Source organism: Dendropsophus ebraccatus, chromosome 8 (assembly GCF_027789765.1).
Source record: "Dendropsophus ebraccatus isolate aDenEbr1 chromosome 8, aDenEbr1.pat, whole genome shotgun sequence".
Classification (NCBI taxonomy): domain Eukaryota; kingdom Metazoa; phylum Chordata; class Amphibia; order Anura; family Hylidae; genus Dendropsophus; species Dendropsophus ebraccatus.
The window spans coordinates 99,131,405-99,275,583 of record NC_091461.1 but is presented as its reverse complement, the minus strand read 5'-3'; the positions used below and the strand labels follow the sequence as shown (position 1 = coordinate 99,275,583).

The window sequence follows — 144,179 nt, the reverse complement described above, 5'->3', positions numbered from 1 at the left end:
AATTAGTTGAAGGGCTATGCAGCTTTTAATACATCGTTAAAAGCCTTGGTTATACTATACGGAGGCCCAGAGAGGTCCAATACAGTGGGGCCTATGCTTCATGCAGAGAGTGGTCCAATACTTTGTGGGGATAGAGAGGAGGCCTGTAATCTATTGGAGCACAGAGAGGGTATATGGGGCACAGAAGGGGCCTTACTACTATAGGGGAAAATGTTTTATTACTATATGGAGACACAGCACAGAAGACTCCTATTACTATATGGGGTACAGAGGGGACCTAATACTATAATACTATATAGGGGTGCAGAAGGGCGGGACTACTATTTAGAGACACAGACTGGGCCTAACTGCTTATAAGCGGGTCAAAAGGGAGCAAGGTTACTGTGTGAAGAAATACACTTTGGGATGATGCTGGAGCACGGATCTTAAATTGTTTGGTAGATCTTGCAGAGAGGAGTCACGGCCGGAGAAGTCTTCATGATAGCCGAGCAAGAAAAAGAGAACAAATCCAGCAAAAACGTCACTTGCATTTCATGCAGAGAAGACGCCTCCTGTAAGTCACTGGACGTAATTGCACTATAAGCACTCCTTTCATAATCATCCTTTTTATTACCAGCTCAAGTGTCACAGCGACATCCGCAGCATCGCCGTGTATGTAAATCAGTCAGAGCAGGAAGGCACGGGGGGAGGTACAGCTGTGGCTTGTCTCCGCCTCTGTGACACTTTAGCTGGTAATGAAAAGGATGATTATAAAAGTATATACTAGACTAAAGGTCCTGTCCCCGCATTTGTATTCTGGGATCTACACCTTTGTACCTGGTATGGACCACACAGATACATTGTGGATTTGGTGCAGCTGAAATACATAAATATGCAACAACAAATCCACAGCAGATTATGTTGTTTTTTATGTGTTGATGGTAGGGTTCATATATTTAATGAAGTAGTGAGTAAGTAAGTGAGTAAGGAGCAGAATTTGCTACAGCATGTACACTGCTATCTATCATATATTGGGGAGGATATATTATGTGGGCTGCTGAGGTTTGAGTGCCAGGGCTGATTTTAAGTCCCAGTCCGGCCCTGGGCCAGGCTGTGGGCAAAGGAGAAGCAGGAAACTGTCAGCCCTGTCTCCTGCTCACCCCTCCAGCTGTACTGGACATGTGTATAGCTGCTGCTCTCCTGGACTGCAGCTATGTCCACACTAGCACAGGATTTGTGTAGGTAAGTGTGTGTGTGTGTGCGCGTGCATGTGATGTGTATAATACAGTAGGTGTTTATTGTGTGTGTGTACAGTATGTATCTTTGGTGTATATATGTGTGCAGTATGTTAGTATATATGTGAGCCATATGCATGTCATGTGTATATGTGTGTAGTATCTAGTTATGTGTATATAAGTGTGTAGTAATCATGTTGTGTATATGTGTGTGCAGTATCCAGGTATGCATACATAAGTGTGTGCTATCCAGTTTTATGTATAAATGTGTGCAGTGGAAATGGCATGTGTATATGTGTGTACAGTATGTATGTCATGTGTATATGTGTGTAGTAGTCGTGTATATCTGTGTTCAGTATGCATGTTGTGTATATGTGTGTGAGGTATATGTGTGTATGTGTACAGTATGCATGTCATGTGTATATATGTGTGTGAGGTATGTGTATATCTGTGTGCAGTATACATGTTGTGTCTATGTGTGTGAGGTATATGTGTGTATGTGTACAGTATGCATGTCATGTGTATATATGTGTGTGAGGTATGTGTATATCTGTGTGCAGTATACATGTTGTGTCTATGTGTGTGAGGTATGAATGTGTCAGTACATTAGGGTACATGGTGTGGTGGATTATGTACAGTATATCCGCAGCCTGTGATGTTAGTGACTCCTATGTCCCTACACTTCTATCACTGACATGTGCATAGGAGCTATCAGGAGGCCGCAGGAAAACACTTTACCTCGTCCGCCCTCTTACTGTTTTACTGAGATATTTAAGGGAAACTCTAGTCTTCTAACCTGTTCTGTTCCCATAGAGCCGGGACGCTGAGGAGAAAGGTCATTTTCTTACCTTTATTCTCAGTGTCCCAATTTTCTGTGCAAATGAGGCGGCTTGGTACACGGTGGGGGTACTGACCAGCAGACCGATCTGCCCCGCTCACCCCTCTTTTATTAATGTTCATCTAACACTCTGTATAGCTGAGCACCAGAGTGACGTCATTGCAGAGCATTGATTAACTGTATAGCTGAGCACTGGAGTGACATCATTGCAGAGCATTGCCTCACTGTATAGCTGAGCACTGGAGTGACGTCATTGCAGAGCATTGCCTCACTGTATAGCTGAGCACTGGAGTGACGTCATTGCAGAGCATTGCCTCACTGTATAGCTGAGCACTGGAGTGACGTCATTGCAGAGCATTGCCTTACTGTATAGCTGAGCACTGGAGTGACGTCATTGCAGAGCATTGCCTCACTGTATAGCTGGGCACTGGAGTGACGTCATTGCAGACCATTGCCTCACTATTCATTAGAATGGTCTGGCCAGTACACTGAGGTAAATAGCACGGGCCCCAGTGCACCAAACCACCTTGTGTCATTAGTTTGTACAGAAGGAAGGTGGTCCATCAGCAGTAATTCCTCTGGTGGGCCCCGTGTACTCCAGTACAACACTGACCATATCTGCCACCACTGACAAGGCTTCCTGCGCTGTCTGTCTCTTTTGTGGCTGGAGGCTGCATTGCACTTCCAGCCACAAGAGGCCTAACCCCCCATGCACACACCTGACCCACCACAGGCCATCAGCGTTATTTCTCCCAGCTCCCTGGTGGGCGAGTAACATTATTAATGCTCCAGAGATCTGGGTGAATAAAACACCACGGAAATGCGCTTGGTCAGGTGAGTATGTGCATCCGAGGGGGGCATGTACAATTTCTTGCTATGGGGCCCCATGAATCCTAGCTACGCCCCTGCGTTTAGCATCATTTATTTGTGTTACTGCATCATTTTTGTGAATACGCTGCAGTACTGCAATGAAACTCCAACATGTGTGAACACAGCCTAATTACACTGCAGAGTTTTGCAGTGAAGTTGTTGCAGCAGCTGCTTCTGGCCGGTCAGATGGTGAATCACTAAGGGAATTAGGGGATCCAGCCAAGCCTTCTGGGACATTCCGCCCTGCCCCCCGTCTGCATCATGAGGGCAGCACAGTGGTTAGCACTGTAGCTTTGCAGCGCTGGGGTCCTGGGTTCAAATCCCACCAAGGGCAACATCTGCAAAGAGTTTGTATGTTCTCTCCGTGTTTTCTTCCAAAACATACGGATAGGTGGATTTAGATTGTGAGCCCTATTGGGGACATGGAGAAATAATTGGCGAAACGGGGCGTGGCTTGAGCATGGCTGGGTAAGGACGCGTCTGACCGCAGCTCCGGGCCCTACGCTCCATAACGGGGACATTACCTGCCGAATCGCCACACCATTATGCCCGTAGGGAGTAGGAAGACTCCAGCTACTCGTCTGACCACCCCACGGACCTCTTTGCAGAGATCCACCCGGGAAACACTGAGCTCACCGCGTCTCTCCCTGCCCTCCTCACCGCAGGCAAAGATGGCCGCTGCACCAGCTACAAGGCGCGCCACGCAGAAAGCCGTGCCGGCTTTTCCAGAGCTGAGCCAGTCTGTGCCGGGGATTCTGCGGACACCTCCAGATGAAGGTCTGCCTCTCTCTCCCTCCGTGGGGACGTGACCCCTGCCTCGATCCTTGCAGAGGTAAAGAACCTGTTACAGGCCCTCCCCACCAGAGATGAACTGACGGCACAGCTTGCGCGTATGGAGGAGCGGCATGCCGGGGACATGGCGGACCTGAAATCCTCCATGACCACGATCACTGCAGCGGTTTCGGGGTTGGAGGCTCGCCTAGATACCACAGAGCAGGCCCTCGCCACCCTGCCCCCCGAGTGGACTCCCACAATGTTGTGCTGCGGGACTTGATCGCCCACGTGGACGACCTCGAGAACCGGGCCGGCGTAACAACCTCAAGATCCGGGGTTTACCGGAGGACATTGGCCCCGACCGCCTCACGCGAGCAGTCAGGTACATTTTTAATAGGTACCTGGGGGACCCCACGGATACCCATATAGAGTTGGACCGCACGCACAGAGTAGTGGGTCCACGCCTACCTGACCGGAACCACCCCCGAGACGTGCTCTGCCGGGTACATTACTTCCAGCAGAAGGAAGCCATCCTCCAGCGAGCGTGGGAGAAAGGTCCCCTGGACTTTGAGGGAGCAGAGATTGTCCTACTCCCTGATCTGTCTAGGCACACCTTGGCTATGCGCCGAATGCTCCGGCCCCTACTGGACGCTATCCAGGAATTGGGGGCCTCCTACCGTTCGGGATACCCCTTCCACCTCATCATCCGCCATTCCGGGATGACTTACCTTCTCCGCACGCTGGCAGACCTGCCCGGGGACCTGCAACTACTTGGTCTCTCCACACTGACCCTGCCAGGCTGGACGGAGCCGGTACTGCCGCCCCCACCTTCCGGATTGCTGTTGGGTGGCCGTTCCCCACGACAAGAGACGTGCAGATCCCGTTCCCCACGCCGGGGCAGTCCCCGCTCTCCACGTCACCGAGACCGCCGCTCTCCAGCGCATTGCCCGACAGACTCCCGTTAAGGGAGTCCTGGTAGGGGACACCTGGCTCCCCCTCGGTGAATGGCACCCAAAGCCCTGCTATGATTCATCATGTGACAGGACAAGGACTGGGTCGGTAACAGTGCGGCTGTCTTGAACTACCGCGTTCTGCTGCCTGGTAACCAAGTAAGATGTCATCGCTTCATAGACTCCGTCAACCTCTGGAGGGGCTATTATCCCCACCTGCACCTTACCTCATCTCATCCTGGTCTCCCCCCTCTCCTGGACCTGTCCCCCGGACCTCTACCCCCCCCCCCCCCCCCGACCTGACCTTCCCCCCCCCCCACCCCCACTGGAGGCTACTGAGTAGCGGTACTTGGACAATTGGCACAAGGACTTCCGCAATGGGAGGGGCTGGATGCCTCGGCTCCTCTACTGTCAGATCCCACTCAATGTCCCTCTCCCAGACCTCTCCTCCCCCTTCCCCCCGTAAATCCTCCCGCCTCCTAGAGTCCTTTTTTCCCCCCTTCCCCCCCCCCCACCCCCTCCCCGTCCTGACCCTCCCTCTCCCCCTGTCCCCTCCACTCCCCCTGTTCCCATCCCACTCCTCCCCTCCTCTGCCCCCCCCCCACCACCACCATAATCTCCCGAGTGGTCGACCCGGTGACCTGGGGTCCCCCCCCCCCTTTTTTTTTTTCTTTTTCTTTTCTTTCTTCATTTCTCCTCCCCCCCCCTACCCTTGCTCCCCCACCCTACTCACCTAGGTTTGCTCCTCGCTGAGTCATGTCAGCCGTGCTCTGTCTTTCAATCAACGCACAGGGCTTGAATATCCCTGAGAAGCGCTCCTCCCTGCTGCGCCTCCTATGGGCAAAACGGGCCTCAGTGGTACTTATTCAGGAGACCCACTTCCATAGGGATCAAGTACAGAGATTAACAGACCACCATTTTCCGAAGGTCTACCACATTTGCTCCCCAGACTCTAAAACGAAGGGGGTATCGATTTTGGTCGCGCGTTCAGCCCCCTGGGAATTTATAGATCAGAGGTCGGACACTGAGGGACGGTTCCTTTTTGTTAAGGGTAAAATGACGGGTGTCTTGTGCACCTTTGGCACAGCCTACCTCTCCAATGCAGGTCAGGTGACTTTCCTGGAACGGTTCCTCTCGGAGGTGGAGGAATTCGTGGAGGGCATGACTGTCTTCGGAGGTGACCTCAACATGGCTCTCGATCCTCTTCTTGACTCTTCCTCTGGCCATTCTTCTCTCTCCTTCTCCTCTCTGCGACGGGCAAAAAAACTCCTTCATTCCCATCAGCTAATGGATGCCTGGCGGATTCTGCATCCCTGGGACAAAGACTATACCTTCTTCTCACATCCCCATAATACATACTCTCGCATAAACTACACGTTCGTCTCTCACGCCCATCTAGACTGGGTAACTGCGGCCTCTATAGACCCCATCACCTTTTCAAACCACGCAGTGATCTCCCTTTCTTTGGCTTTCTCCCCCTCCCAGCCGCGGTCGTGGTGCTGGCGCCTTAACGACACTCTATTACGGGACAAGGGGGTCCTGGCTGAAGTCCGGGCAGACCTGTCTACCTACTTTACTTCCAACACATCACCCGACTCGTCCCAGTTAGTCGTGTGGGAAGCCCATAAGTGCTTTATTAGAGGCACTCTTATTAAGTTAGCCTCTCGCCTGAAGAAGGAAAGAGCGGCACACATCAGGTCCCTGATCTCACAGATTGCGGACCTCGATAAACAGCACAAGCGGTCTCTCGCGCTTGCCACGGGGGCAGAGTTAGCGGCCTTGCGTGGGAAGTTACGAGACCTCACTTTTGCCAATGCCAAGGCCTCCTTAGCACGATGCCGCCGCCATTACTTCAAATTCGGCAATAAGCCGGGCAAGACCCTAGCTCGGGCCCTACGTCAACAGAGAGCACGTTCTTTCATCTCCCACATTTCCACCCCTTCGGGCTCAAAGCAGACCCTTTCCTCCCAAATAGCTGTTTCTTTCCGGGACTACTATGTGTCTCTCTACGGCATTTCTCCGACCTCGACCACCTCTGAATCCTCATCCCCCCACTCGCCCATACTCTCTTATCTAGCAGACTCCGGCCTCTCGGTGTTGTCTGGGGAGAATGCGGCAGCTTTAGAGTCACCCATTACGGCCGAGGAATGGGAGTGGGCGCTTAAGACATCTCCCACAGGCAAAGCCCCAGGCCCAGACAGGCTTACATTGCCGTCTTACAAAACCTTTGGACCCCTTCTAAGGGACCACTTCCTTTCGGCCTTCAACTCTGTGTCCACTGGCTCCCCCTCCCCATGGATACCCTCCGCGTTCACATTTCCGTCATTCCCAAGGAGGGCAAAGACCCTTCCCACTGTCAGAATTATCGTCCCATCTCCCTTCTAAACCAGGACCTCAAATTCTTCTCGAAAATTTTGGCAGCTCGGCTCACACCCTTGCTGCATCATACATCCCGATCAGGTGGGGTTTATGCCCATGCGGGAGGCCCGCGACAATACCACTAGAGCTATAAACATTATTCATAAGGCCCGTTCCTCTGGCCTCCCTGCCATGCTCCTATCAACGGACGCGGAGAAGGCCTTTGACCGTGTAAGCTGGCCCTTCCTCTTTGCCACACTCAGACACATCGGCCTTGGCCCTCATATGCTGGAGTGGATTTGCTCTCTATACTCCCTCCCCATGGCTCAGGTATCGGTCAATGGCCTTCTCTCTGACTCCTTCCCCATCTCCAACGGAACACGGCAGGGCTGCCCCCTCTTCCCCCTTATCTTCATCCTGACCCTGGAACCCTTCCTTAGACATGTGAGACGCAACCCGGACATTGTGGGGGTACGGGTGGGGCCAGTGGAACACAGAGTTGCAGCGTACGCGGATGATCTCCTCTTCTTTCTTACCCAGCCTTCTATCTCCCTCCCCAATCTCCTGAAGGAACTTTCCAGTTACCATTCTCTTTCTAACTACAAGATCAATTTGCAGAAATCGGAGGCACTAAATGTCTCCCTCCCGATGGCGGTGGCCTCCTCCCTTGAGGCATCCTTCCCCTTCCGATGGTCCCGCATCTCCCTAAAGTACTTGGGGGTTCAGCTTACGCACTCCGTACCCGACCTGTATAAGTTGAATTTCCCACCCATGCTCCAGACGGTGGAAAAGGACCTGCTTAGATGGCACAAGGGTACCTTCTCATGGTTTGGCCGCTGCGCTATCTTCAAAATGAACGTCCTGCCCCGCCTCCTGTATCTTTTCCAGGCCCTACCGATAGCGGTGCCCGTGTCGTTTTTCCGACGACTGACGTCTCTCCTCACTAAATTCATATGGGCACACAAACAGCCGCGTCTAGCAAAGGCAGTCCTAAACCTCAGGGAGGCCTGGGTCTCCCCAACCTTTACCAGTACTACGTGGCAGCTCACCTATCCAGGGTACTGGACTGGCACCGCCATTCTGCCACGAAGATATGGGTGGCCCTGGAAGAGGCGTTGGCACCTCTGCCTTTGCTGGCCGCGCCTTGGCTTCCGGACTCGGCCCGTCTAGTACGCTCTCACCCCACCATCGCTCCGACACTTCGAGTCTGCCAGAAACACTTATCTGCCGGCTTTTTGGCTCCGCACCCCTCTCCCCTGTTCCCGATTCTGGGCAACCCGTCCTTTCCCCCGGGGATGGAGGACGCGGGCTTCCGCTCCTGGTCCCGGGCTGGATGCTTCCGTGCACTATCCTTTCTCAGGGGAACGGCCTGGCCCTTGTTGACGGACCTCAATGCCTTGTCAGACCCCGCTCCCCTGGGCTTCTGGAGGTCCCTTCAGCTCCACCATTTCCTTCGCACTCTCCCCATGCCCTCTCGCTACGCTCGCACCCTCACGCAGTTCGAGTCTCTCTGTACAGGCTCGGGCCTGCTCCGTCACTCTCTTTCTATAATTTATGCCATGTTGAGCTCCCCTCCCGACCAGTCACCTCCCTCCTTCCTCGCGGCCTGGGAGGAGGACTTAAACACCTCTTTCTCCCCGGCGCAACTGGACAAATTGTTCACATGTACACATTCCTCCTCGATATCCTCCCGCATCCAGGAAGCGGGTTACAAACTCTTTTCTAGGTGGTACCATGTCCCTACCCGTCTTCATCGGATCTTCCCGGAAGTGTCCCCACAGTGCTGGAGGAATTGCGGGGAGGACAGCTCCCTCCTGCATACGTTCTGGAGCTGCCCCAAGCTGGTACCCTTTTGGCATGAAGTGTGGCGTATTACCTCGACCTTCATTGACCACTCACTCCCCTTCTCTCCTGCCCTCTTCCTCCTGCATGTGTCCGACATTCCCCTCAAAAGCTACCGTTCCTCGGTCCTCCGACACCTGATTAACGCAGCCCGGGCCTGTGTTCCCGCTCTGTGGCGACAACCTGACCCCCCCCCAGCCTAGCCATGTTGCTCCGGAAAGTAGAGGATATCAAGCGTATGGAGGATCTCACTGCTTAGCTCCATGACCGGAATTCCCGGTTCTACCGAACTTGGTTCTACTGGGATCAGTACACTGAGACTTCCGAATACAGCTCTCTGCTGGCTCAGTGAGGAGCCAACTGCCCTTTAGACCCCCCACCCCCCTCTTTTCTCCCCCTTCTTACTTTCTCTTTCTTCACCTTTGGTTTTTGTCCATTATGCCTCCTATCGGAGCACCAGCTCTCTTCCCAACTCATATTGTTTGTTACATATTGTCTTCTGGGAGTCATGGTTTGCTGGGAATGTCCCACTGAAGTTGTTGGGATACAGTTTCAATGGCAATAGATATATGTTAGGTGTATGCTTACCCTAACGCCCTGCGTGGCGCCATGGGTACCCGTTTTGATGTGTGGCTTGTTCTTGCCCTGCTTCGCTTTGTTAAAAAAGAAAAATGTTAATAAAATTTTAGAATTAAAAAAAATAAATAATTGGCGAAACTATGTAAAGTGCTGCGGAACCTCTGCGCGCTATACAAATAAAAGCATTATTATTATTATCATCAGCCTGAGCTCAGCAAACACACACAATGTGAGACAGGGGCATGGAAGATTTGTCTCCTAAGGTGGGAAAGCAGTGGGAGCAGGAGACAATGTGGATTGGCACAGAGACCATTTTTCTTCACTTCCTGGATGTCAGTCAGCTACCAGTGTGTCAGAACAGTACAGATATGATAATACATTGTATAGACACATCCAGGGGCGTAGCTAATGTCTCTTGGGCCTTGGTGCAAGAGGTCAGCTTGGGCCCCCCCTTCCTCAACCAAGCGATGCTATTGCTGTAAATATATATATATATACCAAGACCGATATTACCAATAATACCAGTATATAGGAAATATTATCACCGTATATATTACAGCCATACTGTTACTGACCAAATCCTATATACTGAGACCAATAATACCAGTATACAAGGGGGAAATATTACTACCACAACCACTACTATTATCATCATTTTGTTACTGACCAAATCCAGTATACTAAGACCAATAAAACACAGATAAAAGTAACAAATTATACCACCGCATACTGACTAATGTCACCACATACTGACTAACACCACCACATACTGCCTAATGTCACCACACACTGACTAACACCACCACCACATACTGACTAATACCACCACATACTGACTAATACCACTACATGCTGACTAACACAACCACATACTGACTAATGCCACCACATACTGATTAATACCACCACATACTGACTAACAACACCACCAGATACTGGCTAACACCACCACATGCTGACTAACACCCCCACATACTGCCTAATGTCACCACATACTGACTAACACCACCACATACTGACTAACACCACCACATACTGACTAATGTCACCACATACTGACTAATGTCACCACATACTGACTAATACCACCACATACTGACTAACATCACCACATACTGACTAACACCACCACATACTGACTAATGTCACCGCATACTGACTAATACCACCACATACTGACTAACATCATCACATACTGACTAACACCACCATATACTGACTAATGTCACCACATACTGACTAACACCACCATATACTGACTAACACCCCCACATACTGACAAACCCCAACACATACTGACTAATGTCACCGCATATTGACTTACACCACCACATACTAACACCACCACATACTGACTAATACCACCGCATACTAACTAATTTAGCACAGCATACTGACTAATGTCACCACATACTGATTAACACCACCACATACCGACTAATGTCACCACATACTGACTAACACCACCGTTGCTACCGAATAAGATCCACTGTACACAGATCACTATTACTTGATCCAGTCATATAGAGGTGGACGCAGCTCGACATGTACTGTACTCCATATACATCACAGTGCAGTTATATCAGGTGACTCACAGGGGACGTCTTCTCTGATCGGAGTTCTTCCCTTTTCATTTTCTTCTCCATCTGCCCTGGCCCACAGTGTATTAAGTGCCCCAATACATATGGTAGTTCTTGTATAACACTCCTACCACCATACAGTGTTTACATATTGCCTCAAAACTGCTCTGAACAAAACAGAAAAATATCACCAATGATACTATTACATAATACCGCCACACCATGACCACTATCACTACAACCCTAGCAGAGTGCAGTTACATCCAGTGACTCACAGGTGCTGTCTTCTCTGAATCCTCTGTCTGTCATTTTTTCTTTTTTCTTTTCATCCAGCGTGGGCCACCTTAAAGTTTTTCTCCGGCTGTGAATTTTCTCTCCAGAATCTGCCAGAGAAACATTTTAGGCTCCAACACATACAGTAGTTAGGTCCCCTGTACCCCTATATAATAGTTACACCCCTCTGTGCCCCCATAGTTTTAAGGTGTCTCTGTGCCCCAGTATAGTAGTAAGGCCCCTCTGTGCAGCCCCAATATGGTATAGACTTCTGTGTGCTGCTCCCAGTAGTATATAGACCCCCTATGTGCTGCCCCCATTTATATATAGACCCCCTGTGTGCTGCTCCCAGTTATATAGACCCATGTGCTGCCCCCAGTAGTATATAGACCCCCTGTGTGCTTTTCCAGTAGTATATACACCCCATGTGTGCTGCCCCCAGTGGCATATAGACCCCCCCCGTGTGCTCCCACCAGTAGTATATAGACCCCCGGTGTGCTCCTCCAGAAGTATATAGATCCCCTGTGTGCTTCCCCAGAAGTATATAGATCCCTGTGTGCTCCCCCAGTAGTATATAGACCCCTGTGTGCTGCCCCCAGTAGTACTGTATATAGATCCCTGTGTGCTCTGCAGAAGTATATAGATCCCTTTGTGCTCCCCCAGTTATATATAGATTCCCTGTGTGCCCCCCCAGAAGTATAAAGATTCCTTGTGTGCTGCCCCCAGAAGTATATAGACCCCCTGTGTGCTCCCCCAGAAGTATATAGACTCAGCGCTGTTCTATCTATTCTAATGGAGCCGCGTCATAGAGGGGAGAGAATTCCCTCCCACTGGGGGTGGGCCGGCCCGCCTCCTGTGCTTCAGCCCTGGCCCGGTACCTCTGGCGCCGTACAAGAGAATCGGGAAGCGGTTCAAAAAACGGACCGCGGCACTGGCTTCCCCGTGACTGCGCTATTCAATCTGTGGGTCATATTAAAGAGGATGTACCTGATGGTACATCCTCTTTAACATGTTCTCTTAGGGAAGATTCACATGTACAAAGTTTCTCAGCAAAATCAGCCGTGATGCTCGGTACTCTCATGGCTTATGGCTCTGCATTGCAGGGATTTTCATTCTGCTTAGAGTAGCCACTGGCTACTTAACAAATTAGCTGCCGCACCTTAAATAGGATAATTCTTTACCTGTCCGTGTTCCTGCCTCCTTCTTTGGGTCCTGGGTCACTGATGGTCCACTCAGCCAATCAGTGCCCTAACAGGAGTTGTCCTTTGGCTGGGTCCTTCCCGGAGGGATATCTGGCTAGTCCTGTGTTTTCAGACTCTTCAGTGAGGCTCCACGGCTCCTCTTTTGCATATAAGGAGACTGATGTCAATCAGGATCCCACTTTTTGCCACGGAAAACTGGACTTTGTGAACTTATGTGCAGTGCTACCGGTCGGAGCATCTGCCTGGTTCTGAAGATTTCTCCCTGTTGATCAACTTCTCTACACTGCATAACAGCTGGATGTGGACTTCGGCTGAACTCCATAGGTATTTGTCTTGACCATCCTTATTCTGACTGACCCACTAATAATCTGCGCTGGGTGTATCTATATGTTTAGCTGAGAAGGTACGCTACCACCTGTCCAAGATAACACCACCTGGTTGCCCTGGGTTTCTGCACATATGTCCTAATAGGAAGTGTGTAAAGTGCCTGCTAGGTGTTGGATGGGTACTGAAGTGTGGTGCCCGCTTACGGTGGTCGACTGGTCACTTGTTAGGTGGTAACGAGTGACGCCACTTCTGTGGTGGTTGGTCGAGATATAGCTCGGCCAGATGGTAAAGTGTTGTGATGCCAGTGCCAGGTGGGCACACAGGTATGGAGGCACACCTGCTTTTAGTTTAGAGTGGTGAGCTATACTCTTTTCCCTGTGGTCGGTGACCTGCCAGGCTGTGAGGGGGTCTCTTGGGTACTTATCATGGTGGTCCGAAGTGGAGTTGTGACCCACCTGGACTATCGGTACCGCCACTTACAGAAAGGGGAGATGACCCAAGGATGTGGTCTCTACTGTGTAGGTGCTAGAGCAATAACCACTGAGTCCCGTTAGCATAAATAAATCTTCTTCACTATAGAAATACTTTGTACAATAGCTGATAGCGGGCTGTAGACTTTACAAGACAGGAGCTGTACTGAGGACCTTTAGAGAAGTAGAGCTCAGAGGAGTTGAGATTATGATTATGGTTGTTTCGTCTGCCTGGCAGGATAAGATAACTAAGCTAACCCTCTGCAAAAGACACACTCAAATTTTGGTAAATTAATTTTAGCTGTATCTGAGAATGACACTAATATTTATTGAATACCTACCATATATTCAATAGCCACCATCCAGATCCACCATACCCCTGGGACCATGGAAGCTGAAGTCCCCTTGCAGGATACTCAATACATGCTTGTGATGATCATGCTCCAACTGAGCTGGGGAAGGAAGATTTATCGGAGCCGTTACATGGTGTTATCATGCATTATACTGGGCAGCTTTTACTTTTTACAGAAAATTGGAGCAGACATCTGGGGACCAACCTCCCCCTTTTTGTGTTTATTTAGGGAAATGGGAGGTGTGGCGGCACACAGCAGAAGTCAGCTAATCACCCAGGTTTTTGCTGTACGTGTTGTAGGTAAAGACCATGAGGAGAAATCATTGCCAAGTATTTATTACATATAATGTGTAACACATTAAACCCCTGACAGTTGAGCCAAGTTTGTGACCCCACCACACCGAGCATTATACACCACCCCCCATCAGACAGTCCATTATCATGGCCGATGGCTGAGGGTCTCTACTTCCTTCATAAGGCGCAGGCAGAGCTCATCTTGGTAGGGGAGCGCCACACACTGAATGGACAGGGGAAGGCCCACCCCATCTGCAACTGCCTGAAGAGAGAGTACATATAGAGGTTTATTAGAGGTGGCAGAAGAGAATGACTTCCATCACAATTAAATCACCATTAAATATACAGAGTCAACATGGGACGCAAAAGAGAGTCACTACCTCACCATTACATACAGAGGGTCACCAAAGGGGGAAGAAGATACCCCCCATTATACACAAAGGGTGACCAAAGGGCACAGAAGACAGACCCACCTCAAACATAACCCCACAAGCAACAACACACACCTCTCCATATACAGAATGTTATCAAGACTTAGTCACCCGTAGTGTTGTAGGTCATATAGGACTAGTAACACCAAGTACAATGGCCCCTTTCCTCATGCCTTGCACTAACCTCTCTGAAAAGCTTGTCCCAGGGGTTATTGCTGTACCCTCTGTGATGCTTTAGCTTCTCCTCATCATCTGCAGTGACAGAACCAACAGGGACGACTCCAGCTGGGAACTGTACGATGTTGTAGAGCATGGTATAGGAGATCGGGGCTGGGGGGTGAAACCAGGGTCAGTGCTGCTCCATGATCTAAGGGACTGACAACATTCAAACCGCTGATGATGGGGGCACCATATGCTTACCAAGCAATCGCCCATAATAGCCAATGTTAAAGGCCGGACCCAACACAGGGCACAGAACCACATCCAGACGCAGCTTCCTCCACTCACTGATGAATTCTCTGCGATAATCCTGAAAGACAAGGATAATCCTGAAAACACAAGAACTAACAATCCCATTATATATATTACTATACACAGTTACATCTCTCTGGTTGTTTCACCCTTTTACAATAGTATTATAAGTGAGAACCAGCATGGTTTTACTAAGGACAGGGGTTGTCAGACCAACCTAATGTGTGAATGGGGTGGTGCTTTCACTAGCATACACGTACGTCAGTCTTAATAAATGTCCTCCTATGGGTTTAGAATGTTTAGTTTTTAACTGCATTGAAAACTGGCTTAATGACTGTACCCGGAGAGTGGTGGTCAATGATTCCTACTCTGAATGGTCCACGGTAATAAGCTGTGTACTCCAAGGGTTAGTACTGGGACCCCTTCTGTTTAACTTGTTTAATAATTATATTGAGGATTCAATTACAGCAATGTTTCTATCTTCGCAGATGACACCAAGCTTTGTAGTCAAGTACAGTCTATGGAAGATGTGCAGATGTCCGCTTTGGGCATCCACTTAGGCAAATGAAGTTCAATGTGGATAAATGTAAAGTTATGCACCTGGGTACTAATAACCCGCATGCATCATATGTCCTGGGGGGAGTTACTCTGGGAGAGTCACTGATGGAGAAGGATCTGGGTGTACTTGTAGATAATAGACTACAGAACAGCACACAATGTCAGTCAGCTGCTTCTAAGGCCAGCAGGATATTGGCATTTATATAACAGGCCTGGACTCTCAGGACAGGGATATAATATTACCACTTTATAAAGCTTTGGTGCGGCCTCATCTGGAGTATGCTGTCCAGTTCTGGAACCCGATTCATAAACAGGATGTCCTAGAGCTGGAGAGGGTACAAAGGCGGCAACAAAACTAATAAGGGGAATGGAGCATCTTAGTTATGAGGAGAGATTAAAAGAATTAAATTTGTTTAGTCTGGAGAAGAGACGTTTAAGGGGAGATATGATTAATTTATTTGAATATATAAATGGCCCCTACAAGAAATATGGGGAAAAAATGTTCCGGGTAAGACCCCCTCAAAAGGACAAGGGGGCACTGCCTCCGCCTGGAGAAAAAAAAGGTTCAATATCCGAGGCAACAAGCATACTTTACCATGAGAACTGTGAATCTTTGGAATAGTCTATCCCCGGATCTGGTCACAGAAAGGACGGGGCTTCACAACAGGCTTAGACACAATCTTAGACCATAATAACATAAATGCATATGTGTAGATTGTAGAATTTATCCATCCCCCTTCCCTCCATCCATCCCCTCCTTGGTTGAACTTAATGGACATGTGTCTTTTTTTAACTGTACCAACTATGTAAATATGTAACATACCTGCAGAGCCACCTGGTCCACCCAACAATCCGTCACTGTCCTGAAGGGGGAGAAGAGATATATAAATGGAGAAAAGATGCACTGTTGCCCCCTATGTTTTTCTATAACGTATTAAGGCATAACAAGCTTATAGAGGAGGACCCGTCAGAATATGCTTTGCCAATCAGGTGGACTGTATTACCAGTGACAATTACCGAAACCGCTGCAGGGGAAATATTCCTACCTGGATATGTGCAGCGTCTGAGAGCAGATGTGCCACTGCTGTGTTATGAGTGTGTAGGTAGGTAGTATTGTGTGTATATGCTCTGGGGTGAAGGTAGCATTCCGCACTCCCACCACTAGATGTCTCACTATAATCTATGTACTACTTGGCAAAGCTAATTTTCATGCATTTTCCTGTATATGCCACTGTCTGTTTTACAGACTGAGAGCCAATCCAAGAGCCAAAAGAAGTATTTTTTGTAAAGTATTTTGCCAAGGCCTAGCCTGGAGACCAGGACCCACCTGTTGGGACCTTATAGCTAGAGACTATATTCTTTATGCAAGAATTTTTAAACATAGCCATGTGGTGCTAGTGAAACCGGTGGTAAGGCAACTGTAGATGAGCAAATCAAGGTCTATCTACACTGTGCCTATATTCTTCAAACCTCCTGATCACTGAGACAGGGATCAACCGACAGCAGTTAGATAAGGGCATGTAAAGCCGAGAACTCTGCTGCAACATAGGGGTCTCCCTGGTGGCTAGCTTCACTCACTAGATGGGGCCCAGGTAAGTGAGTGAGTGATAGAGAGCTCACAGCTGAGTATCTGAGTGTCTAGATAGGACCCCCTCGAGATAGACCAATGTCACCACTGTGGTCAAGCCAGTCAAGTCAACTTTATTCTCCCAGTAATCAGAGACTTTACTCAAAACTTCTCAAAAGTATTATTCTTCAGTCTAGCAGTGATTTATCACAAGTCTCAAATCTTCTATACATTATACCTGCGCTAGGCAGTGATTTGTTCAAAAGTATTCCAAGTAACCAGCTCACTACAAGGGATCTCAGTCAGCAACTTATCTATTGTGTTTTCTCCACTGTATTGAAAATGACTGTGACTTATTCTGTACCATGCCTTTAGGAAGTTTAAAAGTAAACATTGGACTCTGTAGTTCCTTGCACAACACCTGCACCTACACTAACTTCAACATGTGTCTGGGACCCAGGGAGGGCACATACCACTTAGGCTCTGTGACATGAACTGAAGAGGCACACCACCTGCCCTAGCTAATACCACCTGGCTACCTTGGGTTACGGCATATGGCATGACCATCTCGGTGTATAGGACTAGCAGGAGATGCTGCATAGTTGAAGAACCATCTGTAGATTCTGAGGGACCATCTGCCCCTCACCTGGCAATGCCAAATGTTTCTAAAGTTCAGTGCATGGAGACAATTCTCACCTGGCACCAACAGCAGAAAGAAGGGTCCTGGACATCTGAGGAAACTGTGGAACATATGGAATATTATAATATAGACAGTAAAGAAGGCTCAATAGCTGTAGGACTGTATCCTGTACTCACTATAGGCCGCAGACAGAAGGCAAGGAATCGCTTCACAACACTTGACATTTTGTAGAGCCTATGAATCTCCTCCATGTTGGGATCCACAATGTTGTTGTCGCTGAAACAGAAACAGATGTTCTAAAAATGCGTCCCAGAGGGAAGGGCCTCTATACCACAAGGTTGATATGATGAAGGTTTCTGTAATGGAAAATATCCTTGAGTTGTGTAGGGGTAAGTGTCTCCTATCAGAGGGGCCACTGCAACACATATGTGATCTCTGCTGGCATCATGGTCTCCACCACTGGAGGTGCAGGATCCTTATTCCCTTGAGTATTACTTACAATTTGTCTCCTACCGTTTTTCCTCCATCTCCGAAAATAGTAGTCTTCAGGAACATGTTATAGGCAAAATCCACTCGTGGAGGACTGAAGGGGACAAGCTGAGGAGAAGGCAAAATGTTATAGAGGAGCAAATTAGGAAAAAATATCCACTACAGAGGTAGGGTCCCTGGTACACAGAGGGACAGGGATTAAGAATTACCTGGTGTCCGGCCTCCTCCAGAAGCTTCTTGGTCTTCAGGAGAACTCGCCTCATACTGGGATTGGGCTGGAAAAATTCATCCTCCTTATAGTATCCAATGCGGAGAGGAGCTACTGAGGAGAACTTCTGCAGAACAAGAAGTGAGGTGAGGGGCCGATCAGGGGAAACATAGTACATTCATTTGATAACAACTGCACAGGCCAAAATGGACCCTTATTACCTCTTCATTGAAATAAAGGGGAGGAAGATTGGGGTCCAGCTTGAAAAGTTCATCACACAATAAAGCCTTCATGGTCAGCACCAGACTGTCTACATCTCTTGCCATTGGCCCGACACACAAAGGCACTGAAACAAGAGAAACCATCAGTACCATCGGTCTACATCTAGGACCCACCACCATGACCAGCAGACACAATTATTGCCATCAATCTAAATCTAGGACCCTTTACCATAACCCCCTCCCCCCCAGACACCATCACTGCTATAAATCTATACCTAGTACACCTCCACCATGACCAAACAGTGCCATCAGTCTTGACTTAGGACCGACCACCATGACCACACAGACACCATCACTGCAATCAGTTTACACCTAGGACCCCTCACCATAACCTCATAAAGCACCATCATTTGCCCACAGTCTACACTTAGGACCCCTCACAGAGACCATCACTACCATCAGTCTACACCTATGATGACCCGCCATGAACTTGTAGACACCATCACTGTCATCAGTCTACACATAGGTCCCCCACCCTGTCGACACAGACAATATCACTGCCATCAGTCTACACCTCAGACATCCCACCTGACCCCAAAGACACAATAACAGCCATCACTGATGAAGAACCCAGCCCCTTCACCCTGTGGCTATAGACAAGCTGCACTCTTCCTGTAGTAACCTAGTTGCCCAAATCCCAATACCCCAGACACTAGAATCTTCCACTATTGACCCAAATATCCCATGTTTACCTGCAGTCATTCCATCGACACAGGGACGGATGCCATGAATGCTGTAACATAAAGGAAACTTTATCAGCAACATAATGCCACCTTACCACACTTTCCTGGGGTAGATTATGACTGCTGGACATCAACGTGAGCAGCAAAAAATCTTGCACAGACCTCCTCCATCATCAATGGATATGACTTGTGTTAAAGCCCTGCACTGTGTAACTGGGGTGAATGAGATCAGCTCCTTCTATGGGAGAAAGAATGGATTGTGAGTTGAGAGGGTGCTGAGGATGGGTATATGTGCAGTGTCCTGGTACCCATGCACCAGAAGGGTTTTTAGAAAAAAAAAAAATGAACTCAAGAACAACGAGACGTAGTCAGAGGTTAGTTGGGCAAAAGATCAGACGCAATAAGAAAATGTTACTTTACTTAAAGAGAACAAACTTCCAGCAGATGTGGTAGGTAAATCAGTAACTAAATGTAGGTACAGTAACTAAATTTAAACCTGCCTGGGATAAACATATATCTATCCTAAGATAATAAGAAGGAAAATACTAAAAGAGCAGACTAGATGGACCCAGTTGTCTTTTACTGCCGACAATCTTCTGTGTTACTAAGGGTCCTATTACATGGGACAATTATTGTGTGGAAAATCGTTATATTGTTCGAATTTAAAAGATAATCGACCTGTGTAATTGCAGTCAACGATCAAAAAATCGTTCATGTGTCGTTGATCGTTGATTTACATCTGACCCTAAAATCATCTCTAATCGTTCTCTGTAATTCCGCATTTGTTCACTAATCGTTCAGTGTGATTCCAAATCGTTCCTTCTTTTGTTGGGATCAGATGGAGTAAACGATCATAGTATTGATCATTGTAATGCTGCGTTTACATGGAGCGATAATTTGCCCAATCGTACGATTAACGATTTAGAAATACCAATGTGTTTTTGATAACGATCAGCGTTTAGACGGAACTATATATCGTATGGAAAAATCGCATTGCGATCGTTTTACGATCGCTTAACCCTATCTCACTCATAGGTTAAATCGGTGTACGATTGTTTACACGGAACCATCTGCAAATTTTTTGCGAACGACAATTTGAGAACATGTTCAAAGATCAAAATGAACGATTTCTCTCTTATCGCTTGATCGTTCACTGCGTTTACACGGAACGATTATTGCTCAAAAGCGATCGTTATCGTGCAAAACTTGCACGATAATCGTTCCGTGTAAACGTAGCATAAGAATCGTAACTAAGGACTATCATTCTGTGTAATATGGTGAATGATTTCAGGTTAATAATAAACAATCTCGTTTGCGATATCAATCTTGTTTAATATCACACCAGGTGCACGAAGTTTCCTTTACACACACACACATATATATATATATATAGTGGTGCCTTTAATTACGAGCATTATGCGTTCCGGGACCATGCTTGTAATCCACATCCACTCTTAAACCAAAGCAAATTTTCCCATAAGAAATCATCAAAATGTAGACAATTAGTTCCACATCTCAAAAATAATTTTCTATTCTGAATAACATATAAAACAGGTGAAACAAACATTAGGAAACAGCTAAATATGTTATATTATAAGTTACTGTACAGTATAGCACTATAGCATGTTGAGTATAATGTATAGTAAGTGCACAAACATAAAAGCAGCAGTTTGTAGATACAGGATGGACATGCAGATCCCCATAATAGAGAAGCAGGGCTACTGTCAGAGGTCTGTGTGGTCACATGACAGCAGTGTGGAAGGAGCATGTGTTCAGCATGGACCAATTAGGAAGTGAGAATCACAGAGCTGTGCAGAAGGATAGTGACATAAACTTCTCTATACAGCAGTGTGTATAGCTGAATGTAAGTGTAGGAACATTATAGCAGGAATGGAGAGGATGGGAAACACAAGGGCTGACGGATACTGCAGGGAGCATTAAGGAATGAGCAGGACATACTGTATATGGGCAAATACATGCAGCACTCTCTGTCCAGGGAGAGAGGGGTTACAGCTAAGAAGAGATTACCTCCACAGTCCTGTCCCCTGATGCAAGCTCCAGCCTGAAGTGGATCTGCCATGATTTGGAAGGTAAGGGAGACTTCCTGGGTCAGAGTACAGGGCTGTAGACCCCACTATGAAAACCATACCTCTTCCTCACTCCGCCTCCCACCCAGTATAGGGAGCTCCTAAACCAAAGCAATGCTCTTAAACCAAGACACAATTTTGAAAAACTGTGAGCTCTTCTTGCAAAATGCTCTTAATCCAAGTTACTCTTAAACCAAGGTACCACTGTGTGTATATATAAATATATATGTGTGTGTGTGTGTTACAAATTCAAACCACCATATAGAGATGCATTATTTATGACAAAAATGTGCAAAAAAGCATTGTATACAAAATGATACAGCGTGAATCCATTATCAATACATCCGAGAGTAAGGGCCCTATTTCACAGTAACAATAATCGGCCGGATCGGCCCCATTTGCCCTGATTCGGACGATTATCGTTCGGTGAAATAGAGAGAACGATCAGCCGATGATCGTGTCATCGGCTGATCGTTCATTTAGGGCCAGACCTAAAATCCTCGTTCCCCCACCGCGCATCGCTATGGTTGAATAGCGGTGCACGGCGGGCGACCGACAATTTGACAAGCAGCATCATACATTACCTGTCCAGGCTTCTTCTCCGCGCTGTCTTCATCCCCGGGTCCCGCGCGCTCTATCTTCAGAATGGCCGGTCAGCTGACGGAGCGCTCAGCCAATCACAGGCCGGGACCGCCGCCGCCTGTGATTGGCTGAGTGTGGCCTGTCAGCTGACCGGCCATTCTGAAGATAGAGCACGCGGGACCCGGGGATGAAGACAGCGCGGAGAAGAAGCCTGGACAGGTAATGTATGATGCTGCAAGGACATCGGTAACGACATCCCTGTAACCCTCGCTCAACGATCATCAGGCCGTGGAATAGGCCCAGTAAACATCATTGATCGGGCCCTCCTCGGCCCGTTGAATAGGACCCCAAGTAAGTGTAAGTGTGTCATATTACAATACCATATGAATGTTAATTAATCCCATCACACACAAGTTGAACTCATTAACCCCAAGACGACCCATGCCGTACCTAAATGCCATGCTTTTATTGGGGAACTATGAAGCGAGCTCCGTTGCTGATTTTGCTTCAAAGCGGGTGAGGACCAGCTACTATCAGCACCCGGGCCCTCACTGTTAATGATTGGCCGCAACAATTGCGCTTTTGCCCATTATTAACCCTTTGGGTGTAAGTGACAGGAGCAGCTCCTGTCACTTGCCGATTGGGACCCCCACAGTGTAATTGCAGGGGTCCTGATAGTTTTTACTGACTGCAGGAGGTCTAATACTTACCTCTGTGTGGTCCGATCGGTGCTTTTCAAATAGAGTCTGCCTCAAGCAGGCTCTATGAGAGGAGCGCTTATAATACTGACCAATGCTATGCAATAATAAAGCATTGAACAGGATATGCAATCCAATGATTACAGGTAATAGTCCCCTAGGGGACGCAGTCCATCCCCAAATAAAAGTTCAAATCACCCTCCTTTCCCAAAATACAAATAAAATGTGTAAAAATAAATAAATAAATGAGCATATTTATATCACAGCGTGCGTACTTGTCTGATCTATTAAACTGTAACAATATAGTTCCCACACAATTACCATTGTAAATGAAAAGAGGGGAGAAAAAACTGCCAGGATTGCTGATTTTTTGTTACATTTGTTAAAAAAAATAGGAAAAAGTGATCATAGCGTCCCATCTACACAAATATGACACTAATAAAAACTAGAGATCATGGCACCCCGTAGGTGACAAAATGAAAGAGTCACAATAGGGCCATTTTAATTATAAATAAAAAAATTTGTAAAACATCAGAAAAGTTATGAAAACATGCATATCATTGTGTTCCGTAATTGCTCTTTTCTTTTTTTAATTTCACCCTATAATTTATGGGGTTCTGTCATACATTTTTTTGGTAGATTGAAAGGTGCCATTACAAAATACCCTTTTCTCCAAGAAAAACTAAGCCCTTACATGGCCCCATGGTTGAAACTTTGCGCACCTGGTGTGATGTTAAAATTTTGGGGTGCTGCCTACTTTTCTCATTTTGATACTGAAGTCTATAATATGCTCGTGGCCTGATACTGACGTCTGGGATATACTCTCTGCTTTTAGGTATTGTCCTAACTGTAAAGACCATACAATGAGGACAAAATCGGGAAAATTCTGAAAAGTAAACAATGAGTGACAAGCCACACCCCTAAAAACCACACCCAAAATCAGCAACTATGGGTTAGCCCTTTATCCCATGTAAAAACCAGTCACTGCAACCAAGCTTTTCCAGAGGGCTGGATTATTCTAATTATCCTGGCTAGACCAATTAAAAAGGAGGAGGTGTAAGTCTGCTAGGCTGTGAGGAGACAATATTAAAGCCTAGTTCAGTCACCCTGTTTCCAGCTAAGCCTTCTGCATGCAAGTGTCCAAGTCCTGGCTTTACCACTGAGTCTACATTTAGTTCCATTTATTGAAGTCTAGAATGAGCACAGCACTGTACTGAAATCATCTCTAACATCCTGTTCCTGCTCCAAGAGGGAGAGTAGTCTGGTGAGAAGAGACTATAGCTGTGCAAAGACTCTCCTGCAGTCACTAAACTCTTTGTGGGCTTCTGGCTGGAATCACCACTGTATGACTTACATGTTACAACCATTTTGCCAATCTAACCTAGGGTGAAGTCTTCTCGAGTACATTCACCACACATTCACCCCCCCCCCCCCAATCCTGTAATGCATCAGAGAAGAACAACCCCAACACCTTAGTCCACCAGCAAACACGGTTAGCCAGCCACAAATCTGTCCTCCTTGTGGGCACCACAGCAAAGCTTGTCAAGTTATAAAAGAAATGCACCCCTCTGGTCACATCCAGTGGCGTAGCTACCAGGGTCGCAGCGGTCGCCGCTACGACCCGGCCCGCTACGAGGGGGGGCCCGCGAGGGCCCCCCCTTGCCACTGCACTGCTCCCCCCTTAAATTGCTCTTGTGACCGCAAGCATTGATTTGCTTGCGGTCACAAGAGCGGGCTCGTCCGGGCCCCCGGCTGCCTGGGGCCCTGACTTCCGGCACAGGAAGTGCACGTCAGAGACGCTTCCTGTGTCAGAAGTCACAGCCCCGGCGTACAGGGAGCTCACTGATGCGCGCGCTGCCGGGGATAGGACGGGACACCCCCGGCAGCCGCGCATCAGCCGGGGACAGCGCCTGAAGAAGAAGAGGATCGCCGGGGGAGCGGGTTTTCAGGTGAGTTTGTGTGTTTGTTTGTTTTTAAATACTGCTTAGCATAGAGGAAAGGGGGGGCATCTATAATGGGGGAAGAGAAGGGGGGGCATCTATAATGGGGGGAAGAGAAGGGGGGCATCTATAATGGGGGAAGAGAAGGGGGGTCATCTATAATGGGGGGAGAAGAGGGGCCATCTTCAAGGGGGGGAGAGGGGGCCATCTATAAGGGGAGGGGGTATCTATAAGGGGGGGAGAAGAGGGGGCCGTCTTCAAGGGGGGGAGAGGGGGCCATCTATAAGGGGAGGGGGTATCTATAAGGGGGGGAGAAGAGGGGGCCATCTTCAAGGGGGGGGAGTGGGGGCCATTTATAAGGGGAGGGGGGCATCTATAATGGGGGGGAGAGAGGGGGCATCTATAATGGGGGTAGAGGGGGTCATCTATAAGGGGAGGGGGGCATCTATAATGGGGGGGGAGAGGGGGCATCTATAATGGGGGTAGAGGGGGTCATCTATAAGGGGAAGGGGGGTGCAGTGGGGGCATCTATATATACTATAAGGGGGTCACATAGAGTAAGGGCTAAATCCTAAACTCCACAAAGGGGAGAAAAGCCAAACAGGAAACACCTTGCCCACGACCAGGAACCTCTCTAAAACGTGCAGGGCAGTTGCCTACAGTAATAGAAACTGAACCCAGTGGGACAAAGCTACCGTAAAGAAAGGAATACATATCCTACTGCACAGTGCAGGTAGACTGGGTAATCCTAAATCTGCTACAACCAGATAATCGACGACTGAGGCTCGTATTATCCACCTAGGACAGGTAGCCCGCAACTAGGGGGCATAAGGCGGTTAAAGATGACTAACACAGTCATTCATGAGTACAAGTATTCTCTTTCATCTCTTCTGTTACTTCACCTGTTCCGGCATAGCACACTTACTATATTGGGCAGGGCCCCTCTGGCAACTCCTCTCCTCTCTCTCTCTACTACTACTACTCTAGCACCTACTACTACAAGCACTGGTTCTACTTCAACTTCTACTTCTCTGTAAAGATTTGTACTGTATCACGTGTATCAAGTGTACACTGAGTTACTTTTCAGTAAAGTGTTCTATTTTTGCCAAAACGCACAGGACTCTGGTCTACTCTTTAAGCGCCTGCCCCTACACATCTCTGTACACTTGGGCTAATCTATCTCTCTGTGCTGTGACGATACCAACAGCCTGGGGTGTGTCTAACACCACTCCAGGCCACTGTGAGAAGTGCCCAAGTGACCCTAAGCTCCCTTGAGGTGCCGCACCAACCAGCTGCCGTACTAGCCACCACACATGGACCATGCTGTCTCTCCTTTACTGTAGAAATTGGTGACAAATCACAACAGTACCACAGTCACTTTACCACCATACAAAGACCATACTACACAAAATGTCCCTTATGTAATATGGATGCAGTGGGTTTCCTTGTCCTCACCTCAATCTGTTTGGAGTTGGGTTGAATCCAGCGATGCCACAGGCACTAGATGGGAGACGGATGCTGCCAGCAAGGTCTGTGCCAATGCCAAGTATGGAGCCTCCACCCCCAATCAGTGCCGCCTCCCCTCCAGAGGATCCTGAGGGCCCCTTGGCCTTGTTGTGGGGGTTTAATGTCTTTCCATATATCGGGTTACTGGTCTCACAGCTGGAAGAGAAATGTGGATGTCATGGATTATAGTGAGTAAGGAAGGGTTTGAAGTTAGCGGGTCATAAGCCACAGAGAGGAGGGGAGTTTGAGCCACAGAGGAGGGTGTTGATGAAGGTCAGGAGCCACAGAGGTGGGGGGAGTCAGAAGCCACAGAGAGAAGGAGGGAAGAGGCAGGAGCCACAGAGAGGTGGTGTGTGGGGAGGGGGGAGGGATCACAGAAAACATGGAGTTGGGAGTCAGGAGCCACAGGGAGGGAGGAGGCAGTTGGGAACCACAGAGTGTGTGTGTGTGTGGGGGGGAGGTGTCAAGAACCATAGAGGGGAGAGAGGTCAGAGGTCACAATGATGGAGAGCCAGAAGACACAGGGAAGGGGGGTGTCAGGATCCACAGGAGGGACGTGTGTCAGCAGCCATGGGGGATGGGGTGCCAGGAGCCACAGAAGGGGAGGGGTCAGTTATACCCTATACTTACCTCAGCACAGTCTGGGGGACATTAGTCTTGGTGAACACGATGGCCCCCTGCTTTTTTAGGACGCTGACAATGACACTGTCCTCCTCCTCCAGGACATCCAGATACTGAACCAGACCACAGGTGGAGGGGTGACCCTGAAAATGCACCCCAGATCTCGTGAGGAGCCCCCTAATCCACCACAATCCTCCTTTTTAGAGTTTACAATCTATTTACATGGGAAGAAGTGCTGTCCTGGTGAGAGGCCATTACCTGATAGCCAATATGTTCCTTTATAGAGACCGGGATGCCATACAGGGGGCCCCTGACACTACGATCCCTCAGCCCCTTCAGCTGTGACTCACAGTCACCCAGGAAAACAGTCACACAATTCAGGTCGTCGTTCACTTCTAGAGCCTGAGAGATGGGAACAAGCAGAACCCCACATGTGAGCCTGAGAAACAACCACAATTAGAATGCCAAATCTGACAGACTGGAACAAGCAGGAACCCTTATTTGAGCCTAAAAGAAAAGGAAACATATAGAACCACTGACCTTCTCTATGTAGGAGTAGAGGACGCTCTCAGGGGTCAGGGCGCCATCCCTCAGCTTCTCACTCAGCTCCGGTAAGGTCAGCTTCAAGATCCCCCTGCTATCCACTCCAGGATTCTGGAAGAACAAATAATGTCATCAGATGCAATCACTTGGGGAAGTAAAGTTATGGGGATCATATTAAGTGCACAGCTTGTATCTGCAGTTATCAGACAATTGTTTTACATTTTGATGCCAAGAATGAGCTGTAAGTGAGATGCTACAACCATCACCTCCAATCAGTCTCACAGAATGGCCGGTGTCAGTAAAGTGAAGTTCATCCCAGCTGGGACTGCCGTACCGGCCAGATAAACTTAATTTCTGTTTAATTGGGATGCGGGCACAGAGACTTCCTGTTCTGTCTATGATGATAAAGAGGAGGAGGCTGTAACTTGATCTGCATATCAATACAGTGACAGGTGACACAAGTGTATAGATAGAACCAATATCAGACAATAGCAGCTCCCTATGGAATGGCCTCTTCAAAGATGACAGAGCACGCTAAGTAATTGTTCACATTCATCTCGAGGAAACAATTCCTTTCTATTGTATTCTATTGTATTTCTATTCTATTATCACTCTAACCCACGCCGAGAACAAGTCTAAAAAGTGCAGGGCAGTATCCTAAAACACAAGCCTGGATAGCCTGGATAGGACAAAGCTACCAAAGGAAGGTCTACTTATCCTATATTGCAGTGCAGGCAACTGGGACACTCCCAGAAACTTAGTTTCGCCCAGAAAACCATGGCTGCGTCTTGTATCACCCTATTAGGATGGGTCACTCGACACTGTAGGGCAAAAGGTGGTCAGATATAGTCTATATGTGGTGTCCTACCACGGGTGTTCCTTGTTTGGCACCAGTCGCAAAAGCCTTGTACTCAAATGTAAGGTGGTGATTAAGGTGTTTGTGAGTTTTGACACCCGATGTTAGTGTTATGTCTAAACTTGTATATATGTGTTGCACAGCTGTAGTCACTAAGGGGTTACTGTTTCTTTGTATTATGTGATTCTGTGGACCAGTGAAGATACTTCTTTCTTCTCTACCTATCTCTATGCTTCTTAGTACGCACACTGTCTTCTCCACCACTCACAGGGACTCTTACATACCCTGTAGGAAGTAGTCACTTGGGGAGAGGAAGTGTAGCATCAGTTTCCCTCTGATTCTCCAAGGAGTAGGACACACACAGAACAGACATCCCTGCTGAACTTAGCCAGGGCCTGGCTCTGCCAGGTTCCCTGTCCAGGACAGTCTAGTTGAATTGTGTTGGAGGTCAGAGACACACGTGTATGGAGAACATGTATGGACACTATGCAGTGTTAAACTCCTACAGGAGGAAACGTCAGACATCACCCCAGCCCACACCACGAACCTCTCTTAAAAGTGCAGGGCGGTATCCTAAGGTAGAGGAACTGACCCGGATAGAGCAAAGCAACCGTTACCAAGGTCTACGTACTCTTCGGCAAGGTAACCTAGTCTGGGGCTTGTGTCACCCTAGCAGGGCGGGTCCCCTGCTACTGCAGGGCAGAAGGTGGTTAGTGAAACACAGGCACAAGTATTCTTCTCTTCTCACAAGTATTCTTCTCCTCTCACAAGTTCTGGGAAAGCACACTACTACCCTGGGTTGGGGCTCTCCTGACAAATTCCTCTACTCTTCTCTTCACTGCTCAACACTAAGCTACGCAAGCACTGCTACTCTACCTAAACACTGAGGGGGAGATTTATAAAAGGGTGTAAATATACACCTGGTGTAAACTGCCCACAGCAACCAATCACAGCTGAGCTTTCAGCTCTGGTAAAATATAAGAGGAGCTGTGATTGTTGCTGTGGGCAGTTTACACCAGGTGTATATTTATACCCTTTCATAAATCTCCCCCTTAGAGTGTCTCCCAGCACAGATCCAGTGAACCCAAGTCTGTATAACAGAAGTTATCTATTGCCAAACTATCCTGAATTGCAAGAGATCAGTAAAGCCATTTTTTTTATTCTACTGAGATTCAGTGATCATTGCACCAGCACCTACACATACCAGCTACACACTCCTTGGGTTACTCTCCCTTTTCTGTGGGTAATGGTACAGACAATCTGGGTGGGTCATCTCCCCACTCTGGACCACTGTAACAGGAGCCAAAGGGACCCATCACAACCAGGCAGGTCACCGACCATTGGGGATCAATACAGCCAGCCACAACTAAAAGCAGGTATACCATCACACCTGTGTGCTGAGTTAGCAGTGGCATCACGACAGAACCATCCCCGGCTAAGCTGTACCGCACTACCGACCTTCTAACCACCACAGATGTGGCGTCACCCATAACAACCTAGTAGGTGACCGGTCGAGCAGTGCAGCACCATATATACACAGGTACAAGTAAACGTCTCACTACAAAGTATTCTCTAAAGTTCCGTCAGAGTACATTGCTACACTGGGTCAGGGCTCCTTCGACCAACTCTTCTCCTCTACCCTACTCTACTCAACTCTTCAAACACCCCTACAACTACCTCTCTTCTACTTACTTCTCTAAGCACCTGCAAAAGCACAAACGAGTTCAAGCACTAAAGTCTGTGTGATGATTTATCTATTTTACTGAAGTGTATTGTATTTGCTGAAAGACTTTACAGTAAAGTTGTTCTATTTTTATATCTGAGACTTTGTCATATTTTATCTGCACCAGCAGCCATACACCATCTCTGGCGAGCTGTCAGGCAAATACCACAAGTGCCACAGGTGAAAAAAAACAATTAGCTTAGAACTCCACCACAAAATCACAGGCGGGCAAAGTAATGTCCAAGAGTTGCACAGTTACTACAGGTACAGCAGCACAACTCAGAGAATAGTAATATTTCTTTAGTTGAACGCCTCGCTGCACTGAACAACACATCCACGATAATCTAAACTTAAAGACTGAGACAGCACTCCAGTGAAGAAAAATTTAGCTTTTATTTACCCTTCGTGCAATATTTCAGGAAGTAAGTGCCGTGAGCAGCCATCTTCTGATCCTCAGACATCCTTCAAAGCATGTCACTAAATGGCAGCCCCCATAACAATGCAAAAAAAAATACAATCAGTAAATAGAAAAGATTAGAAAAATAGAACTGTGGTGTCCCAGTACAGGGGTCACTAAGCTTTTAACCACCTGTCAGAATGTAACTCTCTCAGGTGTCACACCAAGTGCTGGTAGCTGTGCTTTCCACTCCAGCCACTAGGTGTCCACAAGGTTTAGCTATGGTTGATCAATCACAGGTTCCTCCACTCTACCCTGCTCACTCTCTCTCTCACCCTTAGGGCCCTATACCACCGGACGATTATCGTTCAGATTATCGTTACATCGTTCGAATCTAAACGATAATGGTTCGGTTGAAATGCAGTTAACGATTAATGACCGAACGAGAAATCGTTGATCACTTTATAAGACCTGGACCTATTTTTATCGTTGCTCGTTCGCAAAACGTTCGCAAAACGTTCGCATTGAATAAGACATAGTTCGGTCATTCGCTGTAGATACGAACGCAATAGCGAGTAAATAGCGAAGAAAAAATTATCTCAAATACGATCATAAGTAACGATTATCGTTCCATGGAAATGAGTGAACGGTTTCAGATCTTTCGCAATAGCGGTTGTTTGAGATCGTTAATCGTTAACGATTATGCGAACGATAATCGTCCGGTGGAATAGGGCCCTTATGGTGGTTTTACACGGAACGACAATTCGCCCAATTGCACGATTAACGATTTTGAATGAACAATTTTTTTTTATAACGATCGGCGTTTAGACGGAACGATACATCGTACGGAATATTCGTTTTGCGATCGTTTTGCGATCGCTTAAGCCTATCTCACACATAGGGGAAATCGTTGAAAGACTGTTTACACTGAACGATCTGCGAATTTTTTGCGAACGATCAACGATGATTTGAGAACTTGTTGAAAGATCAAAATGAATAATTTTTCGCTCACCGCTTGATCATTCGCTGCGTTTACACATACGATTATCTTTCCAATTCGACCGTTATCGTGCAAATTCGAACGATACATCGTTCCGTTTAAAACCACCATTAGTAAGTTGTGTTCTAGCCAGAGAAGGGAGAGGTGTGTTCCATTTTTAGGCTAGACTAGCACCCACTATGCAGTGCTAAACTTCTAAAGTGGGGTAACCGGGTGACTAGGACCAACCCTTGCTTATGCCGTGGATTCTTCAGTCAGGACACCCCCTAAGGAAAGGCAAAGGGACTGATCCCCAGTAAGTCAAACATGATGCATGCTCATCCACTTTGGAAAATCTTCAATGAGAGTTCAACCTAGAGACAGAGACCTAGGACTCGTACTACCTCACATGGTGGTCTCTGAGCTTGTGTAGGCAGAAAGCAGTCAGATATACACTAATATCTATATGTGAGTACGAGAAGTTCTTCTTCAAGCAGTTTCAACACACACCCTGGAAAAGTACTGACACTAATTGGGCAAGGGCTCCTATCCAGCCTTTACACTACCCTCGCACACAAGTCTTCTCTTTTCCTACTCTCTCAAGTCTACCTTAAAGGTATGTCTAAAGTATTGTTTTTGTTTTGTTTTTTTGCACTGAAGTTATCCTAAGTAAAGCTCAACTCCTGTTTAAGTGTTGGACTCATCTCTTGCGCCACACCTTGCACCTGTGTGGTGACTGCCATGCTGGTAAGCAGGGACAGACGGACGGTTACAGGTTAGCTGGTACAACGTGACTCCACTGGTGTAGTAGTTGGCCAAAATATAGCTTTGCCCTTTTGTGGCGCCAGTTCCGGTAGGGTACACAGGTATGGTGGCACATCTGCTTTTATTTTAGTGGGCTGGCTATACCTTGTTCCCTTGTGGACAGTGACCTGCTGGGCTGTTGCAGGGTCCCTTGGGTAGTTATCACGGTGGTTCGGAGTGGAGTAGTGACTCACCCGGACGATTGGCACTGCCACCCACAGAAAGGGGAGATGACCCAAGTAAGGTGTATTTGCTGTGTCGGTGTCTGTGTCTATAGTATAAATAGGGGGGGATTTATCAAACATGGTCTAAAGTAGAACTGGCCCAGTTGCCCCTAGCAACCAATCAGATTCCACCTTTCATTACTCACAGACTCTTTGTAAAATGAACTGAGCCAGTTTCACTTTACACCATGTTTGATAGATCTCCCCCATAATCTTGTTTAGTGTGAGGATACTTGATATAGGCAGCAGGTCATACAGCTTTGCCTTGATACAATACTTAACAGTTGATAAGTTACTTAATACTTTAGAGTCCAGATCTGAAGGAGTGATTCAGCCGTGCTGACTGAGTTGCGTGATGAGAGGTAGAAAAGAGTATCAGAAGAGTAGAGAGGAGGATGCCGAGAGAGTCCCAACCCAAGTAGTATTGTGCTCTACCGGAACTTCAGAGGTAGAAATAGAAGAATACTTGAGATTAGAGAGAATACTTGTGCCGTGTTTTGACTCTTTGGTCTTTGTACCACCTATTGCCCACCAGTGTCGGGTTACCTGTCCTAGAGGGTGACACAAGCCCCAGACCTTGTTACCTGGGATGAGCAGAGTGGTCAGAGTTCTCTGATTACACCTGCGCTGCAAGATAGTGCATAGGCTTCTAGCAACTTTGCTCTATCCGGATCAGTTCCTTTACTTCTTTGTGGATACTGTCCTGCACTGTGTTCCTCTTTGTCCATGGCGTGGGTTAGGATGATCCCTGACTTGTTCTTTCTAGTAGTAGCTTAACACTGCATAGTGTGGAGTGGAGTTACTTGAAGAGAAACTGTGTAGAGCGTCCTACCTCTATAGAGTCTAAAGGCAAAAAACCCTACCCTTCCTCTACCTATGTGACTTCCTTCCTACAGCATGTGTAAACTGTGCTGTGAGTGGGTGAGGAGTGCATGTGTAAAAGTAAAGAGAGACATGATAGGTGAGAAGAAGAAAGAACTCTCATTGGTGTACAGATCCATGTGGTACATAAACAAAACAATAACCCTTTAATCACTACAGCCGTGCAATATCTGAATATACATAGTTGTAACAACGACATCTTGTGGCAAAACTCTGGTATTGCTACATTACCACTTATACTTAAAAGTACAGGCTTTTGAGAAGGGTGTAACCAATAACAACACCCGTGGTGGGACACCACACCTGCACTTGTACCTCACACCAGTTCTACCAAGGTCTTGTGCCCTTATTTCCGGAGGGTGGGTATTATCACTCCTGGTCACCGTGACAAGTTGCCCTCAAGACACTAGAGCCCATGAGCTGCACGCAATATCTGCAACTAGTGCCCCGAGCCATGGCAGAGCCTGTTTCATTATCTCAGTCAATATCCTCCTCCACTCCAAGGCTGGTTAAACAGACGCAGGTCCAAGAGGTAATAGTGATATAAAATATCATAACATTTATTAAAAGAATTATGCCAGCGACACAATGCGTTCAGAGACTGGTCCGGTCTCTTTATCAAGTGTCTAATTAGATACTTGATAAAGAGACCGGACCGGTCTGGAAACACGTTGTGTCGTTGGCATAATTATTTTAATACATTTTTATGATATTTTATATCACTATTACCTCTTGGACCTGCGCCTGTTTTACCCGCCTTGGAGTGGAGAAGGATATTGACTGTCTTTAATTCCTGTGGGGATTAGTCGGGAGTGGCTGCGGTTCATTCACAGTAAGAGTTGTGCCTTATACCAGCACAAACTTTTTCAGGTAAGAGTTCTATGTGCTTACTTTCACCCCTTTAGCCCAGTCTGAATTATGCTATGGAGCGCTGTCTTATATTTTGTTTCAGTATCTGGCTCTAATCAGTAAAAGACAATCTAAGCAATACATTCCCTTTAAAGCCCATGGTACCTGCTTATGATATTTTTCTATTTCCTTCCTCATCAGCCGCACGCTCTCCTCCCTCCTCTTCCTCTCTTTCTCTATTTTCACGTGGATTTGCCGTCTCTTCCTCCATCCCAGGCCAATTAAAGATGCAGCCAAGACGCAGCTGGCAGTTACCAAGAGCTTACACTCCAGGAGGTGCTCAGAGAGGACAGCAGCCACCTTCTCCTGCATTCTGCACAGTCTGATTGATTCAGCACCACAGGTCTAATTTCATTTCATATATCCGTCCTTTAGGTGACTCATTAAAACCTCCCAATATCCCAGACAAGGACATTCAAAGCAAGGTGTTATGCTGGCTTAGCCACGCCCCATAACATGCCCCATAGATGTTCACATAATCATAGGGTAATGTCACAATGCAGATTTCTTGCAGCAGTGGATTCAAACCACACCATCACACTGCCACAGTAAGGCTTGATGTGACCCCATAATGGTAAGCCGCCATGATGGGGTTAAACAGCCAGGAAGGGGTTGAAAACTGTGTGGGGGCAATGAAAGAGTGGGAACTGCTAGGCGGTGGGTATGGGGAAGGGCGTAGAGGGTATAAATAGGACCATCTCCTTCTCATGTAACACTCATGAGTAGAGAGCTGGCATGTCCCACCCATCCTCCCTAAGTTATTCAGTTTGAGAAATATAATTTTGACAAAGCAGATTTTGCAGGTCCGGGGGTCCTTGGTGTTGGCTTTAGAAATCGATGGAGGGGGGTACATGGGAAAGGAATCCCCCGATGTACTGGATCACCTGGAAAATTTTGATATTTGAGCTCCCGTCAGTGTGGTGTTATGGGGAGTGGTGTGGTTTTTAACCACCTTCTCATCATTTTTAGGGAGGGCTCCTGAGCCAGAATCAGGCGACTGAGGGCAAATACAAAATTGGATAGCATTGTGGTTGGCTGTTGGAGCTTCAAGGACCCTCTCCTGTCAGTGGTTTAGGCAGGATGTTATTCATGTGTTTTTTTTACTGATATGTTTATTATGTATATTATTTATGATAATTTTTGTTGTTTTGTTGATAAAAGGCTACAGTGGCCATTTCATCCAAACAGGTATTTGTGTCCTCATTGGGGGGTTGGGCCCATCAGGGGTGGTTTTGGATTTAAAGGAAAAAGTGGGTTCAGTGATAGACAAGGTCTGTTTTACCAGCGTCCACATCCAGTAAACCAAGACCAATAATATCAGTAAATAAGAAATAAATATTACCACCACACCTTTATCACGTAGTGAGTAATACCACCATACCATTACTAAAAAACTGTATATCAAGTCCAGTTTAGCCATCAGTTATTTACTCCAGTTTTGTTCTGATAGCGAGAGTACTGAACAAATCTTTGGGGGAATATTGTGGTTTGAGAACAGAATTGTTTGAACACTCTCATTGTATAATAAATAGTATATAAAATGATAACTTTGCAGATATAAATATCAAAGAAGGGGCCTGCTGTTTTACTGTGTCCACATGATTTGCTCCACAAAGGTGCCCACTGAGGCTCTGTCGCCCAAGGGCCCAGAAAAAAATGGAGTCGGCCATAGAGCTATATATAAAGGGCGCTCCCTAGCTCGTCGTTCCCCACTTGCTGTCGGCGCTATTACACGCACCGGCATAGAGCAGGGTGGAGAAGGGGGGCCACGGGAAGCTGCGGGAGGGTCTGCCTGGACGATCTTTAGATCGCCCGAGAAGCCCATTGGAGATAGCAGCGGTCTGCCTCCCGCTCTCCTATTACACAGAGTGACTGCCAGAAGACCGTCTTTATTGTTGTAGCTGTCAGCCGACATTGTACATCAAGCAAAAATCGGCCAAATATGAACGGTAATCGCTTGGTGTAATAGGGCCTTAAGATATATATCGATCTGCTCAAATCCTTCTGCTCCATAACATGATGCCAAAAGCTTTAAGTGACACTGTCACCCCCTTTATGCATTCTGACTCCTCTACACAGGTGTAAATTTACCAGTTTTCATACCTTATTTTACATCATACGTCAAGGTGCTTGTTCAAGTAAAAAGTGATCTTTTATAATCTGCAGATTGTGCTAAGTGGGTGGGGCTTCACAGCAACTGTGCCTCTTAGCCCCACCCTCCGTGACGTCATCAGCACATAGGGGGCCCCTTCGCCGCCCATTAGAATTGGCCGACCTAGAGGGAGTAGGGCCTAGACCTTTAGGGCAGTGTTGGAATTTACTTAGTTTTACTATATTAGCAAAGTGATTTGCAACAAAGTCCTCAAATTCAGAAGTGCAAATCCCCCTTTTTGCGAGCACCCTCATTTTGGTAGGAAATGTCACCCCTAATGTAGGCAAGGTGTCCCGAGTTACCCCACCTTTGGACTTAGCAGTGCATAGTCTCTGTAATAGTGGGGTATAGGTATACGGTAAGCCACCGGGTAATGTTATTACTGGTGGTTGTGTCGGCTCAGCCAAAGGTGGTATTGTCATGACGCCAGTGCTTCTCCAGCACACAGGTGTGATGTTGGTACCTGCTTTGTTTATGTGGCTGGCTATGTTCCCCAATGCTCGGTGACCTGCGGGGTTGTAGTGGGTCCCTTGGGCTTTTGTCACGGTAGTCCTGAGTGGCAACTGACCCACCTGGACTATCGGTACGCCACCCACAGAGAGGGGAAAAATAACCCAAGGTGTGCGGTTTATGTGTATGGGTGCTGGTGGTACAAAGTGTGACAGTGTTGTAAAGATAGAACAGCTTTACTGTAGAGTTCTTCAGTAGTACAAGACACTTTTGTAGAATAGATCTTTGACATAAACTTTAGTGCTGGAACTTGTTGTGCTTGACGAGGAGTAGAAGAGAGGAAGTTGTAATGGTGCTTAAAGAGTTGAGTAGAGGAGAAGAGTTTGTTGAAGGAGCCCCAACCCAATGTAGCTGTGTACTCTACCGGAACCTGAAGAAATATACTTTGTACTTTATACTTTGTTTAGACTATGTCGGACCACCTTGTGCCCTACTGTGTTGAATGACCCATCCTGTCAATGTCTTAGGCTTAGCTAAGTGTCCGGGGGTGTCCCAGTTACCTGCACTGCGACATAGGATACGTAGACCTTCTTTAAGGATTTTTGTCCTATCCAGGCTAGTTCCTCTTGTCTTCAGGATACTGCCCTGCGCTTTTTAGACGTGTTCTCAGTGTGGGTTAGGATGCTCCTGGACTCCTCTCCTTTTTAGGTGCTTAACAGTGCATACTTTTCTCTCTCTCTCCTCTACTAGTTCTCAACCAGAAGACCCCCACCCAGGAACTAACCAGGCTTAAGTAATGGGGTCCGGGACTACACTTCCATTGGCGGGAAAACTACTAGAAAGAACAAGGCCTAAGGCTATGTTCACACAACATCTTTTCGTAAAAGTACGGCCGTTGTTGCAATTGGCAACAACAGACATACTTTTTACAAAAAGATAGGTTGCTTGTCTTCTATGAAATCCCGGCTGGAACGTATACACATAGTAAACGCTCCAGCCGGGACCCCTAGCGGCGCCGCAAACAACTGACATGCTGCCGCAAACAGCTGACATGTCGCCGCAAACAACTAACATGAATATTCAGTGAATAGCGGCTGCAGGAAACCATGTCAGTGCACACTATGGAGCAAACCGGCCGCTCGCTCCATAGTGTGCAGTGGAGTGTTCTGATGCCGGACGGGTCACGGAACGGCCGGTCTCATACGTTGTGTAAACATAGCCTAAATATGTCATAGGCTGTGTGGTGTGAGGTACCCAGGCTAACGATTGGACAACAAAGTGACACATCACATACATAGTTAACCCCTTTGTAAACCTTTAGCTGTGCAAGAGATAAGAGAAGTGAGACATCAAGTGGTGATAATGTGACACATAACAGAAATACCTGAAGACATATTGGCACACCTGCCCTAGAACATTACACATCTGTGTAGGGAGCATCTCACACTTTTGGACCTAGGACTTTTGGACTTCATTTCTTGCTCTACCTACCGTGAGACAGGAAATGGGACCTGCAGGTTTTTGATCGGTGGGAGAAATCCTTACAAAGTGGCTTCCTATGCACGGGTTGGAGCTGCACTAAGTTATGCTTCATAATGAGTACCAGCAATCCATGAGGCAGTTACGTTTGATCATATGACGCTGTTCAGACAGACATGCACAGAGTTGCGTTATGTGAATAGCATACAAATAATGCTTTCATATGGATTTTGGCACAGCAAGGTATATAGCAAGGTGAACACTGTTGCTCATCTCTTTTTGTAATAGCCTTTGGGACATTTTGATACTTTTGTATCGGACTTTACACATGGACTATCACAGAACACTTTTTGACATTGAGATGTCATCTTTTGTCATGTTTTGCACTCAGTATTATAAAAAATGAATTTTTGATGAAACACTACTATTTTTGTAACACTTTTGATCATGTGATTATAACAATTAACCACACCTGTGTTTGTGTATGTGTGGTATATAATCTTTTATGGGGAGAGTGTTCACTAGCTTGAAAAAGTCCTCATAGAAAGGACTGAAATGTCACTGCTGTAATTGTTTTGTTCATGGGTTAAATAAATCACTTTAGTTTCACTTGAAGACTTTGGAATGCTGTAACCTTTTGTCATATATCTGGCGAAGTATTACTGGATCCTGGTACGTTTGCTGTGTAAAAGAAGAACCTGTGGAGCCTCATTGAAGAGTCTTTCACTAGAAGCCGGCAGTGTTGTCTTTTGGCTGGTCTCCCTGAAATCAGCGATCTGTTTCTCTTATGGCTTTACTAGGCATTGCCCCCACCTAGCCAGAATCCTGCTTCACACTGATGAGGGGCAACACCCCAAAACAGCTGTATGTGGATGGATACCTGGCCTTGGTTTTTCCCTTGTCATTACATTGACTTATAGGGCCACCTAATATGGTGGTTTTGGTGGTTTCCTTACAGGAGCCACCCCTTGGCTGGGTCCTTCCCTGAGGGATATCTGTCTAGTCCTGTGTTTCGAGACTCTTCAGTGAGGCTCCACAGGTTATTCTTTTGCATATTCATGTTTCCCAGGGGGCAATGCACCTAGGATTTCACTGTGCTTTTACTAGCAGCCGGCAGTGTTATCGTTTGGCTGGTCTCCCTGAGATCAGCGATCTGTTTTTTTTTTTCTTATGGTACATTTGCTGTCACCCACCTGCAATTCTAATTGCTGTGGACATTTTGAAGTATTGCTTGGAAAGAGTGAGAGCTTTGGTAGAAGTAGTAGTAGTGCTTTTTAGAAGTTGAGAGGAGAGGGGTTGCCAGAGGAGCCCTTGCCAAATGTAGATCCTGTACTAGGTAAGGAAGTGATACTCGTACTCACGTTTAGACAATGTCTGACTGCCTTCTGCCCCATAGTGTTGTAGAACCCATCCTAGGTGGGTGGCACGAGCCCCAATCACTGGTTATCTGGGTGTAGCAAGGTGCCGAGTATTCCCAGTCGACCTGCACTGTGCAGTAGGATACGTAGACCTTTTCAATATGGTAGCTTTGTCCTACTGGGATCAGCATCTCTTGTTTCAGGAGTCTTTCCTGCACTTTTTTAAGAAGTTCCTGGCATGGGCTAGGGCAAACTAAGTGGCTTCTCTCCCCTATGGTGGTTTAGCACTAGATGTCACTTTCTGTTTTAAACTTAAGTTATATATGTAAAGCACAGCTGCAAGAAAGTATTGGGTTAACTGTTTTGAGTCACATGTTTGTCTTTTCCCCTATCACAGATGCAGGTATTTTCCCTAGCTTTTTCCTCCAACCCTACTTCTTTTCTCTCCTCTCTCCTAGGGAAGCCGACTTGGCTTAGGCTAGGAGCCATGTCAGGGTCCAGAAACCAGATAGAGATTTTCTTCAGCAAGTAACCTGCTTCAGTATGCAGTGCTTAACTCTCAGGAGGGGTAACCATCCTCTGAGAAAACCTTATCAACGCCTGGGATCACTCCAGACTATTCTCAGGGCAATAACCACAGCTAGGTACTGACCCCAAGTAGGACAATTAGCTGAAGCTGACACATCCTACTGACTAATACACAACTATTCTGGGACTGTGTGACGATACTACTGTGGTGGTTGGTCAGTGGAGTATTGCTCAGCCAGATGGTATGTTGTCATAATGCCAGTGCTGATCCAGCACACAGGTATGAAGTACACCTGCTTTTAGTTTTTATCCTATATCCTTTCCCCAATGGTTAGTGATCTGCCAGGTTGCGATGGATCCCTTGGGCGCTTATGACCCTTGTCCGGACTGTTGGTACTGCCACCCACAGAAAGGGGCGGTGACCCAAGGACAGTGTAGCCTGTGTAGGTGCTTGGGCAATAATCACTGAGTACCAGTAAAATAAATAAACTCTTCTTTACTGAAGGAATACTTAAGCATACAAGCAGACAATAGACATTTGACTTGACTGGACTAGATCTGCACTGAGAACTTTAGAGGTAGAATAGCAGTGCTGACTTAGTTGCGAGAAGGTAGAGTGAGTTCAGAGAAATGGTGAAGAGTAGGTCGTGAGAGTAGTGGAGAGGAGCTTGTCTCGAAAGTCCCAACCCAATTTAGTACTGTGCTCTGCTGGAACTTTAGAAGAATACTTGAGAATACTTGAGAGAAGAAGAATACTTGTGCCTGTGTTTTGACTTTTGTCGCTATACCACCTTTTGCCCTATAGTGTCGGGTGACCCGTCCTACTAGGGTGACACGAGCCCCAGTCCTAGTTACCCAAGTTGGGCACAGTGTTTGAGGGTGTCACCTGCGTTGCGAGATAGAGTATGTGGACTGTTAGCTGCTTTGCTCTATCCGGATCAGTTCCTCTGCTTATAGAATACTGTCCTGCACCTTTAGAGACGTTCAACAGCGTGGGTTGGGGTTATCCCTGACTTGTCCTCTCTTGAGTTTTTTAGCACTGCATGGTGAAGATAAGTGTTGCTTTTGAGAAAAGAGTCTCTGTGTTTTCCGTGAGCATCTGTCTACTACAGCTGGTCTCTACGAAAACCAGAGAAGAACTCCCTAAGTGTGAGTCTACACTTCCTCTCCCCATGTGACAACTTCCTACAGGGTGTGTAACAGCTCCTCTGAGTGGTGGAGAAGAGAGTGCAAAGAGAGAAGAGGATAGAGATAGGTGAAAGGGAAGAATAGCTCCCATTGGTGCGCAGATCACATACAGACAGTAACCCTTTGTTCACTACAGCTGTGCAATATATATACATGAATACACATACTACTGACACCTAGTGGCAAAAGTTATACACAACTTCATTACCACTTTACTTTGAGTACAGGCTTTTGCAAGAGGTGATGAAAAATAGCAACACCCGTGGTGGGACACCACGTGCTACACCTAGTCCTGGGGCTTGTACTACTGAGCTCGGCACTCGTTTGCCTAGCTGGGTTTAAGGCAGTCAGATAGCATACTATCTAAATGTGAGTATGGGTATTCTTATCTTCTGTCTACTTCTACAAGCTTATCCCGCCAGAGTTCAGTACTAATTGGGTACGGTCCCCATGATGGTCCCCATACTCACTTCTCCAGCTACATCAAATTCTACCGTCTCCCTTCTCTGTCACCTGCTCCTAAAGTTGTTGTCAGTATTATCTTGTATTGCACTGAAGATCTACAGTAAACTGTTATTTTGAACAGGGGTGGGTTCCAACACCACTCCTGGCCACCGTGACAAGTGACCCAACTTCCACCTAGCTACCCCGACATACAGCATCTGGAGCAACTTATTTGACAGACTGGAAACACTGAACAGAACTAATTAACTGGGTCTTCTCCAACCATCCTTTTATGCTACAAGCAGAGGGCTCCCATTGGTTAAGAGAGACCTGAGGTAACTCCACAGATGATTGGACAGTAGGGATGGGGAGCTTTTAGTTAAAGTGTCACTGTCGTTTAATTTTTTTTTTTTTTTTGCAGAAATCAGTACTACAGGCAATTTTAAGAAACGTTGTCATTGGCTTTATTAGCCGAAAAATGCATTTTTATCATGAAAAAGCAGTTTAAAGCTCTCCCCCCGTCTTCATTGTTCTCTATGAAGAGGGGAGGGGTGGAGGGAGATGAGGCACCAAAACAGGACAACAAAGAGTTAATTTACAGCTACATCACCAGGCTATCTCCTCTGAGGTCAGCACTGATCTCCCTGACCTCTGAATAAGGCTTTCACACAGTTCCCACTGTGTAATCCTTTGTTCTCTGCTCTCTGCTGCTAACTAATCTGCCTCCTCCCTCGCCTCTCCATAGAACAGACAGGGTCAGACTGATGTAAAACAGTGGAGATTCCCTGATAATGTGCAGTGGATGAGAGAGAGGAGGGGAAGGGGGACCTGGGAAAAGTCTTTTTAAATGCAGATAATGGCATATTTGCCTAATAAACCCAATTACAACGTTTCTTAAAATCACCTGTACTATTGATTTCGGCCCAAAAAAAAATAATGTACACACTAGGTTCTTTACTCTCTTACGTGTAACAGGGTAGGGCAGCAGTATGCTGTTAAAAGGGTTATCCGGTTAAATAAAATAAATATTAAATAAGTACCCCCCCCCCCCCCCACACACACACACACGTTGGAGACAAACAATCAATAGTTGTTATTACTTTATCACTCTCCTTTCCTACTCAAGACACATAAAACTGTATAAGCATTCCACCCAAATTTCCTCTTCCCCCTCAGTTCTGGGATGCTCACATGACCATCACCCCTGACTCACTGTCTCTGCACTAAGGTCTCTCCACCCCTGCCTTGCCGATTGGTCCATGGCACCCACACTGGCGTCTTGGAACTGCAGCCGTAGCGTGGATGCCTCCTTCTCTCCTTTTGACGATATGTAATGTGCAGATTCTTATTTTGTGCCTGTTTATCATGATTGTTTATGTTTTTTCTATTCCTGACCACATGTGATTGGTAACATTCATATTACAGCTGTGTCTGTTGTTTCATATGCTCTATTTCATACCCATGAGTATTTGTGTATTACTCGGTTTCGTTTAATTCTATTAACACAGGAGACTACTCTGGGGGCCATCTACAAAAGGGCGGACTATACTGAGGTCAATCTACTATAGGGGGACTACACAATTGTTCATCTTCTATAGGAGGACTACACAGGGGGCTACCTACTATAGGGGGACCTACACAAGCGGCCATCTACTATTGGGAGGTGCGAGTGCTCTAGGGTATAGCTTCAGTGCATCTGCGCATGGGGGTGGGGCTCAAGATGGGTGGACAGCCTGGGGCCCAGGGTACATTTAATCCCACCCCTGATAGTGTGGTGTGGTACTACCAGTCATGCACTGAGGTGGTAGTGGTGACGCCACCTCTAGGGTGGTTTGTAGTGTAGTACAGCTCTGCCAGTGATGGAAATGTTGTGACGCCAGAGCTAGTTCAGCACACAGGTTGGGTGGTACACCTGCTTTTATGTTAGGGCCGGCTGTACTGTTCCCCAATGGTCGTTCACCTGCCGGGTTGTGATGGGTCCCTTGGGCTCTTGTCACGGTGGTCCAAAGTGGAGAAATGACCCACCCAGACTGTCGGTACCGCCACCCACAGAAAGGGGATAATGACCAAAGGAGTATAGCGGATATGTGTAGGTGCCGCTGCAATGATGACCCAGTGAAACAAACATAATGGCTTTACTAACAGTCTCTTAGGATACAGGCTAGCTTGGGAATAGATAACTTCTGTTAGGTACAGATTTGCGTTCACTGGATCTGTGCTGGGAGATACTTTAATTGCTGAGGTAGAAGAATAGTAGATATAGCGGTGCTTGTGTAGCTTAGTGTTGAGCAGTGAAGAGAAGAGGAATTTGTCATGTGGGTCCCACCAACCCAGGGTGTGCTCTGCCTGAACTTTAGGAAGAAGACTTGAAAGAAGAATACTTGCGAGAAATACTTGTGCCCGCGTTTCGACTACACTGTCGCTGAACCACCCTCTGCCCTGCAGTGTCGGGGTACCCGTTCTATCAGGGTAACACAAGCCCCAGTCTTGGCTACCTAAGAGTAGCTAAGTGTCCAAAATTATTGGGTGAAACTTGTTGGGGGTCTAGCACTGCATGGTGTATATAGTTATACTATCAGAAGGGAAAGTCTCTGGGTTCTCCATACACGTGTGTCTATACTCCACTAACACAGCTGGACTGTCCTTGACAGGGGTCCTGGCAGAGCCAGGCCCTGGCTAACTTCAGCATGGATGCCTGTTCTGTGTGTGTCCTCCCCAGAGAATCAAAGGGAAACTGACGCTACACTTCCTTCCCTGTGAGTGGTGGAGAAGAGAGTGTGCAAAGAGAGAAGTAAAGAGATAGGCAGAAGGGAAAGGAGTATCTCCATTGGACCATAAGATCACACAATACAAGAAAACAGTAACCCTGAGTTAACTACAGCTGTGCAACATATATATATACAAGCTTACATACAAAATACTTACATCTGGTGGTGAAACCAATAAATATCTTTATCACCACCTTACTTTTGAGTGAAAAGGCTGTTGCAACAGGTGCAATATAAGGAACACCCATGGTGGGACACCGCAATAGTGTGCACAGTATATGGGGCATTTGATATGTGCATTGTATAGGTGGGGTCTGTATAGTGTGCACTGTATGTCTAGTATTTGTTATATAGAGGTGCGGTCTGTATCTTGTGTACCACACCCTTTTGTTGCCTCCAGTTATTTTTTCTTGGATGGTGGCCAGTTCTCTTCAGCTTCTGACCAGGACTTCCCACTGCAGGCTTCTGTGCAACAAGACCTGGCCGACACTCGGAACCAGTGTCCATAACATCTATGAGGGATATGTCTGCCCACTTTCTGATATGATGGTGCTGGCTGAAGTCATCTCAGCCATGCTCAATGGCAAAATTGCTCCTAAATCACCAGTTCATTAAATTCTGGCTTCTTTCTTACTCATGCTTTGGGTAATGAAGATCACACCAGTTCACAAGAAGATTATCCATAAATTTGTGCATAGTATCTGTACACCATTGTGAGGATGTTTCAGTCAAACTACCCTTATCACCCTATTCACCCTAAGTGAAGAAAGATTCAAATTGGTGGACATACAATATAGGGTTGGTAGTTGGGGCAGGAAGAGACAGTGGGTGAGATGACGGTGGTTGTGTTGGTGCTGGTGGTGGGGATATGACAGGTGCTGAACATTCCTATGTGTGGGAAGAATGGGTCTGTGTTCGGATTTTTAGTAGGTTTTTATAGTGTAGCTTTTTTGGACAGGTGTTTTAAGATGTTACCCAATAATTATACATGCACAGACAGAGTCTTATCATCCGCTTTATTCAGAATGAAGGAGGAGGAAAATACAACTGACACAACAAGGCAAAAGAAATCAGCAGCAGCAGAGTGAGGCTTGGATCAGGATTCAAGACCTCTCCCTGTACAATGGCACCATATAATATATATACGTTACATATGCAACAGTATTAACCCACGGGGTGGTTAGAGCGGTGTCGGAAAGGGGGTGGAACTATATGAGACATGAGGTAGAAGAGGCTGAACTGTATGGGGCACAGGTGGTAAGGATAGCAAAGCTGTATGGTACATCGTGGGAAGGGTGGAACAATATGGGACACTGGATTGGAGGGAGGGGGCTGTGTGGGACATGGAAGTCAAGGGGTAGGAGGGACAGATCAGTACGGGAATGGGGAAGGGGTTGCAGGTGTGGAGCTCTATGTGACACAAGTAGGGGGGTGGAGCTGCATGGAACACGGGGAGTAAAAGGGATGGAGCTTTATAGGATGCGGGAAGAGAGTCCCGGCATTCTTTTTTGCCAATCTAACTTCAAATTGTGTAGCCCTAAATTACAGAGGGGTTGGGGGGGGGGGAGGGTGCACAGTGTATATTTATCTTCCGTATACTGCACAGCTTCCTCGGTATAGATGATTTTTTTGGGCGTCCTTGTTGTGTCATTTGTTGTGTCCTCGGGTCACGGTCTCCACTTCTTTCATGAGGCGTAGACATTGTTCCTCTTGCCACTGTAACGCCACACACTGCACTGCAACAGGCAGTCCGACCCCGCCCTCTATGCCCTGAAATGGTCAAGACTCTAGTTATTAGAGAAACCCCTCCCCCCAACTCCAGCAATGAGAGACCCCTAATCCAGACTCCAGCCATGGAGGGCCCCCCTCACCCCAGTTATTACAGGGACCATTCCTCCAGACACCAGTTATTACAGGGACCCCCTCCCGCTAGACTTCTGTTATTTCAGGCCCCCCCAGACTCCTTAATACAGGAACCCTCTCATTAGCACTAGTCAGTGAAGGACCAGGCCATATGTCCACTATGGAGGCCTTGTCTCTTACCTCTAAGAGTCCTATTCCACGAAGCGATAATCGCTCCGTGGAATAGAGAGAATGATCATCCGATGATCGTGTCATCGGCTGATCATTCATAACCTAAAATCATCGGGCACTGACCGCGCATCGCTGCTTGGAATAGCGATGCGTCGTGGGCAACCGACAATTTCATAAGCATCATACATTACCTAAGCATGTTACAGGTCTTCTCCTGTGCTCCTCTTCCTCCTGTTCCCACGCGCAGCAGCAGCATCGGTGCGGCCTGTCTTAGCTGACAGACCACTCAGCCAACCACTGGCCAGCCACTGGTCGCGGCCAGTGATTGGCTGAGCGGTCTGTCACCTCAGACAGGCCGCACCGACGCTGCTGCTGCACGTGGGATCGGGAGGAAGAGGAGCACAGGAGAAGACCTGCATCATGTTTGAGTAATGTATGGTGTGAGCAAGGGCTGCAAGGACATCGGTAAAAATGTCCCTGCAGCCCTTGCTAAATGATTATCGGGCAGTGGAATAGGCACAGTAAACAAGCGCCGATCTAGCATATCGGCACTCGTTTACAATATTGATCAGGCCCTGGTCGGCCTGTGGAGTAGGACCCTAAAGATGACCTGGCAGGAGATTTTCTTTTAACCAACTTACCTTGATGAACTCCTTGTCCCAGGGATCGTTGTAATAGCCCTTGTAATGCTTCAGCTCCTCCTCATCCTCAGCTGTCACAGTGGTCACAGGGAGGATCCCCGCAGGAAAGTTCAGGATGTTAAAGAGCATTGTAAAGCTGAACCCGGCTGTAAAAGATCAACAAAACAGAACAAGATGGGTGACCATTGTGTGCCAGCCATGAAGACTTACAGATATGTCACACATGTATAAAGAAAGGGGCAGTAAATAAAAGGGACCAAACATGACAGTGAAGGACAAATAACCAGATGGATGTTTTCTCTGATCCCAGACAATCATGGCGACAGCACAGCAAAGTATGAGGTAATTTAATCAAGCCTACACATTTACCGAAGAGTTTTCCTGGGTGACCAATGTTGAAGGCAGGTCCGAGCGCTGGGCAAAGCAGAGCGTCCAGGCCAAGCTTCCTCCATTCCTTCAGGTAATCGCAGCGATAATCCTGGAATTAGACATCAACATCATGGCCCATCCTTAACACGTGACTGGGCTCCCACTGATGACACATTTGTGGGGCCAAGACCACTCTGCCAGAGATGGTCCTACCTGACATGGCTATGAACTGTGGGGGAACAGAATGATGCCCTGCAATTAGTATCTAGAAACCCAACTTTTATAAGAAAACTGGCAATCATCATCATGAGATGACAACACCCTCAACAGAAACTCTTTCATCTTTTCTTAAAATATGTGTCCCCCCCCCCCAAATGTGTGTGTAACTTTGTGCCGTTGACACAACACCCAGAGATTTACCTTAATGGCCGTGTAATGCTTCCACAGATCCTTCACCGAACTGAAACAAGAAGAAGTTGAGGGATCAACACTGCGTCTCATGAGTTTAATACATCCCAATGCTTCCTAACAGTCAGGGATGAGGGAATGAATTAGCATGAATTAGATGAGGGAATGATTTCTTACCTTTAGATCTACCATAAATCCACCCATCTTTCCTAATAACCTGAGGATCCTGATCCTCTAAATCTCTATAGTACACCCGTAGAAGAGGGGATCTTGATCCTGTATATCTATATCTTTTCTCTCTGAACTGAACCCTAAATCTTTATAGAACAATCCCAGAAAAGAGGATCCTGCCATCTATATTTTTATAGCACACCCCTAAAACAGAGGATCCTGCTCCTCTAGCTCTCTATAGCACACCCTCAGAAGAAGAGATTATGCTCCCCTATATCTCTATAGCACACCCTCAGAAGAGGAGATCCTGCCCCCTATATGTCTATAGCACACCCTCAGAAGAAGAGATCTTGCTCCCCTATATCTCTATAGCACACCCTCAGAAGAGAAGATCCTGCCCCCTATATCTCTATAGCACACCCTCAGAAGCAGGATATGGACATTATAGTACAGTACTGAGCAGTATAAGTGCATTGCAACTTGAAACAATGGATAGTCCAGGTGCAGCCTGGAAATTATTGGTAAATCGCAAGTGCTGCACACATAAGGTCACCATAAATCCACTCATCCTCCACTAAATCCACCAATCCTTCCTTAGGTCCATCTCTTCCCCATTTCCTCTGTTTTCCGCCATCATGTAGTAAAGGCACGACTGCAGAAAGAAGATGCAGGTGCATACACCACAGGCATTTGATGGGAGCAACAGCGATAACGTGATGTCATCAGGTAAAAATTATTACAGGTAAATGTCTGCACTCAAAACACTAGAAAGCATCCTGGGAAAAAGCCAAAAGCCAAGCTCCATCTTACCTGCAGCCAGAGTGTGCTTCCACGTGATTGGCAATTCGTGGGAACTAAATGAGACATGAATCACAATGAGTCTTGAAGGAGTGGAGCGGATTATCTGGTACACATTGTACGATCAGTTAGCACAGGTTTAGTGGGGGATGAGAAATATACTTGGAAAATTCCAATTTCCCCACCCCTCACTCAACCACAGGGAACATCTCCATACACATGATGTGACAGCAAAATTATGTGTGCAGCTCTAGAGGAGACAGTGTATAAGACATAGCAGACTAGCAGTTTTGGAGGTGTTAGGAGCATATGGCATGATGTAACAGCAGAATAGTGAATGTAGCTCTGAAGGTGATAAGAGCATGATGTAAATATGGAGTATGGAGCATAGAGACTACAACATGGGGCTGTGGTAATATAGTTACTCACCACCGGTCTCATGAAGAACGACACAATCTTCTTAACAATGCTCGGCATCTTCCACAGAAACATCTGCTGCTTTAGGTTGGGATCCACAATGTCTGGGCGACTATAAAACAGAAGATAATACAATATAATGTATACTATATCCCCACATAACAGTGTACATCTCCCACAGATGACACTATACACCTCCCCACATAACAAGCTTCATCTCCCTCAGATATGTTAGAGCCCTATCACACGGCCCAATCAAGTGTAAGCGAGCGCTTAAGCAATTACTAATTGCTAAGCAATTATACAGGTAGACTATCGGGCAGCAAGGGCTGCACGGACATTGTTAGCGATGTCCGCGCAGCCCTTGCCCTTAGTGTAAAATAATAACGTATTTATTTACAGTACCTTACCACGTTCCCCAGTGTCCTCGGGCCATCCCCAGTCTCTGCAGCTCTGCCTTCTACTCCCTTCTGTTCCTATCTCTGCACTGACAGGCCGCTCAGCCAATCACTGGCTGCGGTCCTTTCTCGACCAGTGATTGACTGAGCAGCCTGTCAGTGTAAAGGCCAGAACAGAAGGCAGAGACCAGGGAAAGCCAGAGGACACCTGGGAACATGGTGAGGTAAGTAAATACTTTATAATTTTATACTACAATCATCAGCACATTGCTATTACATGTAGCGATGCTTGCCTGACGTTCAATGATTTTAGGTCTGGACCTAAAGAAACGATCAGCTGGTCGTTCTCTATATTACACAGATCGATAATTGCTTCACTGATTATCGCTCCGTGTAATAAGGCCGTTAGTTATCATTGATCAGTCTCGTGCCTGATCCCGATCGGTGCTGATTCTGTGATAATTTCCATCATGACACAGATTTGAACTCACAATTTATCAACAAGAGTAGCTCCTCCATCAGCAAAAAATCCTTTTAAACACAGCTCATTCAGGGCGTACTCAATCCTCGGGGGAGTAAAAGGGACCAACTGTCAGAAAACAATAGAAAATGGTGACCCTGAATGACCCTCATCTAGGACCCTCTTTTTACATTGTATTAGCGTTACCTTGTGTCCAGCCTCCTCTAGCAGGGTCTTAGTCTCCTGTATGGCACGTCTCACGCTCGGGTGGGGCAGGAAATAACCATCGGTATCATAGAAGCCAATGGTCAGACGTCTTTTGCTGTTATATATCTGGGGGAGCAGGACAAAGTCAGGAACTGACAAAAGAGAGTGACAACCACACACTGGCAGGATGTGCGGACACCAGTGCAGACCCTAAGGGATAGTGAGCTGAGCTTGGGGCAGCCATAGTAAATCCTCATCCTGTACTAGAATAGAGATGATCGAACAGGGTCGAGGTTCAGGTCGTATACTAGAACACCACAACCCAGTGGTCAGAGAACAGGGAATATTGGCTTAAATTGGGAATGACTAGACTAACATGACTGGGAATGACTGGGGATGGTAGGCCAAGCCTTGTACCTCATCATTGAATGGGACTGGAGGCACAGTGGGGTCCAGCTGGAACAGGTCATCACACAAAACGGCTTTCATAAACAAGGCCAAGCTGTCCACGTCCCGTGCCATCGGACCTGGCATACACACCGCTACAACCAGAGCAGTCTCATGAGAATACAGAGGGCAGTGGTCATGTGACAAGACAAAGGATTGTGGTCATATGACAAAGCAAAGGGCAGAGGTCACATGGAAGATGTATAGAGACAGCACATGCAGCATTCTACAGATTATACAGAAGTGTATTGGGGGAATGACAGCAACTACTGTGACCACAAAACATAAAGACACCAGCAAAATGGCAAACCTGACTTCATCCCACTGACTGGATTGAGCAATCCAAGATCACTGTAAAAGAAACATGAACATTACCAGAATAAGGAGGAAGATAAGGAGATAAATGAGGAAGAAAGGAGAGGAAAAGGAGCAGAAAAGGAAACAGATAAAAAGAATGTGAGGAAGGAAAAGAGGAAGAAGCAAGAGGATGAACTGGTTAAAGGAAAATATATGATAAGGAATGGAAGGAGGGAGAGCAGGAAGAATAGAGAGAGTGAGGAAAAAGAAGAGGAGGAGATGAGAAAAAATGACGGAGAAAGGAAAAAGGAAGAGAAAGGGAGAATGTAGATGAGAAAGAAGCAAGATAAGAAGGGAGAAGAGGAGAAAAAGTGTCTTAATATGGAGGAGAGTGTAGAAGAGGAAAAAGGAAGAATGGAAAAAAGGGGGAGGAAGGAGGAGTTTTCTACTGATATAAGTGTGATGAGGAGATCACTAAGATCTCCCATGTGTATCCTGAGGAAGTGGCATCCTGGATGATGCACAGGGTTGTGATTATCAGCCATCATAGTTAATACATTGGTTTACATTTCAGTTTTAGGCATTTTTTAGGCATTCTGTGGAGGCAATGGAGGACCGTGATGGAGGACAATTATGTAGGAAGACATGAAGGAAGACAATGGTAAAGGCCTATGATCGTGGACAGCGGTGGAGGACCATGATGGAGGACAGTGGAGAAGGACAATGACAGAGGACAGTGATGGAAGTTAATGATGGAGGACAGTAGTGGAGGATAACGATGAAGGATAAAGATGGAGGACAGTGGTGGAGGACAATGATGAAAGACAGTGGTAGTGGACAAAACTGCAGTCCACATATGGAGCAAGGTGAGGGTACATAGATCCACTGATGTAAAGAAAACTACCTCACAGGAGGGAGAGACAGTATAATACATTGACTGATGGTAGTTTGGCTAGGCAAGAGTCATAGCAGAGAATCAGCAAAAGTTGAAGACAAAGGAAACAGGATTTCTACATCAAGTTCGGGAAAGACTAAGCTTGGTGTATAACGAACAAGGACTGAGGAATCAGAAGCTACCAACAGTGTGCTGTACAGGCTTTATACTGTCCTCAACCACTGTCATCCACCACTGCCCTCCATCACTGTACTCCACCACAGTCCTCAACCATATTTGTCCTCCACAATGACTTTGCACCACTGTCCACCATCATTATTTTCCAGCTTCTTCATTGTACTCCACCAATGCCCTCCATCATTGTATTCCACCACTGCCTTCCATCATTGTTTTCCATCACTGCGCTCCATCATTTTACTCTGCCACTGATCAGTATAATTGTCTTCCACTGTCTTCCAATTGTCTGCCACTTTCCACTATAATTGTTCACCACACCACAGATGTCCAACACCATTTTTCTCCTTCACTGCCCTCCATTATTGTCTTCCACCAAAGTCCACCATGATTGACTGCCATTGCTGTTCAGCATCACTGTTCTCCATAGTTGCCACAGAAAAGCATTGAAAACACCACACAATGTATTATCTGTGAATCGGCAAACTTAACACTCAATATCATCCATGAGGGCTGAGTCTTTTATAAGCATTGTTTTACACAGCGATGGAGGACAATGATGAAGGACACCCAAACCTGCCTGAGCACAGCAGATCAGAGCGGCCAGGTATCATTTACTGAAACCACATGTACAGTATAGGAACCACTACTCTTCCCCACTCACCTCAGTCTGTCTCCAGAAGGCTTCAATCCACAGATCCCACAGAAGCTTGATGGCATCCGTATACTTCCCAGGACATCTGTACCCACGCCAAGAATAGCTCCACCCCCTGCGATCAGAGCCCCCTCCCCACCGCTGGAGCCACCACATGTTTTCTTATGGTTATGGGGGTTCAAGGTCTGTCCATAGATAGAGTTACTGCAGTCAAAGCTGTAAAATAAGACAAGGACAGGCTGTGATCACCCAAAACTACACCATCACCACTATGTAGGTGTATCCAAGCCAATAGTTGGCAGCCTTAGGGGGAGAATTATCATTGATGTGCCCTGGCATATGCCAGGGAGAAAGCGCATTTTTGTCTTATGCCAGCCATATTGCGGCAAGGCGAGAAGGAGGCGTGGCCTCCTCTGGCGCCATATTTATCATGACTTATGCCCGCCTCGCAGACTTAAACCATGATACAAATCTACACCTGCCCCTGAGATTTGTGCCACAATGCCTGCGCCAGTGCCGCACGAGTACGCCGGTCTTGATAAATCTCCTCCTGAGAGTTAACAGAAAAAACAGCAGAAGTGTGAGTGTGACTGTGTATAAGACATAAACTAAATTAATGGACGTGTGTCTTTTTTTCAACCGTACTAACTATGGAGCTATGTAGTAGAATATTAAGTGTGGCTCTGGAAGTTATTGGAGGACAAGACGTCATGTAACAGCAGAGTAGTAAGTCCAGTTCTGGAGAATATTGCAGCATGTAACTCTGATCAGTACAAGATAAGTATTGTAACATAAAAACATAGTGACCCCACCAGCAGAATAGGGAGTGCAGCTCTGGATGGGTGTGGTGGGCAGATATACCTGTGTCAGCATCTAAGATGCAGAGAAAGAGAGGGTGAATTCTACCTGCCTTTTCCAGGAAGGTGGCAGGTTCCTGGAAAGGGCTCCCACTATGGAGTCTATGAGCAGTCTGTTCCAGGATGCCGGAGAGTAAGGAGAAGAATACATTACCAGGCAATGCTCCAAAGGCACCTTCATTAAGAAGATCTAGCCGTTCTGGCAACAATGTGGGTTTGGCTCTATTGGCAGAAGTCGAAAGGTGCCACAGAGTAAAGGGAGAAAATGGAGGAGGAAAGTGGCCCTGATCCATCTATGGCACCCTGAATGAAGGATGCGGAGTGGAGAGTTTCTGTCCCTAAGGAGTCCACTACCACCTTCAGATCCAAATTTGTGGCCAAGCTCTGAGTACAGCTCCTGGGAAAACAGCTGACAGAGCTTCAGGAGGACTTGAGGTTTGTCAGTGGTAAAGCCGGTGCAGCCAGCAGAACAAACAAGCCTGAGCTCTCCCAGTGTGTACAGTCCCTAAAGTGGAGTTCAAGGGGCTGGGAAGGGAGAGACAAGTCCTCCTGGACGGAGCCAGGCATTTCCAGGAGAAAATAATGAATGGGGATGATAAGTAAGAGCACCCCAATCGGTGTTGGACTGGGGTACCTTGGGCCCACCAGGGAATTTGATTCTAGGGGCCCAGCCTACATACACCAGCACAAAACTTTTCATATTAATAAAACGACTTTGCCCTGTGCCCCCCGTAGCACTTCCTAAACAATATCTGCAGCTCCTGAAATGTCACGGACCAGCTGATGAATGACCTGCTCAGCCAATCAGTGACTGGGGCGGGTCACTATTGCAATTACTGACTGGCTGAGCGGGCAATCCATCAGACACTGTTAGATGCTGTTAGGTCAAGAAGACAGATGCTCGGTATCTCTTTATTAGGCTGGAATCATACTTTTTTTTTGGGGGGGGGGGGGGAGCCATTTTTGCTGCACAGCATTTTTTGGCTAAATAAAATGCAGCGACCAGAGGTTAGTTGGTAGTCAATAGAGAAATAGGAAACGCCAGACCCACGTGGCATTCTTCTTGGTGGGGTTTTTAGTCTCTTTCACAGTGTCCGTGGAGAAAGTGGAGTCCTCTGATCACTGTCTGATTTGGTTTTCCTGGAATGTAGTGGAATATAGTCTGGTATAGTGTAATATATGTGACACAGTCAGGGGTTTGTTGCTGGATGGGAGGTATTTTCCTCTCAGCTTGTCTTGCTCTGAGTAATGCAGAGAGCTAGGTTCAAGGACTGGACTGGAGTTATTAAGCCATTCCAGGTTTTTAGGCATTTCCCAACATACAAAGCTGAGCTGGGAGTGAGGGCAGAGAGATGTGGTGTGTGCTCAAGTCTGGAGTACACCTATGCGATCTGTCTAGGAGGACTGGTTGGACTGTGTTCAGACACATGGACTGTGTACAAGGCAGCTGCTGCTGTAAGGTCTGAACCAACACTTAGAACTTCTGTTACTGCTTTAAAGGCCAAGCTGGAACTGCACTTATGTGTGATGGCAGCATGAAGGTAATGCTGGATTTTTGTTCCATTTGTTTTTGTAGTGTGAATAAACACTAAGATTTGAACTGTGAATTGCCTGTTTTCCTCTGCTACCGCTACCTAGCTATACCTGAGCAACTCCCCTACATATGGTGGAGGATGCGGGCAAACGCAGTGAGGCAGGAGAAAAAACAGAGGTTTTTTTTCATATTTTTTTCCTGGCACCATTGCATGTCCTGGATTAAGCCTGCAAAGCTTCAGCCGGCATCTCCAGACAAGATGGAGGAGTTGATTAAACAGCTGGTGCGGGCTAATACCCAGCAGCAAGAGACTAATGCCCAGCTGCAACAGACTAATGCCCAGCTGCAACAGGCTAATATACGGCAGCAAGAGACTAATGCCCAGCAGCAAGAGACTAATTGCTGTTACAACAAATGGTGGCCATTCGTGAGTCTCCCCCAGTGGTTTCCCAGCTATAGCCTGCCGCCAGAGAGAGAGAGTCCGGACGGCGCTGAGAAAGGTAACGTCAGAGGATGATGTGGAGGCCTTTCTGGGAGTGTTCGAGAGAACGGCTGAGCGAGAGGGTCTCCAGCCTGACCAGTGGGCTGAAGTGGTTGCCCCATTTCTCACAGGAGATGCACTAAAGGCATACTTTGACCTCACTCGGGAGGACGCCCAGGACTACCAAAAGCTGAAAGGTGAGATCCTGGCACGCTTGGGGGTCAATATGTATGTTCGGGCCCAACGTGTATATCAGTGGGGGTTTGTGGAATCCAGAGCCGCAAGGTCTCAAGCCTATGACCTGCTGCACCTGGTAAAGAAATGGCTCCAGCCCGAGACTTTAACTCCAGCCCAAATAGTGGAGAGGGTGGTGGTTGACCGATTTGTGCGCAGTCTGCCGGTCACTATCCAGCGCTGGGTAGGCCAAGGTGACCCAGGCAATTTAGACCAGTTGGTTGGTCTGGTGGAACGTTATGTAGCTACCCAAGACTTAGTGCGAGACTGTACCCCTGGCCGGAGGCCACCCCGTCCTGTACCCCCACTTGCAGTGGCTGAGAAAAAGCTTCAACCTCCTGCTGGAAGTAGCTCCCCACCAAAGCAACGTTCCCCAAGGTTACATGAGGTCCCCATTATCCGCTGTTGGCGCTGTAATGGTCCGGGACATGTTGCGGCAAGGTGCCCCTTAACCTCTGAGCCTATGGACTGTGGCTATACTCGCCGGACATCCTTCTATGCCCGACCTGCTGTTAGTGTATGTACCGCTAACCTCCCGGACGAGGATAGGGCACCTCCCATGTGCCCAGTGTCTATCGGTAGGTGCAGGGTCAATGCTCTACTGGACTCGGGGAGCCTGGTGACCCTAGTACGGGATACCCTGGCGCTTCCATCTCAGTTCACTAAGCGCAAAGTTGGAGTGTTGTGTATTCATGGAGACTTGAAAGACTATCCTACTGCCCAGGTGATAATAAAAACTCCTGCAGGGGAGAAAGTCCATGAGGTGGCAGTAGCGTCGAATCTGCCAAATGACCTGATAATAGGAAGAGACTTTTCCTTATTCTCTGCATTGTGGCCATCATGTTTGAATGTCTGTCCCCAAGAGTCAGGCAGAGCAGTAGCTGAGGGTCCTAATCCAGATGTTAAGCCAGAACCATGGGCCACCGAGATAGAAGGGCCAGCCGTAGGGGTGACCGCCACTTTGGTGGATGAGATGGAGACAATTCCAGTGAATGTAATGGTTGGGGATGTAGAGGACTTGCCAACGGGCCCCGAATTGTCAGATCTGGACATCTCTGGTGACAATTTTGGTACGGCGCAACTCAGGGACCCGACTCTGTCCCGAGCACGGGGGAGTGTCTTAATGGTCGATGGTGAACCACAACAACCAGGAGCTGAGGCTATATTTCCTCGTTTTGTGGTTCACCACAATATGTTATATCAAGTCACTCAACTACGTGGGGAGAATGTTGAACAATTATTAGTGCCCCAGGCATATCGTCACCTGGTACTAAATCTTGCTCACCAACATGTGTTAGGTGGACACCTTGGGGCACAGAAAACCCAGGACCGTATACTGCAGAGGTTTTATTGGCCTGGGGTATTCAAAGAGGTGGAGGAATTTTGTAAGTCTTGTCCGACCTGTCAGATAACTAGTCCCCAGCAGCACTTCCGCAGTCCTCTAGTACCCCTCCCGATTATAGAGGTACCATTCGAGAGGATTGCCATGGGCCTCGGTGGTCCAGTTCCAAAGTCTGCTAGGGGTCACCAACACATCTTAGTAGTTATTGACTATGCAACCCGGTACCCGGAGGCGGTGCCGCTGCGCCATACCTCTGCCAAACTCATAGCTAAGGAATTAATGGAGATGTTTTCAAGGGTAGGGTTACCTAGAGAGATACTGACAGACCAGGGGACTCCCTTCATGTCTAAGGTCATGAAGGAAGTCTGCAAGTTGCTTGGCATTAAACAGTTAAGGACGTCTGTTTACCACCCCCAAACGGATGGTCTTGTGGAGAGATTTAATCAAACTTTGAAAAATATGCTGAAAAGAGCAGTGTCTAAGGATGGGAGGGACTGGGACCTGCTTCTGCCCTATTTAATGTACGCAGTGCGAGAAGTGCCCCAGGCCTCTACTGGGTTCTCGCCCTTCGAACTTCTTTATGGCAGACAACCCCGAAGCTTGCTCGACGTGGCCAAAGAGGCGTGGGAGCAACAGCCTACTCCACACAAGAGTGTCATTGAGTATGTTACTAAAATGCAGGAGCGGATGGAGACAGTGATGCCCCTTGTCAGGGAACATATGGAGGCAGCTCAGCAAGCCCAGAGTCAGGTCTACAATAGAGCAGCTCAGGTCCGGAACTTTAACCCAGGAGATCGGGTTTTGGTTCTCGTACCGACTGTAGACAGCAAGTTCCTTGCGAGGTGGCAGGGCCCCTACGAAATTCTGGAGAAAGTAAGCAACGTAAATTACAAGGTACATCAGCCTGGTCGGCGGAAACTGCAGCAGATCTACCATGTCAATTTACTGAAGCCATGGAAGGATAGAGAGACTTGTGTTGGCTGCCCACAGTCGGTATGTTTAGGGGAAGGGAAGCTAGCTCCTCCGACGGTTTCAGGGGAAGCAGCTGCCAGAGTATGTGTTGCTGACAGCCTTTTACCGAAACAGGCTCAGGAAGCCAAGGAGTTCATTAGTCGGAACACGGACGTGTTCTCGGACCTCCCTGGGCGTACCTCCGTAATCCAACATGACATTGTCACCGAGCCTGGGGTGAAAATCCGGCTAAAGCCGTACCGGGTACCTGAGGCTCGGCGCCAAGCCATCGCAGAGGAGGTATAGTTGATGCTGCAGCTGGACGTGATTGAAGAATCTAAGAGTGAGTGGGCCAGCCCGATAGTATTAATACCCAAACCGGATGGAACTTTACGTTTTTGCAATGATTTTCGTAAGCTAAACGAGGTCTCTAAATTTGACGCCTATCCTATACCCCGGGTGGATGAGTTAATTGAGCGTTTAGGACAGGCCAGGTACTTTTCCACCTTGGACCTCACCAAAGGGTACTGGCAAGTGCCCTTGACGGAGGCTGCCAAGGAGAAAATGGCCTTTGTCACACCCGAGGGGCTATATCAGTATAAGGTATTACCTTTTGGTCTTCATGGTGCTCCGGCCACATTCCAGCGTTTAATGGATATTGTTCTTCGTCCACATTGTCAGTATGCCTCGGTGTACCTTGACGATATTGTCATTTTCAGTACTGACTGGGAGAGTCATCTAGCGAAGGTACAGGCCGTACTAGACTCACTCCGTAGGGCGGGACTAACTGCTAACCCAAAGAAATGTGCCATAGGGTTAGAGGAGGCCCGATACTTAGGCTATGTCACTGGGCGCGGAGTCATCAAACCCCAGATGAATAAGGTAGAGGCGATACAGGGTTGGCCAAGGCCTGTCACTATCCGGCAAGTAAAATCGTTCCTGGGTTTGGTGGGATATTATATGAGGTTTATTCCCCATTTCGCTACTTTGGCAGCTCCATTGACAGGGCTCTTGAAGGGACATAAGTCAGTGATGGTACGCTGGAATGACCAAGCTGAAAAGGCTTTTTCAGCTTTGAAGTCTGCTTTGTGTGGGTCACCAGTCCTGGTGACACCTGACTTCAAAAGGGAGTTTGTAGTACAGACCGATGCCTCTGAAGTGGGCCTCGGGGCTGTACTGTCTCAGTCGCAAGCTTACCCCAGCCGAAACCAGGTACAGTATAGTGGAGAGGGAATGCCTAGCCATCAAGTGGGCACTGGAGTCTCTCCGTTATTACCTGTTGGGGAGGAATTTTCGTCTGGTGACTGACCATTCACCTCTCAAGTGGATGAGCCAGGCGAAGGAGAGGAACGCTCGGGTCACCAGATGGTTCTTGTCACTACAGAACTTCAAGTTCACGGTAGAACACAGAGCAGGCCGACTACAAGGGAATGCAGATGCCCTGTCCCGAGTGCATTGTTTGGCAAGTGTTCACCCCCTCAAGGTTGAACAAAGGGGGGGGGGGGGGTATGTGACACAGTCAGGGGTTTGTTGCTGGATGGGAGGTATTTTCCTCTCAGCTTGTCTTGCTCTGAGTAATGCAGAGAGCTAGGTTCAAGGACTGGACTGGAGTTATTAAGCCATTCCAGGTTTTTAGGCATTTCCCAACATACAAAGCTGAGCTGGGAGTGAGGGCAGGGGGAGGTGGTGTGTGCTCAAGTCTGGAGTACACCTATGCGGTCTGTCTAGGAGGACTGGTTGGACTGTGTTCAGACACATGGACTGTGTACAAGGCAGCTGCTGCTGTAAGGTCTGAACCAACACTTAGAACTTCTGTTACTGCTTTAAAGGCCAAGCTGGAACTGCACTTATGTGTGATGGCAGCATGAAGGTAATGCTGGATTTTTGTTCCATTTGTTTTTGTAGTGTGAATAAACACTAAGATTTGAACTGTGAATTGCCTGTTTTCCTCTGTCTGCTACCGCTACCTAGCTATACCTGAGCAACTCCCCTACATATAGTATAGTATAATATAGTGTAGCCTAGTATAATGGAACATAGTATGGTGTAATGGACAGTTAGTAGTGGCTCACATATAAAAGTAGTATTAATGCTGCGCTGGCATGGCGATAACAATTTAAGGTTGGTTTAATCTTGCTTTTTACTTTTATTATGTTTATTATTATTATTTGTTATTTAATGCTTATGTATAATATATATGTGATTTTCTGTAGTTTTAGATATGGTGAGACTATTCATGTACTTTTTTATTTAAAGAGTTGGAAAAAAAAGACATGATATAACAGCGTGAGTGAGAACAGAGTGAGTGCAGCTTGGGAGGGGAATGGGTGTGTTACATGATGTAACGGCAGACTAATGAGCGCAGCTCCGGGGGTGACTGTGTAAGGGCCCTATTCCACAGTAGCGATAATCGGCCGAATCGGCCCCATTCGGCCCCATTCGGCTGATTATCACTCTGTGAAATAGAGAGAACGATCAGACGATGATAGTGTCATCGGCTGATCGTTCATTAAGGGCCAGACCTAAAATCATCGGTCCCCCCCCGCCCATCGCTACGGTTGAATAGCGGTGCACAGCGGGCGACCGACGATTTGAGAAGCAGCAGCAGCATACATTACCTGTCAGGTCTTCTGCTCCGCTCCGTCCTCCTCCCCAGGTCCGGCGAGCTCTAGCTTCAGAATGGCCTGTCAGCTGACGGAGCGCTCAGCCAATCACAGGCCGGGACCCCCGCGGCCTGTGATTGGCTGAGTGGCCTGTCAGCTGACAGGCCATTCTGAAGCTAGAGCGCGCCGGACCTGGGGAGGAGGACGGAGCGGAGCAGAAGACCTGACAGGTAATGTATGCTGCAAGGGCTGCAAGGACATCGGTAACGATGTCCCTGCAGCCCTCGCTCAACGATCATCGGGCCGTGGAATAGGCCCAGTAAACGAGCGGCGATCTAGCAGATTGGCGCTCGTTTACATCGTTGATCGGGCCCTGCTCGGCCCGTGGAATAGGACCCTTACTGAGTGATGTAGTGTTGACATCTTGCTCTTACTTTATCATGGACTGCGGGATGTTGGTCTTCACAAAGGGGATGGCTCCCTGCTTCTTCAGCACCTGGACAACCACGCTGTCCTCCGCTTCATCCACCCCCAGATAGTGGACAAGACCACAGTGTGAATTGTGTCCCTGAACATAGGAGAACAAATTACAGACAGAGCCCAAAGGATCCCACCGATGCAAACAACCTGCACTGTAAGGCTATATTTGGGCACTCTATGTGGGCACTGTATGGCTGTATTAGGCAGTATATATCTGTATGTGAGCACTATATAGCTGTATGGTCTATAAACCTTATATCCAGCATTGTCCTTCAGGGAGATGGGCACACCATAGAGAAGACCTTTCTCCTGCTGCTTCTTCAGCTCCTGCAGCTGCGTCTCACACTCCGGCAGAAAGTCGATCACACAGTTCACTTCCCGGGTCACCTCCAAAGCCTTCAGGAGAGAATTAAGAAAGCGGAGTTATGGGAATCACTCCAACTGATCAGCATCTATTGGGTCCACAGTGACCACCAATCCAGTAGCAGCGCTGATACAGAATGCTAAATTCCTCCAGAGCCATAGACCTATACGTTACGTTAGTGGAGGCCGCTGTATCCCGTCACATGACTCCAGGTCTGTGCAGGGGATTCTGGACCAGAACAACAGATGTAAACATTATGTGGACCATAAGTCACAGGCTCACGTTAATCCGTCCCACCCTGCATCGTAGATAAATTACAGGAGCTATAACAAGGAAAAAACTACAGCTTACCGCCCTCACCATGTCACATTGACCTAAATGCTAAACTGACCCTGGGAAAAAATTTAGGCCATGTTCACACTCTATTCTGTCCCTCCATCACAGATATCAGCATCCCACTGAAAATGAGGCGCTGAAATACACTGTGGTGGAGAGCATCTGCGATGCCCTGGCCCCTGGGGGCCACTTCCGCAGTGCTGTTGTTATGAGCGGGCAATAACCGGGGCAGCTGCAGGGTGTATACTTGACACGGTATAGGCCTGAGGGCGGCACAGCTGTAGGGCCGGTCTGTGGAATCTGCGGGTGATGATGGGCATGCGATTCCTCGCTGCACCTAGTCAGGGCACCAGTTAGTGGACACCAATGCTGGGGTTCAGTAACAGCGGTTTTATTATAGATGAGGTAACTAGTAGCAACAGTTCTGTCCGGTTGCAACCAGGTATATAGCAGGCTTTGACAAACAAGGCAGGAGTGATGCTGCATAGGCTGGGAGAACACGTGCCGGATGATGGGAGTAGGAGTATGAGAGAAAGTAGCGTTGCTGGGTGGATTAGCTTGAGAATAATACTTGCTGTGAATACTTGAAACGAGGATGAGAAATAATGGAATGACACCCAGATGAGAGAAGGAACTCCGGACACTTGAGCAGGCAGATACAGCCGAAGACTTGAATACAGCAGAGCACCTGATCCACACTTCTAGTGGTGAAGTGGGACCTGCGACATGTCCAACTCCTGTGAGGTAGGAGAGGGACGACACACACCCTCCTTGCTTGGAAGCAGGGGAAGACTCACTTGTTAGGAGGAAGTGGGAGGTCACATGGTTGCCCCTGGCTAGAGCTAGTCGGCCATTGGAGGAACCATGGTTACAGGGCACTGGCACGGTCACGTGATCAGAAGCCTTGCATACCACTGTACAATGTAATAATACACAGGAATATATAAGAATATGCATGAGAATACACATAACCAGAGAATACCAGGGGAATACTAGCAGCAGTTGCAGTGCAAACAATTACCAGAACAGGCATTGACACAGCAATAGAAATGAGCATAATAGGAGTAGTTTTCCTTTTGTTCTGGGACACTGCACATCAGTGAGTTTGTTCAGGCCGCATATGTCAATTTCAACTGAACTCAATAGCAGAGTCAGCTGCATTATTGCAAAATGTAAACGGTGTGGGGGACTCGCTGAGGTATAGCCAGGTAGCAGTCAGAGACAGAGGAAAATAGACAGTTCACAGTTCAAATCTCAGTGTTTATTCACACTGCAAAAACAAGTGGAACAAAAATCCAGCATTACCTTTACGCTTGCACAACACATAAGTGTACAGTCTCGGCTTGGCCTTTTTACACAGTAACAGAAGTCACCACACAAAGTTCGAGGTGTTTGTTCACACCTTACAGCAGCTGCTGCATTGTACATAGTCAATGTGCAGTCTGAACACGGTCCAACCAGTCCTCCTAGACAGGTCATTCATGTGTACTCCACACTCTAAAAATAAAGCACACACAACATCTCCACCTGCCCACACTCTCAGCTCAGCTTTGTAAAATGTACGCCAAACATCTGCCACAGGACTGGGCACTGTCCCTCTTACCCCACAGGTATGTCACCTGCTCCATTTCTCACTTTAGGTTGAAAAGATTCGAGCAGTGAGATGGATTGCGGAGTCCTGAGAGGTGGCCATGCATTGTCCTTACCTTTTCTATATACACGTGGAGTGCACTTTCTAGGCTCACTGATCCTTTCTTCAATTGCTCCACCAGTTCCATTAGCGGGAGGGAGAGGATCCTGCTGGAGGCAACATCACCATGCTGAAAGACAGAACACAAAGATCCATCATAGCTGCCCTGCTACATGACACCCATGATGCTGCTCCTCTACATGGCACCAATCATCACGCTCCACTGTTTTCTGACCATCATCCTGCTCCTCTAGTTGGCACCCATCCTCCTTCTTCTCTACATGGCGCCTGCCACCCTGCTCCTCTATATTTTGTGCGTCATCATTCACCTCTACTTGCCACCCATCATCTTGCACTTCTACATGGCGCCCATTCTCCACCTCCTCTACATGGCACCTGTTATCTTGCTTCTTTATATTGCAAGCGTTATCATTCACCTCTACTTGCCACCCGTCATCTTGCTCCTCTACAGGGTGCCCATTATCCTCCTCCTTTACATGACACCTATAATCCTGGATTTCTATGTAGCATCCGTAATCTTTCACCTGTACATGGAACCCATCATCCTGCTCTTCTACTTTTCACCTGTCATCTTGCTCCTCTACATGGTGGCCATTATTATCCTCCTCTACACAGCATCCATCCTCCTCCTCCTCCTTTAAATGACACCTATTATCCTGCACCTCTACAAGGCATCCATTATGCTGCTCCTCTACATGGTACCTGTCATCCTCCTCCTCTACATGGTGCCTACTATCATCCCGCTACTCTACACAGTGCCCATCATACTGCTCCTCTACAATGTGTCCATCATTCTTCTCCCCACAGTGTTCATGATACTGCTCCTCTACATGACATCCATTCGTCTCCTCCTCCACAAGGCGCCATTCCTTCTGCTTCTCCACCTGGCGCCCTTCATCTTCTTCCTATAAATGATCCCTGTCATTCTACTCCTGCACACGATGCCCATCCTCTTGCTACTCTACATGGAGCTCATCGTTCTCTTCCTTTGGAATGACCTGGCTGGCACTGGCTGGGAGTGTAGATCTATATACAGTCAGCAACAATCCATACAATGATTAGTTACCCTCCAAAAATGGTCACTCACCCTCCAAATAATAGTCACCTGCAGTTACACTTTGTACCCCCCCCTGTACTATTATCACTCACCCTCCGTACAAAGGTAACGTGCCCACTGTACAATGGTCACTCATACACTGGTGGGGGGGATGTATGAAATCGCAGAGGGTAGATATTACTCTCTATATATGTGGGTGGTACGCATTATCTGCTGTGCTGTCCTCCGGAGGAGCCCAGCTTTTGCAGCTGTTGGGTCATTTCCATCATTCATCTTCTTAATCCAAGAGACAGCAGCCGTCATGGAACAAAGTGATAATAAGGAGCGGGTGCTATTAATATCCTGCATTGTCGGGCAGACAAAAGCTCTGGACACCATGCCCATGCTGCTGGGGTACCATGAAGTGTCTGTCCCCTAGAGGTGAAGAACTATGAAGTGTCTGCCCCATCAGCTCTATAGGGTGTGCTGCAGGAGCGCCTGGTCTCCAGCTTAAGTCTACCTACCTGCATCTTGTATATTGCCACAGCCTTCTCCATCTGTTCTAGGACATGGTCCCTCTCTATCCTGGCCCTCTGGATCCTTTCTCTAGAACATCTTCGGCTAGCCCATCTTGACAGCAGGAAACCTGTGGCCAGGCAGCACAGGGCAGTGACCACGAGGAGACTGGCAGAAGGCAGAAGGAGCCACAAAGACTTCAGCATGTCTGCAGGACAATCGTGGTGCCTGGGCATATGAGTCTGGGCTGTGCCCACTGGAGAAGACAATGGGGGTGACAGCCAGAAATAGAAGCTAATCTCATGGAGGCATACCCTGGCCAGCTGCCCGCACTGTGATGGACTGAACCAGCTCAGCTGTACCACAAACATGTAGAATCCTGATCTACTATCCAACCTGAAACCAATTAAATGTGCACTAGAGCCTCCCTGGACCCTCACCCACAGCCATAACCTGCCTTGTGATGGCCCCCTGATAGACGGTCCACCATAACTAGTCACTGTCAACATCCCCTCCTTCATGTGCTCTCCAATACCTGGTCTACAACCTCCTTCCAGCAACATGGGCAGCACAGTGTCTCGTTGCAAAGCTGGGGCCCTGGATTCACATCCCACCATGGACACAATCTGCAAGGATTTTGTATAGCCGCCTCATATATGAGTTGCGGTTCCTCTGGCTTCTGCCCACACTTCAAAACATATGGATAGGTGAATTTGTAACTGAGATTGTGAGCCATGAGAACATTGACCGGATTGACAGTAATGGCAAGCCATGTACAGCGCAGGCAGGAAAGGGATCCCACTTGTAATTGTCACCCCCAGATGTAACTACCTTCAGCTATAAGGAAAGTGATGCACTATAGTAACCCTGGCAGGAGCCGCGCCATACCAACAGCGCAGAGATGCAGGGCATGTGGAGGACTATGGGGCACTGACTGTGATCACTAACCAACAGGGTTGAGACTAGGGGCAGATGGAGGTCTATGGGGCACCATAGTCAGTAACCAACAGGATTGGGATAAGGGGTAGGTGGAGGTATGGAGCACAATGCTCAATAACCAACAATAATTAGATTAGTGGCAGATGGAGGACTATGGGGAACAGTGCTCAATAACCAACAAGACTAACGCTATGTTTACACGAAGCGATAATTCGCCCAATCGATCGTTTAATGATTTTGTAGCAACAATTTGGTTTTCATAACGATCAGCGTTTAGACTAATAAATCGTTAGAAAATTCGTAAGAAAATACGTAAGAAAAATCGTTATTGCGATCGTTTTTAAGATCGCTTAAGCCCATCTTTTACATAGGGAAAATCTTTGAAAGACTGTTTACACTAAGCGATCTGCGAATTTTTAGCGAACGACGAACGATGATTTAAGTTCATGTTAAAAGATCAAAATGAACGATTTTTCACTCATCACTTGATCGTTTGCTGTGTTTACATGGAACGATTATCGCTCAATGCGATCGTTTTTGCGAAAATTCGCCCGATAATCGTTCCATGTAAACGTAGCATTAGGGCCCTATTACACGGGACGATAATCGTGCAAAAAAACGTAAAATTGTTCTAATTTAAACGATAATCTTTCTGTGTAATTGTAGGCAACGATCAAAAAAACGTTCGTATGTCGTTGATCTTTTATTTAGATGTGAACCTAAAATTATCGTTAATCGTTCGCTGTAATTCCACATTCGTTCGCTCAAGTTCTCTATTTGTTCACTATTCGTTCAGTGTAATTGCACATTGTTCAAACATGTACAGGGGAGGAACAGTCAGCTTCCAGATCAATCTACTGGCACCAGGGTTTGGTGTATTGTGACGGCTGTGGTGCCAGGGCTGATGTCAATCACCCAGCAGGAGGCACAGATGGAGCTGCACAGACACTGACTCGGGGATGCCTGGAGATGCCACTGTGGGCAGCTCATCTACATGCGGAATTCATGTTAGTAAACCGAAGAGTCATTCAGACAGTCATGGCCTCTGTAATGGCCCTACACAGGGGGCAGCACAGTGGTTCAAATCCTACCAAAGGGCAACATCTGCAAGTAGTTTGTATGTTCCCTCTGTGTTTGCGGGGGTTTCCTCTGGGTACTCCAGTTTCTTCCCACACCCAAAACATACAGAGAGGCGAATTTACATTGTGACAGAGACCAAATTCGCAAAGCTATGTAAAGTGCTGCAGAATCAGTTGGTGCTACATAAATACACTGCACCTCAGTGTACAATCTGAAAACTCCACCATACTTTCCCATGCTCCCACCCTTCACCAACCCCACCATTAAATATCCCTCTCTCTACAACCAACCCCACCATGCTCATCATCTACTGACACCACCATACACTAACTCTACGATATTCCTCACAATCCACCAACCCCCCCTCCCCCCCACCTTGTTTACGTTCCACTATCTCCACCATGCTGCTGACCCTCCACTAACCTCCTTATGGTTCCATAGCTCCACTGTATTTCCCACTATCCCCTATCTCCACCATGATCTTCATCCTTCACTAACCCCACCATGTTCTTCACCATCCACTAACACTTCCATGCTCTTCACCTTCCACTAACCCCACCAAACTTCCCACCCTCCACTATCCCCACCATGCTCTTCACCATCCACTAACACTTCCATGCCCTTCACCTTCCACTAACCCCACCAAACTTCCCACCATCCACTATCCCCACCATGCTCTTCACCATCCACTATCACCACCATGCTCCATACCTTCTACTAACCCCACCATATTCTTCACCTTTCACATTTACCCCACCATTTTTACACTCTACCAACCTCATCATGCTTCTCACCCCTCACCACAGCTCCCCTAAATTCACTTTTCATATGCATTCCACCTTTCCCCCATCTTGCACCCTAAGCAACCATCAATTTCACCACCATCCCTACCCTCTATCACACGTCCTGCATTGATCCTGTATTGTTCATGATTTATAAAGGGCTGTGGGCTTTGTGCTTGGGAATTCCACATGTTGCATCCGGTTATATACGCAGTACATGATCAAATATAGTGACACATGTGAGACATCATTAACCCCAAGGTTGAAAATGTAAAATTGTTAAAAATCCTATCTATCGCCAGAGTGTGTCTACTGATCAAAAAAAACGGCAACTTATAAATGGACCCTGCAGAAAGAGGCAGGCTGGGCCACAGAGCTGACACTCTCCAGGGGGCTGCGGGGGAGATGGTATCACATGCTCCGCTGGTTACCTGTTTCTTATAGTCTGTGACGCGTCTTTCCATCAGGTGAAGGGCCTGTTCCCGGAGCTTCTGTGCCCGCTCGATCTTCATGCTGCAGCGAAGACGGTTGTAACATTGTAAGACAATGGTGGATGCGACAAAGCAGCAGATTGTGGAGAGTAACAAATGGTTGATGGCAAATTCCAGCAGAAACCACAACATGGTGACAGATCAAACTCAGTACGAGCAGCGAATGCAATCAATGTGCCTTCCACCGTCTGGGAAGGATCCTCACGCTGACTCTGCACCGCTGGCTACGGGCTGCATGGCGTCCCACTGAAGGATCAGGACAGTATCAGGCATGCGGGACATTCAGTTTTTCCTGCCAACTTCACCCATAGAGCGACAGCTGGAAGGACCATCACTCCTATCAGAGCTAATCCCAGCATCAGAAACCGGATCACAGCTGCCCAGAATAGAAAACCGGACGGAGCAAGCCAAAGCCCAGGAAAGGTCTTAACCCTTCTGCCGCAGGAGAGACGAAGATGTGATCAAGAGCAGTGACTGGCACTCTATGCATTTTAATACAGAGTGAAATAAGAAGAGGGGGCAGGTGGTCGTGACATGGACATATTATAGTACACATATGTAATAATAGTTATTAAATCTGAATAGTCACATGACTGGTCTTACTCTCTAACCTTCCCCCCTCACCCATGAGAATAGGGGTCACAATTGGCAGAGCTCTGACATTAACCCCATCCTCACCAAGCGAGACAATGGAAAGTCTGATCCCATATGTGATGATTCAACATGGCATCATCCATACGGACAAGATGTGGAGAGGGCATGGGGACTGAAAGGTCCACCTAGTAATGAACCCTCAGCAAACAACACCTCCAGCTAGACACACCAATATACATTCCATGGGAGAGATTTATCTAGGATGCGCCCCTAGGGTATGCCAGGGAGAAGGCAAAGATTCTTGACTCTTCCCTGGTGTATGCCAGCCGTAACCCTGATGGGAGGGCAGGGGGGGGGCACAGTGAGGAGGTGTCAGATTTATCATGATGTATGCCCACTCGCAGGCAATAATCATATACACGGTACACACACCTGTACATAAATCTGTCTATATAAACCCCTATACTCAAGCACACAAAGCTGTACAAACATTTCTCCATATACACGCCATATACTCAGGTACGCATACCTGTACACACAATTTCACACCTGCTCCCAAGCAGGTGTACATTTGTTTCACAATGCCTGCGCCAGATGCAGGGCCTGCGGCTGTACTAAGAGGCATGCACCACTTAGTAAATTCGACCGGGGAAAGGGTTGGGGCTTTATTTAAAAATGGCGTACTCATACGTCCGTCCATTTACTTAGGCACACACTCCTCCCTATATACACTCCGTGTACTCAGGTACACACCTGTACATACACCCCAAGATATACACCCCTTATATACCCTAGTACACAGGCTTGAACGTCTATATACACCCCATAAACTCTTTAATGCACACCTGTGCAACCCATATACTAAGATACACACCTGGACACACACCTGAGGTACACACACACCTGTACATAAATCTGTCTATATACACCCCTATACTCAAGCACGCAAAGCTGTACAAACATTTCCCCATATACACGCCATATACTCAGGTACACATACCTGTACATACATTCCTGTATATACTAAGGAACAGATACCTTTAGGCTAGGTTCACACTGCGTTTTTGCAATCCGCTTCTTTCATCCGTTTTTTGCAAAAAAACGGATGAAAAAAACAGATGCATTTGTGTGCATCTGTTTTGATCCGTTTTTCCACTGACTTCCATTGTAAAAAAAACGGATCAAAACAAAAGCGTTTTTTTTTTAAAGGACACAAAAGTAGTGTCAGCTACATTTTTGTGTCAGTCAAAAAAAAAATCAAAACGGATGCACACAAATGCATCCGTTTACACACACATCTGTACATACATCTCCCTACATACTCCCCATATGCTCAGGTACACACTCCTATCTATATATTCAGGAACAAACACCTGTACATACATCTCCCTATATACCACACAATATACACATCCCCTATATACTAAGGTACACACACACACACACACACACACACACACACACACACACCTGTAGATACATCTCTTATATACACCTCTTATACTCAGGTACACACCTGTAGATACATCCCTTATATACACCCCATATACTCATATACACACAGCTGTACATTGCTCTATATACACCACATCAATACATACATCCCCCATATACACCCTATACATACTAATGTATACACACCTTTATACACCCCATATACTCAGGTACACACATCCCCCTATACAAACCCATATGCAGCCATTGCCCCTATATCCTTGTGTATACACCTATAGCCTTGTCACTTCTATGACCAAGTACCCAATGATTGGCTGGAGCGCAGGGCAATCACCCTCCACCCATACCAAGGATTTATAGCGCAGAGTCATCTTCTCCATCAGTCCCAGCGCGCCATCCCTCTGCGTTTGCGCTCGCTCGATTTGCATCTTGGTGCTTCGCTCGTGCATCCATTGTGCGACCAGGAAGTAGGCGACCAGACCAAGGGCCAGAAGAACGAAGACCAGATCCACCAGGAACTCTGGCAGCAGAAGAGCAAGGAGCCTCAGGAGCATGGTGGGTGCAGCCGCCCTGGGCGAAGGTCCTGCATCAAGTGTCTCCTCAAAGATCAGAGCCACTTCCAGGGGGCGAGACAACAAATTCTGGAGCTGGTCCCAGACACGCTACCACCTGCCAAGACCACAACCCCCAACATGCCAGAGAGGAAAGGCACTTATTATACAGGAGGGAAGTGTTACTGTACAGTCTCCATCTGAGACATGAGAAGTCCTGCCCATCGTCCATCTAAGACATGAGAAATAGTACTGTGCACTTGCTATACAGGACAAGAGAAGTGGTACTGTGCACTGTCCATATGCAGATACTGAGATCATATATTTATGTACATAGGAATAGAGTAGTTATATTTGTGTCCATAATGGGCAGCATTATAGTAGTTATATTCTTGTATATAGGAGCAGTGTTATAGTAGTTATATTCTTATACATAGGAGCAGTATTATAGTAGTTATATTCTTGTACATAGGGGGCAGTATTATAGTAGTTATATTCTTGTATATAGGAGGCAGTATTATAGTGGTTATATTCTTGTACATAGGAGCAGTATTATAGTAGTTAAATTCTTGTCCATAGGGGGCAGTATTATAGTAGTTATATTCTTGTATATAGGAGACAGTATTATAGTAGTTATATTCTTGTACATAGGAGCAGTATTATAGTAGTTAAATTCTTGTAAATAGGACCAGTATTATAGTAGTTATATTCTTGTCCATAGGGGGCAGTATTATAGTAGTTATATTCTTGTATATAGGAGCAGTATTATTGTAGTTATATTCTGGTACATATGAGGAAGTATTATAGTAGTTATATTCTTGTATATGGAGTAGTATGGAGTAGTAAAGCGGGCTAAGACCTCAGCACAACCGGAACAGCAATCACAGTCGCTGGTTCAATGGAGCCCAAGGTAAGTGCAGGTGGATAGCCACTCCAATAAAGACATCTGCATAGTGGTGCACGGATAGGAAAACAGTCTATGTGATGATATGGAGAGAAAAAAAGGGGGATTTCCAGCACTCACCAAGTCTTTGATAGCAGATCTTTATTTCATCTTTATTTCATAGATGTGAAGCGGCAAGGGAGGGGGGAGGTGCGTGACATGCCTCTAATGGCATGGAAATTATTGTAGTTATACTCTTGTATATAGGAGCATTCCCTTACGTCCTCAGCAGCAGCACAAATGGGGAAGATCCTATCTTCCTGCAATGGTAGGACAGATGGTACTAATAAAAGATTGATTAGGAGCCCTATAAGAAGGCCATACAGACCCCTCCTCCTTGTGTTTTTTTCTGTCCTCCTGTGGGACAGGTGGTAGGAGAGGGAAGCAGGCTCAGGCCTATGTTTGTGTCTGACTTTCCTTTCCAAAGATTCTTCCTTTCCACATGGTCGTGTGGAGAGGGGAAATTTATAAAAATGTTGTTTTTCCTGCTCTGCTGTATCAGAGAGGAGATTATTTACTTTTTAGTAGAGTTATCGCTCAGCTTCTCTGCTGTATTGAGCCGCTGTGTGAGGGAAGCCAGGAAGCTGCTGGGCGGCTGCTGCAGTAAGTATCATGGTGCTGCCAGACCTGTGTCCTCACCTGGGCGGCTGCTAATGTTTCTTGATACTTCAGCAAGGTAAGATATGCTGCTTTTTCTTTTGAGCTGGAAGCCTGGCCTGTGTGTCAGGAGGATTATTTGATATATATGTTGTATGAGGCTTTTACGCCTCAAATGTTTCGTTTCAATGTCACTTTTTTTTAACATTGGTTGTGCAAGTCCTGTTAGACTGCTTCACTATATGAGTGACCTATGTAACTATAGTGTGTATACATGAACACAGCTTTAGAGCTGCTAGTTGTGTATTTAGTACACCTGCTGTCTCATTATTTTCTCCAGTACTGCTGCAATGAAGCTGTGAGACTGTGTATGTGTGTGAACACAGCCCTAGAGCTGCTAATTGTGTACGCCTGTTGCCTCATTACTTTCTATAGTACTGCCATCAGATGATGCAGTGAAGCTATAAAACTGTGTGCACACAACCCTAGAGCTGCTAGTTGTGCAGTGTGCACACCTGCAGCCTGATTACTTTCTATAGTACTGCTACCAGATGATGCAGTGAAGCTCTGAAACTGTATGTGAACACAGCCCTAGAGATGCTAATTGTGTACACCTGTTGCCTCATTACTTTCCATAGTACTGCCATCGGATGATGTGGTGAAGCTATAAAACTGTGTGTTTGTGTGTGCACACAACCCTAGAGCTGCTATTTGTGCATTGTGAACACCTGCTGCCTAATTACTTTCTATAATACTGCTACCACATGATGCAGTGAAATTGTGTGTGTGAACACAGCCTTAGAATTGTAGTTGTGTAATGTGTATACCTGCGGTCTGATTACTTTTCCAGTATTTCTATCAGATGATACAATGAAGCTATAAAACTGTGTATGAACACAGCCTTAGAATTATTGTGTAGTGGTAGATACACCTCCTGTCTAATAACTTTCACTAATACTGCTAACAGATGACGCAGTCACCCTATGGAGCGTCTGTGTGCTACTCCAGTGCTGCCATTTAAGAATGCAGTGAAGCTACTGTGTGTGAACACGGCCTTAGAATTGTTAGTTGTATACTATACACCTGCTGTCTATTTACTTTCACTATACTGCTATCAGATGATACAGTGATCATGTGGACCTTCTGTGTGCTGCTATTTAAGAATGCAGTGAAGTTATGAAGCCACTGTGTGTGAACATTGCCTTAGAATTGTAGTGTACTGTGTAACACCTGCTGTCTGATTTCTTTCACTATACTGCTATCAGATGATGCAGTGCCCTATGAAGCTACTGTGTGTGAACACAGCCTTAGAGTTGCTAGTTGTGTACTGGATACATCTATCTAATTACTTCCCTAATACTGCTATCAGATTATATAGTGACCATATGGAGCTATGTGTGTGGGTACATGCTTAGAGCTGGTGGATGTGTACTGGATACACCTGCTATCTGATTACTTTCCATAATACCGCCATCAGATGATGCAGTGATTCTATGGAGTTTTTTTGCGCTGCTCCAGTGCTGCTATTTAAGAATGCAGTAAAGCTACTGTGTGTGAACATGGCCTTAGGATTGTAGATGTGTACATCTGTGTACTATCTGATTAGTACTGTTATCAGATAATGCAGTGACCTATGAAGCTACATGCTTAGAGATGCTGGATGTGTACTGTGTATACCTGCAGTCTAATTACTCTGTAATACTGTGTACACCTGCTGTCTAGTTACACTCTGTAATACTGATATCAGATGATGCAGTGACCCTATGGAGCTTCTGTGTACTGAAGGATGCAGTAAAGCTATGAAGCTGCTATGTGTGAACACCGCCTTAGGATTGCTGGTTGCATATTCAGTGCACCTGTGTGTCTGATTCCAGGCACTCTGCACTAGTCTGTTAGTCGGCCGGTCAGTCTGGCACAATTTCCATCCTTGGATGTAGCAGGATTCTGGTAACAGAACTTCTGGAGGGGAAAAAGCTTTCTTGGCGTACAGATCCTGCAAGATTCCACTTTCAGGTGGCAGGGAATTCATTTGTAGATTGCAACTTTTTCTCAGAGACAATGACTGCTTAAGATTTTACATCTGAATGATAATCTACAGGCTGAACTGGATGGAGTCCGAGGTCATGGCTCCTTCAGACGCACAAAGACCTTGTTCAGAAAATAATAATAATAATAATAATGAATAAAATAAATATCTATATTACTATAGCTGAGCAGTATACTTGGCTGCCCGATCCCCACGGTTTGGAGACTGGTCCTTTGTTGTAAGGGGGCAGATGGTCACTCCAATATAAAGAGAGTTGGATCTGTATTGGACATTCTCATGAAAGTTCTTTTTTTCATATGATCAGGTCCATTATCTGCCCCAGTCTAATAAGAAGAGAAGGAACTTCTACTTTTGTTCCCCATTCCGTAGGAATTCTAGTACGGAAGGTAAAGGAAAGAATCCTGCACAAGAAGGACCAGACGTCTCGGAGGCCTTGGGGATGGGGACAAGAACTTGTGACTACGTCTTTTCTGATAATTTATTTCCATAATGAGAGAGGTCTGTACCAGTGTTATATAATAGGAAAGGCTACCATATTGAATTTTGATCTGTGGGTCCCTCCTAGAGCGATGTTATCTGACCGTGTATACCTGTATACAGCCTCCTCTGAGGAAGGTGCTGTATGTAGGATCTATGATCTGTGAGTCCCTCCTAGAGGGATGTTATCTGACCGTGTATACCTGTATGCAGCCTCCTCTGAGGAAGGTGCTGTATGTGGGATCTATGACCTGTGGGTCCCTCCTAGAGAGGGATGTTATGTGACCAGGTATACCTGCATGTACCTGTATACAGCCTTCTCTGAGAAGGCGGTTGTATGGAGGATTTATGCTCTGTAGTTCCCTCCTAGAAGAAGGACGTTATCTGGCCATGTATACCCACATGTACCTGTCTACAGACAAAAGCTGCATATTCCTTTACATCAAGACCCTTTGTACAAGGCAATTTGAATTCTTTTCAATTTACAGCCCTTCTGTCTGGAATCATCTTGGCTCCATCTACAGTCACCAAGGTAATGTCTATTGTACTTTGACTGTCTGAGAAAATTGAAGCTCATCATTGTTTCTGGCATGGGACAATTCCTAGGGAGAAGAATAGATCCCAAGTCTGTGACTCTCTCTTCCTCCAGAGAGATTACAGAAGTTGACACAAGTCGGGGTTCTCGGCACTCCCCAGTTGCTGTCACTTCATCTGATACCCTTGGGTCTTATGTCTACACTGGAAATAACACCCAGAGACAAGGATAGCTTTCCCTGCTCAATGGCAGCAGTCTCCCAATGAAGTGGGTAGAGAAAACCATTGATATATCAAGCAGTGGGGCGCTTGTATGCAGGAGCAACGAGCAAAGGAGCCTTAATCCCCATTAGAGATGTTGCTGGCATCCAACATATGAAGGGAATACTAGTCCACTCCAGCACATCAATCTATGGGAAGCTATCACTATAAGATCAAAACCGCATCTAGGATGGCGCATATCGATCTTTATAGGGGCACTAAATCAGTAGCATTACTACTGGAGGCAGGGGCATTTTGTCTGCTGGCAATCTATGCTGCGATGTAATCCTGTCGGAAGAACGGTCTCTGGACCAGAAGCTTTCTGGTAAATCGCATGGAGAATAGACCTATTCCTATTGAAGGTTCAAATTGGAAAACCTTTTTTCCTCACTCCTAAAAAGCCCAGAGTCTTGCAGAATCTGAGACAAGGTTGGGCCTTGGTCAGCCTCATTTGCCCCTATTGACCCAAGAGGGCATGGTTCACAATGGTGAGCCCCCTGCCTAAGAATCTTCTGGGAACTCTCCCAGTCTCCCCAGCTACTGACACAGAGTAGCAGAGATTACTCCCAGCGTCCCTGCCAGGTGTGGGCAGAGTCTAAAAATCTTGCAAGTAGCAAGTCTCTGGTTTCATGATGGCCTCTTATTATCTAAAAGCATGGCGCTAATTCCATAGGAATAATCTGGAGGCTTCTGTATACCCTCAGTTAATAACTCAAGAGGGCAGGCTTGTCCGAAGCTTGACTGCCGTCAACAAGGTGGGAATTGATATGCTGTCAAAGTGGTGACCACTCTTCTGTAGTCCAGAGCCACAACTGCCTACAGAACCTACCTGAAGGTAAAGAAGATGTTTGAAGCCTGGTGGGTGAAAGTCTCTTCCACATCTCCATTGTTACAATCCATTACTCCTGCCATCACGGGAGAGAAGGAGCTTCATCCCTTAGATGTGGGAAGGGCTTGGAGCATGTATATTGAACGGGCAAACTCCTTCAGGAAATCTAACCACTTGTTTTTATCCTTTGCAGGGAAAAACAAAGGATGCAAGTCATCCAAAGCTTCTCTGTCCAGATGGATAAGGGAAGTCATCTCCATATGCTACCAAGAAGCGGGATTACAGGTACCTGGTGCAATCAAGGCACATTCAACGAGGGCAATATCATCCACATGGGCTGAAAAAAAGATCTGTACCCTTGGAACAAATATGCAGGACTGCTTCATGGTCGTCCGTCATTACCTTTGTCAAGCACTATAGACTAGATATTCACGAGTCAACCAGTTTTTGGCTCAGCCATTCTGTCTTCTGTAATGTAATGGCCCTCCCTAGTCTGTTTTCATAGCTTGCTATATCCCCATTTGTGCTGCTGCTGAGGACGTAAGGGAAAGGATAATTTTTTACTCACCGTAAATTTTCTTTCCTGTAGTCCGAAGCAGCAGCACAGACTTCCCGCCCTGATTTTAACAAACTATTTATGCAGCATACCTTGATTGTTTTAATGCCTTATTAACTAAGATTTTATTATGAATTTTAAATTTTTTTGTCATTAGAATTGACACAAGGAGGAGGGGTCTGTATGGCCTTCTTATAGGGCTCCTAATCAATCTTTTATTAGTACCATCTGTCCTACCATTGCAGGAAGATAGGATCTTCCCCATTTGTGCTGCTGCTTCGGACTACAGGAAAGAAAATTTACGGTGAGTAAAAAATTATCCTTTATTATAGTAGTTATATTCTTGTATATAGAAGCAGTATTATAGTAGTTATATTCCTGTATATAGGAGCAGTATTATAGTAGTTATATTCTTGTATATAGGAGCAGTATTATAGTAGTTATAGTCTTGTACATAGGGGCAGTATTATAGTAGGTATATTCTTGTATATAGGAGCAGTATTATAGTAGTTATAGTCTTGTACATAGGGGCAGTATTATAGTAGGTATATTCTTGTATATAAGGGGCAGTATTATAGTAGTTATATTCTTGTATATAGGAGGCAGTATTATAGTAGTTATGAGTGCACATGGTTTTAATCCCTCCTGTTTTTTTCCCATTCTGTTTGCTGCAGCTATGGTGAGCGCAATACCTTATCCAGACTTGTGCTGCTTGGGGGCGACCTTCTCCGCCGGCGGTGCTGGCCGGGTTCTGGTGTGGTGTTTTTGGGTCTGGTCCTGTGGCATGGGGGTCGCAGGGCCGTCCCATGGCCCCCGTTCCCTGGCTGTGCACGCCTGCGGGGTTGGTGGCCACTGACTGGCACGGTGTGAACTTAGTGTAGGGACCCATGTGTATCAGATACCGGCACGAGGTACATGGGGCAGTATGGCTTGATCAATTCATACACAAAATTCTGATGTGTTTTTTATTTAGCCAAGCGGCACTAGTATCAGCCATAGGTGTGATGTGCAGCACTCTGTTTCTTCCCTGAGCCACATTTTGTTTCTCTCTTTTCTCCGTGTATTGCACTCCTCCTGGTGAGACCCACATAACCGCAATTAGCAGGAGACACCTGAGTGCACATGGTTTTAATCCCTCCTGTTTTTTTCCCATTCTGTTTGCTGCAGCTATGGTGAGCGCAATACCTTATCCAGACTTGTGCTGCTTGGGGGCGACCTTCTCCGCCGGCGGTGCTGGCCGGGTTCTGGTGTGGTGTTTTTGGGTCTGGTCCTGTGGCATGGGGGTCGCAGGGCCGTCCCATGGCCCCCGTTCCCTGGCTGTGCACGCCTGCGGGGTTGGTGGCCACTGACTGGCACGGTGTGAACTTAGTGTAGGGACCCATGTGTATCAGATACCGGCACGAGGTACATGGGGCAGTATGGCTTGATCAATTCATACACAAAATTCTGATGTGTTTTTTATTTAGCCAAGCGGCACTAGTATCAGCCATAGGTGTGATGTGCAGCACTCTGTTTCTTCCCTGAGCCACATTTTGTTTCTCTCTTTTCTCCGTGTATTGCACTCCTCCTGGTGAGACCCACATAACCGCAATTAGCAGGAGACACCTGAGTGCACATGGTTTTAATCCCTCCTGTTTTTTTCCCATTCTGTTTGCTGCAGCTATGGTGAGCGCAATACCTTATCCAGACTTGTGCTGCTTGGGGGCGACCTTCTCCGCCGGCGGTGCTGGCCGGGTTCTGGTGTGGTGTTTTTGGGTCTGTGGATCGGTCTAAAGCCGGACAATAAATGTGAATGTGGCTGCTGGATGGGGGTGCAAACTACAGAGGCAAGGTTTACGAAAGTTCAAGGAGAGAAACACGTAGTAGCACTCACCCTTTTCTTCAGCTTAGCGGCTTTATTACATTCACAAGTTGCGGGGAGGGAAAGGGTTCAGGTGTGTGCGCGTCCTGGGACGGCCGTTTCGGGGATACGCCCCCTTTGTCGATCAGGTGAACAAATCACATACACATGGGTCCCTACACTAAGTCCACACTGTGCCAGTCAGCTGTTTGGGGGCAGCTTCCTCCGCCGGTGGTGCTGGCTGGGTTTTGGTGTGGCATTTTTGGGTCTGGTCCTGTGGCATGGGGGTTGCAGGGCCGTTCCATGGCCTCCCTTCCCTGACTGTGCACGCCTGCGGGGGTGGTGGTCGCTGACTGGCACAGTGTGGACTTAGTGTAGGGACCCATGTGTATCAGATACCTGCACGCGGTACATGGGGCAGTGTGGCTTGATCAATTCACATACAGAATTCTGATGATTTTTATACAGCCGAGAGGTACTAGTATCAGCCATAGGTGTGAGGTGCAGCACTCTTTTTCTTCCCTGAACCGTATTATAGTAGTTATATTCTTGTATATAGGGAGCAGTATTATAGTAGTTATACACGGACTGGAGAGAATGGAACCGCTGCACATCCCATCTATGGCTGATACTAATGCCGCTAGGCCTATATTAAAAATCAACACAGAGTGTCTGTATATGAATTGATCAAGCCATATTGCCCCGTGTACCACCGCGCAGGTCCTCTGGTCCACACGGGTCCCTACGCTAACTCCACACCGTGTCGGTCAGCGTGTGCACGCTTTGCGGGGTTGGCGGTCGCTGACCGACACGGTGTGGAGTTAGCGTAGGGACCCGTGTGGACCAGAGGACCTGCGCGGTGGTACACGGGGCAATATGGCTTGATCAATTCATATACAGACACTCTGGTGTTGATTTTTAATATAGGCCTAGCGGCATTAGTGTCGGCCATAGATGGGATGTGCAGCGGTTCCATTCTCTCCAGTTCGTGTTTTACAGTTCTCCCTCTCTGAACAGCTCGCACTCCTTTATAAGACCCACATGACCAAAATCAGCAGGATATGCCTGTGCTCACATGTCTGGACCCTATGTCTTCCCCATTCTGTGAGAGCAGCAATGGTAAGTGTAATACCATATCCATACTTGTGTCGTTTGGGGTCAGCCTTCCCCGCCGGTGGTGCTGGCTGGGTTTTGGTGGGGCTTTTTGGGTCTGGTCCTGTGACATTGGGGTTGCAGGGCCGTTCCATGGCCTCCCTTCCCTGCACGTGCACGCTTTGCGGGGTTGGCGGTCGCTGACCGACACTGTGTGGAGTTAGCGTAGGGACCCGTGTGGACCAGAGGACCTGCGCGGTGGTACACGGGGCAATATGGCTTGATCAATTCATATACAGACACTCTGGTGTTGATTTTTAATATAGGCCTAGCGGCATTAGTGTCAACCATAGATGGGATGTGCAGCCGTTCCATTCTCTCCAGTTCGTGTATTATAGTAGTTATAATCTTGTACATAGGGGCAGTATTATAGTAGTTATATTCTTGTTCAAAGTGGCAATATTATAGAAATTTTATTCTGGCACACAGGGGCAGTATTACAGTATATTCTTGTACATAATAAAACAATCATTATTTTCGCTGAAATCATGAACATTAACTCTTTGTTCTCTCTCAGAGTTTTCCCTCTCTCCTGGTAATGCTCTCCACTTCCTTCATCAGACGCAGACACTGCTCCTCCTGCCAGGGAAGGGCCACACACTGAACGGCCACAGGGAGACCCACGCTGTCTGAGAAGGCCTGAGAAATACATGAAGAGATCAGATGATTATTACATGGGTCACATGACTGTTTATCCTCTTATGACTGTGGTATTTCACAGGTAACCCTTCACATGGGGCTCTCAGCTTCTAGGGTACAATGACCCTTTGTGGGGCGCACCTTCTTCAGGAGACGGTCCCAGGCGTCCTTATGATGTCCCTCATAGGTCTTCAGTGCCTCCTCATCCTCAATGGTAACTGTGGTAACTGGCACACTGCCAGCAGGAAAATCCAGCAGGTTGTAGAGGATTGTGTAGGACACGGCGCCTGGGGGTCAGGACATTATAATGGTGAGATATCGGACATCATTGCATGGCCACCCTCATAGATCTGTAGTTCCAAGATGTGGACCAACATCATCCAGCCTGCACCCTACTTCCCCCTCCAACACCTCAGGTCTATTCTTTTTATCTAAATAAAATCCTCATCAGCTACAACAAACCCTTTGTATCTGCAGTCAGTCCAGGGTACTGAGCTAGCTTAGATGCAGTCTTGTCCCTTTAAGGTTTTCTACGAGGGTAAGCTCCCCCCTATACAGTACGGACAGTGTGGCGACAGCTGAGAGGCTGGACGCTGTTCACACTGCGACCGACAGATGAGAATGTCACATACTTGTCAGCTGTCCAGGATATCCAATGGTCATAGCAGGAGAAAGAACAGGGCAGAGAAGGGCATCCAAGCCATGGGCTCTCCAGAGGGCGATAAACTCCTGACGATACACCTGAAGATATACAGGAATAGCTGTGAAAGATGGGCCCTAACAACAGGGGCCCCTCATAAAAGGAAATGCTATGAGGGCCGGGCTCTAACACCAGAGGCTCCTCATACATTAACAGGTATCAGGACCAGACCCTAACACCAAAGGCCCTTTATACAGAAGAAGCTATCAGGACTGGACCCAAACACCAAAGGTCCCTCATACAGGAAAAGCTATGATGGCCGGGCCCTAACACCAGGGACTCCTCATAAAGGAACAGCTGTCAGCACTTGCTTCTAACACCACCATTATAACCTGCCGAGGTTCGGGTTCGTATGAACCCTAACGCTCGGCATCAGATTCCCGCTGTCTGCAGCTCCGTGCAGTGGGTGGATACAGCGGGAGGACCGCCTGGAAAACTGGGATACAGCCTATGGTTATGGCTGTATCCCAGTTTTCCAGGCGGTCCTCCCGCTGTATCCACCCTCTCCACATAGCGGGCAGACAGCGGAAATCATTTCCGAGAGTTTGGGTTCGTATGAACCCGAACCGAAGCAGGTTCGGACCATCCCTAGTCCTGACATCAGGGGCCCCTCATACAGTGCCAGTGCTGGGTCCTGACACCAGGGGACCGGTACAGTGTAGCTCCACCCTGGGTCACACTCTTTACCTCAACCGCGGTGTGATGTCTCCAGAGCTCCTGCACCGAACTGATGGGAAACACAGAGGAAAAGGTTAAAGTATCCGGATTGGTGGCCGATACTGACAGACACAGGGAATAATCAAATCAGCTGCATCACAGTGTGTCAACCACGTACTGCGCCACTGCGCATGCCTCTCCATATTTGTGCTGCATCCTACACTATTGCAGACAGTCATAACCTGAGCTTAGGTTTTGTTACAATGTATCAGTGTAGACACCTGGGAACAAATCTGTCTCCTGTCTGGAGGTGTTCTGAGCTGAGATCTTGTTACACTGTATCAGTGTAGTTACACGTGGGAAAACATCTCGCCCTGAGGCCTAGTATGGCGCGTCAGATGACATAGATGTTAGATTGTAGTACATGGACAACCAGAGATGTGGCAGGTGTAGTAAAGCGCACACCTTATATTAGGCTTAGCATGCTGGGAACCCCCCTAACCTCTATTAGTAGATGCAGAATGTGTCCTTTTGTAACACTAATCAGAGCTGCCAGCACAGATTCACCCACTTATAAACAGGTCACACAACCAGGATTCATGGTCCCTTCACCCTTGACATATAGACATCTTCATTGCTATACAAATTAGCTGTAAGGGCCCTATTCCATGTGACAATTATCGTTCAGATTATCGTTAAGTCGTTCGAATCTAAGCGATAATCGATCGGTTGAATATCAGTTAACGATTAACGACCAAACGAGAAATTGTTGATTGTTTAATAAGACCTGGACCTATTTTTATCGTTGCTTGTTCGCAAATCGTTCGCATTGAATAAGACGTCATTCGGTCGTTCGCAGTAGTGACGAACGCGATATCGACGACAAGACGACCGCAAGAACGATCATAAGTAACCATTATCATTCCATGTAAATGGGTGAACGATTTCAGGTCTTTCGCAATAGCGGTCGTTTGGATCGTTTATCGTTAACGATTATGCAAACAATAATTGTCCCGTGGAATAGGGCACTAAGTGTTCAGAAAAGCTTCCCTCAGGCCGCATGTATAGCCCACCCACCTCCAGGCGCCCTCTTCTGGCATTCTCGGAGCTTGCACAAATTCCTTACGCAAGGGCAGTAATAAGGGGCGTGTCTGGGGCAAGTGGGCAATACTTATGGTCTGGGAGACGCCTTCCTGGCCATCACGAATCAGCGATGATAGCTCCGTTTTACAGGGAACAAGTCATCAGAAAATAACCAATCATCAAGTTTTTATTTTAAAAAGATTAAAGAATTTTGGATGACTTTTTTTTTTTTTTTTTCTATTTTAAAATCTATATTATAAGATAATACAGACATCTTGCAGTTCCCATTTTCACTACAAGGACTTATAATGATCTGGGACGTCTGTGATGAAAAGGAGGAAGCTGCTGAAAAATTATCTGTATAGAGGTTACAGTAACGGAGACAATATTAATGGAGACAATAGATGAAGCTCACAGCTTAGCCTCCCCCTCCCTGTGGAATGACCTCTGCACAGGGCACAGAGCATGCTCCATCATTAAATGCTGTTAAAACTGGCAAGACGGCCACCCCCATAATAATGTACAAAGAATGAAAATGAAGATTACAATTAGAAAATATAAACAGATTAGAGATAAAGAAGGTGATCCAGCATCTGGTTCTGATCAGTAAATAAATCCCAGGTGACACTTTCCCATTAAACATCTCACCTTACTCCCCGCGATGTCTTGAGAACCCGCGACAGTCTGGGAAACTGTTAAGAGATAAGAGATGATGTGGATGCATAGAATACAGCATACCTGCCATGTAATAGCCTCCTCAATCTCGCCATATCCACAGGTTTTACAGCTGATGGTTCTCTTTACTCTGTAGATAACGAATCACACAGTGGCTAGAGTCCTACGCCACAACTTCCTCCATAGTATCAGCACATTCTCTGAGCCTTACTTTTCTGGAAGTTTCTGCAGTGTGAAGAGTCAGAGCAGTGATGTCCAGTGTCAGGGGGTCGGAGCAAGCATGCTCAGTGTCAGAGGTCGGAGCAAGCATGCTCAGTGTGAGGCAGTCAGAGCAGGGGGCCCAGTGTGAGGGGATCGGAGCAGGCATGCTCCGTGTGAGGGGGTCAGAGCAGGGGAGCTCAGTGAGAGGGGGTCCAAGCAGGCATGCTCATTGTTAGGGGGTTAAAGCAGACTTGTTTAGTGTGAGGGAGTCAGAGTAGGGGCGCCAATGAGAGGGGGTCAGAGCAGGCATGCTCAGTGTCAGGTGTTGGAGCTTCTCGAGAGTATACAATGTATTCATGATACTTACCAGCGGCTTTACCAGCACAGACAGTAAGCTCTTCAGGCAGGACGGAGCGCCATAGGTAGTGACCTGGGTCTTCAAGTTGGGATCCACTTCATCTCCTTTGCTATGAATAAAGCAGTGACGCTCATTAATCCAAACCCTTCTCCTGAGCCATACACTTCTGTAGATGAAATACATACAAATTATCTAGAAAGGTGGCGCCTCCATCGGCCAAAAGCCCTTTCATGATGAGATCGATTAGCGCTGATTCTACAGATGGTGGTGTGAACGGTACCAGCTGTGAGAGGAAGATGAGATGAGGATGAGGTGAGATAGCAATGAATTCAGACTAGATGCACTGATCCATCTCCAGGTATCGCGTCCCTCACAAACCTTGTGTCCAGCCTTCTCCAGGAGGTCCCTGGTCTGCAGGACAGCACGTCTCATTGAGGGGGTGGCCATGGTGGAGCCATCTGTTTCATAGTATCCAATGCGCAGAGGCCGCAAACTAGAGAAGACCTGAGAACAAAACAGAATAAAGAAAGGGAAGATGAATCCGTCCAAGGCCCCTGAATATATACATGTCTCCTTGTCCCACAGAACACAAGGCTGTGTGATGCCCCACATAGGACCTGCACTAAACACATCAGAGCACTGTAGTTTCTCCAACAGCTAATCCTGAAAGAGAAAGCACAAACAAGGGTTGTACCTCCTCATTGAAGGGGATCGGGGGGACAGTGGGGTCCATCTGAAACATGTCATCACACAGCACGGCTTTCATGGCGATCACCAGACCATCCACGTCTTGTGCCATCGGTCCAAGCATTGGTGCAACTGGACAATATAGAACATACAGAGATGTATTCAAATTCCTGCACCTACTATGGGGCCCCTCAACGGTATATACAGAGATGTCTCAGTCACAAAAAATTGAATTATGCACCTCTATTCACACCGGGTGGATTGTGTCAGATATAAGGGCCGCCTTCCTCCCCTTTACAAATTCATTGAAAATAAAGATACTGACACATTCACTTTGCTTAACATTCATGTATTCTTCTTTGCAAACATTTATTACTTTACAAACTTGATATAGATCACCCGTGTGAAAAAATAGAAGCTTCAGTTGGACTTCGTCCTGGCGTCCTGCTTAGGTTGCTGATAAAGTCCTCATGTCAGCTTCTACGGCAGAGACCTCCACGATGGGAAGGAGGCCAATCAGCAGCGTCTTACATAATCACGCGACGTTTCGGAATCATTTCCTTTTTCAAGCGTGTCAGAACTAGTGAAACCCTCCACCATAAATAGTTCCAATGACGTCATCAGTACTTCACAATATCTCAGATTCTAGACTAAATCATATTTAAAAACAGGTTTCATTTAAGCCAGCACTGCAATACATTATTCCATTATCTTATATTACATGTTGCCTCTCTTTAACAATACATATTCACCTCTTATAATATTGTCTGCATATGCTCAGCTTAATACCGCCACTAGGTGGCACACTAGAATGCTCCACGTTATAGGAAAGCTTGAAAACTGCACATTTCATTCAACCCCCTTGGCTGCTGGGAGTCCAACATACAAATCCAATCTGTTTCCTTTTGTAACAATCTCTTTCTGATCTCGCTCTTCTCTCTGCACCATACTTCTTCTAGGATAATCAATCTTAAATCACTTACTTTATGTCTTTTCTCAGCAAAGTGTCTCGCTAGTCCTGTCTCCCCAAAGCTTTTTCTCTCTTCTACCACTTCTTTCTGCAGCAACCTCCTAATCGCTGATCTGTGTTCATTGAGTCGAATGTTTACTGGCCTACTAGTTTGCCCCACATACACATCTCCACACGGGCACTTAATTAAACTAGATTTGCATTTCCAGGGAAATACATAGTGCTTGAAAAGAGCACCCCTTTACCAGTGACTTCCAGAGCGCCCCTTTACCAGTGACTTCCTTTTGAGAGAAACTTTAATCCTGGGTGCCATCCCTTTAAGAGCAACCTGGCTCCCGTCCCTTTAAGAGCGACCTGGGTCCTTTCGCTCTTAAAGGGACCCATTTCGCAGTTAAAGGGGTTGTCCGGCGATAAAAAATTATTCACAGAATAACACACATTACAAAGTTATACAACTTTGTAATGTATGTTATGTCTGTGAATGGCCCCCTTCCCCGTGTCCCACCACCCCCACCCGTGTACCCGGAAGTGTGGTGCGCTATACATTACCTGTCGCGTGCCGACCACGGTCTCCGATCGTCAGCAGTGACGTCTTCTTCGGGAGCTTGGCGGATCTTCCCGAGTGCCGGCCGCCCTCTGCAGCGTCATCCGAAGCTCAGCCGCGATTGGCTGAGCATAACTGTGCTCAGCCAATCGCGGCTGAGCGGCTGATGACGCGGCCACAAGATGGCCGCCCGCAACACACAGAGCACAGCGACGAAAGCCGCAGGTACCTTGCACACTGTTTCCCCGTTTTCCCAAGAGTACCCAGCCCTACTGAGAGAGCAGTCGTCCCCGGACCTTACCGCGGACCACCTGGCCTCTCCTTCCATGGCACCTGGGCCTGACCTACGTATGCTGCAAGCTCAGATGGCCGCCATCCGCACTAAAGCGGACATGGAGGGCTACATGGCCCGGATGGAGGCAGTGTGCAAAGCGGAGATCCGCTCTTTGAAGGAAGATCTGGGATCATTGTCGTCTGAAGTGCAAAATCTCGAACAGTTCACAGGGGACTTGCTAGATGCACAGCAGTCCCACAGCTCCCAGCTACAATTGCACTCGCAACAGATCCTCATGCTCTTTGAAATGGCCGACGCCGCCGAGAACCGGAATCGCCGGAATAATATAAGGGTGCGGGGGATACCGGAGGCGGTTAAGCCACCTGATATCATGGCTACGGTGAGTGGCATTTTTAACATATTGCTGGAGAAGCCCCCTACTTCTCCCATAGAGCTGGACCGTGCACACCGTGCCCTAGGCCCGCCGAGCAATGATCCAGCTAGGCCGCGTGACGTGGTGTGCCGGGTCCACCATTTTCAGACCAAGGAGGAAATAATGCGCAGGGCATCATAGACTTTGATGGGGCACCCATTCAGCTCCTAGCAGACTTATCCAGAACCACGCTCTCCAAAAGACGGGCTCTCCGCCCTTTACTATCCTTGCTCAGGGAGCGTAACGTGCCTTATTCATGGGGATACCCCTTCCAACTGCAGATACGTCATGGTGAGGGTACGGTGTTCCTGCGCTCTCCGTCAGATTTACCTGCAGTGCTGGAGACTCTCCAACTCCCCTCCATCTCTATTCAGGACTGGCCGGTCCATCCGCCTCATCCGCCGGTGACCCCTTATTGTGACACATCGGTCATCACATAGACTTGCGGTCTACCAATGGACGCTATGCTGTCTGCATCCTTGGGCTTCGTGTCCCCTTGTTGTCCCTTCCTTCCTTGTTGTCCCTTCCTGAGTCTGCGTCCGTTCCCCCCCAGCACTGCCCTGTGTCTCTTGGTCTAGTTTGCCGTTTTCCCTGTTACCCCTTTGTTATTCTTCTGTGTCTGTTGGCTACTATATATATTGTTACACATATGTTCTTTAAAATGGCCTTGCAGCTCGGGGAGAGGAGGGGTGCTTAGCGACGGAACTATCTGTTGTCAATATGCCTACTTGAGCCAGGGGTCTATTACTATGCTATGAGAGACAGAGCCGGGCTGTGGTGCGCCCCCTCTCCATGTGACCCACACCCAACGTTTGGGTGCGGCTTGCTTGTTACTCTTTTGTTTTCCTGTTTTTTCTTGTTGTTTTATTGCAGTGAGGTGCTGGGGGTACACTTGTCTCCTATTGGTGTCCTTCCAGTCACTTCCCCGCTTAGGTTTTTGTGGTGCTTTGGTACACCACTTTATTCAGTTGTCTTCTTTTTCCTCCTTCCTTAGTGGGAAGAGGTGGGCAGACTCTCTTGTACTGCCCTTATTTTCCCCCAGCTTTCTGTCCTCTGCTGTCTAGCGCCTTCCCCTCTGTCTTCTGTCCCCTTTTCCCCTATTACTCCTCTCCCCTTATTCCTCCTTCCTCCCCCCCCTCTTTTTTTTTTTTTTTTCATATTATTTATTCCTTATTATAACTGTCCCCACCCATGATGTCCACCCTACAAGTGACCACGCTTAATGTTCGTGGCTTTAACAAGCCAGATCACAGTTCCCAAATACTTTACCACATGCATAGGAAGAGGGCACATATTCTGTTACTCCAAGAAACTCATTTTAAAACTGGACATGTGCCCTCTATGCCTATGCGCTACTATAACCAGTGGTTCCACAGTACCAACGCTGAGGCCAAGATGAAGGGGGTTAGTGTGGCTATTCATAAATCCTTGCCAGCATCTGTTATAGACTCTCATATTGATCCTGAAGGGAGGTATCTATTCTTAAAACTACGTCTGTCAGAGAAGGTGTTCACTGTGGCTAACTTCTATCTCCCCAATCACAACCAGGCGCAGATGGGAAGACGGTATCTGTCGGAGCTGTCACGATTTGCTGAAGGCCTCTTGATTTCGGCGGGCGACTTTAACATGGTGATGGACCACCGGTTGGACTCCTCTTCGGGCCGCTCCTCCATACCTACAGCGCCACTACGGGCCTTCCAAAAATCCTTATTCACCAACAGATTAGTGGACGTGTGGAGAATTCTCCACCCTGGGGTAAGAGATTATACTTATTACTCCTCTGTGCACGACACATATAGTCGGATTGACATGTTCCTCATAGACCATCACCTCCTTTCCTGGCACCCCTGTGTGGTTATCGATCCAATCATCTGGGCGGATCACGCGGCAGTGACTCTCTCGCTCGCTCTACCGGGCTCCACCCCACGGGAGTGGTCATGGCGCTTGAACCCTAACCTGCTTAAAGACTTGGCCTGTGAGGGGGCTGTCACAAAGGCCATCACTGACTTCCTAGCCACACATAGCTCAGACCCTACCCCGCTGCCCCTTCAATGGGAGGCCCTCAAGTGCGTAGTGAGGGGCACACTTATCCAATATGGGGCCCATCTAAAGAGGGACAACGGGGCTAAGATCAACAAACTCCTTACCCAGATACATGCAGCGGAGATTGCCCACAAAGGCACGCAGGATCCTGACACCCTTGCGTCTTTACTAGACCATAGAGCCCAATTAAAAGCACTCATTGACCAAAAATTCTCTCGCTTCCGGGAACGGATGCGTCGGTTCTACTATGAGTTCTCTAATAAATACGGTGCAGCGCTGGCCAGGTTCATCCACCCCAAATCCAACAGCTCCTTTGTCCCTTGCATATTGTCCCAAAGAGGTACCTGCCACAACCCAACCGATATTGTGGACGTTTTTAGAGATTACTATGGCTCCCTATACAACTTAAAAGGCCCAATGGCTGACATGCCCCCCCGAGACATTTCAAGAGAGACTTGACACCTATGTAACCTTTACGGCCTTGCCTACTTTACCCACGGACACAGCGGCCGATATGGACGCCCCTTTTTCGGAAGCTGAACTAACGGCGGTAATCAAGGACGCCCCCAACGGCAAAAGTCCTGGCCCGGGCGGGTTCACTGTGCGCTTCTATAAACTGTTCTCTCCTCTACTTTCTTCTTTCCTAACTAGAGTCTTTAATTCTATCTCTCCCTCTTGACCCTTCCCACCCCAGTCCCTTATGGCCACAATAATAGTCATTCCCAAACCTGGCAAAGATGCGACGTTCTGTGCGAACTATAGGCCCATATCCCTACTCAATGCTGATATAAAATTCTTCTCTAAATTGCTGGCGAACAGACTGTCACCCTCCCTCCCCACACTTATCCACACTAACCAGGTGGGTTTTGTGCCCCGCCGGGAAGCCAGAGACAATCTCAACAAAACTCTGTTACTGATGGCGCATGCCCAGGGGACGCGGTCTCCGGCATGTTTAATTTCGGTTGACGCGGAAAAAGCCTTCGACCGCGTCCACTGGGCATTTATGCAGACCACCATGCGCCAGATTGGCATGGGCGAGGGCATGTTGGGCAAGATTAGAGCCCTTTATACCGGCCCCACAGCCAGAGTCAAGGTTAATGGCTTGCTCTCGACCCCCCTGTCGATTGCGAATGGTACGCGCCGGGGCTGCCCATTGTCACCAATGCTGTACGTACTGGCCATGTAGCACTTGGCAGTGGCGTTACGGGCTTCTCCAGACATTTCTGGTATCCGCTTGAAGGATTCCCACTATAAATTGGCCCTTTATGCGGACGACCTATTGCTGTATATATCCAACCCTGGCGTGTCCATTCCTGCGATCCTCAGAGAATTTGAATTATACGGCCAAGTAAGCAACTTTAAGGTCAATTATTCCAAAACAAAGGCGCTGAACATCTCCCTTTCTGCCTCTCTCGTGCGACATCTCACAACCACCTTTTTATTTAGATGGAAACCCACCGCTTTCCAATACCTAGGGATCTGGCTCCCCTCGGGCCTAACCTCGCTCTTTGCCCTAAACTTCCCCCCATTACTGGCCCGTACCAAAATAGATCTCTTGAGCTACGATCGCTCTCAGCTCTCATGGTTTGGGAGAATTAACGTGATAAAGATGGATGTCCTCCCTAGGTTCTTATACCTCTTTCAGTCCCTCCCACTCCGCCTTCCTTGCTCCTACCTTAAACAGCTAAAGGCAGCACTCCGTCAGTTTGTGTGGGGTACCGTGCGCCCCCGAATTAAATACAAAACTCTTACACGCTCCAAGACGTCGGGAGGTGCGGGTCTACCCGACTTCGCTTTATACAATAAGGCTTCTATCCTGCTCCGCCTGATAGACTGGTTCCATAGGTCAGTAGACAAACAATGGGTACGGATTGAAGGAGATCTGTCGCCTCTACCCTTGAGATCCTTGCCCTGGATCTTGCCCATCGACCGTCCGACCCTGGACTCCTTCCCCCTACTCACCAAGCACTTTCTGCAGCTCTGGGATAGGCTTGTACCTCTATATAGTCTGTCCTATCGCCCAGGTTTAATGAGCCCACTGTTTGGTAACCCGGCTTTCCCCCCGGCCTGTGGTAGAAGCTCCTTTCTCTTATGGTCGTCCGCTGAGGGTGTCAGGGTGGGTCAGGTCTTGGGGAACAATCCAGCCATCCCATCTCTGTCCACATTACAGAGGCAATGCCCGGAGAGGAGCCTATCCTGGCTGGAGTATGCGCAGCTAAGGGACTTTTTTTCCCCACACTTTCCGGAGGGGATTTGGATTACGGATCCCACTGTTCTGGAATCCTTATTGCTGCAATCGTCGCCCCCCGACAGATCCATCTCCCAGCTGTACCGCCTTCTTCTGGAAAAAGATGCGGACCAGGCACTGCCCTACGTCTCTGCATGGGAATCTGAGCTGGGTGTTACCTTCTCTGAATCAGACTTGCTAAAAATTTTTAAAGTAACTCATAAATGACCTATGGCGTGCCACGCCCAAGAAAATTTTTTTAAGATACTCACCAGGTGGTATCGCTGCCCGCTAATGCTACATCAATTTTATCCGGAAGTGCCGGACACCTGCTGGCGCTGTGAATCAGCCACTGGTTCTATGCTCCACATCTGGTGGCATTGCCCTCTCCTGAAGCCATTCTGGGACACTGTCTTCGCTATCTATAGGGAGGTGACAGGGAAAGATGTTTCCCCCTCCCCGGGCTTGGCCCTTCTGTCCTTGGTTCCCGGCCCTGTCTCCGCTGCCAGAAAGGGGTTGCTCCGGCACTTTTTGACTGCAGCACGTATAGTAATCCCTAGGCTCTGGAGGTCCACGACCCCCCCCCCTCTATTGCAGCGTGGGTGGCCGAAATGGATCTTATTCATCGTATGGAATGTCTGACGGCGGAGGAACAGGGCCGTAGCAAGAAGGTCGATGTCACCTGGCTCCCCTGGGTGGCGTTTAAATCCAGCCCCTCGCACGTTGGCTCTCTTGAGTTACTTTGTCTATGCTCCTTCTTCACTGGCATCATAGTGTACTCCCGTACAGTCTTATGACTACGACATGCTTTGCTCCCTGCGCGCATCCCTCCCTTCCCTTCTGTTTCTTTACTTACTATTATTGTTATTATTTCACTTTTTGTTTTCTTCATTTTAGTTTACTGTTTTCTTTTTTTTAGCTCATTATCTCGACCTATGGGGGGGGGGGGGGGGGGTCCTATTTACTCACCTGATTCTGTTCTCCTTCTCTCGTCCCCCTGCCCTGCCCTTTGCTTCCTTTCTTCCCCCCTTCCCCCCTCTGCATCCCTTGGCTCTTTTTCTCTCTTTTCTCTTCTCCTACCCCTGGCAATCTTCTATGAACTGGGGTACTCTCCCCTGCCCTTTCTGGGGCCAAGCTATTTCATTGTTGTCTCCTGTCCGGAGGTAATGCCTATGTATACTGTATGTTAATCAATTGTTACTTTTTATTGTGGTCGCTGTACGGACCTGTCGTTCTCTGTGGTGATATGCAAATTTCGCTTTGTTCCCAGAATACTATGTTGTTCTTTTCTCTTGTATACCTGTTTCCTACTATGCCATAAAACATTAATAAACATCAGATTTACGGGAATTTTTTTTTTCACGCTTAAAAGGGACCCATTTCGCTCTTAAAGGGACCCAGGTCGCTCTTAAAGGGACCAATTTCACTCTTGAAGGGACATATTTCGCTCTTAAAAGGACCCAGGTCGCTCTTAAAAGGACCCGGGTCGCTCTTAAAGGGACCCAGGTCGCTCTAGCGACATGGGTCTCTTTAAGAGCGACATGGGTCCCATACCTTTTGGAGTGACTTGGGTCCCTTTAAGAGCAATATGGGTCCCCTCCCTTTAAGAGCGTTTTGGATCCCTTTAAGAGCTACATGGGATCCTTTAAGAGCGACTTGGGTCCCATCCCTTTAAGAGCGACTTGGGTCCCGTATCTTTAAGAGCGACTTGGGTCCCGTCCCTTTAAGAGCGACTTGGGTCCCGTCCCTTTAAGAGCGACTTGGGTCCCTTTAAGAACGACTTGGGTCCCTTTAAGAGCTACATGGCTCCCGTCCCTTTAAGAGCGACTTGGGTCCCTTTAAGAGCGACTTGCGTTCCTTTAAGGGTGACCTGGGTCCCTTTAAGAGCGATCTGGGTACTTAAAATGGTAAAGATCATTGCTCGGTTACCATGACAATCTTACTCATGTCAGTGAGACAAAATCGTTAAGGACCTTCCATATATTACATCTTCTATTGGCCAATAGTGGACATGTGACTGTGGATGGTGTGATACATTGACTGACGATACCTTAGAGTTCCTATTGGCTGCTATATTTCAGCTATTTGCATATGTGCTGTGATTGGCTGTTAGCGGTTAGAGTGTGGCCATTATTTGCAATGGGCCATTATTTTCTATGGAAAATTCGGGGTCTTTAAACGTAAATTTCTTAAAAACAACAAATTTGATCGAAACGAAAAATAGATAGCACACCACACACCGCCGAGGGCTTCGAAACGCAGTTTGAACGGAGTCTGTGCGCAAAGCGGTTCGGGCTGTATTACGCGCAGAAAAATGGCTGGAAGAAGAAGAAACGGAAGAAGAAGAAGAATACGGATTACAATATAGTGCTTTTCAAGCACTATAATAAACTATTTTACAGGAATCACAATTGTGCATACCACGTAGCTGTATTTTATGTCCCTTCCTGGGGGGTGTGATGCTGTCACCTTTCATTATGCTAGAGCAATTCTGACATTTAAACAGGGGAAGGTTCCTATTTTCTCTGAAGCCAAAACGGCTTGTCTGGGTTTCATGCCATCTCCAATGTCTGCTCTCACCAGACTATTGGAGATGGATTTCCCTTTTCTGTACACAAATTTTGGTTTATCCTTAAACAGTTTGCCAAACTTTTACACAGTATGCACCGATTTTAGCCTCGGGTGTGGTGTGTCTCAATAAGGGAACGCCTTAAATCCCCTGTTTCATAAAGCTCCAAACAAAGTGATAGACACAACTATTGCAGTTTTCTTTTGCTTTTATATTCAGTATTCATCAAGTTACAATAAATAATTCAAAATATTCACACCCAAGTGCACAGGATACTCAAATGGACCTCGTCGTTGCTTCCGGCATGGTTGCTGTTAAAGTCCTTGTATCCTTCACAAAGCAGAGACCTCCATGATGGTCAGGAGGCCAGATGGTGGTGCAATGACGCACGCGACGTTTCGGGGAGACCTTCCCCTTTCTCAAGCGTATAGCAAACAAGTGAAACCCATCACCATTAATAGTACATATGGCGTATTCCAATTTCCGATTATGACATCACAGTCTTGACTAAAATATAATAAAACCAAAATTTCACTTATATAGACATCACATCATATTACTTTTACAATACAATTATATGTAACGCTAATAGCTTTTCACCTTTTAATTTATTTTACTGTTAAGTATACACATGTAATGGCTATAATAAATCCAGCCACCAGGTGGCGCCCTAGCCTCATTTTCATTGATTCACAAGAAGCACTGGAAACTACATAATTCATTCAGCCCTTTCCGATGTTGAGATTCAAGAGCACATATCCAATATGTCTCCTTTTGTAACTATTTCTTTTTTAGATCATTCTTATCTTTACTCCATACTTCTTCTAATACTGTCCATCTAAGTTCACTTACTCCATGTCCTTTCTCTGCAAAATGCCTAGCTAATCCTGTTTCTCCAAATTTTCTTTTTCTCTCTTCTTCATTTTTCTGTTCTTTTTGTCCAAATCTCCTAATTGCTGACCTGTGTCCATTAATCCTTTGTTTTACTGGTCTACTTGTTTGGCCCACGTATACATCACCGCATGGGAACTTAATTAAATAAATAACATTGGTTGAATTGCATGTATGCATCCCTTTGAGATGTATAGTGCATCCCTTTCTGGGGTGTGATATTTTACCCCCTTTGATGATACTTGTGCAATTCTGGCATTGTAAGCATGGAAACGTACCAACTCTTTCAGGCCTGTCTGGATTTGGTTCTATCTCCAATGTCAGCTCTCACTAGGCAATTGGAGATAGATTTCCCTTTTCTGAAAATGAATTTCGGCTTTTCACTAAACAGTTTACCAAATTTGTCATCATATTGTAATATAGACTAATGTTTTAAGATTGTCCTTTTTATCAAATGTCAATATCAATGTAGCAGATTATTTCTATCTGTTGGTTTAGAGAACAACTTAGTGACAATTTCCCCATTTCGTTTTTCTACCTCCACGTCCAGATAGTGTATCTTGGTCTCATCTATCTCAGCAGTGAACTCTATCAAATTATGGCGATTATTTAGATATTGAACATGGAGTAAGTGAACATTTTCCCCATTTCGTTTTTCTACCTCCACATCCAGATAGTGTATCTTGGTCTTAGATGGACAGTATTAGAAGTATGTAGTGAAGATAAGAATGATCTAAAAAAGAAATAGTTACAAAAGGAGACATACTGGATATGTGCTCTTGAATCTCAACATCCGAAAGGGCTGAATGAATTATGTAGTTTCCAGTGCTTCTTGTGAATCAATGAAAATGAGGCTAGGGCGCCACCTGGTGGCTGGATTTATTATAGCCATTACATGTGTATATTTAACAGTAAAATAAATTAAAAGGTGAAAAGCTATTAGCGTTACATATAATTGTATTGTAAAAGTAATATGATGTGATGTCTATATAAGTAAAATTTTGGTTTTATTATATTTTAGTCAAGACTGTGATGTCATAATCGGAAATTGGAATACGCCATATGTACTATTAATGGTGATGGGTTTCACTTGTTTGCTATACGCTTGAGAAAGGGGAAGGTCTCCCCGAAACGTCGCGTGCGTCATTGCACCACCATCTGGCCTCCTGACCATCATGGAGGTCTCTGCTTTGTGAAGGATACAAGGACTTTAACAGCAACCATGCCGGAAGCAACGACGAGGTCCATTTGAGTATCCTGTGCACTTGGGTGTGAATATTTTGAATTATTTATTGTAACTTGATGAATACTGAATATAAAAGCAAAAGAAAACTGCAATAGTTGTGTCTATCACTTTGTTTGGAGCAGTTTGCCAAACTTGTCATCATGTCCAAGGATAGACCAATGCTTCATAATAGTTCTCTTAATAAGACCTGCATGTAAGTCATATTTGGAGAAAAATCCTATTCTCTCGTCTTTAACTTTCCTCTCTAAGAGCTGTTCTCTAGGGATCTCCCCGACCTCTTTCGCGGTCCTTTCAACACTCTCCCTATTGTAGCCTCTCTCTACAAATTTTTCCACCATTATTTTACTCTGTGTAGCGTAGTCTTGTTCATTACTACAAATTCTCTTAATTTTCATAAGTTGTCCCTTAGGGATCCCCTTGAATGTGGCAGGAGCATGGAAACTATTTCTATGCAACAGGTTATTCCTATCCGTAGGTTTAGAAAAAAACCTGGTGACAATCTCATTGTTAACTTTCTCTATTTCCACGTCTAGGTAATGTATTTTAGTTTCATGTATTTCGGCCGTGAACTCTATTAGGCTGTGGCAACCATTTAGGTATTGAACATACTGCTCAAGTTGTACTTTAGATCCTTTCCATAATATGATGACATCATCCACAAATCGAAGCCACAGCCCAAGATGTTTAAAACCGTCATGACCTTTCAGTCATTTATCTTCAAAATGGGACATGAAGATATTAGCTACACTTGGAGCTACAGGGATCCCATCGAGACCCCCTGCAGCTGCAGGTATAGCTTGGACCCAAACTTAAAATAATTTTTAGTCAAAACCAGCTCCAAAAGGGACACCAAGAGTCTAATATACCGATTATCCAATCTAGGATTCTCATCTAGTTTTTCTTTTACAATCTCTAATGCCTCTTCAGTGGGTATATTGGTATAAAGACTCTTGATGTCCAAAGTAAAGAACAATGATGTTCCCTTTATGTCTGCGTTTTTTAAACACTCTAAAAAAATCTGTAGTATCTCGGAGGCACCTAGGGAGATCTTTTACAATCTCCTGTAGGTGGGAATCAATGAAGGCTGATACAGGATGGAAAAGAGAGCCAATACCCGGTAGCATATGCAGACAATATTATAAGAGGTGAATATGTATTGTTAACCCCTTAGTGATACGTCATGGTGCCGCTCGGGGTGTTCAGAGAGGGGTCCCGCCGGGACCCCGCTCTGAACGGCGCTGATCCCGGCTGACACGTGCAGCCGGGCAGTGCCTCTATTAGCCGGCGCGGGTCCCGTTGCCGCGCCGGCTAATTAAGCCTCTAAGTGCAGCTGTCAAACCTGACAGCTGCACTTAGATGCTGTGCTCTCCGTGTCCCTGGTGTCTAGTGGGACGGATCTCCCCCCCGCGATGCGATCGCGGGGGGGAGATCCGTTCTTCTGCCCGTGCCGGGCCTCAGCGTCGGAATGACGCTGATCCCGGCTCGGCAATAGATTGCTATGGCCTGCAGCAGGCCATAGCAATCTATGACCGATCTGATCGATCTTTGCTGTGTATATACACAGCATTGATCTCTATGAGAGATCAATGCTGTTTATATACAAGTCCCCCAGGGGGGCTTCTAGTTAAAGTAAAAAAAAAAGTAAAAAAGTGTTTTTATTAATAAAAAATCGCCTCCCCTAATAAAAGTCCAAATCACCCCCCTTTTCCCATTTTATAAATATAAATTAATAAATAAATAAACATATTTAGTATCGCCGCGCGCGTAATCGGCCGAACTATTAATCACATTCCTGATCTCGCACGGTAAACGGCGTCAGCGCAAAAAATTTCCAAAGTGCAAAATTGCGCATTTTTGGTCGCATCAAATCCAGAAAAAATGTAATAAAAAACGATCAAAAAGTCGTATATGCGCAATCAAGGTACCGATAGAAAGAACGCATCATGGCGCAAAAAATGACACCTGACACAGCCCCATAGACCAAAGGATAAAAGCGCTATAAGCCTGGGAATGGAGCGATTTTAAGGAATGTATATTTGTTAACAACGGTTTGAATTTTTTACAGGCCATCAGATACAATAAAAGTTATACATGTTATATATCATAGTAATCGTAACGACTTGAGGAACATGCATAACAAGTCAGTTTTACCATAGGACGAACGGCGTAAATGCAAAACTCCCCGAAATCAAAACAAATTAGTTTTTTTTTCAATTTGACAGCGCAAATGATTTTTTTCCAGTTTCGCAGCATATGTTATGGAAAAATAATGCCTGTCATTGCAAAGTACAATTGGTTTCGCAAAAAAGAAGCGCTCATATACATCTCTAGGTGAAAAAATGCAAGCGCTGTTGACTTTTAAACTTAAAATGGAATAAGCAAAAGCGCAAAAACGAAAATTGGCTTTGACCTTAAGGGGTTAAAGAGAGGCAACATGTAATATAAGATAATGGAATAATGTATTGCAGTGCTGGCTTAAATGAAACCTGTTTTTAAATATGTTTTAGTCTAGAATCTGAGATATTGTGAAGTACTGATGACGTCATTGGAACTATTTAGGGTGGAGGGTTTCACTAGTTCTGACACGCTTGAAAAAGGAAATGATTCCGAAACGTCGCGTGATTATGTAAGACGCTGCTGATTGGCCTCCTTCCCATCGTGGAGGTCTCTGCCGTAGAAGCTGACATGAGGACTTTATCAGCAACCTAAGCAGGACGCCAGGACGAAGTCCAACTGAAGCTTCTATTTTTTCACACGGGTGATCTATATCAAGTTTGTAAAGTGATAAATGTTTGCAAAGAAGAATACATGAATGTTAAGCAAAGTGAATGTGTCAGTATCTTTATTTTCAATATACAGAGATGGCAATGCATTCTTGCTTCCACGGAGAGTCACTCACCTGATCTCTGTCCAGGGTTGCTTGATACAAGGCCAATTTTACTGTAAAACAAAGAGATTGTATGTTATGTCCTGACACGTATAGAGGACTCAAAGTGCTGTGCCCACTGCAGACTGTAAGCTCTTAGGTTCTCTGCCAATAAGCCTGGAGAGCCCCCTTTCCCTGTAACATACCCCTGATGTAATTCAAAACTGCTTCTGTGTCCACCCCAGTACCTCCGACATTGGAGGAGATGGCTGATTCAAGCTAAAGGTGTGACCCCCTGTACAGCAATAACTGCATCTAAACGTTCTCAGTAATAAGCGATCAGTTCTGAACATAGTCGTGAAGGCATTGTGGCCCATTCCTCAGTACAGAATAGCTCCAGCTCTGCTATGTCAGTGGTTTGCACCATGAGCTGATCCCTTCGGGTCCTTCCACAACATTTCTATTGGATTGGGGTCAGGACTGTGACTTGACTGTTCCAGAACTGTAATGTGATGAAGCCAGGTAATGCTGATCGGGTGACAGTTGGGTGACACTGTTTGCACCATAGAGCCCAGTACCACTTGCCGCACAATGGGGCCCAGTAACGATTGTCACACAATGGGGTCCAGTAATGTTGGTGGCACGGTGAGGCCCGGTAATGCTGATCACATGGCAGAGCCCAGGCAGTTACTGTAGACAAACCTGCAGTCCACATAATCAATTAGTCTCCAATTATGTAATCAATAGACGCAACAAAACTGCGACTGTGTGAACAGAGCCTTAGGGGCACTCATACTCTTACATGTGGCAGTCTTGCACAGGTTTTGTAATCAGCTATGGAGCAATAATGGATAAATTATTAGTCTAGTATCTCCGAACCAGGATTCTGGGCTCTTCCTGGTTGAGTAATATTTTGGATGGATTGTGTTTTGTCGGGAGTCGTTGCATGTATTGGATCCACTGTTGGCTGCTCTGTGTCACTAATACCACATGGGGTAGGGCACCCTAAAGGTTCACATTTTTGCCGCCTGAACATATGAGAAACTGTATCCCCAGGTCTGATGTTTGTGACTCTTACCTCGTTTTGCTTCTTTATCTACTTTTATCTGACACAGTTTTAGGTTAAATTTACACAACAATTTAGAAAATTCTAAAGGGTTCACAAACTTTCAAGCACCCCTATATAAGTCCTCCCGGTGTATAAGAATTGATATACCCCTCTGCCTTCTTCACCTATGTATTCAGAGCATAATACACTGTACAGCTGTTATGACAGGACTGCAGTGCCATCTGCTGATAATTACTGGAACTACACATCTCTCTCTAGTTGCCGGACTCCAAACACCAACAATCACCCCCTGTGTGATACAACTGCTGTATGTACTCGCCCTGCACAGGCTGATAAATTAATCGCTGCCCCACACACCACGCACCTGAGACGGTTGCCAGTCGGCTTTAATCCGCACACCCCACAGAAGGCACTTGGCAAGCGGATGCTCCCTCCAATGTCCGTGCCAAAGCCAAGAATGGAGCCGTGTGCTGAGAGTAGGGCCCCCTCCCCGCCGGACGAGCCCCCTGAAGTTTTCTTGAGGTTGAGAGGATTCAAGGTCTGTCCATAGATGGGATTACTGCAGTCATAGCTGTGGACGAAATGAGAGATGAAGCCGAAACCAGATCCTGCTGCGCCAAAGTCGCATTGTACATTGAACAATCCAGGTGTAAAAAAGGAAAGCGAAACACAAGAGAGATACATGACAGGAGGAGGGAATAACTGACCACCTGATATATACTGACCGTGCCATATATACTAACCACCTGATATATACTGACCGTCCCAGTATATATGCCCAGTATCGTTTGGATTAGTTGGGAGATGATGACCACAGAGGCCGCGAGCAGGAAACCTTTCCTATAGGTGTCATCGCTATGGTCGCACAATTTGCCCTCTCCACAATACACTCACAAATCATGGCCCTGAAGCAGTTGCCGTCCTCAATGAGACATACAAAAAGGTGCAGAGCACACAGCATAGTATAGTGAGGAGCGACAGGGAGAACAATGAGGACCGCCAGATGTAGTCCCTGCGCGATCACTACACTACTCCCTAAACCTGAGGAGAAGGAAAGTAATCTACACAGAAATAATGTGCGGCCATTGGGAAGTCACGGGGTCTGCATCAGGGCAGCATGTCTACATCTGACCGCTCCATTATACGGACAGAGACGCTGGACCTCCATCAGTTGTTTTCTTTACCAACTATTCAAAGGAGGATTAAAAAGAAAAAACATTACCTCAGGCTGTCCAGATATAACCGTGACAAACCCAGCGAACCAGAGGCCATGAGGGAGAACCCCAAAGGACAAAGGTTCAGAAGGGAAGAGCTGACAAGGTCAGTGACAACCCCCCTAGCAGCAAAAAGGAGGTGCATAAACGCAATATGGCTGGGCACTTACTGTATAAACAGGCCACCGCCATCTACAGCGTTATGCCCAGCACCATGGAGGACCAGGCTCCAGAAAGTTCTAGACCTTCTTATGTTAGTTTTCCTCAGGTTTCAGCTCTATTCTCTTCCATCTTTAGCTCTGCTCTTCCCTGCTATCTGCAAGGTGTGACTGCCCCCCTCTGGTGTATGGATGGATAACACAAAAATGATCACAGCGTATGAGAACTCCATACATAACACATGAGAGTGGCGTGTACAGCTGTACGGACAACCTCAATTCCCTGTTTGATTCCACAAGTATCTGTGGCTATAATACACTCAAAAACACACCACTGTAATATTCATTCTCCAGTTCTATCGCTGGCAGATTAAAGGTGTCATATGATTACATACTGGGTGCCCTATATAATGTATTTAAGAGGCTACTTTTGGGTAGTGTACCTCTTGGTGAGAGATCAGTGACACTAGACCTGTCTGTACCACACACTGGAAGACATGCTGCCCAGGTGACACACTATAAAAGGGGTCCATGACTGTACTGAGAGGAGCAGGGTGGTCACTTCCATAAATTGTTGCCATCTAGGCTGTTCTGACCAAGCTGTTAGATGTTGGGAGTAGTAGTTATATGAGGACACATACATGGTGAACAGGGTCCTTATCCTTATCCAAATTCCAAGCAAAGGCGGCCCCTCCATTATACCCATCTGTGCCCACACAATCTCTAGACACAAGGGGCCCCTCCATTACAACCCTTGTCTCTGCCTGCACCATCTCTAGACACAGGAGGCCCCTCCATTATACCCCCTGGACTGCTATTTACTGGAGCACATAGGCTGTAGTCATGAATCCAGGATCTGTTTGGGATCCAGTGATGGTCAAGTATGGAGCCTTATGGTGAGCGCTTCAATCCTGCCTGTGCTGTGATGTGACAAAGCTCACCAGCACACAGGGAGCAGACATCAGACTGAGTGTCCGTAAAGGAATATCCCGGCACTCACCAAGTTCTTTCTGCTCTATTATTAAAGTGTCACATCAAACAGGTACAAATAAAGAGGACGTGTTTTGTCCTGTGGCCTTCATCAGCTCCATGAAGCTGATGAAGGCCACAGGACGAAAAGCATCCTCCGTACCGGTATGATGTGACACTTTAATAAAAGAGCAGAAAGAACTTGGTGAGTGCCAGGATATTCCTTTACTATCTACTTGGACTGTTTCCTATCACGGCACCACCCCATTACAGAGCGCTGTCTTGCTCCCAAAGTACTGAGTGTCAGACAAGGATCAGGCAGAAGACGAGGACAGGGCATGGGGAGAATGTTATTGCAGTTTTTGCAGCTGAGTAATAATACCAGAAAATTACAGTATGTTGAAAGAAGCAACCGGAACAGGACTGGAATGTGTTAAGCAGACCAACGGAGCTTGTTCATCCCTACTGAAAGGTTTTGGTGCTGCAGAGGTCAGTTCACAGGTATCCTGCACATGTTCTAATCCTTGTGTGTTATAGGTCACAAGTCTGGAGAAGTCATGGGGTTGACGTCATACACACACTCCGTCCTCCATCACACACGCCTTCCATCCCCCGTCACATATGCCTTCCGTCCCCCATTTAACTTGTCTTCCGTCCTCCATCACACACGCCTTCTGCCTCCATCACACACGCCTTCTGTCCTCCATCACACGCCTTCTGTCCTCCATCACACACGCCTTCTGTCCTCCATCACACACGCCTTCTGTCCTCCATCACACGCCTTCTGTCCTCCATCACACACGCCTTCCGTCCTCCATCACACGCCTTCCGTCCTCCATCACACGCCTTCCGTCCTCCACCACACACGCCTTCCGTCCTCCACCACACACGCCTTCCGTCCTCCACCACACACGCCTTCCGTCCTCCATCACACACGCCTTCCGTCCTCCATCACACACGCCTTCTGCCTCCATCACACACGCCTTCCGTCCTCCATCACACACGCCTTCCGTCCTCCATCACACACGCCTTCCGTCCTCCATCACACACGCCTTCCGTCCTCCATCACACACGCCTTCCGTCCTCCATCACACACGCCTTCCGTCCTCCACCAGACACGCCTTCCGTCCTCCATCACACACGCCTTCCGTCCTCCATCACACACGCCTTCCGTCCTCCATCACACACGCCTTCCGTCCTCCATCACACACGCCTTCCGTCCCCCATCACACACGCCTTCCGTCCCCCATCACACACGCCTTCCGTCCTCCATCACACACGCCTTCCGTCCCCCATCACACACGCCTTCCGTCCCCCATCACACACGCCTTCCTCCACCAATCACACACCTTCTGCCACCGATCACACACGCCTTCCATCCGATCACCCCCTTCCTCTTACTTCAGCATGGACTGCGGGATGTTGGTTTTCACGAAGGGCACAGCTCCCTGCCTCTTCAGCACCTGGGCAATGACGCAGTCTTCTGAGGCCGGATGCTCCAGATTCTTAAGTAATCCTGCTGTGGAGTCATGACCCTGAAGAACACAGAGAATTACACTGGCTACAACTACAGTGCTACCACGTGACTATTACCAATGCTCCTCAGCTTGGGGCAAACATTCATGGACCTACAGCTCCCACAAGACCATCGCCCTGAGCTCAGCCATTACTCCTTCATAACCAGTGTAGCTGGATCCTGGATGTGGCCGCAGTGATGAGCGTGCTCTTGCTTACCATCTCTATTTGCAACCACATGCACTAGACGTACAGTCTGTAGGTGCTGGTGGAGGGGAACAAAACCCGATCAATGTGCCCACGCAGAGCCTCAATGCTACATACAGTATAAAGTTCAGTGTGTTATACACTCATGTATCGCAGCATTTGGATCATCACAAGCAGGATGCTACCTTGTAGTTAAAACAATCCTTCAGGCTGATGGGGACCCCATACAGTGGCCCCCGGACTGTCTGCTGCCGCAGTCTCTGCAGCTGCTCCTCGCACTCCGGCAGGAAGTCGGTGATGCAGTTCAGCTCTCGGGTCACCTCCAATGCCTGCAGGGAAATGGCAGAGACACTGGATAAGATACACAAAATCCAGGAAAGATATAAGGCCCTTAAAGGGGAACTACCAGCAGGTTTGACAAATCTAAACTGCTGATAGCTCCCTATTGCACTGGGGGTGCTATGGAGGAAGGTATGTGTCTTACATTCATCCTCAGCGCTGTTCCTGTGCAGTATTAACAGGGCGTAGCTACCATAGAGGTAGGGTAGGCGGTTGCTATGGGGCCCTTGGAGGGAGGCGGCCCAGGGAAGATAAGAGCCTCCTGTGTCCTTTTGCTTAACCCCTTATGTACTGCAGTGTGTAAGTGACCCAGTGTTCTCTTACATGCTGCAACACAAAAAAGGGTTAATATAAGCTCAAGACAATTAGCTCTCTGATAACCTCTGACCTCTGAGCTCCTGCAGAAGTCAGGGGTTATCAGTGCAGGAGTAGCAAGGAGAGAGCTAATTGTCTTCTGCATTAACACTTTGTTTGTGTTGCAGCATGTCAGAGAACACTGGGTCACTTACACACTGCAGTAAATAAATGGTAAAGCAAAAGGTAGTGTGCTCCTGCACCTATGTATATAACCATGAGGCTCCTAATAAGCTGTTATAGTTAAATACAGTGGATGGACAGAACAAGCAGACATTGGCTTTCTCCTCTGCCAGTCACTGTTGTGGCTGCACGCAGGATTCTGCCTCTGGCCATAAGAGATTTTATTTTTTTGCCACATCACCCCACAGCAGCTGGGTATATATATGAAGGAAGCTTGGGTTTGCCCCTGCTTCTCACCTTGCTCATATAGGTGTGGAGAACCATCTCTGGGGTGAGGGACCCCTCTCTTAGTTTCTCTTGAAGCTCCGTCAGGGACAGGGACAGGATTGCTGATGGATCAGTCACTGGATGCTGGAAGGACACAGATCAGCTGGTTACATGAGTGATGGCAGTGTATGTCAGAATGTGTCCCTGTGATCGTCAGGCCCAGAGCCACAGTACTCAGCTTCCTGGATGGAGGAGACCGCCAGGAGCTTCGGGACCACCCCTGCCAGGGGTCCCCATATACTTTATACTTGTGCCTACAAGTATAAAGGTGTGTGGGGCTCTCCTCAGAATACACCAACAGACGATGTAGGTGGAAATAGGGGTTGGGAGTGATGAAAAATTACTGCTCGACCCCTTTGATCTCTGAGAGATAAGGCCTTCCCCAGAGCAGTCTGGCTGTGGCTTACCCCTCCCCTTCCCAAATAGAACTCAGGAACCTTTTGCTGAACCAAACGTTTCTGTGTTTAGGGAGGGTGGGCAGTGGGTTTCTGTGTATAGGAAGAACCCCGCCTGCTGCCTGTCCTCCCCATACACAGGAATGATCGGCGCGGCAGAGCGTTCCTTTGTTCTCTATCTCTCCCAAAACAAAGGGGTTGGGCGGTGATATTCCCAAGCCCTATCACCACCTAAATCATTTGTCGGTGGTTGTTCGGGAGAGTCCTATACACCTTAAGGCCCTGTTCACTGAGCGATTATTGTTTAAAAGAGGCGGAATTCCGCAACGGAACTCTCTGCCGTGGAATCCTGCCAGCCTCCCTGTCATACAGGCTGTCTATTGTCATACAGACATGTCAATTCTTTGAGCGGAGGCACGCAAGCCCTCCCTTAGACAGCCTGTATGACACGGAGGCTGGTGGGATTCCACGGCAGAGAGTTCCGTCGCGGAATTCCGCCTCTTTTACTCCGTGTGAACTGGCCCTTAGGGTGTGTTTACACAGATAGATTTTTCAGACAGATTTTTGAGGTCAAAGCCAGGAACAGACTATAAACAGAGAACAGGTCATACAGGAAAGACTGAGATTTCTCCACTTTTCAAATCCACTCCTGTCTTTGGCTTCAAAAATCTGTCAGATAAATCTGTCTGTGTAAAGGCACCCTTAAGCTCCTATTACAGGGGGCGATATTAAGGAGCAAACGAGCGCTGTCAACACTTGCTTGCTCCTTGTTCCCTGCTCGCTGCTGGCGCTATTACACGCATCGGCAGTGAGCGGGTAAGTGCAGGGGGGGGCTGCGGAGAAGTGCGGTGGGGTTGCCCGGATGATCGCTGGGCAGTCGTCCGGGCAGCCCATAGACGATAGCAGCAGTCTGCTGCTGCCGCTCCTATTGCATTGAGTGACGGCAGCAGATCGCTGCTATCCTGGTCCTTTGTCTTTCAACATGTTGCAAAACAAATGACAGCAATGATCAGCCACAATCGTTCATGTCGACTGATCATTGTCTTCTATTACACCAGAAGATTATCGGCCGATATCAGCCAAATACGGGCGAAAATCTATTAGTGTAATAGGGCCTTAAGGTGTATGGGGACCTTTAGAGCTTGGTATGGACCCTGGACTCCATTCAAACAAACTTATCTCTTCTCCCATCACCCCACAGGGTGTGCGCCATACTAATATTGGAGATAAGTGTAATCACAAGTGTAATCAGGAGCGGAGTGGGGCAGAGGACTCATCAACGTCCTGAAAAAAGAGGGAGAGACTCAAAGGGGTTAATAATCACCTACAGCTGGTCAAAGGTCACAGAGCAGAATCATGTGAATAAGTGAGGAAAAAGTAAAGGTGCATGAGAATCAGCACCCCAGACCTGTAATATAATAGACAAGAGAAAATGTAACATGTCTGGAGAGCAGTGATGTCACCTCCTGTATAATATATGTGGAGAGCGGTGATGTCACCTCCTGTATAATATATGTGGAGAGCAGTGATGTCACCTCCTGTATAATATATGTGGAGAGCAGTGATGTCACCTCCTGTATAATATATGTGCAGAGCGATGATGTCACCTCCTGTATAATATATGTGGAGAGCAGTGATGTCACCTCCTGTATAATATATGTGGAGAGCCGTGATGTCACCTCCTGTATAATATATGTGGAGAGCAGTGATGTCACCTCCTGTATAATATATGTGGAGGGTAGTGATGTCACCTCCTGTATAGTATATGTGGAGAGCAGTGATGTCACCTCCTGTATAATATATGTGGAGAGCCGTGATGTCACCTCCTGTATAATAGATGTGGAGAGCAGTGATGTCACCTCCTGTATAATATATGTGGAGAGCAGTGATGTCACCTCCTGTATAATATATGTGGAGGGTAGTGATGTCACCTCCTGTATAATATATGTGGAGGGTAGTGATGTCACCTCCTGTATAATATATGTGGAGGGTAGTGATGTCACCTCCTGTATAATATATGTGGAGGGTAGTGATGTCACCTCCTGTATAATATATGTGGAGGGCAGTGATGTCACCTCCTGTATAATATATGTGGAGAGCAGTGATGTCACCTCCTGTATAATATATGTGGAGAGCAGTGATGTCACCTCCTGTATAATATATGTGGAGAGGAGTGATGTCACCTCCTGTATAATATATGTGGAGAGCGGTGATGTCACCTCCTGTATAATATATGTGGAGAGCAGTGATGTCACCTCCTGTATAATATATGTGGAGGGTAGTGATGTCACCCCCGGTTCTGTATAACAGACGTGTCATGTGACCTGCAGTATAGAAGTTATTACAGACAGGTAGTGACGGACCTGAGCGCTGATCCTCGCCGCTGTCGTCTCCATCCTCTTTAGCGCCTTCTCTCTCCGCTCCCGGGCCGCCTGTTGTGCACTGTGGATCCTCCTGACGGTCACCCAGCGGGACAGCAGCCACACCGAGCTCACCCCGCAGCACAGGAGCACGCACACAGCCCGGGGGCTCCATGAGTCCGGATCGGACAGCAGCAGCATGATGAGTGACTCTGAAAGGAAGCCAGGAGCTGTACAGTGCCACCTGAAGGCGCAGCCCCGGCCAATCGCATCACTACTACTCTATAACCACGCCCCCTGCAAGAACACATAGTATATAACCACGCCCCCTGACAGGCACATAGTCTATAACCACGCCCCCTGTTATTTACATTGTTGAGGCTCCTCAACCTTCACCCTGCATTTCCCATAACTGATACTGTTTAACCCCGCCCCCTGCCATCGTTGACAGGCTATAACCACGTCTCATGCCATTCACATCGCTGATACTGTATAACCCCACTCCTTTCCATTCATATCGCTTAACCCCGCACCCTGTATTTACATAACAGATACTTTTTATCCCTGCCCTCTGCCATTCACATCACTTATACTCTATAACCCCGCCCCCTGCCATTCACATCACTTATACTCTATAACCCCGCCCCCTGCCATTCACATCACTTATACTCTATAACCCCGCCCCCTGCCATTCACATCACTAATACTCTATAACCCCGCCCCCTGCCATACACATCACTTATACTCTATAACCCCGCCCCCTGCCATTCACGTCACTTATACTCTATAACCCCGCCCCCTGCCATACACATCACTTATACTCTATAACCCCGCCCCCTGCCATTCACATTACTTATACTCTATAACCCCGCCCCCTGCCATACACATCACTTATACTCTATAACCCCGCCCCCTGCCATTCTTATCACTTATACTCTATAACCCCGCCCCTGCCATTCACATCACTTATACTCTATAACCCCGCCCCCTGCCATTCACATCACTTATACTCTATAACCCCGCCCCCTGCCATTCACATCACTTATACTTTATAACCCCGCCCCCTGCCATTCAGGTCACTAATACTCTATAACCCCCTTCTGCCATTCACATCACTTATACTCTATAACCCCGCCCCCTGCCATTCACATCACTTATACTCTATAACCCCGCCCCCTGCCATTCAGGTCACTAATACATTGCTGGTCCCCAACATTCTATAACTTTGTTCCCTACCATTGACATAACTTATACTCTATAACCCCGCCCCCTGGCATTGGCTTACAGTGTATAACCCCGCCCCCTGGCATTCCCATCACTGATTATTATTATTACTTTTGCCCTTGATTCCAGAGCGCTTATTGATACCCTGCCAGGCTGCCAATCACTGATATTCCATTGCTCTCTGTTATCAGCCATATCGAACGACGAACGAGAAATCGTTCATTTTGATCTTACAACATGTTCTCAAATCGTCGTTCGCAAAAAATTCGCAGATCGTTCCCTGTAAACAGTCGTTCGCCGATTTAACCAATGTGTGAGATAGGCTTAAGCTGTCGCAAAACGATTGCAAAACGAATTTCCGTACGATATATCGTACCGTCTAAACGCTGACCGTTATGAAAAAAAATCGTTACTCCGACATCGTTAATCGTACGATCGGGCCAATTATCGTTTCGTGTAAACGCAGCATTGGAGTGGTTAATCTGACTGACCTCGTGTTAGACAAAGAGTGTTTATCCTTATTAGCTGAGGGTCCTAATTTTTGTGTTAACAGTAGTGATGAGCGAATACTGTTCGATCGAATAGTAAGGTATTCGATCTATCGAATATTATCAAATAGTTTGCAGAATATTTGATAAATATTCGATAATCGTTCAAATCCCCCAGCTTCCGGGTTTTTACCTCCAAGTGGTCGAATAGATGTTTTTCAATAATCGAATCCTTGTTCCCATTGACTTTAATGGGATCGAATATTCGATCAAATATTCGAATATTCCGGAGATATTCGTACGAATATCGAATATTCGAATATTTCACTATTCGCTCATCACTAGTTAACAGTGAATTTGACTATACTTATTTTGAACTTGATTTACGTAAAAGGTATTAGAAAACTTAACATTCAGAGATTTTTTGCCCAAAAACCTGAGAATAGATCTGTTGAGTCATTTGTAGGTGAAACACAGATGTATGTGGGACCTCTTGGTTTTATGGTATGTGGTAATACATCTAGAGAGGATGAAGCAGTACTTGCCTTACTTACAGGTTTGGATGAAACACACCGGGAGATTTTGTTACTCAGACTCAAGTCCCATTTGTAGGTGGTGTGGAATCTAAATTCAATCCTCCCTTGCCTGCCGGTTCTCCCATTTCCATCTTTATGGATAAAGTCATGCATGATGCAAAGGCACTTATTTACCCTAAGTCATGGTCTAACCTGCAGCTAACAGATGTAACTACATCTACACTCCTATCCACAGACCCTACGTTATCTATTGTCAATAAGGTCCGTACTATATTGCGTAAAGGTGTGGAAAGGGGTATTTTCACCAAATGATTTGCTGAAAAATTGTTAGTTACCAATCCCAAGAAACCGTATTGGTATTGGTTGCCTAAGATTTACAAGAATTTGGAACGCAAACCATTGTGGCTGGTAGGGGGTCAGCTACCGAACAGATCTCGAAGTATCTGGACTGGCTGCTTCATCCAGTGCTGAGACGCATACCGTCATATGTTCGAGATACAGGTGACCTCTTATCCACTCTGGATGATTTTAAATGGCAAGAAGATTTCTGTATTGACGTATTGACGTGGAAAGTATGTACAGGATTTCTGTATTGAAGTATTGACGTGGAAAGTATGTACACCCGCATCCCTCAGGATGCGGGTGTACAGGCAGTCAGATGGTGCCTCCATGAGGTTGGGGGATATGGAGACGAATTTACTGAATATATTTGTGAATTATTGGAGTTGGTTATGACATCGAATGCTTTTGAGTTTCATGGAAAGTGGTACCTACAGTGCTCAGGAGTAGGGATGGGTACACCTGTAGCCCCCACGCTAGCTAATATCTTCCTGGCATACATGGAGAAGCAAATGGCTTTCTCCATGAATAATTGCTTTACAAAATACATCCACCTGTACTGTACCGTTGGAACATATCATAAGAATGCCTAACTAACATATTATCCAAGAGGATGAGTTAATGAGTGATAAAGCTTCTAGAAAACCTATTGTGGCCAGGCCCGTATCTGCCATGAGGCGAGGTGAAGTGTTCGCCTCAGGCGGCAGATAACACAGCCCTTGAGGGGGGTGGCATCAGCGTCCTGTGTCCTTATCATTACAACTAGTTACGGCTCAGTGCCCAGCCGTGTTTCCTGTCAGTTGCCTCAATGAGAAGCGCTGAGGAGGCACTGGAAGCCTCGTATTCACAGGTATTCACATCACATAAGACATAGATATAGTGTCTCCTGCTGTTAACCCCTTCAATAATGCAGAGTTATTATACTCTGCATCACTTACACACTGTAGAAAAGAAAAAGTTAACAGCAGCGGGGACGCTATATTATGTCATCTCTGCACTGCCGACCTCCGAGCTGACCTCAGCATAGTGCAAGAGCAGGAGAAGAGGCATAACAGTAATGTTCTGCTCTGCTGTTAACTCTTTCTGTATTGCAGAATGAATATGCAAAGTAGCTCTCACACCTCTTAAGCAAAGAGATATCCCTTCAAGTCAAGTCTCGCTCAGTCAAGGAGCCTTAGAACATTGACTGGAGATTTTATGCCAAGCCAAACTATCTCTCCAAAAGGAAAGATTTCCCATCTGCAGATAGCTATTTCAGGTTTTTGACCCTCATCAGTGCAGAGCAGTGTATTGCAGAATGTAAGTGATGCGCAGTAATACTCTACATTCTGCAGTACTGAAAGAGTTAACAGAGCAGCCCGTTTTATGGCTCTTCTCCGGCTCCTGAGGTCAGAGGTCAGCAGTTGCAGATTGTTGTTTGGGGCAGCTGCCTGAAGCTCTCAGGGGGCCCCTAGTGGCTTAAACAGTTAAAAAATCTGGTCACCACATGGCGCACACTGTTATCTATAGTGCTGTCCCATACACACTGCACACTGTTATCTATAGTGCTGTCCCATACACACTGCGATGCTGCACTGTGCCTGTCCTGGATCTTCTCTCCCTGACTATTGCTCTGAGGTCCCTGCAGTTTGGACTGCTGTCAGGTCACAGGATAGGATACTCAGCTGAGGCATTAATCATGTTGAATGGGGGGACCTGGGAGTGCTGGAGTTCTTTTATGGGGAATGTGAGGGGCACTATGGGCATGGTAATATTACAGGGAATGTGAGGAGGCAGGGCCGCCAACAGGGCATTACTGGCAGTACAGGTGTATGGGGCCCGGCCTATGGGGGGGCCCGGGTCTCCCACACACTTCACTTTTATGAGAAGCCTGGTATACAGACAGTGCAGGGAGAGGGGAGAGCTCCCGCAGATGTAAGGGGCCCCTTCTACTTAACTAAAATCATTAGGCCCTCCTCCCCCCTGCACTGTCTGTGGACCGGGCTGCAGAATCCCCCCCCCCACCCTCCACAATGGACCGGCCCCCTCCTCAGCAGCTCCCAGGCTCGTGTGGAGCTGGTGACTTCCGGCCGGTGTGCTCTCCCAGATGACAGGTAGATGCAGCGGGCCCTCTCTCCTCTCTCCTCTCCCCCTCTCCTCTCTCCTGCCTCCCCCTCTCCTGCCTCCCCCTCTCCTCTCTCCTGCCTCCCCCTCTCCTCTCTCCTGCCTCCCCCTCTCCTCTCTCCCTCTCCTCTCTCCTGCCTCCCCCTCTCCTCTCTCCTCTCTCCTCCCTCCCCCTCTCCTCTCTCCTGCCTCCCCCTCTCCTCTCTCCTGCCTCCCCCTCTCCTCTCTCCTCTCTCCTCTCTCCTCCCTCCCCCTCTCCTCTCTCCTCCCTCCCCCTCTCCTCTCTCCTGCCTCCCCCTCTCCTCTCTCCTCCCTCCCCCTCTCCTCTCTCCTCCCTCCCCCTCTCCTCTCTCCTCCCTCCCCCTCTCCTCTCTCCTCCCTCCCCCTCTCCTCTCTCCTGCCTCCCCCTCTCCTCTCTCCTCCCTCCTTCCATCTCACAAACTTCTCTGGCTGCCGTTGTCTCTGCTGCAAGGTCGGAACATGAGGGGGAGGGGAGGAGCCGCTGTGTGAGGAGCACTGAAGACTGAATGGGTCCTGGAGCTTCCCTGCATAGAGTAAGTGTGTGTGAGAGAGTGAGTGAGTGTGTGTGTGAGTGTGTGAGAGAGAGAGTGAGTGTGTGTGCCCCCATCCTGGTATAGTATATAAATCTGCTACTGCTGAACCAGTCCCTACCGTACTGACAACTCGGCTCTGCTGTGCCTGACCAATGTAACCGGCAACTCGGCTCTGCTGTGCCTGACCAATGTAACTGACAACTCTGCTGTGCCTGACCAATGCAACCGACAACTCAGCTCTGCTGTGCCTGACCAATGTAACTGACAACTCTGCTGTGCCTGACCAATGTAACCGCCAACTCAGCTCTGCTGTGCCTGACCAATGTAACCGCCAACTCAGCTCTGCTGTGCCTGACCAATGTAACCGACAACTCGGCTCTGCTGTGCCTGACCAATGTAACCGGCAACTCGGCTCTGCTGTGCCTGACCAATGTAACCGACAACTCGGCTCTGCTGTGCCTGACCAATGTAACTGACAACTCTGCTGTGCCTGACCAATGTAACCGACAACTCTGCTGTGCCTGACCAATGTAACCGACAACTCGGCTCTGCTGTGCCTGACCAATGTAACCGGCAACTCGGCTCTGCTGTGCCTGACCAATGTAACCGACAACTCGGCTCTGCTGTGCCTGACCAATGTAACTGACAACTCTGCTGTGCCTGACCAATGTAACCGACAACTCTGCTGTGCCTGACCAATGTAACCGACAACTCTGCTGTGCCTGACCAATGTAACCGACAACTCTGCTGTGCCTGACCAATGTAACTGACAACTCTGCTGTGCCTGACCAATGTAACTGACAACTCTGCTGTGCCTGACCAATGTAACCGACAACTCTGCTGTGCCTGACCAATGTAACCGACAACTCAGCTCTGCTGTGCCTGACCAATGTAACCGACAACTCGGCTGTGCCTGACCAATGTAACCAACAACTCGGCTCTGCTGTGCCTGACCAATGTAACCGACAACTCGGCTCTGCTGTGCCTGACCAATGTAACCGACAACTCGGCTCTGCTGTGCCTGACCAATGTAACCGACAACTCGGCTGTGCCTGACCAATGTAACCAACAACTCGGCTCTGCTGTGCCTGACCAATGTAACCGACAACTCGGCTCTGCTGTGCCTGACCAATGTAACCGACAACTCGGCTCTGCTGTGCCTGACCAATGTAACCGACAACTCGGCTCTGCTGTGCCTGACCAATGTAACCGACAACTCGGCTCTGCTGTGCCTGACCAATGTAACCGACAACTCAGATCTGCTGTGCCTGACCAATGTAACTGACAACTCGGCTCTGCTATGCCTGACCAATGTAACCGACAACTCGGCTCTGCTGTGCCTGACCAATGTAACTGACAACTCTGCTGTGCCTGACCAATGTAACCGACAACTCAGCTCTGCTGTGCCTGACCAATGTAACTGACAACTCTGCTGTGCCTGACCAATGTAACCGACAACTCAGCTCTGCTGTGTCTGACCAATGTAACTGACAACTCTGCTGTGCCTGACCAATGTAACCGACAACTCAGCTCTGCTGTGCCTGACCAATGTAACTGACAACTCTGCTGTGCCTGACCAATGTAACCGACAACTCGGCTCTGCTGTGCCTGACCAATGTAACCGACAACTCTGCTGTGCCTGACCAATGTAACTGACAACTCTGCTGTGCCTGACCAATATAACCGACAACTTGGCTCTGCTATGCCTGACCAATGTGACCGACAACTCGGCTCTGCTGTGCCTGACCAATGTAACCGACAACTCGGCTCTGCTGAGCCTGCCCAATGTAACCGACAACTCGGCTCTGCTGAGCCTGCCCAATGTAACCGACAACTCGGCTCTGCTGAGCCTGCCCAATGTAACCGACAACTCGGCTCTGCTGAGCCTGCCCAATGTGACCGACAACTCGGCTCTGCTGTGCCTGACCAATGTAACTGACAACTCTGCTGTGCCTGACCAATATAACCGACAACTTGGCTCTGCTGAGCCTGCCCAATGTGACCGACAACTCGGCTCTGCTGTGCCTGACCAATGTAACTGACAACTCTGCTGTGCCTGACCAATATAACCGACAACTTGGCTCTGCTGAGCCTGACCAATGTGACCGACAACTCGGCTCTGCTGTGCCTGACCAATGTAACCGACAACTCAGCTCTGCTGCGCTTGACCAATGCAACAATGCGTCTGAAGCACTGGAGGCGGGCCGGCTTGCCCCAGTGGGAGGGAATTCCCTCCCCTCTATGACGGGGCTCCATTATAATCAATGGAGCCGCGTCATAGGGAGGCGGGGGATTCCGCCCACTGGGGCAAGCCGGCCCGCCTCCTGTGCTTCAGACCTAGCACGGTACCCGTGGATAGAACGGCGCCGTACACGGGAACCGGGCCGCAGTTCTAAAAACATACCACGGCATCGGCTTCACCGTGATGGCGGTGTTCTATCCGTGGGTCATATTAAAGAGGATGTGTGTGTGTGTGTGTTGATTTCTGTGGACATGGAGTCTGGAGGGGTGATGCTGTATGGTATCTGTATATTATATCCAGGCTGTATGGTATGTGTATACTATATCCAGCATAAATATATGTGTATACTACATCCATATATATATATATATATATATATATATATATATATATATATATCAGCAGCTGCTGACCAGGCATGCTGGGGGTTCTAGTTGCAAAGCAGCGGCAGACAGCACATCTAATTTCAATTTGTATGTTAAGTGTGCTGTTTGCTTGCCGATACATCCCCGCCCCAGCTAGCCGGGAGTGATGTGCCCTGTGCCAACCACACAGGTCGCACCCCCCAAAGGCCAGCCCTGAGTCAAAGATACGTTCCATAGTTTTCGTTAGTGGGGGGGGGGGGGGGGCCCAGACAATTTGGCTGTATGGGGCCCCGAAAATCCTTATGGCGGCCCTGTAAGGAGGGCAGGGGGCATAATAATCTTGTAGGGGGAATGTGGGGGAACAGGGATATAATGCTGAAATGCAATTTTCCAGCTCATTCAAGTACAGCTGCTAGTACTGCTTCATCTGTGTCTTGGTGTATTTTTTTCTGCTTATTTAACATAAAAATAGAAAATCAAGATTTAAATCGAGAATTGTTTCAAAAAAAAAAAAAAAAAATTGAGATTTTATTTTTTGGCCATATCGCCCGGTGGGGGGGTGGGGCACTTTGTCAGTTCTCGCCTCAGGCGGCAGAAAAGCTAGAATCGGCCCTGATTGTGGCTTTTAGAAGATCACGTAACCTCAGAGATATATTGGTACGGGGTAGGATAGAGTCACGCCCTACCAGCAGTGAGACATGGCTGAGATCACGTGACTCTAAGGGTAATTATAAATGCGGCCAATGTAGTCACTGTTCAGCCCTTAGAAATGTTACACAGGTGCAATTGGGAGGTCAGGTTCACAAAGTCACAGATTTTATCACCTGTAAGAGGCGATATATTGTATACGCATTAATATGTTCATGCAATAGATACTACATTGGTAAAACGATTAGACCTATGTGGAAGCTTTTCTCTGAACATTTGAGGTCCATTCGGACGGGAAAGGGAAGCCCACGTATGATTAAACTTATGCTAGAGGCACATCAGGGCAATAGTGGACATTTAAGTTTTGTAGGTTTAGCAATGGTTTAGCAATGGTCCCGCAACCCCAAGATGGGACAGACAGGCATAATGCGTTGTTACGTAAAGAACCAAGTTTATTATTAAGTATGACGCGCTGGGGGATTAAATACCCGCAATAACATCAATTTGTTATGAAACATTGTGTGATATGTCATTTCTTATGTTTTTAAACTTGTTATATGTATGTTCACTTGTTCACTATGTATAAAGTTTTGTATATAAGGAGTGACATGGGAGTCACGTGTGGGTCTGACAAAGCGGCGTCTGCCGCGAAATTGTGGTCACCCGATTCCAGTCTTCCCCGCTCCTCACATGCCTAAATAAAGCCGATTTCTACACAAGCTATCACCTGGTGAGTGCTATCCATCTGTTCTTCTTTGGTTCTCTATATATGGCTGGTTTCCATGGATTGAGCAACACAAGAGGTAAATACCGCTGGTTTTGACTGTCACGGTCTGTACAGTACCTAAGGATTGAGCAGTGCCGTCTGCTTTGTCTTTCATGGGAGTTGATTATACAAATGGAATCTCCCGTGCGGGCAGCTGAGGTGGCCTTTGTGTGTGTCCCCCCACCTTTCACATATGAGGTGGTAACTAATTTGGTGCAATTCACACAAGATAAAGGTAATGTCCCTATGGTCATTAGTGGGGACTTTAAAATGGTTATGGATCCTGTAAGGCAGTGATTTTCAACCTTTTTTGAGCCGCGGCACACTAAAACAGTACATATTATACATATAGTTAATAATATAGATTCTAAATATATTTATACTCACTCAGTGTGAAACCTGGGCCCGTTTTCTTCTCCCCCCTGTGCATTTCTCCACCATACTTCTGCCCCCTACTTCTCTCCTGTGCTTCTCTCCACCATACTTCTCCCCCTGCTTCTCTCCTGTGCTTCTCTCCACCATACTTCTCCCCCTGCTTCTCTCCTGTGCTTCTCTCCACCATACTTCTCCCCCCTGCTTCTCTCCTGTGCTTGTCTCCCCCATGCTTCTCTCCTGTGCTTCTCTCCCCCCATGCTTCTCTCCCCCATGCTTCTCCCCCCTGCTTCTCTCCTGTGCTTCTCTCCTGTGCTTCTCTCCACCATACTTCTCTCCCCCCTGCTTCTCTCCTGTGACTCTCTCTACCATGCTTCTCTCCTGTGCTTCTCTTCCCCATGCTTCTCTCCTGTGCTTCTCTCCACCATACTTCTCCCCCCTGCTTCTCTCCTGTGCTTCTCTCCTGTGCTTCTCTCCCCCATGCTTCTCTCCACCATACTTCTCCCCCCTGCTTCTCTCCTGTGCTTCTCTCCACCATACTTCTCCCCACTGCTTCTCTCCTGTGCTTCTCTCCACCATACTTCTCCCCCATGCTTCTCTCCTGTGCTTCTCTCCACCATACTTCTCCCCCATGCTTTTCTCCTGTGCTTCTCTCCACCATACTTCTCCCCCATGCTTCTCTCCTGTGCTTCTCTCCACCATACTTCTCCCCCATGCTTCTCTCCACCATACTTCTCCCCCATGCTTCTCTCCTGTGCTTCTCTCCACCATACTTCTCCCCCATGCTTCTCTCCTGTGCTTCTCTCCACCATACTTCTCCCCCATGCTTCTCTCCACCATACGTCTCCCCCCTGATTCTCTCCTGTGCTTCTTTCCACCATACTTCTCCCCCCTGTTTCTCTCCTGTGCTTCTCTCCACCATACTTCTCCCCCTGCTTCTCTCCTGTGCTTCTCTCCCCCATGCTTCTCTCCTGTGCTTCTCTCCCCCATGCTTCTCTCCCCCCATGCTTCTCTCCCCCATGCTTCTCTCCCCCATGCTTCTCTCCCCCATGCTTCTCTCCACCATACTTCTCTCCCCCCTGCTTCTCTCCACTCTCTCTCTACCCCATGCCCAGGATTCTCTCCCCCCCTTCCTCCTCACCTCCCTGAGATGGTCGCCGCTGCTGTTCACCTCACCTACTAGCCGCCCGTAGGGCCCAGACGTGCTCCTCCAATCAGCGGAGACCGGGAGCGTGGTGCGCTGCAGCGGGCCGTAGCGCACACGTTGATTGGATGCGTGCATCTAGGCCAGCTGCAGCGCACCACGCAACCGCCCGCATTATAATCCACCACTGATCGCTGCGCATTGCCGGGGAACAAAACACAGGGTTGAAAATCACTGCTGTAAGGGATAGGAAAGGTTCGGGACGCTCGGCTGCCTCCCAGCATTCCCCCCTGGCGAAATTTGCTCGAGAGGTGGGCAGGGTTGACACCTGGAGGTCCTTATACCTGGAGAAACAGGCTTTTTCATGTTATAGCTCCTCATATAACTCCACGTCTCGTATTGATCTCACCCTCTGTAACAGTTTGGTGCTGGGAAGGGTTAAGAGAATGAGTTGTGAGTCTAAGACAATTTCGGACAACACAGCAATGCTTCTGGAGATAGTCCTGGGAAGGGTACAGCATCTTATTGCCAAGATCATTGCCAACAGGATAAAGGAAATTATTGGTCACATAGTTAGTAGTGACCAAAACGGGTTTATACCTGGACGGTCCGTATTTATGAACATAGAGTGAGTGTCAGGGAGTCCTGTGGTCCGGGAAGATGGCAGTCCCTTCTCTCGACCCGCACCCCTGTCCCTACCTGCTTGCCCCCCTAGGCTAAACCCTAGGGCAGCAACTGGGCGACAGTCCCTAGCCTAACTAGGAATACGGGGAGGTAACAGAACACACAGACAGGTATATACAAACAGGTCCGGCAGTCCGAGTCGGCAACAGGAGGTCACGTCAAAATCCAAATCAGCAAACAATGGGTAAACAGAGTCCGGTCCAAGGTCAAGCACAAGAGGTAACGCAGTACAGGGGATGAGGCAGAGGCGAAGTCCAAGTCCAAATGTCAAATAACAAGCAGAACAATAAGATATGCTGGTGTAGCTGGAGACCAAACATACACTGGCAATTACAGGGAGTAAGTCACCAGCTTAAATGCTACCAGAGCTCCCGCCCCAGCCCCTGATAGGAGCAAGGAGTCTGACAGCAGCATGAGACACCAATAGCAGCCAGGGAGCCCTCCCCTGTACTCAGACAGGAGCAAGCCTCAGGAGCAATTGCAACACCTGAAGGCTTAACCCCACAAGCAGTCAGGAGAAGCATGAAGCCGGGTGTCGGCTCCCTGTCAGCATAGTATGAAGTGTGTGAATCAGGTCAAAGGGATAGGGCGTCGGCTGGTTCTTGCAGATTAATTCACACACAGGGAACGAACTCTAACAGTACCCCCCCTCCCAGGGACTAAAGCAAACAAATCTAAAGGGGTGATGGATTGCTCTATGAACAGCAGTAGCCCCCGAATGAAGGGAGCTGATCCTGATGAATCTGTTATAAGAGAGTCAATGGAGCAAGCAAGCTCTACTATGTTAGATGAGATCTTAAAAGAGGTACAGAAATCCAACAAAGCTATTGGAGACCTCACTGCCACGGTAGATACGGTTAAAACAGACCTGATGTTGATTCGTGACGATCTCAATAAGATAAGAGAAAGAGTAAGCGTGGTGGAGAGTAGGGTCCCGGCACTTGAAGAGAATAGTAACACAATGTCTCAACAGATAAAGGAACTTCAAAAGGATCGGGCTGACTTGAGGAAAAAGATTGAGGATCTGGAGGACAGATCTCGCAGATCAAACTTGAGACTTATTGGTTTACCTGAGGGATCTGAAGAAAGTAATATGGTGGCTTTTTTTACAGAAATGGTTAAGAGATACATTTCTCCCTGAAAACCTGTCGGAATTTTTTGTGGTGGAGCGTGGACATAGAATCCCAGGCAAGAAACCACCTCCAGGGAGCTCACCACGTACAGTTATAATGAAGCTTCTTAACTATCAGGATCGAGATAGAATCCTTAAACTTGCAAGGGAAAAAAATGATCTGAATTTTAATGGGAGTAAACTTTCTTTCTATCCAGATTTTTCTAGACAGACACAGTTGGAACGTTTATCATATCGGGAGGTTAAAAAGCGGCTGCACTCCGGCGGCATAAAATTCTCATTGTTATACCCGGCAAGGTTGAGAATTATTTATCATGATAAGATTCTCTTCTTCTCTAATCCTAAGGAAACTTCTGACTGGATGGATAAAGAAGGGATATGAATTTTGGGAGGGGGGGAGATGGGAGTGAAGTTTCTGCTATGTTAAGAGTTAGTGCCTTTTGTTTAAGTGTACTGACAAATTGGGGGAGGGATGGGGGGTTGGGGGGGGGTCTGCCCAATATGGAGAGAGGGGGAGTGTTTTTTTTTTCTCTGATTTTTTATGATTGGTAGAATTATTTGTTGGAATATCAGGGGTTTCAAGCAAAAAGAAAAAAGATGTGCAATATTTGATTATATAAAGAAATTCCTACCGGCAGTGATATGTTTACAGGAGACACATGTTTCGGCAGACTCCAAGTATCTGATAACAAAGAGATGGGCTGATCTCGGGTTCCATTCCGTCTATTCTGAATACGCCCGTGGCGTCTCGGTATTAATACATAGGGGAGTGGACCTCGAGATCAAACGAACGAAAATTGATTCTAAGGGAAGATATGTGTGTCTTTCTTTACTATGGGCACAAACTAGGGTGGTTCTGGCCTTCATTTACATTCCCCCACCAACATTTACATTCGTCCCTCCCACGGGGGAACACCGGACCCCTAAGGCTAGGAGCCGGTTTGAGAGGAAAGGCCCTGTGGAATAGACGGATTAAACGCGGAGCATGAACATCCCTGGCAGGGACCCACTCAGGGCCAAACCCACGCCAATGCACCAGATATTGCAGCGAACGTCTGACTCGCCTAGAGTCAACTATTTTCTCAACTTCAAATTCAAGTTCTCCCTGCACCAACACGGAAGAGGGTGGGTCATCGGTGGGCAATACCGGAACAACATATTTCTTGAGCAAACATTTATGAAACACATTATGAACTTTCCAAGAACTGGGAAGAGATAACATACGCAACAGGATTGATGACCTGTAAAATGGTAAATGGACCAACATACCGAGGAGCAAGTTTCAAAGAGGGAACCTTTAATTTCTGATTTTTTGAGGAAAGTAAGACCTGATCCCCAACAACAAATGGTGCAGAGATGGTGCGTCTCTTATTGGTGTTCTGTATGAGCCTTTCCTGGGTACCCTGAAGGTTCTTCAGAACCCGGGCCCATACTGTGCACAGTTCATCAGTGGAAATGTTAGCCTGGGGTGTGTCAGATGCAGATGAAGAAAATGAAAACCGAGGGTGAAAAGCATAATTGCAAAAGAAAGGTGAGGTTTGAGAGGAGGAATTAACATGATTATTAATGGCAAATTCAGCGAGAGGCAAGTAAGTGGACCATTGGGATTGGTTATCAGAAACAAAAAGACGGAAATATTCAATTACTTCTTGATTCATACGTTCTTTTTGCCCATTAGACTCTGGGTGAAATGCGGAAGAAAATTCAGAATTTTGCAAAAAGCTCGCCAAAAACGAGCTACGAATTGTACACCCCTATCCGATACAATATCCTCTGGAATCCCATGTAATCGAACAATTTCCTTGATAAAGATTCCAGACAACAACTTAGCATTTGGTAACTTGGAACAAAATGAGCCATCTTCGAAAACCTGTCTACTATAACCCAGATCATTGTGTTGCCATGAGACAGTGGCAAATCGGTTATAAAATCCATAGACAGATGTGTCCAGGGTCTAGATGGAATGGGCAAGGGGAGAAGAGGACCTTCAGGACATCTCCTGGGGTTCTTTCCCCTAGCACAGACCGGGCAGGCAGAAACAAATAACTTAATATCCTGGGCCATGCGTGGCCACCAATACACCCTGGACAGAAGCTCCTGAGTACCCCTAATATCTGGATGACCAGCTAGAACCGAGCAATGTGTCTCCTCCAAAACTTTCAACTTGAGAGACAGAGGTACAAAGTGTTTGCCTTCCGGAAGGGCCTCAGGAGCAGATTCTTGGGCTGCTTCAATAAGTGGAGAAAGATCGGAGGAGACGGCTACTCCTGGGGAGAACATGTTCTCAGGTTCAGTATCTGCTGGTTCAGGGGAGCCAAAACTTCTAGATAACGCGTCAGCTTTGACATTCTTTGTACCAGGCCTGTAAGTGACCACAAAATTGAAACGAGAAAAAAATAATGCCCAACGGGTCTGACGAGAGTTTAACCTTTGGGCAGAACCTAAATTAATGAGATTCTTATGGTCGGTAATAACTGTAATCTGGTGAACTGCACCTTCCAAAAAATGCCTCCATTCCTCAAATGCCCACTTGATAGCAAGTAACTCCCAATGCCCAATGTCATAATTGCGTTCAGTTTCTGAGAACTTTTTAGAGAAGAAGGCTCAGGGTCTGAGATGGGTCAGAGTGGATGGACCTTGTGACAACACTGCCCCCACTCCAAACTCAGAAGCATTAACTTCTACAATAAAAGGACGAGTCAGATCAGGCTGAATGAGGACCGGTGCAGAGGAAAATGAGGCCTTCAGAGTAGCAAATGCCGTTAGGGCAGATGTGGTCCAGGCGCTCACATCTGCCCCCTTCCTGGTTAAAACCATTAAGGGTTTTGCGATTACTGAAATACTGGGCAGGGATTTGCTGTTCGGGGGTTGTGCAGCTTCCGGTGAGCTTCACACTGCCTCTATCACAGGCCGGAAGCTCACAGCTGCAGCCCCGCAGTCCTTCTCTCCCGCTCGGCAGCGACGCACATGACGTCATCGCGCCGAACAGGAGAGAAGTTCGTGCACTGCGGGGCTGCAGCTGTGATAGAGGCAGTGTGTGCCCGCCGGAAGCTCACCGAACCCGGACCCGGCCTACCTCACCTGCCTCTGCTCCCCTGCCACTCCCTCTTCCCCCAGTCTCTCCTCCTGCACCCCCAGCCTCTCCCCCAGCATCCCCCCCGGCCTCTCCCCCAGCCTCTTTCCTGCACCCGCAGCCTCTCCCCCTGCACCCCCCAGCCTCTCCCCCTGCACCCCCCCAACCTGTCCTCCTGCACCCCCCCAACCTGTCCTCCTGCACCTCCCAGCTGCTCTCCCTTCCCCCCAGCTTCTTGCCCTGCCTATGGGTACTATTACACCAACAGATCTGACGAAAGATTATCTGCCAAAGATTTGAAGCCAAACCCAGGAGTGGATTTGAAAAGAGGAGAAATCCAGTCTTTCCTTTATGACTTGATCTCTGTTTATAGTCTGTTCCTGGGTTTGGCTTCAAATCTTTGGCAGATAATCTTTCGTCAGATCTGTTGGTGTAATAGTACCCTATCACCCCATCTTCTCCTGCCCCCTTCTCCTCCGCCTGTCCCCCCTTCTGCTCCCCCTGCCACCCCAGCTACTCCCCTTGCCACCCCAGCTGCCCCATCTTCTCCCAGCCACCCTAGCTGCTCCCTCTGCCTCCCCAGACTCTCCCCTTGCCACCCCTAGCTGCTCCCCCTCACCCCAGCTGCCCGCCTGCAGATGAGTTTTGGATGGAGAAGTCTTCATGATGCTGCGCCATATGGAGAAGAAAGCAAAAAAGTGAGCAACGCCAATTGGAGAAGACGTCACCTGTGAGTCATTAGTAACTGCACTGTAATCACTTCTAACATGTGCAGAGCCTGTGTACCATTGGGTCAGTGTATTGTTTGCGGTAGTGTACTGACACAGCCCTGCGGTCACTACAGTACACTAGCGCAAACTTTTAAACTAGGACCCAACTACAACAGCTGCAGGCACTACAACTCCCAGCATATCCTGAGGGCTGCAGACTGTCAGTACATGCTGGGAGTTGTAGTGCCTGCAGCTGTTGTAGTTGGGTCCTATACACTGAATGCTTTGTGGGAGATGAGAATACATAGATCTGTGGGGGCTCAGTGCAGGGAAGTGACCCCAGAATACACTAATAGGGGATAGAACAAAAACATCTACCCCTATCCCCTATTAGTAATGTTCTGGGGTCACTTCCCAACACTGAGCCCCCACAGATCTATGTATTCTTTTTTTTTTAACAATTGTAATATTTATTGATTTTCAGTAAAAGAAAGACATAGAACCATACAAACTGGAGAAGGTACAAGTATAGGCTGCAGAACATTGTTATAGTGCATAATACAAAAGGCAGAAATGCAACGCAACCCATAAACAGGAGCAGACATGAGGTCAAGAATCAAAAATTATAAAGAAAACAACTGCCAGACCCCTGGTCAGGGTTTGTAAAAACAACGTCTGCTTGGGTAGGGTCCACAGACCGTACTAGTCCAGTAACTGAAGAACATAGGACAGGACACAGACTCAGGACGAAGAAGGGGTAGGGGATGCAGGGGAGGGAAAAGGGAAGGGGAAGACAATAACATGGAAAGACATACATGAGGACAGACGACAAAGGATAGGAATCTAGGATGTACCGTAGGTGGGTGCTGACGGGGAGCAATACAAATCCCAAGGAGCCCAAATAGAGTCAAAGGCATCTAGTCTGTTATTCAGGGACGCCGTAAGACGCTCAAGAGAGCGTAACTCCCTGACTCTGGCTTTCAAGTGCTGAATGGAAGGAGGGGCCGTTTGCTTCCAACATTTGGCGATTAGGGACTTTGCGGCAGTCAGGAGGACCAATAGTAATTTGGCTTGTTTTTTCCGGAGAGTTTTAGGGAAAAGGTTAAGTAGGCAAAGGCCTGGGTCCCTGGGGATTTTGACACTAAGGATAGCGGAGGACACCTCACACACCTCCAACCAGAAGGGCCGGACAAGATCGCATTCCCAAAAGATATGAAATTGGGAACCCAGCACTCTAGCACACCTCCAGCATAGTGGGGATACCGAGGTATTGAGCTTGTGGAGCAACTCCGGTGTATGGTACCAGAACATCAGGACTTTGTAGTGGGATTCTTTATAGGTAGTACATATAGAGGAGGTGGCAGCTCTGTCCCATATAGCATTCCAGCATTCTGGAGGTAACGTCCTCCCCAACAGCGTTTCCCACTTAGTCATATATGAGTGTCTCACCTGGGCTCCCTCAGCAGGGGAACCAAGGATGCGGTAGATGTCGGAGATAAGGCCCGAGGTCGAAGTCCCCGTTCTAACTAGTTGCTCAAAAGCCGAAGGTTTAGAAACTGTGAGGGCTCCCAGACGCAACATCATAAAATGCCGGAGCTGGAGATACACAAAGTGTTCTGAAGATGGGAAAGCATATTTATCAGCTAATTTATCAAAAGGAAGGAGTGCACGGGTTAAGGGATCGACTATGTCGGCGAATTGGAAGAGTGTCTTAGATCCCCAGAGTTTGACAGTATGGGATTGGAGACCAGGAGAAAAGTTCGGGAAAAGTAGGAAGGAGTTCAGGGGGGAGGCAGAGGAGGTGAGCCCAAACCTGGCAGAACAAAAAGACCATATGTGGAAGGTAAAGCGGATAGGGCCCAAGAGCGAGAGATGTGAGAAGCTAGGCGGTGAGGAGTGCCATAAGAAAGAGTTAAGGTGGAAGGGAGCTAACCATATTTTTTCAATTTCAGCCCACTTCTTGTATGCCAAATATTTGGACCATGCCGTTATTTGGCGTAGGTGGGTCGCCCAGTAATAGTGAAGGAGGTTAGGGACTGCCAGCCCTCCTCGGGATTTGCTACTCATCATAACCGAGTTGGGGATGCGGTGCCTCTTGGACGCCCAGATAAACTTGAAAACTGCTCTTTGGATACTGCGCAGCTCTGAGAGAGGAATACGGACCGGAAGTGTCTCAAAGTAGTACAAAAGTTCAGGTAGAATGGTCATTTTTACCGCCGCCACTCGGCCTAGGAGCGAAATATAGTGGGAGGACCATTTGGCCATAAGGTCCCGTATATCCCGAAAGAGGGCAGGGTAGTTAGCTGAGTATAGGGACGGGTAGGAGGGAGTAAGGCGGACACCTAAATACTTTATGGAGGTTGAGGTCCACTTAAATTTGAAGTTGGAACTAAGCTGGGCGATCAAGGGGTCAGGCAGATTTAGGGGCATAGCCTCGGATTTGGAGGTATTGACTTTGTACCCAGACAGGCGACCATATGTACCAAGTAGGGCATGTAGGTTCGGGAGGGAAGTGAGCGGGTCTGACAGGGTAAGGAGGACATTGTCTGCAAATAACATGATTTTAAACTCTTTGCCTCTGACCGACACACCTCTGATGTCCGGGCAGTTTCGAATCGCCGCCGCCAGGGGCTCTATGCAGAGAACAAAAAGTAAAGGTGATAGGGGGCAGCCCTGGCGAGTGCCATTCGAAAGAGAAAAAGTCTCAGACAGCATATGGGGAAATTTGAGTGCCGCTGTGGGATTGGAGTACAAGGCCCTGATTGCCGTAAGGAAAGGCCCAGAGAAGCCAAAGCACTGCAATGCCTCAAACATGAAAGGCCATCCAAGGCGATCAAAGGCCTTTTCAGCGTCTAGGCTCAACACAAGGGCACTCTCTTCCTGTTGGTTAACTACATCAATGAGGTCAATAGCCCTCCTCGTGTTGTCCCCACCCTGTCTCCCCGGTACAAATCCCACTTGGTCCGCATTGACAAGGGAAGGGAGCCAATATCCCAACCGAGTAGCTAGTAATTTAGTAAATATCTTAAAGTCTGAATTTAGGAGGGCAATTGGCCGGTAATTGGTACAATCCAGGGGGTCCTTGCCAGGTTTGGGTATGAGGGTGATGAAAGAGTGGGACATGGAGGGGGGGACAGGAGAACCCTGGAGAAAAGAGTTATAAAGGGAAAGTAGTTTAGGGGTCAGTTCGGAGGAGAAGGTTTTGTAATAGAGGTAGGAGAATCCATCCGGCCCAGGTGCCCGCCCTGTCGGGAGGGCTTTAAGAACCTCCGCAAGTTCCTCCACGGTAATCGGCGCATTCAGTTCCTCAAGCGCACTAGCGGTCAGAGAAGGCAGATTACACTCGCTGAGGAAGTCAGAGAGGCAACGGGTGCGGGCCTCCGGGTCCGATGGCAAAGTTGAGGGGAGAGAGTAAAATTTAGAATAGTATTGGAGAAAAATAGAAGAGATGTCCTTAGGGTGATAGTGTAGAGTCCCTGCTGGATCTCTGAGAGCCTGCGGAGACTGAGCGGCAGCCCGGTCATTGAGCATCTTTGCCAGGAGAGTGTGGGCCTTGTTGCCCTTTTCATAGAAGCGTTGCTTGGAGTAGAGAAGAAGCTTCTCGACTTTTTGCAACGACAGTTCTTTGAGTTTTTCGCGGGCCGCTACGAGTCTCCGCAGGACACCCAGAGAGGGACGGCGGGCCAGACGTTGCTCCAGGGAGACTATGGTAGTTTTGGCATTCTGAATGGCTAGCATGGAGTCTCTTTTCTGGCGGGATCCTACCCGCTATGCAATGACCCCAGACGACTGCTTTATGGGCTTCCCATAAGACCCCTTTGGAGGTGACAGAGCCCTCGTTTTCTGAGAAGTAGTTAGAGATACTAGTCTTGATAGAGTCTCTGGTAAGCTGGTTTTTCAATAGGGTATTATTCATACGCCAATGACAGTGTCGCGTAGGGGACAGAACGGCCTTAAGATGGATTATCACAGGGCCGCGGTCAGACCAGGAGATGGGATCAAGGGTCGCACTCTGCAATAGTCGTACTGTAGGTATGTTGCCAAAGAGGTAATCGATGCGAGAATGGAGTTTATGGGGATGGGAGAAGAAAGTATACCCCCGCTCCGTAGGGTGATCAAGCCGCCAAAGGTCATACAGCTTATGAGTACGTATGAGCTTGCGGAACTCCGCTGATAGTTTAGCCTGTTCTGTAGGGGTAGGCCGGCCGTCTACCGAATGCCTATCCATCGTCTCAGAGAACGGCAAGTTGAAATCCCCTCCAAGAATCCGAGGAGTCGGAGGGTATTTCGCCAATCGATTGAGGACCCTACGGAGGAAGGGTATTTGGGAGCGGTTAGGGGCATAAACGTTACAGAAAATAAATTGGCGGCCTTGTAGGGTGCCGTCCACGATAACAAACCTCCCTCCTGGGTCAGCATAGGAAGAGGAAATCTGTACAGGGCACATGCGAGAGAATAGGATAGCCACTCCCGCCGTCTTATTGCCTCTAGAGGCCGAAGCGACAGTGGGAAAAGAGTGACGGGCAAATTGAAAAGATGCCTCCTGGTCGAAGTGTGTCTCCTGGAGGAAGGCAACATCCGCATGTAGGTTGCGAAGTTCCCTCAGGAGGAGGCGCCTCTTGGTATTAGAATTAAATTAGACTTTAAAATTAGACTTGCGGCAGTGGACCGGAGGGCAGTTTGTCTGGCGGAGGGTGCGGGTTACCGGCTCTCCGGCGTGCAGGCGTCTCCAGGACCTTAGGAGCTGCAGGGGAAGATGGCCGCGGCTGCAGCGTGCAGGCAGCAGCGCCCCGTGTGAGGTACGGGTACACTGTCGGAGCCCCGGAAACCGGACCCGCTGCAGGCGGCCGTTGTCTGGGGGTCCCCCTCTTGCCCCTCCACATAAGCTGGGGTGCAGGGGTGGGTTGAAGCAGGTCTGGGTCCCCTCAAAGTAACTGTGTGGCACAGGAGCCCCCTCACACTGCGGCCATTCTCCTCAGCGGCTCGCCACGCCCCCCAGATCTATGTATTCTTATATGCCAAAAAGCATCCAGTGTATAATGCACCTAGGACCCAACCAGTGGCGTAACTAGAAATGGCTTGGCTCCATAGCAAACTTTTGATTGGGGCCCCCCCGCCCCACCCCCTCTCGATCGACCACTATGCCATCAACACACTCAGCTCCACACAGGTTCTGTACACCATATAAATTACAGTACAGTTACATTAGGTGACTTACAGGAGACGTCTTCTCTGATCGGAGTTCTTCCCTTTTCATTTTCTTTTCCATTTGCCCTGTGCTGTTATGAGAACTTCTCCGGGCCACGAATCCACAGAATCTGCCAGACAGACATATTAGGCTCCACACTCTGTCACCATCCTCATCTCTACCAACTGCACATCTGTATTGGCCCCTTTACACCCACATTTAGTGGGAAGGCTGACTCTATGTGATCCCATTTTAGTATATGGCCCTCCTCTCTGTCGCCCCTCCTTATAGATAGCTTCCTTATGTTGCCCCCCCCCCCGCTGTTCCCCTTATAGATGCCCCCCCATGTTGTCCCCTTATAGATGGTCCCCTATGTTGCCCCCCCTATAGATGGCCCCCTCTTCCCCTATATTGTCCCCTTATAGATGGCCCCCTTTCCCCCTTTATTGTCCCCTTATAGATGTTCCCCTCTCCCCCAATGTTGTACGTTTATATCCCCCTCTCCCCCTATGTTGTCCCCCTCTCCCCCTATGTTCTCCCCTTATAGATGGCCTGCTCTCCCCCTATGGTCCCCCCCCCTTATAGATGCCCCCCTCCCCCCCCCTTCCTTATAGATGGTCCCTCTCTCCCCCCTCCCTTATAGATGCCCCCCCTCTCCCCCCCCTTCCTTATAGATGCCCCCTTCTCTTCTAGATGCCCCCTTCTCTTCTCCCCCCATTCCTTATAGATGCCCCCTTCTCTTCTCCGCCCCCTTCCTTATAGATGCCCCCTTCTCCCCCCCCCCTTCCTTATAGATGGTCCCTCTCTCCCCCCTCCCTTATAGATGCCCCCCCCCTCCCCCCTTCCTTATAGATGCCCCCTTCTCCCCCCTTCCTTATAGATGCCCCCTTCTCCCCCCCTTCCTTATAGATGGTCCCTCTCTCCCCCCCTCCCTTATAGATGCCCCCCCTCCCCCCTTCCTTATAGATGCCCCCTTCTCCCCCCTTCCTTATAGATGCCCCCTTCTCCCCCCCCTTCCTTATAGATGGTCCCTCTCTCCCCCCTCCCTTATAGATGCCCCCCCCCTCCCCCCTTCCTTATAGATGCCCCCTTCTCTTCTAGATGCCCCCTTCTCTTCTCCCCCCATTCCTTATAGATGCTCCCTTCTCTTCTCCGCCCCCTTCCTTATAGATGCCCCCTTCTCCCCCCCCCCCCCCCCCCCCCCCCCCCCCCCGTCCGAGGAAAGCAAGTTTAAAAAAAAGAAAAAAAACTCACCTAACAACACGCTCCCCCGTCGAGCCTTTTTCCTGTCACCCCGTCTGATGCGCGGCTGCCGTCTGATGCCGTGTCCTAACCCCGGCAGCGCGCGTATCATAGAGTTCTGTGTGGGCCTGTGGCCGCGACTTCCGGCACACGTCTCTGTGCCGGAAGTCGCGGCCGCAGCACAAGCCCACACAGAACTCTATGATACGCGCGCTGCCGGGGCTAGGACGCGGCATCAGACGGCAGCCGCGCATCGGACAGGGGGTGACAGGAGCGCTGTGGACCGTTCCCGTGCTCCTCCTGGCCCAGTGACTCCTTTTCCCTATGGTTGGGGAAAGGAGTCTCCGGGTCGGGAGGAGCACGGGACCGGCCGCCGGGTGCTGCAGGATATGTAAGCTCCAGGGGCCCGCGTCACTGGCCCCCTGATGCGGCGGGGCCCCAGTGCGGTAGTTCCCGTGCCCTGATGCGGTAGTTCTGCCAGTGGACCCAACTACAACAGCTGCAGGCACTACAACTCCCAGCATATCCCGAGGGCTGCAGACTGTCAGTACATGCTGGGAGTTGTAGTGCCTGCAGCTGTTGTAGTTGGGTCCTATACACTGGATGCTTTGTGGGAGATCAAAATACATAGATCTGTGGGGGCTCAGTGCAGGGAAGTGACCCCAGAACAGCACTAATAGGGGATAGGGGGGAGATGTTTTTTTTCTATCCCCTATTAGTGATGTTCTGGGGGCATTTCCCTACACTGAGCCCCCACAGATCTCTGTATTCTGATCTCCCACAAAGCATCCAGTGTATAGGACCCAACTACAACAGCTGCAGGCACTACAACTCCCAGCATGTACTGACAGTCTGCAGCCCTCAGCATATGGTGGGAGTTGTAGTGCCTGCAGCTCTTGTAGTTGGGTCCTAGGTGCATTATACACTGGATGCTTTGTGGGAGATCAGAATACATAGATCTGTGGGGGCTCAGTGCAGGGAAGTGACCCCAGAACAGCACTAATAAGGGATAGGGGGAGATGTTTTTGTTCTATCCCCTATTAGTGCTGTTCTGGGGGCATTTCCCTGCACTGCCCCCCTATGTATTCTGATCTCCCACAAATCATCCAGTGTATAATGCACTCAGGACCCAACTACAACAGCTGCAGGCACTACAACTCCCAGAACAGTCTGCAGCCCTCAGGATATGCTGGGAGTTGTAGTGCCTGCAGCTGTTGTAGTTGGGTCCTAGGTGCATTATACACTGGATGCTTTGTGGGAGATCAGAATACATAGATCTGTGGGGGCTCAGTGCAGGGAAGTGACCCCAGAACAGCAATAATAGGGCATAGAACAAAAACATCTCCCCCTATCCCCTATTAGTGCTGTTCTGGGGTCACTTCCCTACACTGAGCCCCCACAGATCTATGTATTCTGATCTCCCACAAAGCATCCAGTGTATAGGTCCCAACTACAACAGCTGCAGGCACTACAACTCCCAGCATGTACTGACAGTCTGCAGCCCTCAGGATATGCTGGGAGTTGTAGTACAGTGTAGACAGATGTATTGTTGGACCTTCAGGGCTGATGGTTGTCACCCACAGATTACAGCCACCAGGAGACTCTGCACACAGTGATTTATTACAGGGTTGTCTTCTCAGAGACTACAACTCCCAGCATACCCTGAGAGCTGTATAAATAGAGGGGGTTCTGAGAGTTTTAGTTCGACTGAAAAAGGGATTTGTCACAGATACAGATGAATCCAGGAAAGGACGGGGTCAACGGGTCGTGTCTCACTGGTTGTATATTGGTGGGCCTCAAGGATCATTTCCTCTGGTGGGCCCCAGGTACCCCAGTCCCACACTGGAAAGAACCGGTCCCCAAACTAAGACGTCCCCGGCCTCCTTCCTTCCTCCATCATGTCTGTTTGATGAGAATAGCGGGCATCAAGCAGAGCGGCACACAAGTGCCAGGGTATATATCATGCATGTAACCAGCCAGTGCCGGGGGGGGGGGGGGGGGGGGGGGGGGCCTCAGCGTGCAAAGTGCCTAGGGCAGCATGAACTCTAAATACAGGCCTGCGTGTATGTACTCTTTTAGAGACTCTCTCTCAGGTACCGTGAGGTTATAGATTCGCCCTTTAGGTAACTTAGCATTGGGTAACAAATCAATCTTACAGTCCCATTCACGATGTGGAGGTAAAATCTCAGATAACTGCTTAGAAAACACATCAGAGAAATCCACAATGTATTCAGGTAATTGATCATTAACACAAACAGAGGTATTCAAACTAAGCTGTTTTATGTGACTGGCACACTGGGGACTCTACCTGACCAGGTCTAAAGTCTCCCAATCAAATACAGGGTTGTGTTCCCTCAACCATGGTAGGCCTAGTATTATATCAACTGACAAATTCTTCATTACCAAGAACAAACAGGTTTGACAATCTTAGTGGCAAAATCAAAACTTATGAAATTGGCTGCAGGGCCGGAATCCACAAATGCTAGCCCTGCACAGGAGAGCGAGTGATACTCTAGAGCAGCGTTTCCCAACCGGGGTGCCGCAGCACACTGGTGTGATGGGAGAACCGGCCAGGGGTGCCGTGGGATCCCGGTGGGAAATGTGCGCTGTCTCTTTAAGCATCCCGAGAAGCTGCGGCCGCGCAGGATCACTTTCATGTTCCGCCCACACTATGAGCGGGCGGAACATTAAAGTAAGCAGAATATAGGAGCAGGAAGTGTCAGCGTCCTGCTCCTATATTCACTCATAGGCTGCCAGCACTTCATGCCAGCAGCCTGTGGGAGGCCGGGACGTGACCTCTCTGGCAGGCGTGATGATCACGCCTGCCGGACGTCCCGACCCCGCGGCTCGCAAGATAGAGCCCGAAGAGGAGGAGAGCTGCTTCCTGCAGCCACAGCGCGGATTAGGTGAGTAGGATGTTTTTTTTAAGGGGCAGAGCAGGGGGCATTATTAGTTCATGGGGGGCACCTCTGGGGGCATTATTAGTATATGGGGGCACCTCTGGGGGCATTATTAGTTCATAGGGGCACCTCTGGGGGCATTATTAGTTCATAGGGGGCACCTCTGGGGGCATTATTAGTTCATAGGGGCACCTCTGGGGGCATTATTAGTTATGGGGGCACCTCTGGGGGCATTATTAGTTCATGGGGGCACCTCTGGGGGCATTATTAGTATATGGAGGCCACCCCTGGGGCATTATTAGTATATGGGGGCACCTCTGGGGGCATTATTAGTTCATGGTGGCACCTCTGGGGGCATTATTAGTTCATGGGGGCACCTCTGGGGGCATTATAAGTTCATGGGGGCACCTCTGGGGCATTATTAGTTCATCACAGCAGGGGATCCTACATACAGGGGGCATCCCACATTCCTACTCGCTTTACCACACAGCGCAGTTACTTTGGGAGCCGACAGGAGGGAGAAAGGAAAGGAAGTTGCTAGAAATATGTGGAGCTTAAATTGTTTGTCTCGCAGGTTCTGAAGAGATGAAAAGTAGCTGGAAGAAATCATCATGGTGGATGGAGAGGAAAAGGGAAAGTGACTCCTCAGATCAAAGAAGATGTCACCTGTGAGTCCCTGTATGACGGTTTTCTTATTTTGTAGAACATTATTTAGTAGGGGTGCCTCAAGGAAATTTTTTTTTCCAAGGTGTGCCCCGAGGTGGAAAAGGTTGGGAAGCACTGCTCTAGAGTACAGGTCAGCAACAACTTATTAGCTTTAGAGACTACTTGAGCTTCCAGACTGTCTATGAGTTGGAGTCTCCCTGCTGTGGTACCTTTATTATTTGCAGGAAGCCGGGAACATGTAGCAACCCTGTGATCTGAACCACCACAATACAGGCATAGATTGTATCTAAAACGGAAATCCCTCCGCTCCTGAGGAGTCATAGTATCCAGCTCCATGGGTTCAGCAGAAGGCTGAATGAAACACAGTGCTGGCTAATGACGATGGAGGGGAGTGAACGGGACTAGACCTGTTGGAATACCTGGCCCTCAGTAGCCGATCCGCACGGATTGCCAAGGACATGGCCTCTTCAAGGGTTCTTGGCTCAGGATGGGCTATGAGTAGGTCTTTCAATGAGTCAGAGAGGCCAGCCAGAAACAGATCCTTTAGGGCCAGATCGTTCCACCCAGACTCAGTACAGTACTGACGAAACTGTGCGCAGTAGTCTTCCCCCAAGCTCTGGCCTTGTCGAAGTGACATCAATTGGGACACGGCCTGAGCTGTACGGTCTGGTTCATCATATAGCAGACCTAGGGCAGAAAAGAAAGCGTCCAAAGTCTGTCAGGTGGGGAAGTCAGAGGGTAGAGAAAACACCCAGTTCTGGGGATCTCCTCTTAGTCTGGAAATGACAATCCCCACTCTCTGAGCCTCAGAGCCAGAAGAGTGGGGACGAAGGCCAAAGTATAATTTGCAACCTTCACGAAAAGGAAAAAACTGTCTCCTGTCTCCAGAAAAAAAAATCAGGTAAGGTGGCATGTGGTTCAGAGACCATAACCGGGAGGACCTGAGACTGGGCCAGGGCGGATGCCACACTCTGCTCCTGATGCTGTAAGCGAGCAGACAAGTCCTGCACCAGGGAGGTAAGGGTCTCTACCTGACCTGCCATAGCACACATATTTTCCATAGGGAAAAAACAAAAGAAGTAGCTGATCTATATACGAGTCTGACCTTCTTCTTTTTTTTTTTTTTTTTTGGGCCAGTGTATCTGTCAGGGAGTCCTGGGGTCCGGGAAGATGGCAGTCCTTTCTCTCGACCCACACCCCTGTCCCTACCTGCTTGCCCCCCTAGGCTAAATCCTAGGGGAGAAACTGGGCGACAGTCCCTAGCCTAACTAGGGATACGGGGAGGTTACAGAACACACAGACAGGTATATACAAACAGGTCCGGCAGTCCGAGTCGGCAACAGGAGGTCACGTCAAAATGCAAATCAGCAAACAAAGGGTAAACAGAGTCTGGTCCAAGGTCAAGCACAAGAGGTAACGCAGTACAGAGGATGAGGCAGAGGCGAAGTCCAAATGTCAAATAACAAGCAGAACAATAAGATATGCTGGTGTAGCTGGAGACCAAACATACACTGGCAATTACAGAGAGTAATTCACCAGCTTAAATGCTACCAGAGCTCCCGCCCCAGCCTCTGATAGGTGCAAGGAGTCTGACAGCAGCATGAGACACCAATAGCAGCCAGGGAGCCCTCCCCTGTACTCAAAAAGGAGCAAGCCTCAGGAGCAATTGCAACACCTGAAGGCTTAACCCCACGAGCACCAGAGAGGAGTCAGGAGAAGCATGGAAGCAGGAACTACCGCCGTAGCGGCCGCTACGGCCGGAGCTGAAGCCGAAGCTGAACCGCCTGCAGCCCCCCGTGGCCGACTGGGCCTCCCGGGTGTTAAGTGTTCTAATTGACATCGCGAGAAGCCATAGGCTTCCCGCCCTGTCAATCACTCTTGTGACCGCAAGCAGCATTTTGCTGGATGAGCAGCTCCCTGGTCGAGTCCCACGCAGCGTCATCACTAAGCTCAGTGTGCGCCGCCGCGGCTGGGACTTCCGGGTACAGAGAGCGTGTCACTCTCTGTACCGGAAGTCCCAGCCGCCGCGACGCACACTGAGCTCAGTGATGGCGCTGCGTGGGACTCGACCAGGGAGCTGCTCATCCGGTGGGGAAGAGAGAAGAAGAGACCAGCGGCCGACGGGGGAGCGCGTGGTTTGGTGAGTTTTGTTTAGTTTTTTTCTTTTTATCAGAGGGGAACAGTGGGGGCTGTATGGGGGAAGGAGAACAACAGTGGGGGCTGTATGGGGGAAGGACAACAACATTGGGGGCTATATGGGGGCGGACAACAACACTGGGGGCTATATAGGGGAGGACCAACAACACTGGGGGCTATATGGGGGAGGACCAATAACACTGGGGGCTATATGGGGGAGGACCAACAACAGTGGGGGCTATATGGGGGAGGAACAACAACAGTGGGGGCTATATGGGGGAGGAACAACAACAGTGGGGGCTATATGGGGGAGGAACAACAACAGTGGGGGCTATATGGGGGAGGAACAACAACAGTGGGGGCTATATGGGGGAGGAACAACAACAGTGGGGACTGTATGGGGGAGGACGACAACAGTGGGGGCTATATGGGGGAGGACAACAACAGTGGGGGCTATATTGGGGAGGACAACAACAGTGGGGGCTATATGGTGGAGGAACAACAACAGTGGGGGTTATATGGGGGAACAACAACAACAGTGGGGGCTATATGGGGGAGGAACAACAACAGTGGGGGCTATATGGGGGAGGAAAAACAACAGTTGGGGCTATATGGGGGAGGAACAACAACAGTTGGGGCTGTATGGGGGAGGACAACAACATTGGGGGCTATATTGGGGAGGACAACGACAGTGAGGGCTATATGGGGGAGGACAACAACAGTGGGAGCTATATGGGGAGGACAACAACAGTGGGGGCTATATGGGGGAGGACAACAACAGTGGGGGCTATATGGTGGAGGAACAACAACAGTGGGGGCTATATGGGGGAGGAACAACAACAGTGGGGGCTATATGGGGGAGGAACAACAACAGTGGGGGCTATATGGGGGAGGAACAACAACAGTGGGGGCTATATGGGGGAGGACAACAACAGTGGGGACTGTATGGGGGAGGACGACAACAGTGGGGGCTATATGGGGGAGGACAACAACAGTGGGGGCTATATTGGGGAGGACAACAACAGTGGGGGCTATATGGTGGAGGAACAACAACAGTGGGGGTTATATGGGGGAGGAACAACAACAGTGGGGGCTATATGGGAGAGGAACAACAACAGTGGGGGCTATATGGGGGAGGAACAACAACAGTTGGGGCTGTATGGGGGAGGACGACAACAGTGGGGGCTACATGGGGGAGGACAACAACACTGGGGGCTATATGGGGGAGGACAACAACACTGGGGGCTATATGAGGGAGGACAACAACACTGGGGGCTATATTGGGGAGGACAACAACAGTGGGGGCTATATGGGGGAGGACAACAACAGTGGGGGCTATATGGGGGAGGACAACAACTGTGGGGGCTATATGGGGGAGGACAACAACAGTGGGGGCTATATGGGGGAGGACAACAACAGTGGGGGCTATATGGGGGAGGACAAAAACACTGGGGGCTATATTGGGGAGGACAACAACACTGGGGGATTTTGAGGCTAATGGGAATCAAGCCAATATTGTTTAATTGTGACTTAGAAATAGCCCACCATCTTAGGGCATGTGCACACTACGGAATTAAGCTAGGAATTTTTAAGTGGAGTCTGCTTATTTCATTGACTCAATGTGATTTGGGCAGATCGCGGATTGCACTTGAGAAATCAGATTGAGTCAATGGAATAGGCGGAACTTTAAACGGAACCCACCAAGTAGACTCCACTTGAAATTCCTCGCTTAATTCCATAGTGTGCAGATACTCTTAGGGTGAGTGCACACTACGGAATCCACGCGTATGACCCACAGTGGATTCCGTCGCTCGTATCCACATGCGGCGGTGCACATCTCCGCCCCTTGCCATGGACACTATTCTATGCAGGGGCGGATTCTGCCGAAAGAACTGACATGTATATAAGCAACTCCCGGCTTCTGTGTTGGTGCTCAGAGGTCTGACCTCTGTATCGTTCATCTGTTTTGTCCCTTTCAAGATATAGTACTGTACTTGCATTTATTCCTTACAGGTCCAGGATTCCTGCTTGTGAAGATCAAGGAATTATTACTGCTGTAGTATCAACTAACTGTATTGTGGAAACTCTGTAGAGACTGTTTCGTGAAAAGAACTAAATACTTTATTACTTTATATCATCATAGACCCGACATACCAGTGATCTGTGTCTAATCTCTTGTACAGGTTTCAAAGGAAATGTGGAATCCTGCTCCTTGAGATAAACCTATATTGTTACTGTACTTTGTAATACCAACTAATTGGTGCATATTGTGGGAGGGGCTAAAATTGTAGAGATAAGGCTGGGTTCACACTATGTTCTTGCAAAAAAACAGATGCATTTGTGTGCATCCGTTTTTATTCAGCTTTCCATTAACTTCCACTATAAAAAAAAAGGATCAAAACATATCTGTAGCTGGCCACATTTTTGTGTACGATAAAAAACAAAAACAGATGCTTTTTAATACATTATCAATGGAAAAATGGATCTAAACGGTTGAACAAAAATGCATCTGTTTTTTGGCAACAAAAAAAACCCAACAAAACTTGAAAAAAAAAAAAAAAAACATTGCAAAACTGTAGTGTGAACTCAGCCTAAGGTGTTTGATATAAGTGATTCAGAAAAAACATTGTACCACTGCAGGCCTGATACATACATAGTCAGAGGAGAGGCTCCAAACTGACAAGCCTTTGTACTGATTCTTCCTAGTTTTTGTGTCTTGAAGGAGGTTTTTTTTGTTTTTTTGGTTGTAGGTTATAAAAGGACGCTGGTTCGGCCCATTGTGGAATCAGCTTAAGTTGTGATAGCCTGACGCTAAATTTTGGTTTCTGCAAACCTTATAGCTGCCTTTTTCTACAAATAAAGAAAAGAGGTCAAACAGAAAATGCCATCTATAAAGGAATCGGGCAGACCCAGTAAATAGGGAGTAAAGGGAGAAGCAAAGATGGATAAACATGTGGCATCCTCTTCAGGTGGGAGGAAGGCTAATGCCCCGAAAATGAAGGACCCACAGGCAATGGAAACCAAAAGGGAATCCTCGGAAGCTGAAGCCTCATGGTGATCTTTGATGTACCAAGTCAGTAGAGATGTTGATGATTTAAGAAAAGTAAGAGAAAGGTGTTCTGAGGCAGAAGAACATATCTCTACCCTGGAAGATGATGTAGCAAAAATACAAAAGGAAATGAAGGAAACAGTCAGTACATAAAAATTTCGTAACTCTAGATTGCCTGGAATAGAGGACAGGGTGAGGCTGATCAAATCTCAGGCTAGTTGGATTCCTTGAGGGGGGCCGAAGGCAGTCACGCCACTGATTTTGTTCAGCATTGGTTGGGAAGGGTGATAGGTATAAATAATTTGTCCCTACAGTTTTATATTAAAAGGGCACATTGGGTGTTACCATTAGGCAGTAAGCCTAGAGTACTTATCTTAAAACTCCTATGTGCAAAAGACAGGGAAATAATACTGAGGGCGGCCAGGGAGGATAAAGAGAACAAAAGCTGGTGCCACATGGGTTCAAAAATATCAGCAACCCAGACTACACCCTAAAGTAAATAGGATTAAATACTCCTTCAGCTTTTCGACAGGAGCCCTCTCTGCCTCAGAGATCACATCATTTGTCACCACCTTTGTGCCGAAACACAGTCTATATGCTTTCCCTTTTCCAGTATCAGCACACTGTCCAGTCTCTTGTACAGTTCCCGTGGGTTTGGGAAAAGTTCCTTTCCGACTTTTTGCTGCCTTTGTGGGAGCCTTTGCTAGTCCAGCTGTGTGCCACCATTTCCAGCAGCCAATGAAGACCCACCATGAGAAACCCCCAAATGTGGCACCCCAACAGCAGACCCCACCATGGAGCTTTATTTCTGGACACCTCGTAGCACCGCTTATCTACACCTTTGCCCCTTATCCCCGGGTTATCCGTTCTCCTTCCTTCCTCATCAGATAAAGAATGTAACTGCAATGGAGATACCATCAGTTCTCCAGTACAGAACCACTGTTGGTCTGGATGACTATGCTTTTCTTCTCTAAGTTGTTAAACGTAATCTATTGCCCCCAAATCAGTACAGAGCTGCAGACACAGGTAGATAGTGGACAGGGAGATAAAACAAATGATGCCTTTGTCTTTGCTCATGGTCATTTACAGAGTTATAAAATTGCATCTTTCCTTGAAAACTGAAGTGCCGCTGAAGTGATGCTGAGCCACAGCATGCTCGCCCCCCCCTCCCACCTCTCCCTGCTATGACTAAGGGCTCTATTACACAGGACAATTATCACACGAAAAATCTGTATATCGTTCGAATTTAAATGATAATCTTTGTGTGTATGAATTCAACAAATGCCAAATCAATCTGTCTATTATGTGTTTTATTCCAACAGGAGTACACCCGCTTTTTCAGATTTCTATTTCTCTATTTATCAGTCCACCGAACTTCAGCACATAATTTTGTCAGTCAAGTAGGCTTGATGTTGAATACGGTGAATACTCAATGACACGGTCACAAATATGAGGCAGGCTCAGAAATTTGTTGCAATTTTATTTGTGCAATGTGCAAATGTATTGTAACTTTTACATGGAGCCTCCTTTTTCTTGCTGCCGGGTATCGGATAGCTTAGTTGTGAGGTTGTGGTTGTCCCCATATTGGTTATGTAAACTGATTGTTCTGTTTTTATATGCATGCACAGCATATTCCCATGCTGTTTTCTTGTCTTCTTATATTGTTCTTCAAAAACAAAATCTTCTAAATCCTGATCTACTAAAAAAAAAATAATAATAATAATAATAATTACAAAATTCCTTAAGGACCCAGGATTAGAGATGAGCGAACCTGGAGCATGCTCGAGTCGATCCAAACCCAAACTTTCGGCATTTGATTAGCGGTGGCTGCTGAAGTTGGATAAAGCCCTAAGGCTATGTGGAAAACATGGATATAGTCATTGGCTGTATCCATGTTTTCCAGATAACCTTAGAGCTTTATCCAAGTTCAGCAGCCCCAGCTAATCAAATACCCAACGTTCGGGTTCGGATCGACTCAAACCCAAACCCGGTTCGCTCATCTCTACCCAGGATGTACATGGTGGAGGATTGTAGATAAAAGTAAACAGATAACTAGTGCCTTCTGATTCACCATGAAAAAAATATAAATCTCCCTTCTTTATCTATCCTGACATAATATTCTTCCCATTTGGTCATTCTGTGAATAAGCACTGATATTCCTCTTGAATACACGATGTGACAAGAATGGTATCTATATTGCCAGCATGGTCATTCTACATAATAAACACTCTGTTGTACCAAATGGGTCTCCAGTAAACACAGTATTCCAGTATGCCACTCTCCTTGCTCTATTACCTAATCCTCTAATATTCCATCCTAGGTCCCCGAGACACTTAACGGAGAACTTCTCTATATAACAAGAGGAAAAAAAATATATATATATTGGAAAAAAGGGACCCCCCCAGCAGCTCAGATAACCTCCCCTTTGCTTCACCTTCCCTGAATGACTCATGACATAATGGGTCTCTATTAGAGATGAGCGAACCAGGTTCGGGTTCGAATCGATCCAAACCCGAACGTTGGGTATTTGATTAGCTGGGGCTGCTGAAGTTGGATAAAGCTCTAAGGTTGTCTGGAAAACATGGGTACAGACAATGACTATATCCATGATTTCCACATAGCCTTAGGGCTTTATCCAAGTTCAGCAGCCACCGCTAATCAAATGCCGAAAGTTCAGGTTCCGATCGACTCGAGCATGCTCGAGGTTCGCTCATCTCTAGTCTCTATCCCAAGTATTCACCTCTGCAACCCTCCAGCTTCACATACTTAAAAAGCCTTTTCTATCCTAAACACATCAACACATCAGGGGAGATTTATCAAACATGGTGTAAAGTGAAACTGGCTCAGTTGCCCCTAGTAACCAATCAGATTCCACCTTTCATTCCTCACAGACTCTTTGGAAAATGAAAGCTGGAATCTGATTGGTTGCTAGGGGCATAGCCAGTTTCACTTTACACCATGTTTGATAAATCTCCCCCACCATGTTTTCAGACAGTTGGAATCCATCCGTTCCTGCACCACTTGTCACAGAAGAAAATATTTTATCGCTATAAATTATTCTCCGTTTCGCAGGGAAGAGTACTTGTTGGCTATCGGTCACACAGCTCTGTCTAAACAGTGGAAGTGTGGCCGATAACAAAGCATTTAAATGGTCAAATGATTCATTCAGCCTTGCGAGAGGTCTATAAAGGAGAGCCAATCTCGCTGATCGGCACTCATTTGTCACCTCAAAATTAGAGTTGATCGAACATCGGGAAATCTTAGGTTTGATCGAACACAAATATTTTCGAAAGTGCAGCATTTGATTCCCGATGCCTTCCCGGTCTGTGGGGAAGGAGGAGACAGGAATAAGCTAATAGGCTGTATCCCGGAATTCCAGGCGGTACTCGGGCTGTCTCCTCCTTCCCCACGGACCATGAAGGCATCGGGAATCAAATGCTGCACTTTCGAAAATGTTTGAGTTCGATTGAACCTAAGATTTCCCGATGTTCGATCATCTTTACTCAAAATGAGCCTTTAGATAGTGTAGTGGTCAAAGATTACATATGGGATTGTTAACAAGATGGAAAATCCTCTCATGGATAAGGTAAGGAGGAGCGTACTTGTGACCAGGTAAAGATGCGCTCTGTACAGTATGAAAGGTTGGGTGCGTCTAGGGCAGGGATAAAAAAAACGACCATCCAGTTGTGGAAAAACTACAATTCCCATCATGCCTGGACAAACAAATCTGCTAAGAATTTTAATTATTTTGTCTGTGATCTAGGGCATCTTCCCTGTGGAGGGGGTTATTTTTTAACCCCCTAGTGACCGCCTTATCGGCTTTTTACGGCAGTTGCTACTGGGCTTTATTTTGTCCCCGTCGTCTTTTTACAGCGGTGTGAAAAAAAAATGCTTTTGGTGCAGGAGCGCCGGTACTGCAGGAGATCAGCTTTCAGTATTTACCGCTCCAGGTAGTTTTAACCCGTTATATGCTGCTGTCAAGTCATGACAGCAGCACTTACCAGGTCCCAGTGGCTAGCGGGCCAGTACTCATGTGTTCCCATCAGCTTTATGGCATTTCCCAGGGCCTTCTGAAGTCCCCCGGGATTGCCAAGTACTGTATATGCCTATAGACAGCCATGGCAGAAGCCAGAGGCATTGCTGTGTAGATTGCCAGCTCAGTGCTGACCTTAGACAATACTATGCACTATAGTAGTAGTGCAGTATATTGTA

The 144,179-nt window shown here is 47.5% G+C and overlaps 3 protein-coding genes across 5 annotated transcripts; all 3 read right to left on the bottom strand.

Annotated features, from left to right (window-relative positions):
• Nucleotides 1–13,957: 13,957 nt before the first annotated feature.
• LOC138798771 (vitamin D3 hydroxylase-associated protein-like) lies at nt 13,958–34,366 on the bottom strand. Its single transcript, XM_069979356.1, has 15 exons — nt 34,108–34,366; nt 27,226–27,339; nt 26,944–27,087; nt 26,695–26,828; nt 26,014–26,220; nt 19,261–19,301; nt 18,509–18,633; nt 18,289–18,414; nt 18,090–18,187; nt 17,767–17,866; nt 17,647–17,690; nt 16,207–16,246; nt 14,775–14,883; nt 14,539–14,684; nt 13,958–14,185 (listed from the first exon to the last, which is right to left on the bottom strand). Exons 1-15 carry the CDS (start codon nt 34,312–34,314, stop codon nt 14,069–14,071), a joined length of 1,752 nt encoding a protein of 583 aa, XP_069835457.1. The 5' UTR covers nt 34,315–34,366; the 3' UTR covers nt 13,958–14,068.
• An 11,005-nt stretch (nt 34,367–45,371) lies between these two features.
• Nucleotides 45,372–71,129, bottom strand: LOC138799688 (vitamin D3 hydroxylase-associated protein-like). Of its 3 annotated transcripts, none has more exons than XM_069981189.1 (15): nt 70,874–71,129; nt 63,629–63,742; nt 61,475–61,618; nt 61,177–61,310; nt 52,750–52,956; nt 51,030–51,070; nt 50,690–50,814; nt 50,273–50,398; nt 50,097–50,194; nt 49,220–49,319; nt 48,803–48,846; nt 47,834–47,873; nt 47,414–47,522; nt 47,045–47,190; nt 45,372–46,139 (listed from the first exon to the last, which is right to left on the bottom strand). In XM_069981189.1, the coding sequence occupies exons 1-15, from the start codon at nt 71,078–71,080 to the stop codon at nt 46,017–46,019; spliced, it is 1,758 nt and encodes a 585-aa protein (XP_069837290.1). In that variant the 5' UTR covers nt 71,081–71,129; the 3' UTR covers nt 45,372–46,016. The 3 variants fall into 3 exon arrangements, with proteins under 3 accessions (XP_069837290.1, XP_069837291.1, XP_069837289.1); XM_069981190.1 differs by lacking the exon at nt 70,874–71,129 and adding an exon at nt 68,418–68,747; XM_069981188.1 differs by lacking the exon at nt 70,874–71,129 and adding an exon at nt 65,194–65,426.
• A 9,578-nt stretch (nt 71,130–80,707) lies between these two features.
• Nucleotides 80,708–108,633, bottom strand: LOC138799686 (vitamin D3 hydroxylase-associated protein-like). Its single transcript, XM_069981187.1, has 15 exons — nt 108,410–108,633; nt 105,622–105,735; nt 104,694–104,837; nt 104,188–104,321; nt 100,810–101,016; nt 99,410–99,450; nt 85,321–85,445; nt 85,005–85,130; nt 84,812–84,909; nt 84,636–84,735; nt 84,041–84,084; nt 82,340–82,379; nt 81,585–81,693; nt 81,094–81,239; nt 80,708–80,952 (listed from the first exon to the last, which is right to left on the bottom strand). Exons 1-15 carry the CDS (start codon nt 108,605–108,607, stop codon nt 80,827–80,829), a joined length of 1,752 nt encoding a protein of 583 aa, XP_069837288.1. The 5' UTR covers nt 108,608–108,633; the 3' UTR covers nt 80,708–80,826.
• Nucleotides 108,634–144,179: the final 35,546 nt, after the last annotated feature.

Coding starts and splice junctions, on each gene's coding strand:
- LOC138798771 (XM_069979356.1), bottom strand. CDS start 34,314: ATGCAGGAGAAGGTGGCTGCTGTCCTCTCTGAGCACCTCCTGGAGTGT. Junction 27,088..27,225: donor TCTACTCCTACATAGAGAAG/GTCAGTGGTTCT, acceptor CCCATCTCTCAG/GCTCTAGAAGTGAACGACGA. Junction 14,685..14,774: donor CTATTATGGGCGATTGCTTG/GTAAGCATATGG, acceptor TTCACCCCCCAG/CCCCGATCTCCTATACCATG.
- LOC138799688 (XM_069981188.1), bottom strand. CDS start 65,421: ATGCCCAGGCACCACGATTGTCCTGCAGACATGCTGAAGTCTTTGTGG. Junction 63,743..65,193: donor TGGCAATATACAAGATGCAG/GTAGGTAGACTT, acceptor TCTGTCTTTCAG/CATGGTGATGTTGCCTCCAG. Junction 52,957..61,176: donor ATCCCGCAGTCCATGATAAA/GTAAGAGCAAGA, acceptor CTTATTTTACAG/CTTTGACTGCAGTAACTCTA.
- LOC138799686 (XM_069981187.1), bottom strand. CDS start 108,607: ATGCTGCTGCTGTCCGATCCGGACTCATGGAGCCCCCGGGCTGTGTGC. Junction 99,451..100,809: donor CCGACTGGCAACCGTCTCAG/GTGCGTGGTGTG, acceptor TTTGTTTTACAG/TAAAATTGGCCTTGTATCAA. Junction 81,694..82,339: donor GACATCACACCGCGGTTGAG/GTAAAGAGTGTG, acceptor GTATATCTTCAG/GTGTATCGTCAGGAGTTTAT.